Source organism: Dipodomys merriami, unplaced genomic scaffold (genome assembly GCF_024711535.1).
Source record: "Dipodomys merriami isolate MVZ:Mamm:240054 unplaced genomic scaffold, mDipMer1.0.p SCAF_20, whole genome shotgun sequence".
NCBI classification, from domain to species: domain Eukaryota; kingdom Metazoa; phylum Chordata; class Mammalia; order Rodentia; family Heteromyidae; genus Dipodomys; species Dipodomys merriami.
Window position 1 is genome coordinate 28,492,953 of NW_027203382.1, and position 144,179 is coordinate 28,637,131.

A 144,179-nucleotide genomic window follows, 5' to 3' on the forward strand; every position below is an offset into this window, starting at 1 on the left:
GGCACTGTCCTTGACCTTATTTGCTCAAACATGCTACCCTTTGAGGCACAGCTCTATTTCCAGCTTTTCCGTGGCTAATTGGAGATAAGAGTCTCAAGAACTTTCTTGCCAGGGCTAGCCTCAAGCTGTGATCCTCAGATCTTAGCCTAAGTAGCTTGGATTACAAGCAGTGACCCACAGGCACTTCCCTGCCTCTTGTAGCATAATTTCTTTTTTTGGGGGGGAGGGTCTGGTCGTGGGGCCCAAACTCTGGGCCTGGCCGCTGTCCCTCAGCTCTTCAGCTCAAGGCTAGCGCTCTACCACTTGAGCCACAGCGTCACTTCTGGCTTTTTTTTTCTTTTTTCTTTTGTGCTGCTGAGGAATCGAACCCAGGGCCTCATGCATGCAAGGCAAGCACTCTACCACTGAGCCACCTTCCCAGCCCCCATAAATTCTTTTTAATGGTAAATTATAATATAATAAGATATAGACAGTGCTATATAGATCTGTCATTTTTCGAAATTGTAAAAATCTGGGAACTTTTTGTGAATGGTAGACAAAAAAAAAATAAAAGAGCCGAGTGCCAGTGGCTCAGGCCTGCAATCCTACCTACTCAGGAGGCTGATATCTGAGGATCCCGGTTCAAAGCCAGCCTGGGCATGAAAGTCCATGAGATTCTTAACCACCAGAAAACCGGAAGTGGCACTGTAGCTCAAGTGGTAGAGCGCTAGCCTTGAGCTGAAGAGCTGAGGGATAACTGACTGATAAAAGAAAAAAAAAGAATAAAAAAGAATAAACGATATATCTGGCAAAAGGAGGTCCTGAAGATCACCTAGGCTCTGGGTGAAACTCACCCTTCTTACCCAATCTGAAAAAATGTCTAATTATTAGAGGATTTATATTTGAACAGCTGAAAAAGCATAAAAGCTATAGATTAAAAACCTTCAATCCAGTCTGTAATGTTTTCCCTTTTTCTATTTCTCTCTATGTAACCCTGTTATATACTATATACTTGCTAAAACTTTTCAAAAGAACATTTACCAATAAATTTTTAACTTCCAGATTTGGGGGAGGGGGAGTCAGTACTAGGGTTTGAACTTGTGCCTTGAGTTTGTAAAGCAAGTGCTTTACCATTCAAGTCATACCTTATCCCCTTTTTGTGTCAGATACTTTTCTTTGGTGGGATGTGGAGGGATACTGTCCCTGAGCTTTTTTGCTCAAGACTAGTGTTCTACCACTTTGAATCACAGTTCCACTTCTGGTTTTCTGGTGGTTAATTGGAAATAAAGACTCTCAGGGACTTTTCTGCCCAGGGTTGATTTGAACCTTGATCCTCAGATCTCAGCCTCCCTGACTAGCTAGAATTACAGGCCACCAATACCCAGGTATGTCAGTTATTTTTAAATTAAATTAAAAAATTTGTTAATGTGGTACTGAAGAATCAAACCCAGGGCCTCATGTATGCTAGGCAAGCACTCTACCACTGAGCCACCTTCCAGCCCTTTTTTTTTTTTTTTTTGGTTGGTCATGGGGCTTGAACTCTGGGCCTGAGCACTGTCCCTCAGCTCTTCAGCTCAAGGCTAGAGCTCTGCCACTTGAGCTACAGCACCACTTCCGGTTTTCTGGTGGATTATCAGAGAAAAGAGTTTCACGGACTTTTCTGCCCAGACTGACTTTGAACCATGATCCTCAGATTTCAGCCTCCTGAGTAGCTAGGATTTGATAGGCTTGAGCCACCAGAGCCCGGCCCAGCCCCTATTTTTTTTTTCTTTTTTTGCTGGTTGTGGGGACTGAACTCTGGGCCTGGGCGCTGTCCCTCAGCTCTTCAGCTCAAGGCTAGCGCCCTACCACTTGAGCCACAGCGCCACTTGCGAATTTTTCTGCATATGTGGTACTGAGGAATCGAACCCAGGGCCTCATGCATGCAAGGCAAGCACTCTACCACTTAGCCACCTTCCCAGCCCATCCAGCCCCTATTTTTTAAGATAGGGTTTTGCTTTATTCCTCAACTGACCCTGATCTATATTCAACACAGAACTATTTTATGTTAACAGTTCCAATCACTTTCATTCAGGTTTTAAAAAGAATGCTTTTTATTTGCCTAATCTCAATTTTGTATCATCTGACAATCAAGATTTCTTTCAAAATTTACTTGAGCTAAATAATGTTTAATTTTTGACCAATTTATTTGAACTATTTCCAAATTATTATTAATTCAAATTACTTTTAGGTGAATTTCTGTTTATTTTGTTTTGTTTTGTTTTTTTGGGTCCAGTTGTGGGGCCTGAACTCTGGGCCTGGGCGCTGTCCCTCAGCTCTTCAGCTCAAGGCTAGCACTCTACCACTTGAGCCACAGCGCCACTTCCGGCTTTTTTCTTTTTGCTTATGTGGTGCTGAGGAATCGAACCCAGGGCCTCATGCATGCAAGGCAAGCACTCTACCACTGAGCCACCTTCCCAGCCCCTTTTAGGTGAATTTCTTACTAATTGCTGAGTCAGTAGCACTTTACAACTATCATTATTTGCTGTCTAGAGATTTTACAAGTATTTCTTTTACAAAATTTCTGTGTGTGTGTGTGTGTGTGTGTGTCTGTGTGTGTGTGTGTGTACATACAGTCCAGTGCTGGGACTTGAATTCAGGCCTCTTGTTTTCATTTGGCTTCTTTGCTCAAGGCTATTGTTTTACCTTTTGAGCCACACCACTTTTTGCTGGTTAAATGGAGGTAGGTCACATGAACTTTTCTGCCTAGGCTAGCTTTGAACCACAATCCTCAGATTTCAGCCTTCTCAGTAGCTAGGAGTACAGGGGTGACCCACCAGAACCTGGCTAACACTCTTTTTGTCCTGATTTACCCATGTACTCATTCTACAAAACAATTTTTCAAATAGAAAATAAATGTTTTGTATAAATAGTTACAGGTTATTTTCCCTGTAGACACATTAAACTTACATTTAGGAAGTGTTATTTATTTTTCTTAGAAATCTATTCCTCTTTGGAAGCTTTTTTCACATGTGCTAGATATCCAGGAGCTATCAAGCTAACATTGGAAAATATTAATACTGTATTGTTTGGTTATTTAAAATATTTATTTAATGTGTTCCACGGATTAAAATGGTCTTTTAGTTTCAAATTTTAAGTTAAACTAGATGTTTCTGTAAAATGATTGCTGTTACAAATATAATTATTAACAGGTTTATTAACAAACAAGCTGTCTTTGTAAAAGTTTAACAAGACTTTCTAAGATGTCCTGTAATCTAGAAAGTATTAGAAGGCAACATTTTCAAAACGAGTACACTTTTAAGAAAGATAGTGGAATAGCAGGCATTTTTACAGGTACTACGTGAGGAATATTTTCACATCGTCTTAGGAAAGGACGAGCATGTTGCTCTGCAAAGTTTAAATATTCATATCCAGTAAACTTATAGCTATAAGAAAAATGGGGGAGCTGATACGAATTCAAGAGCATTCTTTGACCGAGGTATAAAATGTCTACCTCGCTCCCATTTTGTATTATTTTATTGGACGTTAGAATATCCTTTTCCCACGATGGCTGGTTAAGGAGAGAGGGCAAAGAAACTGGTTTATATGAGATACGGAATCGATCGTGTAAGACGTAATTTTCTGTCTTTTGATTTTGAACCAGATACACCATACTTGTACTAAGCAGCCAGCTGTCCCCGACATCCATCTCCGCTGCCATTTCTGCTTTCTTTTTTTCCCAGAGAAGTTGCAATTGTGTGCTCGTGTGATCAGCGGCGTGTTCGGTACCAAACAGGCTCCCGGGGTCGGCTGTCACCCGGGGTCACGGCTGAGGCGGTCCTTACGTGATCACACTCGCTGTCCCTTTTGCTCCGGTGAGGGGCCCACCGCGCCGGGAAGAGTCCGCTGCGGCCGGGCCGGGGCTGGTGCGTCGGCCGCAGGAGGCGCGAGCCTCCGTGAGTCCAGCTCAGGGCCGAGGCCCGTGGCTGCAAGCCGGCTGGGAAACCGCTGTCGCGCGCCGCCTCTCCCTCGACGCAAACCCGCAGGCCAGGGCCAACCCAGGCCGCGGTTTTCCCCAGCCGGAGCCCCAATCCCGCCGCCGTCGCCAAGGCGACCGCCGCCGAATGTTCCCGCGGCGGGCTCCGCCCCCTGGCCAATCGGACCGAGGCTCGCCCGAGCCCAGATTCTCTTTGTTCCGCAGCCATTTCAGGCCCCGGACTGGAGGCAGCGACGCTTCGGCGGAAGGCCCGAGCGCCGGAGGCCTCTGGGATGGTGTGGGACCGGGTAGGTGGCGTGAGGGTGCGCAGCCGGGGCCTGCAGGGGCGGGAGCGGAGGCTGGGGAGTTCCAAAGCCGCCGGAGGAGCAGCGCCGGCCCGGCCCGGCCTCCCCGGGCCCGCCCGGCCGTTTGGAGCCCGGCGGCGGCGGCGGCGCGGTTCGAAGCCCAACAGCTGCCGCCCCGGGCGCCCTGCGGGGCCCGGTAGGGACCGCCTCGGTCCTTCGGGAGCGCTGGCTCGGAGCCCGGAGCCCGTTAGGGGCGACGGGAAGGAAAGGCCTCTGCTAGGGAGGGCTGGCCTGTCCCCCACGTCCGCAGGGGAAGCCGCGGCGGACGGCCGCTCGGGACGCCGGCTTGCGGCCGCTGGGTCGGGGCTGGCTGCCGGCGGCGCGCCGGGCTTTGTCCCGCCGTGGCTTCGCCTCTCCCCGCCGGCCTCTCCCCGCGGGTCTGCGGGGCACACGCCGTGTGGACGTGACCGTGTGTGTACACGCACGCACACGGGGGTGCGCGTGTCGTGGGTTATGCTGGTCCTTTCCTCGGCTCCGAGCGCCGCCCGGCACCGGGCACCGCCGCCGCCGCCGCCGCCGCGAAGCCGCCTCGCTCAGGGAAGGGCTTTTCTTCCTGGCAGAACGATCTCGGGTTGTTTACTGACGTAAACAACAACAACAACACAATCGACCGGAGTTGGCTGGAACTGCTTACCGTTTAAATCTGTTATCGGAATCGCTAATCAGGTTGGGCCTTCCAGTTGGAAGTTGGAGGTTGTCCTCGAATTGATGTTAACAGTATGGAGCATTAGCTCCGTAGCCCGGTTTTCTAACAGGGCTGACGAATACATCCCCCCCCCCTCCGCCCCCTTAAAGAAGGGATCCATTTTAAACGCTAGGTGTGGAGTATGATAGGTAACTGGAAAGAATCAGGTTGTGAGACAGCTGTCCGTGCTTTGTGTGTGTGTGTGTGTGTAAGATAACACAAGTCCCTGCTAATTTTTAATATATTTTTTTCATATTAGATTAAAAACTTTTCTTTTAGAGCTGTAAGGAAATGTAGTGAAGTAGAGGATTCAGTCTTTGGAGAAAGCATTCTGTTTTCCTTGGATTCCCCCCCCTCCCCCTTCTATCTTGCCCAGTTATTACCAGAGAATGGCTGGCCCAAGTTAAAAACTTTCTCTTTTGCAAAAGAGAAATGGTGTCGATTTCTCATCCTCTCTCTCTCTCTCTCTCTCTCTCTCTCTCTCTCTCTCTCTCTCTCTCTCTCTCTCTTTTTCCTAATTGACATACGCTTTTCATGTGCTGCATCACGTTGTATAAATAAATGTATACATTGTTGGGCAGTAGGGTTTTTACTTCTGTGCTTTAACCAGCCTGTTGAAGTGTTAGTGCTCCATTTTCTTTTCCCTAAAAGGGGGCCTCCACCTTGGATTAGACTTAAATAGTTGCATCATCGTAGTCAGGATTTTTTTTTTTTATTGTACTTCTTCCTCTACTGCCAAAAGCCATTTGCTATTGTAGGTGAAATTATGATATTCTGACTGTAATATTTTTCCAATGTCAACACTTACTCATTGTTTTTATGGCTGTGGTTTTTCTTATATGTGCAGTGTTAAAGCCATTGTATGAACGGGTTTTCTAAGTTACATTAAAATGCAAAATCTTATATTTAGAAGAATTTCTTGGATTTGTTAACCATGTTGGATTCTCCATTTTTTTTCCTTTTTAAGAAATCTGGTTATAAAAGAAGCCAAACCAAGCTACATATAGGCAAGAGTTATTTTTACTGATTGTGGTGTAAAAATTGTGAATATTTCTTCCTGTGATTGATATTTGAATACCTATTACTTCCCAGAGGATCCTGTTACCCCCAAAACAGTTTGAAAAAGCTGAATCAAAGTGGTCAACTGATGAGGTTTTTAAAAGCAACAAAGAGCAATGCTAAAAGAGAGTGAAATTTTCCATGTTGAGGATCTTTCTTGGTTCAGCTATTGAATTAGTAGATACCGGCTGAATGGCAAATGAGGAAGACCCGTGGGTTATAGAGAGGATGAATGTTACCTTGCAGACCTATATTGATAAGAGTGGCAACTGTTACTGTGTTAAGTATAGGTGGGGATTAAGAAGGAAAAGTTCTAAAAGCCAGGTTTGATTGGGTTGTCTCCAGACTTCCATGCTAGATAGGGTTCTCTGAATCTCTGTCAGTTTGTGTAATAAATAAGGATATTAGCATTTAAGAGTCACACCTGTAATACTAATTACTCAGGAAGCTGAGGAAGAGCAAGGTTTGAAGCCAGCCTGGGTAAGAAAGCCTGTGAAACTCTTACCTCCAATTTACCACCAAAAAATTGGAAGTGGACCTGTGGCTCAAGTAACAGCACTAGCCTTGAGCAACAAAGCTCAGGGACAGTGCCTAGGACCAGAGTTCTAGCCCTAGGATATATACACACTTAGACACATCACACATACACAAACACACACGTTAATGGCCACATGAAATATTGGTATAGGAAATAGAGATGGAAGTTTGCCTTGCAGTATTCTCTTATTCCTAAAAGGCAATCAATGACAGAGCAAATATTTAAACTGGTAACTGAGAAGACCACAAGGTTTGGATTGATCATTTTTCATATTTAACTTCATAAAATAAAGCAAAACTTTTCAGTATAGCAATTAGGAGTTCTAAACAAAGACTACTGAGATTCAAATTTTAGCACCATCTGTGATTATCTGCATGACCTTGGGCAAGTTGCTTAATCTGAGAGTACCTTGATTTTTTTTAATCTCATATTTAAGGATTAAATGAGATAATTCAATAATCTCTCAGAACTCTGGCCTGTATAGTGAATACTCCGTAAATAATAAATTAAATTCTCTTCAATGTTATCAAGGTTCACCATTTTAGAAAACTATAGGAAGCCATCAGTAAAATAGTAAAAATCTATGTGACAACTATGCAGTAACTACTAAAACCCTTTAGTACAGAAGTGACACTGTGGCTCAGGTGGTAGAGTGCTAGCCTTGAGCAGAAACTCAAGGACAGTTCTCAGCCCCCGAGTTCAAGCCCCAGGACTGGCAAAAACAAAAATCAAAACTTTAGTGGGTTCATCCAATATTTTTTCTGAATGTATTTGATTTTTACCCTGTTGAGACTTATGGGAATAACCCTGTGTTCTGCTTTTGTTTAAATCTTGCTACCGTAATCTTTTATTCTGCTATTGAATTATTTTGTCAGCGTCATTTAATGACTGTATGATGCTTGCGTGAATTTTTCAAGAGTTTCTAATTTTTTAATAGATCTACAGTCTCAAAATCTTTGTACATAAAACAATTTCTATCTTAGATTATTTCCTTAAGATAGAGTTCCCTTGGGTGAAAATACTGCGTAAAGTATATGATCATACAAAGCTCACCGTCCAAGTTGTCAAGTTGCCTCAGGGAAAGTTTTTCTTAGTGTTTGGTTTTGTTTGTTTAGTTTTTATGAGACAGAATCCCAGGCTGGTTTCAGACCTGGATTCTCCTATCTCAGTTTTTCTAGTTCTGTGATTACAGGTCTGCTCTGCCACACTGGGCTTGCTTCAGGAAATTTAACAATAGTATTAAAATAAATTGGAGCAACATAATATTTATTATCCCTGGTGATTGAGATAAAAAGGAAGAAAAAAACAAACACGTTCTTGTAATGTGACAGGCATTATTTGGAGACATTAAGATACATTACTTTGTGATATACATTTAATATACATAAATACACTTAATATGTATAAGTAATACATAAACAACACAGAATGTATGTAGATAAATAATACACATTCTATATATGCTTTTATAAGCATTCTTATGTATTAACTTAGCCCAGTATTATACATGGAAGTTAATCCAGTCAGAAACCACATTATTAAGATGATTAACTGAGCTGGGAATAATAAATTGGTAAATTGCAAAATTAAACCATGTAGAGCTTAACTTTCCACATATATTTAGAAAAGGAAAAAGAAATCTTTATATGAGATGTGATTGGTAAAGAATATATAAAGCAGGATTTTAAAGTGAATGTAGGGCTGGGAAGGTGGCTCAGTGGTAGAGCGCTTGCCTTGCATGCATGAGGCCCTGGGTTTGATTCCTCAGCACCACATAAGCAAAAAGAAAAAAGTTGGCAGTGGCGCTGTGGCTCAAGTGGTAGAGCGCTAGCCTTGAGCTGAAGAGCTGAGGGACAGCGCCCAGGCCCAGAGTTCAGGCCCCACGACCGGACCCCCCCCCCAAAAAAAAAAGTGAATGTAGCAAGTTTACATTTTTAGTAATGATCTCAACACAAATGGAAAGAAAAAAAGTCACAAATCTGATTAAATTTGGTGACTAAGAGAAATTTAAAGGCTCACTAAATAATTAAAAAATATACTTGGTAAAACCCCTGGTATAATGTAAATGAAAGTCTCACATAAGGGTCTTACGTTTTTTGCCTGGGACATGTCTGAGACCCCACATAGTTGGGATGACAGGTGTATGCCACTGCATCTGTAATGTTAGTTGAGATGACGTCTCACTAACTTTTTGTCTGTGCTGGCCTTGAACCACAATCATATCTCTTCTTCCCAAGGAGCTAGAATTATATAGGTGTACCATGGCACCCAGTTCTTGTAAATGAAAGTCATTTAAGAAAAGAAATGATAGGGGTATTGTATGAGATTATAATCATCTATAAACATAGAAGGTAACTTTTATATTGAAGATGAAACAAAAAATGTATACAAGTTTGAGTTGCATCTTTGAGTTGATTCTGAAGATGCTGCAGTTACTGCAGTCCCTTCATTCTAGCTGCATAAATGACTATCGTTGATGAGAGTGTTTATCCCAGAAAGGATAAAGTTTCATTGCTCAGGTCTTAAGCAAGAAATTAGGGAAGAGAAACTGTTGAATATACTAAATGATTAGGAATAGGCGGTATCCATTAAATTTTAAAGAAATGAACCTGAAGTTCATTTTTAGAACCATCATTTATGTTTCCATTAAACTTTATATATTTTAAAATAAACCAAAATATAGTAGGTTATTTTGGCTAGAGCATAAGAGAATAGGGAAATAATTAGAAAAATGACAAACTATTAGAGACTTGGTGTACCTTTTATTAGTGCTAGGATTCTCTTTTGTATGTAGTAGTTGAATGCGTGTAGTTACAGGTTTTATGATATACACATAAGGTCTGGTAATAGACTGCTTACAGAGAGTGGAGGAATAGTTGGGGTATCTGCTAAAAGAGAAGCCCTATTTCAGTGTATCAACAAAAGTAAGAACCTGCTATACAAGTTCAGGGACCTGAAATGTATAGAGTAGATTTTTCTATAGAGGAACAGAAAATTAATATGCTTTACTTGTGGCCATACCAACTCTGCCATTGTAGTACAAAGCAGAAAATGAGACCAAATTTGCCTGAAGGGCCTTTACTAGACAATCTTTAAAATACAGTGCAGAGGGATTTGGGGGAAATACAGTTCCCTGGGCCTTGGGTTATTGGTATGAACCATTGAAAATTTGAACCGGGCATCAATGGCTCATACCTGTAATCCTAGCTACTCGAGGCTAGATTGAGGATCAGGATTTTAAGCCAGCCTGGGCAGGAAAGACCAAGAAGACTCTTATCTCCAAGAAGACTCTTATCTCCAATCTCAGAAAAAGCCAGAAGTAGAGCTGTGGCTCAAGTGGTGGAGGGCTAGCCTTGAGCAAAAGAAGGGACAATGCCTAGGCCCAGAGTTCAAGCCCCAGAACTGGAAAAGAAAATTTGAATTGAGGAATGACAGTTGTATGAACCATTAAAAACTAAATAGAGGGGCTGGGAAGGTGGCTCAGTGGTAGAGCACTTGCCTTGCATGCATGAGGCCCTGGGTTCGATTCCTCAGCACCACATAAGCAAAAAGAAAAAAAAGCTGTAAGTGTCGCTGTGGCTCAAGTGGTAGAGCACTAGCCTTGAGCTGAAGAGCTGAGGGACAGTGCCCAGGCCCAGAGTTCAGGCCCCACAACCAGACCCCCCCCCCAAAAAAAAGAGAGAACTAAATAGGCTTTAAAGGCATTGTAAATAAGAGGAAAACAATTCACTTTTTTTAAATGGGCAAGTTGAGGGAAGAAATAACAGCTAGTTGTTAAACATGAAGTAATGTTTTACCTTACCAGTAGGAAAACGTAAAGCATTTTACTTTGTCCCTGTGCAGCCATAGTAGCAAAAACAAAAATAGTTTAAAGCAAAACAACTTTTTCTTTATTTGTTTTGCAATTCTGGGGTTTGAGCTCCAGGCCTTTTGCTTGCTGGACCAGGTGTGCCATGAGCCACAGCCCCAGGCCTACTAAAATCATTCTTGATGGAGCCGTGGAGAAACACTAATGGGTATGAGGAGTTGTGTATGGAAGGAGTATGTGAGTATGGGAAGTGCTTGGATCTCATCAGTAACCACAGATTCTCCACTTTTTTGAGCCATTTTGTCTTTTGTACTCCATTTATAGAAGAGCCCCCTCTTTTCCTTGTTCTCTGCTCTCAACTCTTCATAATCTTCTATTTTGCCCTGAAGTCTACTGTCCATCATTTGCAAAATCCAATCTCAACTTTTAAACATTCCCTTCACTTTATTTTTTTGAAAAAAAATTTTTATTATAAAAGTGATGTACAGAAGGGTTACAGTTACATAAGTCAGGTAAAGGGTACATTACTTTTTGGATAATATCATCCCTTCTCTCTCTTTAGCTTTTTGAGACAGTCTCATTTTGTAGCCCAACTGACTTTGAACTCAAGGATGTCCTTGTCTCTTGCCTTGTTAATGCTGGGCTTACAGGTGTATGCTACCATGCCCAAGTTTTCCTTTAGTTTCTTATTTCAATGGAAGTAGGGCTCTTTGATTGTTTATCTGAGCCTGGATTGTTTGGTTGTTTTCCCACCTCTAAAAAAGTGGTAAGGAAAGATACATGCAAGTTACAGCTTTCACATATCCCTCCCCTCTCCTTCTCCCTCAAAATCTTTAACTTTGTGTTATGTGACAAAGACTCATTATGCTCTCTTTTCTCTATATTTCTCTTTTTTAATATTTATATTATAAAGTCATAACTCGCGTGTTGAATTCTAATTCCTCCTTTGATCCCCTTTCTTGCTCAGCTTGTTTGGCAAAACTCTAGACAAACCAACTCTTCAGCTGGTGAACTTTGCTGACATTGGGAGGATAGCAATTCAAGGCCAGCCTGAGCAGAAATTTTGAAAGGCTTCTTAATAATAGCTGGTGTGGGGTGCCTGTCACCCCAGCTATGCAGAAGGCTGTGATTGAGAGGATGTCCTCTCTAGATCACTTACAATGTCTAATGTAAGTACTATGTATAAGGTTGTTAACACTGTATTATTTAGGAAAAGTCTGTATTTTATATAATCTCAGGTTTTATTTCTCTTACTTTTCCCCTCAGTCCTGGGCTTTGATCATAAAGCCTGGGCACTGTCCTTGAGGGTTTTTTTTTGCTCAAAGCTAGTATTCCTACCACTTGAGCCTCAGCTCAATGCTGCTATTCAATGGTTAATTGGAGATGAGTTTCCATGGACTTTGCTGCTCAGGCTGGCTTCCAACCTGGATCCTCAGATCTCAGTCTCCTGAGTAGCACCAGCCATTGGTGCCAGGCTTTATGTTTTTAATTTGTAACTGGTTGAATCCATGGATACAGAATCTATCCATACAGAGGTCAACTATTTCTCCTAAGAAGAATAAAAGCTTGTACTACTTATACACGTTTCTCCAAATTTTTTATTTTCATTTGCAGCAGTATCTCCTTTGCCTTTCATTTCTCTGACCTGTTAAGTTAAAGTGCTCCAAGTCATAGTCTCTGACTCTGCCACCAACCAGTTGGAAATCTCGTTCAATACCATGGCTCTAAATGCATCAGTGAGTCCCAGAGTTAGGTCATTAGCTTCTCTACTGAATTCCAATGTGATATGTATAATTGCCTATTCCCTTCCCCATTTCTGTAAATAACAATGCCATATTCTGTAGTTGGGCCAAAGTCATGGTGTTATTCTTGACTTTCTCTTCACTCTTCAAATTCATTCTTTTAGGACTTTTAGAACTCAAAACAGATCCAAGATCTTACCATACCTCCCTCCAGCTTATACTACTCTGGCACGTGCTCCTACAATGGTAACCTGTTGGATTACCAGAGTATGTTACTACCTGGTCTGCCTGTTCTACCCAACCTGTTCCAAGTAGTGTTTTCTCAGCACAGCAATCAAAGACAGACTTTGTAACTTTTTCATTGAAGATCCAATAGCCTAAAGTATATGTTCTCCCCAAATTGAAATCCTAACACTCGAGTGATAATATTGGACATGGGAACTTTGAGGATGATTAGGTCATAGAGGTGAAGTAGCCTTTATAAAACATCCCTTGTAAAAGATTCTTTGTCCCTTAAAGACACAGTAAGCAGGCCCTGTCCAAGTTACACATTTGCCTTGATGTCCTCAGCCTCTAGTATGATGAATAATTTCTGTTGTGTCTAAGATACCTAATTTATGATGCTTCATTAGATCATAAGCCTGAATAGACTAAAACATTTCCTCTTTCACTCAGAGAAAAGCTAGTCTTTACAATAGCCTATGAAAGCTCTCTGTGATCTGCTCAACCTACTTCCTTTCCTCTTTAGCTCCCAGACTCCATTTCCTGCCAGCACTTTCTCTCCTTATTCACAGCAGTTCTTGCTGTATCTGCACTATCTGCAGTGTACTTCTCTCAAATACCTGCTTGATTTTGGCCACCCCTCCAAGTCTGCTCAGATCTTCCTTTCTGTAAACACATTTGTTCTGTTCTATTCTGGCCATCTCACTCCTCTTGCCTGAATTTGTTCTTGTTTTACACAGCATCTACCACCTTCTCACATACTTCCAGGTCTGGTTCCATAAGCATTTGGCCTGTCTTATGCAACCTGTGAACAAAGAACAGTTTTTACATTTTTAAACAGTTGCAATACAATCTGCAAGATATATATAGACTAAAAATCCTAAGGTTTTCTTTTATTTTCCCTCCCTTCCTTCCTTCTTCCTTCCTTCCTTCCTTCCTCCTTCTCTCCCTCCCTCCCTCCCTCCTTCTCTCCCTCCCTCCCTCCCTCCTTCCCTCTATATATTTCTGATATTTAAAAGCACAGAAAAGAGCTCCAATATGAGTATATATCATATGGATATCTCAGTGAAAGGGACTAAGATTAGGAGAGGTAATTGAAGGAAATTTGATTTTTATCTGTAGTATTTACTTTTCTTCGCAGTACTAGGACTTGAACTCAGGCTGACACTCTACCACTTGAGCCCATGGGTTTTTTGCTGGTTATTTTCTTTTTCTTTTTCTTTTCTTTTCTTTTATTTTGTGAACATACTGTACAGAGGGGTTACAATTACATGGGCAGGATTTCTTTTTTTTCTTTTTTTTTTTCAGGTAAGGGGTAGGTTTATTCATCGTTCTGGCTGGTACCAGGCCATCTTGGCCCTCCACGTGGTTGGGAAAGGCCTGGGAAAGAGAAAGAGCTGGGAAAGAGCCTTTGCTGTTTTTGTTTTTGTTTTTTTTTGGGGGGGGGGTCCAGTCGTGGGGCCTGAACTCTGGGCCTGGGCACTGTCCCTCAGCTCTTCAGCTCAAGGATAACACTCTACCACTTGAGCCACAGCGCCACTTCCGGCTTTTTTCTTTTTGCTTATGTGGTGCTGAGGAATCAAACCCAGGGCCTCAGGCATGCAAGGCAAGCACTCTACCACTGAGCCACCTTCCCAGCCCCTGCTGGTTATTTTCAAAATAGGGTCTCATGAACTTTTCTGGCGGACTAGCCTCAAACCAGTCTTCTGCTCTCATCCTCCTAAGTACTTAGAAACTATCAGAGGCCAGCTTAATTTTCTTTTTTAACAGTGAAAACCATAGTTTTTTATTTAAAGATTTTCTTTAATGGAGCAAAAGGGAAAAACAAGTAGGTTTTTTTGTTGTTGGTCATGATGCTTGAACTCCAGGCCTGGGCACTGCTCCTCAGCTCTTAAGCTCAAGGCAAGCACTCTACCACTTGAGCCACCACACCACTTCCAGTTATCTGGTGGTTAATTGGAGATAAGAGTCTTATGGACTTTCCTGCCTAGGCTGGCTTTGAACTGTGATCCTCAGATCTCAGCCTCCTAAGTAGCTAGGATTACAGAAGTGAGCTACCAGTGCCCAGCTAACAAGTAGGTTTTTAAAAAAAATGAATAAATCAAGGAGAGGAAATAGTAATGGGTTAGAGAAGAAGGGAAGAGAATACTGTCTTTCTAAACTCTTACAGTTGTCCAAGAATCTGGACAAGGACAAGAAGTGAATACTACGGATATGGGGAGAAAGAACACAGAAAGGAAATGATGAACACTGGGACAGAGACTACTGGGAGGAAATGAGTTTGGAAAGAGGCCCAGGCGTAGATTAGTTATAGGTATTCCTTTTCTCAAGCCATTTTACCCTCATAGCAACCCCATGAGATGAGAAATGGCACTATTCATCCCTTTTTATAGATCATGGGTTATTCTTTCCATAGCTGCTAGTATAATAGAGCAAGAGCTCAGAGTCAGACAGAAGGACTCCAACGCTTGCCTTCTTCAGCACTATTCTATGGTCCTCCCACATATTACATGAGAAAATATGGAATTACTTGTTTGATGTAGACAAAGAAGTCAAATAAATAGATCAGAGGTAATATCCTTATGTTAAGGATAATTTTAAAATTGTAGGGCTATAGTATAAAGGCTTTACAGTAGGTTTGTTTAATGTTTTATCCTGATAAGCCTTAAAATAGAAGGAAGAACAAACCTTATATGTAAAGATATTCAAACTTTATATGTAAAGCTATCAGACTTAGGCATAAATTATATTGGTACTGATTATTCACAAAAGTAGAATAGTTAAATTCTTTTGTGGCAGGCTTGAATTAAAAGTATATGGGCAAGGCCAAAAGTTGGCTTGTTGTAGAATATGTTTCAGCTCCTAAAGGGATGCTCATCAAACTTTTTTTTTTTTTTTTTTTGTCATTTGTGGGGCTTGAAATCTGGGCCTCCGTGCTGTCCCTCAGCTCTTCAGGTCAAGGTGAGAACTCTACCAGTTGAGCCACAGCACCACTTCTAGTTTTCTGGTGGTCAATTGGAGATATGAGTCTGCCAGAGCTGGCTTTGAACCATGATCCTCAGACCTCAGCCTCCTGATTAGCTAGGATTACAGGCATCATCAAACCTTTAATAGAAAACATTAAGAGAATTTAGGAAAAGTGCATTAAAACTGCAGGTGCTCCAGAACAAGAATTAGAATGCTCAATTGGATTTAGGACTGAATAATGTTTACACTTTTTGATCACACAGATTTGAAGGGATAATGAGAAAAGATTTGGGTAGAAACTCAAGTCCCAGAACTACACTTGAATAATTGACTTGAATACAAGTTTTCCTAAAGGATAGGAGGGATTTGAAGAATTTAAATAGCAAGTATAAAGGAAAAGAAATAAGGCTGACTTTGTATACAGAGTATGATCTTATTTACAGTCAGCTGACTTAATTCTAAAAGCTGAAAGGAGCATGGTTTTTTACTGCTCTCTAGGTGAGGAGGAAATAAACCAAATGATTTTTAATGATTTGCCCATCTGGTTATTCTGTGTGCAGAGAACTGAGAGGAGAATGCCCATTCCTTTTCTTCTAGTGTTATTTTAACTGTTCATGACACAAAAGATTTAAAGACCCCACAAGAGACATTTTGTCTTAAAGTCTCATGAAGTTACACTAGGCTTTTAGTGTCAAGCAGGCTGTGGCTGTAAGTTCATGTATCTGCTTTGTGCCACTAAACGCCAGCCTCTTGTTAGCCTCACTCCTTGCCCAAAAATAAATAAAACAGTACAACAGTGGTAAATTGTGATGGTACACATCTGTCTAAAATCCAGGCTACTCAGATCTGGACAAAAGTTGAGGTGACCTTTCCTCTAAAACAAACTAGGTATGCTGGGTGCTAGTGGCTCACACCTCTTTAATCCTAGCTACTCAAGGCTGTGATCTCAGGATCACAATTCAAAGCCAGTCAAGACAGAAAGTCCTTGAGACTGGGCACTGTCCTTCAGCTCAAGGCTAGCACTCCACCACTTGAGCCACAGCACCACTTCCGACTTTTTTCCTTTTGCTTATGTGGTGCTGAGGAATCGAACCCAAGGCCTCAGGCATGCAAGGCAAGCGTTCTACCACTGAGCCAACTTCCCAGCCCCCAAGAAGAATCTTAAGAAGACTTTCTTGCCTGGGCTGGCTTTGAACAGGATGCTCAGATCTCAGCCTCCTGAGTAGCTAGGATTACAGGCTTGAACTACCAGCACCCAGCCGAGGCTTAAACTGAATACCTGGGCACCATCTCTGAACTTTTTTTGTGCAAGCCTAGCACTGTGGTACTTGAGCCACAATTCCATTTCTAGCTTTTCAATGGTTAGCTGGAGATAAGAGTCTCATGGACTTTCCTGCTTGGAACTGAGATCCCACAGATTCAGTCTCCTAGGTAGCTAGGATTACAGTTATGAGTCAGGGGCATTCAGTTTAATCTTTTTTTGGGGGGGGGGCCCAGTCATGGGGCCTGAACTCTGGGCCTGGGCACTGTCCTTAGCTCTTCAGCTTAAGGCTAGTGCTCTACCTCTTGAGCCACAGTGCCACTTCCTGCTTTTTTCTTTTTGCTTATGTGGTGCTGAGGAATCAAACCCAGGGCCTCAGGTATGCAAGGCAAGTGCTCTACCACTGAGCCACCTTCCCAGCCCCTCAGTTTAATCTTAATCTTTTCAGTGGCATAATCTGGGGAAAAGTTACTCCTAATAAAAGGATTTTCTAGATAACTAAAGCTTGAACATGTAAGAACCATAATGTGTGTGTCTGTGTCTGTCTGTGTATGTGTGTGCCATTACTCAGGCTTGACCAAGGCCTCCAGTCTAGGGCTCTTGCATTGTTCCACACCTCCCAGCTGGCTTTTTGCTGACTATTTGGAGATAAGAGTCCCAGGTTGGCTCTGAACCACCTTAGCCTCCTGAGCCTCCTGGATTACAGGCCACCAGCACCTGGCCTAAGTACTATGACATTTAAACTTTATGCACTTTTAAAACTAATTCACACTCTTCTGCCTCCTTAAAGCATTTTGTTGTTGGTGGTGGTGATGGTTGGTGGTGGTTTATGTATGTACTGGGGCTTGAACTCAGGTACAGAGAGCTCTCCCTTAGCTTTTTATGCTCAAGGCAAGCACTCTACCACTTGAGCCACTTCTGGTTTTCTGAGTGGTTTATTGGAAATAAAAGTCTCACGGACTTTCCTGCCCGGGCTGGCTTTGAACCTCAATCCTCAGATCTCAGCCTCTTGAGTAGCTAGGATTACAAGCATGACCCACCAGCGTCCGGCCCCCACCTATTTTTTAAGGGATATTTTAAACTTCTCATGACCCAATCTAGTTTTGAATCACAACATTGTACATTTTTTTCTTTTTACATCCTAAGTGTAAATTCAGTGTCATTACAGAAATTAAACATCTTTTTTGATGGTTGTAAAGTAGCCCAGTAGTTAAATGTTCTGCTGTTTATCCAACTACTTACTGATATTAGAAATCATCCAGATACAAAATCTTTGAACTTAAGCCCTTTTCTGTATTCAAACTTCTTAAGGTACAGTATCAGAAGTGTAGAAAGAGTGGAAAGTATAAAAATGTGTATGGCTACTATGGATTGCTGAGTTAATTTCCAACAGTTGTATTAGTTTCATCTTACAATCAGTAATTTGTTGAACTTGATTCATCCTATTCTCAGCAGCCTGTGTTATTATACTTGCAAAATTATCTTTGCTGCTTAAACTAAGAACATTACTTGATTATTAAATTTATTGGTCGCTGGTGAGGTTTAAGCATTTTCCCATGTTTCATGAATTTTTCTTGTGTATTTTCTTTCAAATGCTATCTTTGGATTTTACGTTTATTTTTCGGAAAAGTTATTTGTGTATTGAACATCTAATTTTGTATTGCTTTCATATGCTAGTGAGCTTTCTCTTATACTTGTCAAATGAAATGTGTATTTACCACATTTGTAATAAATGCTCTCTCCTAGAAATGCATGGGAGTTGTAGGTTTTTTGAGAAGTAGAGTGTTTTGCCTGAAAGACAGCATCTTGGTGAGGGTAAAAGTGCTACTGCTCTTATCTCTGGCATAATGGTGTTTTTTGTTTTGTTTTTGCCAGTCCTGGGACTTGAACTTAGGACCTAGGGATTCACTGTCCCTGAGCTTCTTTTGCTTAGGGGTAGCACTCTACCACTTGAGCCACAGAGCCCCTCTGGTGTTTTCTGTTTATGCAGTACTGAGGAATCAAACCCAGGGCTTCATGCATGCTAGGCAAGCACTCTACCACTGAGCCACCTTCCCAGCCCTGGCATAAAATTTTAATCAAATAAATATTGTGAGATAATTCCCCTCAAGGAATCAACTGCCATCCCTCAAAACCAAAATAGTGTAAGAATTTGGAAAAGTCAAGGTAGTGATAGAAAATAGATAAGAAGCTGGGAAGGTGGCTCAGTGGTAGAGTGCTTGCCTTGCATGCATAAGGCCCTGGGTTCGATTCCTCAGTACCATATAAACAGAAAAAGCCAGAAATGGCCCTGTGGTTCAAGTGGTAGAGCACTAACCTTGAGCTCAAGAGCTGAGGACAGTGCCCAGGCCCAGAGTTCAAGCCCCACGGCCGACCAAAAAAAAAAAAAAGGAAAATAGATGAGAAAAGAATTCTGTAGTTTCTAAAGGAGGTGTATACCAGTCCTAGCTGCTGATTTCACTTTGATTTTCCTTCTACTTCCCACTCACTTTACTCTCTACCTTTCTGGTATTATTATAACTAATACCTGTCAGATATATGTAAGCTTGTAAATGTACTTTGGTGTTCATGCTAATGAAATTGCTTCCTATGATGGTCATCAGTCTTCATTGTTCCAACCCATTGTTCCTATAGGACTGAGAACATTTTCAGTTAAAGCAAAAACATTTTGGAAAGTTTGTTATATTACATGCTTGTATAATATTTAATCATGTAGTATATATTTGAGTAGCTATTTAATATTTCTATTCTGATTAAGCTTTTGTTTATAAGGAAGAAAGACTCATTGGAGATATCTTAAAAGCAAGAGGGTAGTGGAGGTGCCAAGAAGGCAGCGCCACTCTGGTCGGGACCCTGTGATCTAGCTCAGTACTTCCTTTCATCCTTCCATGCCTATTCATTCTCCTTGCTTGGTGAGAATTTTTGTCCTGCATAATTTTGTCTTGCATATAAGATCGAATGATGGCCACCCATCTACACATCATGACTTTTTAGCTTTTGCTTTTAAAATTGGTAAATAGTGAAATATCTTAGTACTCCCAGTTCATGTTTCCCAGAAAGGAAATTCAACTGATTTAGCTCATCTGTTTTTGCACCAGGATTTTCATATGAAGAGTTAAGTAACCCTGGTTTAATAAATTGTGTTTAGGAAACTTTGCCATTAGGCCCTTCCCTTAGACATGGGCTATAGATGTCTAATCTATTTTAATTGTCTAATAGTCTAGTGCTCTTTTCATAATGGTTAGATACTGTAATTACCATTCTCCACCATTAAAACTTACATAGATGAATTTTGTTTTGTGCTGATAAGGGGAATAAATAGTGATTACATGATATTCAACTGACTATTAACTTGGTATCTCTACCTGTTTTTAACCCAATATTTTGTTTCAAGAGTATGTTCTTATAAACCAAACACTTGGTTAGTACCTACAGTAGATGAGCACTATCCTTTGTGTCCATTGTAGACTTTCTTTTATGTTTCCTTCTTTTTTATGTTAGCTGACTTTTTTTTTTACTGTGGCAATGTTGTTTGTAAAATCCATGTATATATATGAATATATATGTATATATAAATGAATATATATATATATATATATATATGAATGAGGTTTTTGTGGGATTATTTTTTTCTTTTGGTTGTTCTGGGGTTTGAGATCTGGGCTGCTTACTTGCCCGCTATTCAGGTATTCTACCACTTGGCCACACCCTAGTTCTTTTTTGTATGAGTTATTTTTAAGGTAGGGTCTTGCAGGGGAGGACCTCTGACCAGATCCTCCTACCTACAACCCCTTCTCCGTAGCAGAAATCACAAGTACGAGCCACCACACCTGGGTTATAGATTGAGATAGGAGGTTTATGAACATTTTAAATTGCTGGCCTCGAACTAAAATCTTCCTGATCTCTACTTCTTGAATAGCTGAGATTACAAGCTTGAGCCACAGAGCCCAGCCTTACTAAAGGGGGGAGGGGGTGTGTGTGTGATTAATTTTAGTTGATTTTCATTGTTGTTGGGGTTTTTTGTCACAGGAAAAGAAAAATACCCTTGAACACTAGAATATATGCCATTGTTTTTTTGTGTTATAGTTTTAGTGCTGCTATTTAATCATTATTTCCTGGATTTGTTTTCCATTTTTAGTCTGTCTATAAAGTTTCTTGTGAATTTTTTTTTTGTCTCTTGCATCCTATGAGGACTATCAATCAACTACTGAATTTTTCCTGAATTTTTGTAGGTTTATTAAATTCATACCTTAGTTAATATTCACAAAATGATTTCCATTATTTTTCTTTACTCCTCTTATTCTTCTGACTTTCTTTTTGCTTTAGAATATCACCTGTCAGACACTATAACAGAATACCTTATATCTTAGACTGGGTGAAATATTCCTTGCTTTGTAAATGGTGCCTTCTTGCTATATCCTCACATGGAAGAAGAGATAAACACTGTTTCTACTTTGGCAAAAAAGAAGTAGAAAGACTAAACAGCCTCCCGCAAGCCCTTTTGTAGTCATCACCTCCTAAAGTCTCTGCCTCTTCATACTGTTGCACTGGATAGTACACATGAATTCTGGAGAGTTAAAACATTAGACCACAGTGTCACCATATTTAAACAACAAGTTAATCAGCCCATTTTGTTGCATATTTGGTTGTACAGAAATAATGTAATCTTCATGTTACTGTTACCTGGTGTGTATGCACTATCAGTAATTGAGTATTAATAACAATTTTAATATAGAAATATAGTATAATGGGAATAAACAGTAAATACCTACTTTCTCAGCACTTTATATTCTTAATCTTCTCATTTGCCCCATTTGTGGCAACAGTATACAACACAAAAACTAATATTTGCCTTTCCTGTTTTTTTTCTTTGTTTTCTCATAACTGAAATCTGGTGGATCTGTGCCCCTATTATGTATGAGATTTCAGTGAACAAATTAAAAATTAGGTAAAAGGGAAACAGCCAACTTACCACTTGCCCCCCGCCCCTCATATATATATATATATATATATATATATATATATATATATATATATTCCTTCTTGTTTATATTGCTTGGATCTCATATATTTCTCATTCAGCTCCTCAATAAACAAAGGGCTGTTTTCACTTGAAATCATGAATGTTAAATCAACATACTATAGTCTTAAATATGAATGAGAAATTTCAGGGTGCTCTCATTCAGAACTTTAGGAGCAGTTTATCTCAAGGAAACAGTTTACTTGTGGACATCAAAATGATCATCCTGTCCCTTGTGCTAACTGGTCATTATTTTCTTTGTTTGCTTTTGTTTTTAACATCAGCTTAGCCAATTTTAGCTACTCAGGTGGCTGAGATCTGAGGATCTCGGTTTGAAGCTAGCTAGCTAGCATCGTCAGAAAAGTTGTGAGACTCTTATCTCCAGTTAATTTCCAAAAAAGCCAGAAGTAGGGTTGTGGCCCAAGTGGTAGTGTGTTAGCCTTGAACAAAAAATGTCAGAGTCAGTGCCCAGGTTCTGAGTTCAAACTCCAGGATTGTCACAAAAAAGCAATACCAAAAAATATCAGCTTGCTTCCTATCAACTGTCACAGTTACAGCTCACTTTACAAATGCATTGGATTTTAAAATATTGAATCATTCCTTTTATTTACTTACATTTTCAGGCTGAGTGTCATGGTTCACGCCTGTAGTCCTAGCTAGGCTGAGATCTGAGGATCACAGTTCAAAGACAGCCCAGGCAGGAAAGTTCGTGAGATTTTTTTTTTTTTTTTTTGGTTGGTTGTGGGGCCTGGACTCTTCAACTCTACCACTTGAGCCACAGTGCCACTTCTGACTTTGCTTATGTGGTGCCGAGGAATTGAACCCAGAGCCTCATGCATGCAAGGCAAGCACTCTACCACTGAGCCACCTTCCCAGCCCATGAGATTCTTATCTCCAAGTAACCACCAGAAAACCAGAAGTGGCGTGGTGGCTCAAGTGGTAGAACACTAGCCTTGAGCTGAAGAGCTGAGGGACAGCGCCCAGGCCCAGAGTTCAAGTCCCACGACTGACTTAAAAAAAAACAAACAAATTCACATAAAAATATTTCACTAGTTTTATCATTGTCCTTTTTTCTACCTCAGCTTTAAATTCACTAAGAACAGCTATAAATAGTAGCTTGCCTGATTTTGGGGGATAATTTATTTATTTGTTTATTTAATGCCAGTACTTTCTGAGCTCTGTAATAGTATTGTGAGCGTATTACAGATTTGTCTCCTTTAATACATGCCGACATATGAATTAGCAAGGAAATAATCAATGTTACTTGTCATAGAGTGTAAGACAAGCTACTCTTTTAATTGACTATACTTACATATTTAATGAAATATGAATGAATAAAGCAGTTTAGCGTACTGAAAACATTAGCCCCAAAATGGGAAGTCATTCACTGCAGTTCAGTTCTTAACATTTACTAAGTGGCTTTTGGCATGTTACTTCACTGAGACAGTTTCTTCAGTTTACGGGGTTATTTTGAAAATTAAATAAGATAAAATATGAAAGTACACCAGGCTCTGGTGGCTCACACCTATAATCCTAGCTGAGGCTGTAGAGGCTCAAGAGGCCGAGATCTGAGGATCACAGTTCAAAGCCATTCTGACTGAGCAGGAAAGTCCATAAGATTCATCTCTAATTAACCAATAAAATCCAGAATTGTGGCTCCATATGGTAGAGTACTACTCTTAAGCACAGTGCCCAGCTCCTGAGTTCAAGCTCCAGTAAGTACCAGCACCAAAAGAAAAAAGTACCTTGAAAATTAAGCACTCTATTTACGTAAAATTTTGTAGCAATCAGATCATACTTTAGTATTTGGAGAATCTGACTTTAAAAGAGCTGCTTTTCCTTTAATCTGTGCTACATACCTGAAAGCTATTTGAAGAAGGTCGACATAGTTGAACAACAGTTGTTCAGTGAACTATTTTAAAGAAATAACTCTCCAGTTGAATAAGGAAGGAAAGATCCCAAATAAAACTCTGGTGAATACTATGATGTCAAAGGAATAGAGAACCAAACTTACTGTGTATTTGGACTTTAAACATAGAAGGGTTTACTTTTAGCATTATGAACAGGTAAATACTGCCATTTGAACAAAAATGTGAGAGATTTTGTTCAATTAAAATTTTTTCATTTAAAAATATATTCACAAATTTAAATTGTACTTTGCCAATCAAAGACCATAATTTTGTAGTTGCTTTATTTATACTTTATTGGAAGTAAACACTTAGTTTCCCACAAATCTCAACTTTTCCTGCTCCCTTTTCTGTCATCCAACTTAAGGGTGACTCTTTATCTAGTCTATGTCACTGTTAAATTACTGAGTAGATAAACAGTGTTTAGTAGCTTCTGACAGGTCCTTACTAATAGTATAAATTATTAACTTTAAACTATGTGTTCTTAGGTTTTGGTTTTGTCAGAGACTTTTTTACTCATCAATTATGTATGTTTCCATTCAGTGCAGTCTGCATTCTGTTCCTCTTTGTCCTGTTTTCTGTCATTTCTACTACAGCTAGGACAAGCACAATAGCTCATTAGAGTAAGGAATAATGAAAATTTTCAGGAGCAGATAGATCGAGTTACTGGAAGTTCCCAGTGACTATAATGCACAGTGAAGGTTGAGGACTACTGTCTTAAGTTGCTTAAACATTTATGGAGTGTGAGATCAGCTGTGAAAGTTGTAAATTCAGTGTAGGACTCAACAGGGAGCTGGTTCTTTTGAGAGAGACAAGAGTATTATCAAAAGTTACATATGGGACTGAAGAAAAGTAAACCTTTCAAGAGAGCTATTGAATTCTTGTTGCTGCATGGAACAGAGTGAGGGAAAAGCATGTACAAAGAGTATTCCTTGCTTTTACCCATTGTGAAGTTGTGTGGAGGGTGAGTCAGGTATGGGAGGTACCAGTGAGTGAAGGCAGAGTGATTCAATGTACTTGGCTCCGAAGTACAATGCATCTGGGCTTCAGCTCTGTCCATTACTGTCTGTGTGACCTTGGACATTGCTTAAGTTCTCTTAAGCCTATCTTCTTCTGAAAAATAGAGATAATAATAGTACATACTCACAGAATTAAATGAGATCACTCATTTAAAGAACTTAGTGTAATAACTGACACATAGAAGCACCTCATTAGTGATAGTAGCATTGCTGCTGTTTCAGACTTTGGTATCACACAGATTTGGAATTGAATGCCCTCAAAGTCTGCAGACAAGCTGAGCAGGCTACTTAAGCTCTTCAGACCTCTGTTAATATAAAATGGAGTTAATATCTATCTCATAGTACTGTTGTTAATATTAAATGAGTTGAAGTACAAGAAGTATTTGGGGGGGGGGGGCCTGGGAAGGTGGCTCAGTGGTAGAGCGCTTGCCTTGCATGCATGAGGCCCTGGGTTCAATTCCTCAGCACCACATAAGCAGAAAGAAAAAAGCCGGGAGTGGCACTGTGGCTGAAGTGGTAGAGTGCTAGCCTTGAGCTGAAGAGCTGAGAGATAGCGCCCAGGCCCAGAGTTTAGGCCCCACAACCGGACCCCCCCACCAAAAAAAAGAAGTATTTGGTTGTAGACTGGATTGAATTTTGAGATCAAATTTTTCCATATCACCTACTGACTTTGATATCAGATAAGATCTTATTTTTTAAAATATTTGTTAATAAACTTTAGTGTTTGAGAAGCATGTCTAATAGTCTTCCAAGGTTTCCCTGAACTCTTAAGGATTTACTAAAATTTCCTTTAGAACCTACGTTCCATTTTTCTTTGTTCTGTTAATTAATCTTTCAGCTGCTAGATAGCAAATAAGTTTATGTGCCAGAAAATTAAAATTTTAACTTCTTAGTGTAATTCCTCCAAGAGGTAAATAGACACAAGAGGTATAAGACACATATGTCTTATACCATATAACATATTCTGTCTTTCCTGTTCTCTAATTGAGCTCATTTCCTACACTGGTGTGGGCTCTCAACAATTTAATTTTTCCCTCTTCTAGGTTGATCAAACCCCGGATTACTTTAAAATCCCTTCAAGAACTTTCTGGTTCTACTGACAGATAAACAGGCTTCTCCATATTTTGAATCTTGGACATGTAAAAGTTTTCCTTTTTGAAAATTTATTAGTTGTTTATAGATTTTTCCCTTTATACCTTAACTTTGGTTCAATTTTTCAACTGTTTTATTAAATAATTATTTTCCTTAAATAGTATATTCTTTAAACTATATTTCTAATATTTTCCTTGTTTGTTGGAGCATCTTTTTATAAAACATTGTTACATTGTATGAGACTTTTTTTGGTCCATCGTGGGGCCTGAACTCTGGGCCTGGGCGTTGTCCCTCACCTCTTCAGCTCAAGGCTAGTGGTCTGCCACTTGAGCCACAGTGCCACTTCTGGTTTTTCCTGCTTATATGGTGCTGAGGAATCGAACCCAGGGCCTCATGCATGCAAGGCAAGCACACTACCACTGAGCCACCTTCCCAGCCCCTGTATAAGAGACACTATGAAAAGTCTGCATATCTGACTGCCATTCAACAAATGATTCAACACATTTTTAAGCTCTATTTTTAAATTATGTGTTTGTCAAAAGAAAATAATACTTGGGTGCCTACGTAAAGCAAGAGAATATTGTGAATATTAGATTTTTATATTTTGAGATTACATATATACTGATGTTTTGGATTTACTATTATTTTACGGTAGTGAAGTAAGGTGTTTGTTTTTTCTCTCTCTACTAGATCATAAAAATATCAAATATGTGGCTGGGCGTTGGTAGCTTACGCCTATAATCCTAGCTACTCAGGAGGCTAAGATCTGAGGATCAAGGTTCAAAGCCAGCCTGGGCAGAAAAGTCTGAGAGACTCTTATCTCCAATAAACCACTCAGAAAACTGGAAGTGGTGTTGTGGTTCAAGTGGTAGAGCACTTGCCTTGAGCTGAAGAGCTGAGGGATAGTGCCCAGGCCCAGAGTTTAAGCCTCATGACTGACTGACAGAAAAAAAAAAATCAAATATGTGACTTCGGTTTTGGCAGAATGAGGGCTTGAACTCAGGGCTTCATGCTGACTTGACTTGCTCTACCACTCAAACTCCACCTCTAGCCCTACTTTTTGCTGTTTTCTTTTTGTTGTCTCTTTTCTGCCTTGAGAGAATTGTGATCCTTGGAATTGCAGCCTCCTGGGTAGCTAGCTAGGATTACAGGTTTGAGTCATCATTAGTATGTAAAAAAAAAAATTATGATTAGTTACCAGTTTAACAGAAATTGACTTTTCTCTTGAAAAAGCTTAGAGAATAAGTCAGGTGTTTTGTTGTTGTTATTTGTTTTGGTGCTTTGAAGTGCAGGCTGGCATTAAACTCAAGATTCTCTGTCTCAGCCTCTTCCTAAGCGCTGGGGTTTCTGGTAGGTACTACCATACCCAGTGAGAGTGGACTCTGGAGTTAGATTAGTTGAATCTGAATCATAGCCTTGTCATCTGCTAGCTGATGATACCATCGGTGTACCTCTATTCATAATGTGGTTAACAGTAATGGGTCGTTGAGTTTCAAGGTTATTCTGAGTGCTTGGGACCTGCTGAGTACTCAGAACTATATGCTATCAAAATTATTGACAAAGTGATAGAATGTTGAAGTTTATTATACGTATTTTTCAGTTTTTATATTTGGTGCCAGTATTGGAGCTTGAACTTGGGACCTAGGTGCTATCCCTTAGCTTTGTCACTGAAGGATGGTGCTCTACCACTTGAACCACAGCTCTACTTTTGGCTCTTTGGTGACTAATTGGAGATAAAAGTCTCATAGACTTTCCAGTCCTGTACAGACAAGTCTTTGGAACTGTGGTCCTCAGATCTCAGGCTCCTGAACAATTTAGGATTACAGGTGTGAGACACTTGTGCCCAGCTAAGTCTAAAATTAAGGACCAGAGTTTCTGGTAGTATTTTCTCTTTCTGTGAAATATGACTACCCCTTCCCTAACAAACTGAACTCCATCTTAGGAATACGTTGGGCAGTTGGGTTCTCCTGCCCTCATGGAGCCTGATGGGCTTTCAGAATCATTTTTATTATAAAAAATAAATGTAAAAGTTAATGTAGCACTGAAATTGTAGAGGTGAAGATGAACTCTTCCTTCTCAAATTCTACTTCCTAGCAGGATTAATTCTATTCCAAGTTTTTAATCTGATCATATATTTTTTATAGGTTTAAACCCCACTTCATAAGCTTTCCTCATGGAATGTCTTTAAAATCCAGACTTCCTTACATAAGTCTGTGAAGTCCTCCTTTTGCCTCTGCCTTCCTGTTGCATTTGCTTTTTGGTAATTTCTAGTAGGTCTCAGATGAAAACCCATTCAATTAAGTCCTTTCCTGATCTCCTAACTACATTAGAATAATGACTTCCTAATCCCTATATTTACCCTGCTATAGCCACCTCCACTGAGGTACTGCTCCTGTCCAGCAGAGACTTGATGACTGGAAAGTGCTCTTTTTATTTACCGAGTAAGATGTTCACCATGGAGAATTGTGCTCAGTCTCAGATTCATGAATGTCTTCTAGGTCACATAGGTGAACCCTGTGTTTATAGATTTCAGCATCAAGAGCCTTGATGTGTATATTTACATACACACACTTTTGGCAAGGTTATAGGATTTTCCAGGAATAAAAACTATTGTGTTACTGAAGAACAGTTGTTCTTTGTTTTGTTTGGAACCCATGAGTAGTTGACCATTTGGGGCAATCATGTACTGGTGGCAACATTTATTCATAGTGATTCAGTATATAGGTGGAAACACTTGATTATGGCCAAATATTTGTTTGCATTTAACTGAAATTAGAAGGAAAAATTAAAACTCTGACCCAGATGAAGAAAAACAATTACCCTTTTCCTAATAATAAATTTGTTTTTCTCTTATTCTTCCTTTATACTATAGACAATCCATCTCTTAGAGTAAACAAGAACTTAGTGGAGATAAAAACTGTTTTACTTACCTTTGAATCTCCAGTGCTTGCCAGGCACATTAATTACTTAATATTTATTCAGTTGAATTAGTAGCAAAAGAGTAGTATTTATTTAACAAATGTTTATTGAATCAGACTCTGCTAGTCAAAGAGGACAAAAAGACACTGTCCTTGCTTTCCAGGAACACATTATCTACTGCTAATACCTTTAATAATTATGATATTTTTAAGAAGGGAATTTGCTATGAACTATATGTTTGAAATGAAAAACACTTAAGTCTTGTGGGGAGACCCTGAACAAATCACAGAAGAGAAATTGTATTTAGTATCATAGTATCAAGGTAGATTGAATAAATATTTGGAAGCCAATCATGGTGGTACATGCCTATAATCTAGTTTCTTGGGTAATAGAGTTAGGAGGCCCTACTTCAAGACCTACTGGGACAAAAGTTAGTAAGATCTTGTCTCAGAAACAAGTCTTATGTGGTAGGGCATTTATGTAATTCCAGCTACTCAACAGGCAGAAGTAGATGGATCACTGTCCAAAGCTGAAAGCATTACATAGTGTTACATACACTACTTAATATAAGCTAAAAGAGAGGCTGGGAAGGTGGCTCAGTGGTAGAGCGCTTGCCTTGCATGCATAAGGCCCTGGGTTCGATTCCTCAGCACCACATAAGCAAAAAGAAAAAAGCCGGAAGTGGTGCTGTGGCTCAAGTGGTAGAGCTCTGGCCTTGAGCTAAAGAGCTGAGGGACAGCGCCCAGGCCCAGAGTTTAGGCCCCATGACCAGACCCCCCCAAAAATAAATAAAATAAAAATAAATATAAGCGGGCTGGGAAGGTGGCTTAGTGGTAGAGCGCTTGCCTTGCATGCATGAGGCCCTGAGTTCAATTCCTCAGCACCACATAAGCAGAAAAAAAAAAAAGCCAGAAATGGCCCTGTGGCTCACAAGTGGTAGAGCGCTAGCCTTGAGCTGAATAGCTGAGGGACAGCGCCCAGGCCCAGAGTTCAGGCCCCACCATCGGACCAAAAAATAAATAAATAAATAAATATAAGCTAAAAGAATTGGGGTCATGGTTCTATTGGAAGAGCCTTTGCTAAGCAGGTATCAACAAACTAAATGAGTATTTGGAAATTCAATGAATGAGGGTAGCTCTACAGAGTGAGAAAAAAGGTTGCAAATGGTCAAGTTTAAAGAAGGCATCCTAAACAGGAAATTCCTATCCAGAAATTCATAGGTGCAAGTTGCATTTTGAATCCTAGGAGCTAAAATTCTCCCCTGTAGGTGAAGAGCCTTCTTCCATAAAAAATGCCTAGCTTTTTATCTAACTCGTGGTAGAAAACCATTGTTTATTAGAGGTGCCTAGTTATTGTACCTAGAGGTACAAAGTCATTACAGTACCTTTTTTTTTTTTTTTTTTCAGTCATGGGACCTGAATCCAGGGCCTCATGCATGCAAGGCAAGCACTCTACCTCTGAGCCACCTTCTCAGCCCCATTACAGTACCATTGTACAGTTGGGAAACTGAGGCTATAGGAATTAATTTACTTACCCAGATTTTCATAGCTACTGAGTGGAAAACTTTTAAGATTCAAACTGAACTCAGTTGGGTCTTCATCTCCTGTCAGCTTTTTGAACTACATTTTACAGTCCTTCCAAGAGGTAAGGTAGATACTGTCACACTTTTCAAAGAATCTGACTTCTCTGCTTGTACATTATTCTCAACATTAGCAAATTCAAAATTTAAGTTAACAATTTGGGACCTGATATGGTTTATTCTTATGGGGTATTTTTTTTTAATCTTGGTACCAAATTCTGTTCTAGTTGTTGTCTGGGTTTAATAAAATGCTTTTTCTGCTAATATTTGTACGTCACGGACTAGTCAACATGGATTTATATTAAAGGAGAAAATTTTGAAGTACTACCTTTTTTGGATTAGAGTACTTAAATTTAAGTAGAGTACTTAAATTTGGTAAGAAAATCAGTATTAATCTTAATTCTGTTTAACAAATATTATTTAAGTAAATGATTCTACCACATATAATAATGGCATATGTGGTTACCTTGAAATACTTCACATATTATCTAATTAACCCAACAATGAGTGACTACTCTGGGGTAAAATTCTTCTTAACTTCAATGGCTATTAAATGTGGTAAGTTCTGGAGTGGATGGTGGTAATTGTTGCACAACAGTGAGAATATACTTAATGGCACTGAACTGTACACTAAAAATGATTAAGCTGGTAAATTTTACATGTCTGTTTTGCTGCAATTTAAAAGAAAAGATGATGTTCACAAGTTTAAAGTTCCCTGATAGCTCTTATCAAGCAATTATCAGTCAAATATTTTTGAGAGCTTTTTGTTACAGATAGCTTAAGAAAGGTGTTGGGGAACATCTACCCAAGCAACATGCTCCAATTAGAAATTCTGAATACTGGGGGCTGGGAAGGTGGCTCAGTGGTAGAGTGCTTGCCTTGCATGCATGAGGCCCTGGGTTCGATTCCTCAGCACCACATAAGCAAAAGGAAAAAAGCTGGAAGTGTAGAATGCTAGCCTTGAGCTGAAGAGCTGAGGGACAGCGCCCAAGCCCAGAGTTCAGGCCCAACGACCGGACCCAAAAAAAAAAAAAAAAAAAAGAAATTCTGAATACTGAGCTGGGAAGGTGGCTCAGTGGTAGAGCGCTTGCCTTGCATACATGAGGCCCTGGGTTCGATTCCTCATCCCCACATGAGCAGAAAAAAAAGCCGGAAGTGGCTCTGTGGCTAAGTGGTAGAGGCTTAGCCTTGAGCTGAAGAATTGAGGGACAGCACCCAGGCCCAGAGTTCAGGCCCCACAACCGACAAAAAAGAAAAAAAAGAAATTCTGAATGCTGAACAGTTTGAAAAGAAAAAGTATCCTATTTATTTGAATGCATGCAAAGAAGGAAGGTTGGTAAGGACCTGATAGTATGGTGAGACCATCCTTAGAAGGGATATGGTGATGAAGATGCTTTTTACACTGGACTATTGTTGGTCTTAGCTTTAGTTTCTTATGTAAAAGGACACCTGAAGGGTTAAGTGGGCACACCCTAGGAGATAATATATAATGGCAGGTCAACCCAGACAGAACTAAGACTTACTTTCAAATTTCCCCACCCTCAGTAGTTTTGGAAAAATGAATTGTCACTTGTGAGCTTCACAAAAATTAAAAGAACATGCAGTATTCATACTGGTTTTGTTGTTGTTGTTGTTGGTGGTGGTGGTGGTGGTGGTGGTCATGGAGCTTGAACTCTGGGCCTGGGCACTGTCCCTCAGCTATTCGGCTCAAGGCTAGCACTCTACCATTTGAACCACAGTGCCACTTCCAGTTTCCTGAGTGGTTTGTTGGAGACAAGAGTTACTGGACTTTCCTGCCCAGGCTAGCTTTGAACCACGATCCTCATATCTTAGCCACCTGAGTAACTAAGATTACAGGCGTAAACCACTGGCACCCGGCAGTATTCATATTGTTGACAAGTATGATGCATAACGTTGGAAAGTAATATGGTATTAACTATTAGGTTAGCCTAATAATTCCTCTGGCATCCTACTATGTTATAGGACACTGGCATGAGGGTCCTTGTGGGATTTTCTTTAGTGATGTTTGTAATGGCAAAGGACTAGTAACTGTGGAAGTCAAACCAGAAAAGGTTGGACAAATTATGTCCTATCCATTTGAAAAATAAATGTGTATCTGTTAAAAGGTAAGTTAAATCTCCATATATTGGCCTGGAATGATAGTCATGCTATATTATGTGTAAAAAAAGTTGTAGAGTGGACCATGTGTGGTGGTGCATACATATAATAACCAGCTGTCAGAAAGGCAGAGGTAGGAGGAATGAAGGCAGTAAAAGCCTGGCCCAGAACAAAAGTGGGTGGCCTTATCTGGAAAATAAGCCAAAGCTAAAAGGACTGGAGTTATGGCTTAAGTGGTAGTGTCGTTGGGGCTGGGAAGGTGGCTCAGTGGTAGAGCGCTTGCCTTGCATGCATGAGGCCCTGGGTTCAATTCCTCAGCACCACATAAGCAAAAAGAAAAAAGCCAGAAGTGGTGCTGTGGCTCAAGGGGTAGAGCGCCAGCCTTGCTGAAGAGCTGAGGGACAGCGCCCAGGCCCAGAGTTCAGGCCCCACGACCAGACCCCCCCACCAAAAAACGTGGTAGTGTCCTTGCCTACCAAGCGCAAGCGCAAGCACAAGGCCGAGTTCAAGCTTTAGTAGTGTACCCCCAAAGAAGAGAAAAACTATGTTATAAAACTATATACCGAGTATGACTGAGAATAAAGGTGAAGAAAAAGATTGATGTCAAATTTATAGCCGATTCACAGAAGTTAGCTTGGTGAAAAAACTTTCCTTGTATAACCATATTTATTATGGTAATGTACTTCATGCAATTTCTTGGTAAGTTCTTGAAGTTAGAAGGAAAGAGAAATCTCTCATAGAAATTCTACTAGGTTAATTGGAGGGGTTGATAGCTGAAAGAGGGCGGTAGTTACAGTGATCTCCATTTTGAGTTGAATTGGTCACACACTGTGTTCACTTTGTGCTTATGATTTGTACAAATTTGTGGCTCGTATATCAAGTGAAAGTTTATAATGGAACGCTATTCTTAAATTTTCTTTAACTGTGTAATATAGAAGCAAGAAATGGGCTGGGAATGTGGCTTAGTTAAAAACAGGTTGGGATTGTGGCTTGTAGAGTGCTTGTCTAGCATTCATGAAGCCCTGGGTTCAATTCCTCAGTACCATATACACAGAAATAGCCAGAGTGGTCCTGTGGCTCAACTGGTAGAATGTTAGCCTTGAGAAAAAGAAGCTCAGGGACAGTGCCCAGGTCCTGAGTTCAAGCCCCAAGACTGGCGAAAGGAAGGAAGGAAGGAACGAACGAGAGAGAGAAGGAAGGGAGAAGGAAGGAAGGAAGGAGTGAAGGAAAGAGAAAGGAAGGAAGGAAGGAAGGAAGGAAGGAAAGAACTAACAACCCCATCATTATATAGTTGAATGTATATAAACAGAATGAAGGCTGGAATAAAAACACAAATATTTCATAGATGTTATATTCAGAAAATATTTGTGGGTTTTTATTTATTGTTTAGGAAGTCAATTGAAGGTAGAGATCAAAGTCTGATTAGAGGATAGAAGCAGAAAATAAAGGTGGAGAAGAGGAAAAAGCATTTTAAAAGGAAAGAAAAACAAGCCTAACTAGAGAGGTGTAATAATGTGGGGAAAAAATTGTTAACACCTACTAGGAAAAGGGTTTTTACTAGAGCTGTCAAAACCATCATATAATAATGGAGTCCCATTTAAAATCCTCTCCTTTATCAAAGTATCTTTTGTAAGTTGATGCATAGGGTTTTTTGGTTTTGTTCAAGAATTTAGTTTCAATGGGACTTCCATTGACCTAATAATCATAATTGGCTTATACCAGGTGCAGCGTAAGAAACCTGTCTTCTCTGTCTTCACGGACTAATTCAAGTAATTTGCCCTTTCCTTATTTGTCAAGAAGGGGCAAATAATGTACTTTAGATTTCAGAGAGAAATCACATGAAAGGAATGCATGTGAGAATAATAGAATTCAACACTACCCAATTGTGAAAAATACTTGATTTTCCTTCAGCCCAAATCCTGTAGTTGTAGAATGTAATTCTTTCATGATAGAATGTATCTAATTTGAGTCCAAAAGTTGAAGCTTATGAAAGAATTCATTTTTTCACCCAGATTCAACGTAGGTTTCGTTTAACGTCTTAGGAAGTATGGGTGTTTTGGCTTACACGCCAGTGCTGCTTTACCTATCAAAGTGAAGTGTAAAGCATTTCCTAATTATTGCTGGGAAGTCGGGAACTGTGTTTTCTCCCATCCCAGCCATTCGTCGCTCCCCCTACCCCCTTGTTTGCTTAAAATAAGGAGGCGAGTCCGGTTTCTTCGGGTGATGTGGGGGACCTGACCCTTGAGCCGGGAGTGAGCCAGCCGCCTGGAGCGGTTGGGCGGGGAAGCGTGGTGGCGCTAGGACCCAGGGGGCTCCCGTGAGCGGATCTTGGGGCCAGATTGCAAATTCGCGGTGACTCAGTCTGGTCGGCTCCTGGCGCTCGGCGGCCGCGGAGGCAGCGGCGGCGGCGGCGGCGGCGGCGGCGGCAGCAGCAGCAGCAGCAGCAGCAGCAGAAGCAGACGTTGGCGGCCGAGCTGCTGCGCGCAGTTGTGCCCGGCCTCGGCGTCCGAGCCTCCTCTGGCCACCCAGGCGGGCAGGTCGGGCGGCGGGGCGAGCGGGAGCCCGGCGGGAGGCGGGGGCCGCGGGCCTGTGCGCGGGAGTAACCGGCTCCTCTTCCTGTGTCTGGCTTTATTTGCAGCAAACCAAGATGGAGTATGAGTGGAAACCTGACGAGCAAGGGCTTCAGCAAATCCTGCAGCTGCTGAAGGAGTCCCAGTCCCCCGACACCACCATTCAGAGGACCGTGCAACAAGTATCCTTCCCGAGGCGAGGCCCGCCCGCCGCCCGCCCCGCGCGCTCCCGCACCCGCTCCCCTCCCCCCCGGCCGGCCTGCCCGCCCGCCCGCGCGCGGAGGCCCCGCCGCCCCTCCGGGCCCGGCCGACCTCGCGCACGCGGGCCTCGGCCCGGCCCGGCCCGCCGCCGCCGCCTGGGGCTCGCAGCCTCCGCTGTCGGCTTCCGGGCCGGCCGCCGCCCGGGATCCCGACATGTGCGCGCGGGCGCGGTGCGGCCGCCACGTCCCCGCCCGCCCGACCTGCCGAGGGGGTGGGGAGCTGAGCAGCGCGCGCGGCGGGAGCGGCCGGGCCCACACAATGCGCCCCGGGGCGGCGGCGGGCCTTGTGCGGCCCTGCGAGAGCCGGGCGAGACGGGAGCTTGAGGCCTGCCGGCTGGCCCGGGCCGCACCACCCCGACGCGGTGGAGGTGGCGCGGGGCTCCCGCCAGGCTCCGCCCTGGCGGGGAGAACGAAGGGGTCTCACCCGGAACCGCGCGGGAGAACACCTGTTGCAAGCTCTGGCATGCAAGGGAGAGGTTTTCTTTTTAAAGCCTTGGCCCAAGGCTGACCGCACGGTTGCCTAAGTGGTTACGGAGCGTGTTGTGTAGCGGTTTTTCTGCTAGTTGTAGTCGGAAAGGTAAGAGTCCAACATCTGTATTGCTTTCCTTAACTGGCCTGGCCGGTGCCCGAGTCCCAGGCTCCAGCAGCAGACAAGGAACCTTTTTAACGTTGTTCTTTTAAGCCAAAGAAGTTCACTCTCCCCAAACGAGTCTGCTGTTACTGCAGCAGACTTAGCACGTTAATACGGAATTCGGTCAGTAAGCTCTTTTAGCAGTGTTTGGCAAGTTAAATTTCAGACCCTATAAAGGTGAAGTTATTTACTGTACTGCATCACTCCTGCCTAAACCCTTCAATAGGTGACTAAAAATACTCCGCTTCTTGGTTAATCAATACTGCCCGTTTAAAAACGGAGGGGTAATGATTTCAACCTGCTTGGGTTATTTAAAAAGACATTTTGTTTGAATACTGTTGGTACTGAGGAAAAAAGACAGTAGTGGGTGGGGATTGTGTTGTCGCTTTTATCTGAAACTGACGTGGTTTAGTCTTGTTATAGCTCTGACTGATAGAAGCTGGGAATTAATTACAGATATTGTGTGATACAATTATTTTAATTTAAGTCAGCCAAGAATGGCATTGTAATTTCTTCTGTAGAGCTATATCCTTGTTTCTTAGGTTTAGCGAATAGTTTATTAAGTACATTTTTGGTACCGTGCTTGGAGTAGTTCAGTAGTCAAACATACGGTATGAGCATGCATAGTATGTCCTCTGAGTAAGAACAAATGACACTGATGTTTCTGAGAGAAGCTAAAAATTTTAAAGCTAAAAAAAGCTATTTTTAGAGTACTAATGTTGACCTTGTTCTTTTGTGTTTCCCTGGAATAGAGTATATTTAATTGTTGTTTTGTATACTCTTCAACACTTCTGGAAAGACAGTAGGAAAGTAGAAGTAGGTATTGTTGAAGTTGTAAGAAAGTAAGCCTTGGGAAATCAGAAAATATTTATAAACTTACTAGCATATCAGCACTCCATTAATCTTGATCAGTCATTAAAACATTAGTAATCCTTGTCTGGCACTTACTTGGTGGGAGAAAATCACACCATGGAGTTTTAATAGGAAGTATACTGGATTATAATTTTATAAGTATGCTAGTTAATAGTATACCAAATACAATATATTTTGCTAGAATTTACATTTTGACTCTACACATACATGCATGTAATAAATAACTCATATTCTGTATCTAGCATTTCTATCATGAATTTAGTCATATATTTAGGTCTGTTTAGCTAAAAGGCATCTTATTGTGTTAGTAGAACACAGTTACATGCATATTAAGGATTGAGAGTCAGGACTTGAAAAAGAGAGCATTATTACATCAGCGTTGCCTGCCATCCCCAGTGAAATACCTGTGTCAGTGGATGTGTTAGATCTTGGGTGGGAAGAAGATTGTAGAATGATTATGGTGCATGCCATCACCCTGGTAGGTCTGAATAGCATTTTATCTTATTTTTGTGTGTTGTAAAGTACGGATGAGTCGCATTTTAAAATCTTCAACTGTAAAATGCTTGTTTTTATTTCTTTGGGATGCTTTTTATTTTTATTATTTTATACTTAATTACTTTTTTGGTTAGGGTGCTTGAAGGTTGTCTTGATCTCTGTTTAAAATGTTTTTGTTGTTGTGCATGCTGAAACTGGACTTGCCTTTTGTTGTATTGAATGTAGTTGATGGAATAAAGTACTGAAGACACTTACCAAGCAAGCACTAGAGTGTTTTTGAATAGTGTATCAATTAATAAGCCAACCACAAGATTTTTTATTGAGCTTAAAAATGCTTGATTTTTTTCATTAGAGAACTTTCCTTAACTACTGTTTGTTTTAGAAACTGGAACAACTTAATCAATATCCAGATTTTAACAACTACCTGATTTTTGTTCTTACGAAATTAAAATCTGAAGGTAAGTATGGTTTGTGTTGATAATTGTCTTTAAAACTGTGAACATGGGCTGGGAATGTGGCTTAGTGGTAGAGTGCTTGCCTTGCATATGTGAAGCCTTGGGTTTGATTCTTCAGTACCACATAAACAGAAAAAGCCCAAAGTGGCGCTGTGGCTCAAGTGTAGAGTGCTAGCCTTCAGCAAAACAGGCTCAGGGATAGTGCCCAGGCCCTGAGTTCAAGCCCCAGTACTGGGGGGGAAAAAAACAAAAAAACTGAAATATACTGGAAGTTACTTCAAAAGATTTCATTTTGTAATAACCACTTGCTTAATGTATGTGGAATGCACAGTATCTCTATTACCTTAAGCCAGATGCTTAATAAATGTTGGTTTGGGTGTTAATATACAACGTTCTCATCTTCACAAATGAAAACTGTGTTGCAAAATTTGCTTTAATGTTTTGCCTCATTACTTGTACATGAATACAATGCTGATTTCTTTTAATACACAAATCACACTTAGAGAAAAGTTGTTAGTCTTTTGAACTGTGTAATTCTACATTTAATGACTAAGTTATTTAACAAAAATGAAATTCTGTTCATAAACTTTTGTAAGTTTTGAAAACTTTTAAACAGTATACGTGAAACTTTCTCTTAACATTTAAAATTTTAATTTTATGGTAGTTGGAGGCCTAATCTGACTTTCAAGTTATTTGTTTCTAATAAATGTAATATGTTCTACTAGACTTTATTTCACAAATATTTATTGAATATCACCTCTTTGACAGGCACTTTACAGGCTGTTGGGAACTAAATAAAAGAGAAAGCCTCCCCTTCAAGTAGCTTATTATCATAGTGAGAAGTGTTCCTTAAGTTTTATTTGAGCATTTAATATTCCCCTCCTGGAACATTGTCATAAACATAGAAGATATTTAATACTTATTGACGACTGGCCTCTGAATGAAATTCCTTATTCAGTTACTTTGAGAAGCCGTATTAAAAACACACTTGGGGTAGTAAACTAGCAAGGTTTATTTAGACTGACACTAAGTCATTTAACCTTTCTTGCTTCTTTCAGCTATAAAATGCCTATGTTAGACAACCAGACCAAGATTTCTGCTCCAACCTTTAGCAGGTTAATGATAGTAAAGTCTTACAAATCTTTTAAACATTTAGATTTTGATAATTCATACACACTATGGTGATTTTTATTGAATTGTTTTTAAACAATTTTCTAGTTAATTTTTAATTAACTTTAATTTGTGATTGAAGGACATGGTAGAAAATGTAGGTGTTAAAACTTGGAATTCTTTCAGCGTGTCTTTAAATCAACACTAAATATTTATGATACATTATTTCTCAATATAGTTTTTTTTTTCTTGCACAGTAAATTGTAATCAGTAATCCATACTAGGCACTGTGAGTATAGCTCATTGGTAGAGGGCTTACCAGGCATGAAAAAAGAAAACCCTGATCCTATCCTTTGCCAAAGTAACAACAAAAATTCCACACTATTTTTTTGGGTTTTTTTTTTGTTTTTTGGGGGGGGGTCCAGTCGTGGGGCCTGAACTTTGGGCCTGGGCGCTGTCCCTCAGCTCTTTAGCTCAAGGCTAGCACTCTACCACTTGAGCCACAGCGCCACTTCCGGCTTTTTTCTTTTTGCTTATGTGATGCTGAGGAATCGAACCCAGGGCCTCAGGCATGCAAGGCAAGCGCTCTACCACTGAGCCACCTTCCCAGCCCTCCACACTATTTTTTAAAGAACTAAAACATTTAGTAAAAGAAATGTTCTAATCTGTAATTAAAAGATTTCCTTGAAAATTCCAATTATATTTAATCTATCTACTCATGTTTTTACCCTAGATTCCAAGTATTAAATTGTTACAGTAGTGAACTCCTCACTTACTAAAGCAGTCTGACATATAAGGATACTTCAGAAGCACATTTTCTCAAAGGACATAGTAGGAGTTTTGTATTTGTAGAGTTTTATATATGTGTTATTTTTTTCTTCTCTTGCTGACTCCCTACTTTTCCACACTAGGAACATTGGGATACTGTTTACATGTCTAGTTTCTCATTTAAGAATTAATAATATTGCTGGGCACCATTGGCTCACACCTGTAATCCTAGCTACTCAGGAAGTGAGATGTGAGGATCAAGGTTCAAAGCCTATCCTGGCAGGAAAGTCTGTGAGACTCTTACCTTCAATTAACTAGCCCCAGAAAAGCCAGAAGTAGAGCTGTGGTTGCCCCACAACAAAGCATTATTAACATGTCAGCCATGGCCAGGTTGAAAAGCCCTGAAATACATTATCATGTTAATTTTTTAATAATCATTTGACCTTTTTTTTATTATAGCACAAAATAAATTGTAGTTGCAATCAGCTATTGAATATATTCATTTCTAAAGTTACTATTGTTGGCACATTTTGAAGCTACTTTGAAACTCAGTACTGGTGTTACTTTATTGCAGATGAACCCACCAGATCATTGAGTGGTCTCATCTTGAAGAATAATGTGAAAGCACATTTTCAGAATTTCCCAAACGGGGTAACAGACTTTATTAAAAGTGAATGCTTAAATAATATTGGTGATTCGTCTCCTCTGATCAGAGCCACTGTTGGTAAGTTAGCTTACTTACTTTGCTTATTCTATTTATAATGAATTATAGAAATGATTTTATAGCATATTTTATTGTTTTATGTTTAGTGATAGGTAGGACACTTAGGTGTTTATAAAAGTGTTAACAGTTAAGGTAAAAGCTTTTACCCAATATAACTGAGTTACTGATAGTTGGCTAATAAAAATTGATTGAAGTTGGATATCAAGCAATAGTATTTAGGACTACTGTTTTCTTTGATTATGCAGCTGAAGTTTCTTATTGTTGGTCTGCCTGTGTAATGCTTGGAGTGTAATTTCTAGTGTCACTTTTTTTTGTTGGTCATGGGGCTTGAACTCTGGGCCTGGGTGCTGTCCTTGAGTTCTTCAGCTCAAGGCTAGTGCTCTACTACCTGAGCCACAGTGCCACTTCTGGTTTCCTGGTGATTTATTAGATAAGAATCTCAGGACTTTCCTGCTGAGGCTGGCTTTGAACCATAATCCTCAGATCTCAGCCTTCTGAGTAACTAGGATTACAGGCCTGAGCCACTTGTGCCAGGTTCTACAGTCACTTTTACATATAAGGCAAACTTTGTTTTATAGAAATGATGTTCTTTAATAGGGATTCTCTCCTTGATTGATATTAGCCTTGCCTTACACTTAACTCAGTAGCAGGATATTTAGACTTTTTCAACATATTTAACTTGCTTCCAGGACAATAATAACTTAATAATTGATTAAAATCCTTCATTATAATGTTAGATATATATCAGTGAGTGGCAGCAGAGATAGGCAGCTCTGCTCCAGGGAATCCTACTACTGAACAACTTTCATCATGCACTAGGCTTCAAGGACCCATAGTTTACAAGGAACTTTCTGTTCATTAACCTGCTGTGTAAATGCAAGTCCCTGAAGGATTCCTTAGTTTTGTATTTGTTTTTGTTTTGGGTTTTTGTTAGTCATGGGGCTTGAACTCTGGGCCTGGGTGTTGTCCCTCAGCTCTTCAGCTCAAGACAAGCACTCTACCACTTGAGCCACTGCACTACTTCTGATGGTTAATTGGAGTTAAGAGTCTCAGGGTCTTTCCTGCCCAGGCTGGCTTTGAACTGTGATCCTCAGGTCTCAGTCTCCTGAGTAGCTAGGATTACAGGTATGAGCCACCAGCTCTCCTCGCATTTGTTTTTTAGGTTTGAAAAGTAATACTCATCTCTGTACATTAGAAGTTCTGTGATTTCTCTATAGACATACTCAAGTGTGACAACACTGACTTCAAATTTGATGGATAGAAGGTATTTTCTTTTGGGGGATGAGAGGGACTCCCTGAGTTATTCTGTTGTACCTTTTTTTGTTTTTTGTTGTTTGTTTTTGTTTTCCATTGGTCATAGGGCTTGAACTCTGGGCCTAGGCACTGTCCCTAAGCTCTTTTTGCCCAAGGCTAGCACTCTACCACTTTGAGCCACAGCTCAAACTTCTGATTTTCTAGTGGTTAATTGGAGATAAGAGTCACAGGGACTCTTGTGCTTGAACTGGCTTTAAATGGAGATCCTTAGATCTCAGCCTCCTAAGTAGCTAAGATTACAGATGTGAGCCATCAGCTCCTGGCTTATACCTTTCTTTTTTAAAGTACCATTTGGTCTAAGCTATAGTTCTTTTTGTCGTAAATTTAAAAGATTAGAAGTGATAGTATTGAAGAGCAGAGTGTGATGGTGCTTACCTACAATCTCAGCTCATTTGGGAGGAGCAAGAACTTGGAAGCACCACGTAGTGATATCCTGTCTTTTAAAAGTAGTGGTGGTACTAACTGGGCACTGGTGGCTCACCCCTATATAATCCTAGTTACTCAGGATGCTGAGCTCTGAGGATCAAGGTTCGAAGCCTGCCTAAACAGGAAGTCTATGAACTGCTTCACAATTAACTACCTCCTCAAAAAACAGAAGTGGATCTGTGGCTCAAGTGGTAGATCACTAATCTTAAGCAAAATGTCTCAGGACAGCACCCAGACCCTGAGTTCAAGCCTTAGGACCACCACCAAAAAAAAGAGTTAGTAATAATAGTATTGGGAGAAAAGAATTGGTGTAATCTTCCAGTGACTTCTGGAGTTCTTTCTCCTTCTATTAATGTTTTCAAATATTTGGAAGCCTTTTCTTTTTATGTCTTGATACTTGTTTGTGGAAGTTAAAAGGTCGTTCATTGATTTTAGTTCTAGATACTATTTTCCCAAGTATCCTAATCTAGTCTCAGAAGTTTTCAGTATAGAAACGAATTAAGAATTTTTGCTTCAGTTAAGCTTCACACATTAATTCAGTATATTGCCAAATAGCACTTAGAATTTAATTAAAAAAAAACAAACAATTGGAAATGTGAAAGTATAGAAATACAGTAGAAATACAGATGAAACAATTGACAGTGTATTAATGACTACTGCTGAGCTTCCATATACAGATTGAGTGGTCCTCAGCTCAAATGTTTGGAGTCTATAAAGTGTTTCAGATTTCAGAATTGTGTGTATTATTTCAGAATAATTGTTTAGGGTGATTTGGGGATATTTATATAGAACTTAACAATTGAGCCTCTCTTACCAAAAATTTAAACTACCAAAAAATTTGAATCTTTTTGAACATTATAAAATTTTTTATTTTTATTTTGGACTTTCAGATTCAAGATCTTCCTCTTTTCCCTCATCTCCTCTTCTTTCTTCGGTATTGACTGAACTCAAAGCTTCATGCTTGCTATGCTCGTTCTCTACTATGTGAGCCATGACTCCATCCAGTCCCACTTTTTGTGGTGTGTGTGTGTGTGTGTGCTGGTTCTCTACTGTGTGAGCCATGACTCCATCCAGTCCCACTTTTTGTGTGTGTGTGTGTGTGTGTGTGTGTGTGTGTGTGTGTGTGTGTGTGTGTGTGTGTGTGTGTGTGTGTGTGTGTGTGTGTGTGTGTGTGTGCGTGCGTGTGCGTGTGCGTGCGTGTGTGTGTGTGTTGTGGGGCTTAAACTATGGGCCTGGGTGCTGTCCCTCAGCTCTTCAGCTTAAGGCTAGTGGTCTACCACTTGAGCCACAGCGCCACTTCTGGCTTATTCTGTTTATGTGGTGCTAAGGAATCAGACCCAGGGTCTCATACATACAAGGCAAGCACTCTAACACTGAGCTACCTTCCCAGACCCTTGCTGGTTATTTTGGAAATGGAGGCTAGTAAACTTTTTGACAGTGTTATCCTTGAATCACTGTCCCCCAAATCTCAACCTTCTGAGTAGCTGAGATTATAGGTATGAACTACTGGCACCCAGCAAGATGTTTAAAATTTAAAGTTCCTTAAACGTTTATAATATTTTAATATTACTTAGTTAAAGCTATCAGTTTGAAATAAGTTACACAGATTGGACAGTTAAATTGTTACATGTTGCTAATTAAAAATAAAAGTATTGGCTGAGCAGTCGTGACTCATATCTGTAATCCTAGCTATTCAGGAGGCTAAGATCTGAGGATTGCAGTTCAAAAACCAGCTCAGGCAGGAAAGTCTGAAACTCTTATCTCCATTTAACCACCAGAAAACTGGAAATGAAGCTGTGGCTCAAAGTGCTAGAACACTAGCCTTGAGCAGAAAAAGTTTAGGAACAGCACCCAAGCCCTGAGTTCAGCCCCACCACTGGCTAAAAAATAATAGTAATTTTTTTTAAAGTATTGGATCCTCAGAACCCAAAATAAATCAAAAGCTAAAAATTTCATTTTTATCTTAATCTCCCTCTTCTGTAAAGTAGATGAGATTACGGGACCAGATAAATTTAGAATTTGTCAACCCATCAGCATTCTTTTATGCTTTATCTTGGGTTACTAGGCTTTAAGTCTGTTAGACAGGTTCTTGATCACTAAGCCATGCCTCCAGCCTTCATTGAAGGTATATCCAGGGCTTTCTCTTTATTTTTAACTTTAGGAAAGAATAATTGGCAAGAAAAAGATCATGCTGCTTTCAAATCTTCTTGTGAACCATCTTATTGCAAGGGTTATATCTTAAAAACACTCAGTAAGCCTGGTGCATGGTGGCTCACACCTATAATCCTAGCTACTTAGGAGACTGAGATTTCTCATATGGAGGCCTTCTTGGGCAGAAAAGTCTTAAAAGACTAGCTCCAAAATAACCAACAGAAAATGGACTGTAGGCCAGAGCAAGGGTGAGAACCTGATTTCAAGCCCCTGTTATTGAGCAGGGGAGGAACAGCTTTAAATACATTAGTAATTTTTTTCTTAGAAAGTATTTGCTTGGTTCGCTAAAGGTTTTCTTAAACTCTTTCTCTTGAGAGCAGTGTTCTTAAAAACTTAACAATGGAAATTTAAACAAAGTTTATCCACACAGTTTTAATTTTCTATTCTATAGTAATTACATACATCTCACTGAAGTTTCAAGAGGACCATGTTCTTTTCATTTTTGCAGAATAGTAACATACAGCTTAGGAAACATTTTGTAATTTGTAATGTCAGGGTTTATTCTCCAGAATTACCAACATATTATATTATAAATGATATGTTTAATAGAGAAAATGTTAATACAAAATGTGTTGACATTTGGGTGCTTGTCTAATCTGCTGTCACGGCAGGGCTACACAACTCAGTTGAAATAATCCAGTCAGTCAAAAACACATGATCATGGGGCTGGGAATGTGGCTTAATGGTAGAGTGCTTGCCTAGCATACATGAAGCCCTGGGTTTGATTTCTCAATACCACTTAAACAAAAAGCTACACATGGTCCTGTGGCTCAAGTGGTAGATTGTTAGGTTTGACCAAAAGAAGCTCAGGGACAGTGCCTAGGCTCTGAAGTCAAGCTCCAGGACTGGCAAAAACAAACCAACAAAAAAATACCCACATATGATCAATCAGCATGTACCTTCCAAGACTGCCTTTCTAGCAAGTGATGGGAATTCTTTAAAGGAGTGTATAACCTGTCCCCATGAGAGGTAGTGTTGCAAAGCATATGAACATGTAGGATCATTCTCATCTATGTCATTTTTCTGTATCACAATCCTTGGCTATGATTCATAATTAAGTAGGGAAAATGTTCTGACCTTCTTGATATATCTTTTATCCAAACCCAACAGATTTATAAACTCATCAACTAGTGATAAGAGCTAATAGCATTTTGGTATTTTTTCCCTGTTCTTTTGTGGATAAGTTGTATAAAATATGAGTTCTCATGAATTAGTGATTATAAAAATGTTAATTTTAATTAAGATATCTTTAGTTTTGAAGAAAAAAAAATGGTTATCTGTTTTACTAAGCTAGGTGCTGGTGGCTCATGCCTGTAACTCTCAGCTACTCAGAAGAGTGAGATCTTGGGGTAGAAGTTCCAAGCCAGATTAGGCAAAAAAAGTCCATAAAACACTATCTTCAGCCGGGCGCTGGTGGCTCACGCCTGTAATCCTAGCTACTCAGGAAGCTGAGATCTGAGGATCACGGTTCAAAGCCAGCCCGGGCAGGAGAGACCTTGAGACTCCTATCTCCAATAAACCACCAGAAAACTGGAAGTGGCGCTGTAGCTCAAGTGGTAGAGCGCTCGCCTTGAGCTGAAGAGCTGAGGGACAGCGCCCAGGCCCAGAGTTCAAGCCCCACGGCCGACAAAAAAAAACAACACTATCTTCAGTTAACCAACAAAAAGTCAGAAGTAGAGATTGTGGGTGAAATGGTAGAGGGCTATCCTTGAATGAAAAAGCTGAGTGTGAGTGCCTAATATCAAGCTCCAGTAGCAGCACATCACACACACACACCAGTCAGTTGTACTGAAACTTAGTAATTTTTTGTGATGAAAACTTACAGTAAGATTAGGAACAGATCTGATTTGCTGTGGAGCTTTTCCACAGATAGGCTGTAGCAGTGATTTGGGGGTCAGTGAATGCTATGACATGTAGTTTTTAGAAAAGTTAAGCTCATGTGGTACATTCTGAATGGCTGGCTTTTCTAAAAATGTATGTTGTCTTTCAAGGTATTTTGATTACAACCATAGCCTCCAAGGGAGAATTGCAGAATTGGCCTGATCTCTTACCAAAACTCTGTAGCCTGTTGGATTCTGAAGATTATAATACCTGTGAGGTAAGAATACTTTTTTTGTTATTGTTACCATACTGTGTAGTCATACCTTTTTGAAAAACATTTCATCCAAAATGTACAACTTCAAAATTTAGAACCTAAAGTTACTCCTTTATGTTTGTGATCTTTTATCTTTACTGCTTTTTTATAAAGCATATAACATGCTGTGAAAAAATCTAGCTAATCAGGAGACCTGAGGGTTGAGATTTTTGAAGCCCCCTTAGACAGAAAAGTGTCTGAGATTCTATTGTTTGTTTGACATGGCTCAAGAATCGAGGTGTGCCATCTGTGAGCACACAAGCCAAAACAAGAACACAAGTCCTAAGTTCAATCCTCAGAAGGGGGGGGGGGGCGATATATAACATAAAATAATTTTGAGCTAGGCGTCAGTGGCTCATGACTGTAATCTAGCTACTTTGAAGGCTGAGTTCTGAGGATCTCAGTTCAAAGCCAGCACAGGCAGGAAAGTCTGTGAGACTCTAATCTCCAATAAGCCACCAGAAAACTGGAAGTGGCACTGTGACTCAAGTGGTAAAGCACTTGTCTTGAGCTGCAGAATGCAGGAACATTGCCCAAGCCCAGAGTTCAAGCCCCACAACTGACCAAAAAAAAATTTTTCTTTTTGTATGTCCTACAGGGAATTACCTTCAGTTTTCTGTTTTAAAATTGTTCCTGGACTCTGCTAATATTAATTTGTATGCTTAAGTTTTACTGTCTTGATCTTGTTACCTTCAAAATGTTACTTTAGGACTAGGAAGGTGGCTCAGTGGTAGAGTGCTTGCCTTGTATGCATGAGGCCCTGGGTTCAATTCCTCAGCACCACATAAGCAGGAAAAAAAAAAAAAACGGAAGTGGCATGTGGCTCAAGTGGTAGAGCGCTAGCCTTGAGCTGAAGAGTTGAGGGACAACGCCCAGGCACAGAGTTCTGGCCCCACGACCGGACCCAAAATGTTACTTTATTTCATTCAATTTCATGAATGTTAATAGAAGGAATCAAAATTAACACATTACTAGCACAGAGGAAGTAGTTGTGGGATATTAACTAAATGTGTGTTCTATTTTAATTATCATCTATTTTCATCACTTCTACACAAGTTGGATGTATATACTTACATTTAATATGTGAATAAGGTTATCCTTTGTTCATTTATTTGTTAACATAAATGTTTAAATTTAATGTTTGTCAATGACCTTATAGGTTTTACTCAAAAATTATTTTTATATGTTACTTATATATAATAAGCAGCCATTGTCAAGCTTAAATTTGTTGATGTGATTTTTTTTAATAGACAAATTTATCAAACTTTTTTTTAGTTTTTCTAAACTGTTTTCATGCTTGTTATTGAGTAACTTTTTTTAGTAACATTTAAAGTGTGCCTACTTGTCAAGTTTTTTTTTTCCCCCTTTTACCACTGATAAAATCAATAGAAACTGTTCTATTTGGAGAAGTGAAGAGAGTATAGATTTTACTTGTTAATGTTAATGACTAAGTTTCTCTTTGAATAGCAAAAGTCTTCTAAAAAAAACAAAACCAAAAACTTCTCACATATAATAAGACTAATAATTCCTTGGAACCCTTGTAATAATTTTTTTGAATTACATTGATAAAATTAGAGAAAGACTAATATTTAGTCATTTTGTTAACAGCTGAATACTTTGAAAGATACTTTGATGTTATGGAAAACAAAAGATGGACATTTAAACAAGTACTATAAAAGAATAAAAAGTTTAAACTGCTTTAATATAGAAACTATATGAACAGTATTCTCATTTCAACTGCTTATGTATAGGCTTAGCAGGTATTGATATGGAATGATTGCTGAATGTTTGTTGAAGTTTTTGTTGAGTTATATTTTCTTTTTTTTGGGGGGGGGGGGTCCGGTCATGGGGCCTGAACTCTGGGCCTGGGCGCTGTCCCTCAGCTCTTCAACTCAAGGCTAGCACTCTACCACTTGAGACACAGCACCACTTCCGGCTTTTTTCTTTTTTCTTATGTGGTGCTGAGGAATCAAACCCAGGGCCTCAGGCATGCAAGACAAGCACTCTACCACTGAGCTACCTTCCCAGTCCCGAGTTACATTTTCTCTAGCCAGGGTTTATTTGAATATAATTGATTAAAGGAAGGTGAAAAAGAACAGAGGAAAAATTTCCTGTTCCCTATGCAGAAAATGAGTATGAGACAAATTCCCTACCAGCTTTTATACTTTTTAAGCTGAATACATATAGTGTCAGAGTTCCAAAGTTGTGCCCAAAGTTGTGCTGGTAAGAAAACTTACTTGCATTTTTGGTTTATTACCTGGTTTTAACTTTTGTGTCTGGCCCTTTTTGATATTTCTTGAACACAAGATTTCTATGCCCTGGACCTGGTAGCTCATGCCTGTAATCCTAGCTACTCAGGAGGCTGAGTTCTTAGGATCGAGGTTCAAAGCAAGCCTGGGCAGGAATGTTCGTGAGATTCTTATCTCCAGTTAACCACCAGAAAACCAGAAGTGGTGTTGTGGCTCAAGTGGTAGAGCACTCGCCTTGAGCTGAAAAGCTCAGGGACAGCTCCCAGACCCAGAGTTCAGGCCCCAGAACTGACAAAACCAATATTTTTATATCTCCTCATATATTCATCCTGCCTGATGTTCTCCCTGAAATGACTTCGGTCCTGTTCACTTTGAAAGGAGTGGCAAAGGGTCAGTAATCCATCTTCTGTAGCTACTTCATATTGCCTGAATGGCCTTGGCCCTACTGGAAAAGAGGCACCAAAAAGTCATTTCCCTATCTAATTTAGGCGATGACATGGGAAATTCAGATGGCAGGATTCACAATAGTATAAGAAGCAAATTTACATCTAATTTGATTTTAAACTGGCTTTTGGAGCATTTTGGTGGGGGAAAGGCCTGTCCTGGGGCTTGAACCTCAAGGTCTTGGTGCTATCCCAGAGCTTTTCTTGCTCAAGGCGAAATGCTCTATCACTTGAGCCACAGCTCTTCTTTCTACTTTTTTTTTTTTTGGTCCGGTCGTGGGGCCTGAACTCTGGGCCTGGGCGCTGTCCCTCAGCTCTTCAGCTCAAGGCTAGCGCTCTACCACTGGAGCCACAGTGCCACTTCCGGCTTTTTTCTTACGTGGTGCTGAGAAATTGAACCCAGGGCCTCAGGCATGCAAGGCAAGCGCTCTACTACTGAGCCACCTTCCTAGCCCTTCTTTCTACTTTTTGGTGGTTAATAAGAGGTAAGAATTTCATGGACTTCCCTGTCTAGACTGGCTTTGAATCATTATACTCCTATTTCAACCTCCTGAGTAGGTAGGATTACAGGCTTGAGCCACTGGAGCCTGGCTAGAGCTAAAACTTTTTTTTTTTGTCGGTCGTGGGGCCTGAACTCTGGGACTGGGCGCTGTCCTCAGCTCTTCAGCTGTAGACTAGCACTCTACCACTTGAGTCTCAGCCCCACTTCCGGCTTTTTGTGCTTATGTGGTGCTGAGGAATTGAACTGAGAGCCTCATGCATGCAAGGCAAGCACTCTACCACTGAGCCACCTTCCCAGCCCTGAGCTAAAACTTTTTTTAAGCTTTCGTGTTCAGATATTGCAATTTCAACAGGACCAAACTTTATAAAAAATAAGCACCAAGGTGATGATGGTACTTGCAGTTTCCGTATAGTATGCAACAACTCTGGCTTATGCCTTTTGGGATAAAAATGACTATAAGGAAGTAGTTGTCCAACTTGGTTACCTGCCCTTTTAACAGATTTTTATCACTAGCTACTTGATAAATTGTGTGTATGTGTATGTGTGTGTGTGTGCATATGCGCATGTGTGTGTGTGTGCATATGTGCGTGTGTGTGTGCGTACTTACACACATACTTGGTTTTTTTTGGTTTTTTGCTTGTTTGGGGGGTTTTTTGGTTCTGGTCCTTGGGCATGAACTCAGAACCTGAGCTTTTTTGCTCAAGGCTAATGCTTTATCACTTGAGCTACAGCTCCACTTTGGGCTTTTTTGGTAGTTAATTTGGAGGTCAGAGTGTTTTGAATGGTGAATCTCAAATCTCAGCCCCCTGAATAGCTAGGATTTCAGGCATGAGCCACCAGCACCAGCATTATAATTGTTTCTTAATGCTATTAATGATACTTCAAAAGGCGTTACAATGGTTAAGTACATTTCTATGAAAATGTACTTTTACATTCAGTTTAGCATTTAGGAGGAGTAAGATCAATGCTGACTTAAAACAAGAATATTATAGAAGTCAAGCTTTTAGGTTAGATACTATTTATATTTTACCAACTTAATGCTAAAATTAAGTATAGTAACAGTTTAGAAATCCATGGTATAATTTGTTTCATTTGAATTACTTAGTTTATGGAGTTTAAAAGGCATTTTAATAAGCTGAAATTTGTCACATAAATAGTATTTCTCTGTTTCCTTGTACATGCCTTTGGGGTTTTGTTTTTGTCGGTTGTAGTGCTTGAACTCTGGGTCTGAGTGCTGTCCCTCAGCTCTTCAGCTGAAGTTGAGCGCTCTACCCCTTGAGCCTCTGCATCACATCTGGTTTTCTGGTGGCTTATCAGAGATAAGAGTTTCACGGCTTTTCCTGCCTGGGCTGGCTTTGAACTGTGATCCTCTGATCTCGTCCTCCTGAGTAGCTAGGATTACAGGCGTGAGCCACCAGCGCCCAGCCTGTGGTTTGTCTTTTGAGACAACTTCTTGCTATATAGACCAGTAGCCACTTACAGTTTTTCCTGATTAGTCTCCCTAGTGCTGGGATTTCAGGCATGCGCCACCACCAAACCAGGCTCTATGCCTTTGATTTTAGTGATCCTAATAATTCAAATGTGTTCTTTACAGGGAGCATTTGGTGCACTTCAGAAGATATGTGAAGATTCTGCCGAAATTTTAGATAGTGATGTGCTGGATCGTCCTCTCAACATTATGATTCCCAAATTTTTACAATTCTTCAAGCATAGTAGCCCCAAAATAAGGTATTTATATATTAATTTTAAGTTTAAACTCTGATACAAGCCTTGTCACTGTACTTTCTTGCAGTGATTACTCAATGTTTGTGGGTAGCCTAAGTTCCATAAAGGTGAACTTAGATAATTGAAACTTATTGTTTTAATTACAATCCCATGAAGTATTTACTTCCTGATGAAATTTTTATTGCATATAATATAGTTTCATACATTCTACCTGTTAAATACTTTCATACTAGCTAATATTCATGTTCATACTGTGTAAGTTCTTTGAAAGTCAAGGTTAACAGGAATATTTTTAAATTATCAGTCTTGTCAAGTTCAAATAATTTCATTTGTGTCTATAATAAAAATAAAAAATATCTACATGTATTTGTCGGTTGGAAACTAACAATGTTGTCTGATGTAATACTGTGAATTTTAACTTTTAAACAAAAGATATCATCTTATTTTCTAAACCCCTATTTTCAGGTCCTGTGCTCCTCTATTCTTTATACTGTGATAAGTAAATTGAATTTTAGTGAAATATCTTCCCATTAAGTTACTACTTCGGTTTAAGAGTTTTGCATTTACTTATGAGGAAAGGTCTTTTTAGCACAATGGTAACAGGACATTTTTTTTTTTTTTTTTTTTTTTTTTTTGTCCAGTTATGGGGCCTGAACTCTGGGCCTGAGCATTGTCCCTCAGCTCTTCAGCTCAAGGCTAGTGCTCTACCACTTGAGCCACAGCGCCACTTCCGGCTTTTTTCTTTTTGCTTATGTGGTGCTGAGGAATCGAACCCAGGGCCTCAGGCATGCAAGGCAAGCGCTCTACCACTGAGCCAACTTCCCAGCCCATCAGGACATTTTTTTATGACCTGAAATTACATGATGTCCTAGTACTTGGCTAATCCTAAAGTTTACATGGTCTGCTTTCTTAACCTCTGTATTCCTAATTCCAGAATAATACCTAACATACAGTGAATGAAATTGAGTAATTATATTATTAACTTAGCAATGGATTAAGTAATTTTACTAAATTTTGTCTAGGATACTTACTGTACTTGTACTTTTGTTTTTGTGTTTGATTTTATTTTGGTCCCATTGTGTAATTTTTTTCTAGTTTGTTGGGTTGTTGAAGGCATTGTTGTTTCTGTTGCTTATCAGTTTGGATTTTTTGTTGTCTCCAGTTGTCATTACCATGTCCTTTTTGCATAGAATAATCGAATACCATATTAACAAATTGTTGCTAGAGAGAGTCCAAGGGCATGAGTTTAGTGCATACTATGTATTTTAGTTGGGCTTCAAAGTGTCTGGCCAGCCAGGTATGAATTTGGTGTGTGCTTATAATCCCAGCTGCTATGAAGGTGGAGATGAGATTAGACCGTGTGAAGGTGGAGATGAGACCCTGTTTCCAGGGATGTGGGGAGGATATTTTGAATGTTCTACACATTTTGTGATCTCAGTACTTAGGAGGCATCCTAGCTAGCTTGACTCAAGCAAGAGTGTGGGTCCTATATGAAAAGAAACTAAAAGCAAAATGATTGAGGATATAGCTCCAGTGGTAGAACCTTTGCATACCAACCATGAGGCCTGGTACCACCAAAAACAAAGCCATTCCATGATTATAATTTTAGTAACCATTCAGAGAATGATTAAGAATCTTATCTACTTTTAGATTTCTTTAATTTTAGCTTTTGATTTTAGCTACTTTTCATCTTAAAGTGGTACTAAATTTTGTAGTGTTCAGTGGAAACTGATAGATGTGTATTTCAGGTAGTATAGTACACATACATTTTTTAAGTGTTATTCTTTCTAGCAGAGTTAATTTATATCTCTATGGAATCTCCCCAATTAATATTTTAACTATGGTGATCGAAGTGGTGATTTACATACTTTACTTCAGTCCTACAAATCTTACCTTTTTGTGAGCAATGCTCAGCAGCTTAATACCAGAAAAATCTATAGAAATGTATACTTGGGACATTGATATACTATTACTGGATATTAAATACTGAGCATTTGATACTTAAAATTTTGTAAATGATTATTCATTCAGAGTTCAGCAATACAAAAATGTGTCTGCTTAGTGAATGATCATTATACCTACTTAAGATTTTTTTTTCCTTTTTTTGTATTCGGTATTTTTGTCAGTGTATGTATGGGTGAATAACTGTATGCTGTGGATTGCTTTTTTTTTGTCAGTAATGAGTTTGAGCTCAGTGTTATGCGTACTAGGCAGGCACTTTACCACTTGAGTCATGCCTCCATCCCTCATTGCTTCAGTTTATTTTTGAGATAGGATCTAGTGTTTATCAGGATTGGCTTGTGGACCATGGTCTCCTATTTACACCTCCTCTGTAGCTAAGAGGACAGACATATACAACCACATTTAGCTTAAGATAAGGTCTTGATCTTTTTTACCCAGACTTCCTTTCAGTCTCTGCTTCCCGAGGAGCTCTAGGATTTACAAGTGTGAGTATTTGGGCTTGGCACTATTCTCAGGACGAAGCTCTTATTACTTGAGCCATAATTCCACTTCTGGTTTTTTGTTGGTTAATTGGAAATAAAAGTTGTAGATTTTCCTGCCCCAGGCTGGCTTTTGAACCATTATCCTCAGACTTCAGTCTCCTGTGTATCTAGGATTACCACTCTGCAACTGGCTGAGATATTTTTATATAGGAATATAATGTACTTCACATCACCATTTTTATATAGGAATATAATATACTTCACATTACCGTCTTCTCCCTCATCACCATCTCTTTCACCCTTTTTTCCCTCTTAGATGTTCCAACACATAATAACAACAACAACAACAAAATGCACCATTTAATTAGACCTTAATGTTAATGTTGCTTGAACTCAGGAGGCCTGGGCACTGTCCCAGAGCTTTTTCACTCAAGGCTAGTTCTCTACCACTTGGAGCCACAGTTCTACTTAAAGTTTTCTGGTAGTTTATTGGAAATAAGAGTCTAATGGCCTTTCTTTCCTGCTTGGCCTGGCTTCGAGCATCTTTCCTCTGATCTCAGCCTCCTGAGTAGCAAGGATTACAAAGCCATCAGCACTGGCTAATTTTGCTTTTTAAAAATCTACGTTCGAGATATGAGGGAAAACTAGCAGTATAATTGGTGCTTAGGATTGCCCTAGCTGTCTTTCATATGAAGTTTATGGTTGATTTTTCTATTTCTGTGAAGAATCACTTTGGAGTTTTGATGGGAATTGCAGTGTGTGTACAGATCCCTTTAGTTGTTTATCTGTGAGCTTAAGAGGTCTTTCCATCTTCTAGTGTCTCTTTCAATTTCTCTTTTCAGTGGTTTACAGTTTTCATAGTAAAACTCTTTTCTCCAAGTTATTCCTACTTTTTTTTGAGGGTATTGTGAATGGAATTGTTTTTTCTGTATGTAGAAAGCTGTTGGGGGCGGGAGTTGTATCCTATTACTTTGCTAAAGTGTTTATTAGATATAGGAGGCTTCTTTCGGCTTTTTTAAGCATAGGATCATAGCTGCTAGGAGGGATAATTTGACTTCTCTTTATATAGCCTTTTATCTCTTTCTCTGGTTTTTTTAATCTCTTTTTCTTTGCATTAAACATCTTTAAACAGATCTGTAAAGAGCATAAGCTAGAAGTGAATGTGTGGCTCAAGTGGTAGAATGAGGGAAAAAACCAAGAGAGTGAGGCAGAGTTCAAGCTTCAAATATGGGGACAAAGCTGGGCACCGGTGGCTCACGCCTATAATCCTAGCTGCTCAGGAGGCTGAGATCTGAGGATCCCGATTCAAAGCCAGCCCAGACAGAAAGTCCATGAGACTTATCTCCAATAAACCACCAGAAAACCAGAAGTGACACTGTAGATAAAGTGTTAGAACGCTTGCCTTGAGCTGAAGAGCTAAGGGACACCACCCAGGCCCAGAGTTCAACAAAAAAAAAAAAAAAAAGGGAGGGAGACACAAAAAGAAAATTTGTTGTAGTCTTTTGTCCTTGTATTTTTTAAGTTGGCTTATTTGGGTTTTGTTTTTGTTTTTGTTTTTGGTCAGCCGTGGGGCTTGAACTCTGGGCCTGGGCGCTGTCCCTCAGCTCAAGGCAAGAGCACTCTACCACTTGAGCTACGGCACCACTTCCGGTTTTCTGGTGGTTTATTGGAGATAGGAGTCTCACGGTCTCTCCTGCTTGGGCTGGCTTTGAACCGCGATCCTCAGATCTCAGCCTCCTGAGTAGCTAGGATTACAGGCGTGAGCCACCAGCACCCGGCGGCTTATTTGTTTTTTACTGACTTTACAGTGCTTAGGCACTGTCCCTGACCTTTTTTGCTCAAGTCTAGCACTCTATCACTTGAACTACATCTCTACTTCTGACTTTTTGCTGGTTAATTGAAGAGAAGAGTCATACAGATTTTCTTGTCCAGCTGGCTTTGAACTGCATTTCTCAGATCTTAGCCTCTTGAGTAGCTACGATTATAGGTGTGAACCACTGGTGCCTGACTTATAGCTCTCTTTTTTAAGCAGGATCACCTTGTATTTCCCAGACTGATCTGAAACTTTGACCTTTGAGGCTTTAGATGAATTGCTATTCTGTAAAACTAATATTGAAATTAATTTTACAATGAGGAAAAATCTGGGCAGATTAAACAATGAGAACTCAATCTGTATGAGGATAATCTACTTTATATTTTGCAATACTGGGGTTTGAACTTATAGCCTGGCCCTTGGTAAGTAAGTGCCTTACCATTGAACACAGCTCTAGTCCTTTTCATTGTGTTGGTTATTTTTTTTGTTGAAGGGGGGTAAGTCGGTCGTGGGGCTTGAACTCTGGGCCTGAGTGCTGTCCCTCAGCTCTTCAGCTTAAGACTAGCGCTCTACCACTTGAGCCACAGTTCTGCTTCCAGCTTTTTCTGCTTATGTAGTGCTGGAAATCGAACCCAGGGCCTCATGCATGCAAGGCAAGCGCTCTACCACTGAGCCACCTTCCCAGCTTGTGTGTTGGTTATTTTCAAGTTAGTGTCTCACTTCCTGCCCAGGAATATGCTTAGGTCATATCAACCTATTTTAGGCTTGCTGTCATAACTACAGGCTTAAGACAGCTCATCCAACTCCCATTGAGAAGTCTAGAAAATACAAACCTTTGTCCATGTTGGCCTCAGTAATCCTTCCAGGTAGCTATGATTACAGACTTAAGGCACCATTGTCCAGCTTCAAATTTTTAATTATATCCTACTATGTTACAGTTTGGAAGACAGTTTTGAATACAGTAAGGTCAATTCATAATTTTGTCCCAAAAAGGAATGAAGGTAGTAATAAAGCCTACAACTAGCCTATTACTAATCATCATTAACCATTTAAAGAAGTTTCTTTTCTTCTTGTTGTTGGGATCGTTGTTGTTGTTGTTGTTTTGTTCTTTATTTTCTCTACTTACAGTACTAAGGATTAAATTTTGGACATCTGTCATGCTAAGAAAGTACTATATGATTCTAGCCCTTTCCCCTTTCATTTATTTTTTACAGACAGGATCTTACTACTTTGTGTAACTTTTGTTGTTGGTGGTCGTGGGGTTGAACTCTGGGGCGTGAGCACTGTCCCTCAGCTCTTTAGCTTAAGGCTGAAAAATCTACTTCAGCCCCAGCGCCACTTTCGTTTTTCTGAGTGGTTTATAGGAGATAAGAGTCTCATGGACTTTCCTGTCTGGGCTAGCTTTAAACTGTGATCCTCAGATCTCAGCCTTCTCAGTAGCTAGGCTTCAAAGTAGGTTGGCTTCAAAGAAGTATTTTTTTAAATCTTACATGCAGTATTTCTGGCCTAAACTAAATGATATTTAGAGGTTGCAACCTTTCTTTTCTATATGAATTCTAGAATTATCAGGTTTCATGAAAACTTCATTAAAATGTATTAGTTTGAACATTTTGTTAAAAGTTCCTGTGTGGTTAGTATTCTTTGGTAGCACTATAAATAGTACCATTTAAAGTTAAATGATGTATAAGTCCATCTGTTTCTAAGTTTCTAAAATTTATTTGGAAAATGATGGTAGTTAGGCATCTTCAGATGCCTGTGTGGCCCATGTGCACACAAATATTAAAATGTTTTTGTTCTAGATTTAAAAGCCTCTAAATCTTTCTTTCCTATTGGCTTACTGTCCTAAGTATATATATTACCTTGCTTAGTTTAATCCTTACAAATGGATGGATTTTGTTATTCTTATTTTATAGAGTAGGCAGACTTTGAATTATAAACAGCTTACTTTGTGCTTCACGCTTTTTCTTCTTTTTTTCGTGTTTTTTTTTTTTTTTCTTTTTGTCAGTTATGGGGCCTTGAACTCTGGGCCGGGGCACTAGCACTGTCCCTCGACTCTTCAGTTCAAGGCTAGCTCACTACCACTTGAGACAGTGCCACTTCTGACTTTTTCTGCTTATGTAGTACTGAGGAATCAAACCCAGGGCCTCATGCATGCAAGGCAAACACGCTATTACTGAGCCACCTTCCCAGTCCCTGTGCTTCATTCACACTTAATGTGAGGTCAGCTCCCCATAATGTGCTTAGTTCCACTTAATTTTTTTTTTTTTTTTTTGTCGGTTGTGGGGCTTGAACTCTGGGCCTGAGCACTGTCCTTCAGCTCTTCAGCTCAAGGTGAGCGCTCTACCACTTGAGCTACAGCGCCACTTCCGGTTTTCTGGTGGTTTATTGGAGATAGGAGTCTCATGGTCTTTCCTGCCTGGGCTGGCTTTGAACCGCGATCCTCAGATCTCAGCCTCCTGAGTAGCTAGGATTACAGGCGTGAGCCACCAGCGCCCGGCAGTTCCACTTAATTTTATCATAGATTTGGTCACTGACAAATTGAATTTTAGGTATGCCAAAACACAAACTGTTCTCCATTTTCAGTTTTTTTTTTTTTAATTTTTTTTTTTTAATTTTTTTTTTATTGTAGAGATACTATACAGAGGGTTACAGTTACATGAGTGAGGTAATGAGTACACTTCCACTTCCTCTTGAACATTGTTACCCCCTCCATTGTTTTCCCCCTACCATCCCCTCCCTCCCTCCCTTCCCCAAGGTCCATTTTCAGTTTTAAAAGAATGCATATCTATTAAAATGTGTATTGCATTAAGTCAGTTGTGTCTTTGCTTAACTTTCTACTTTTTAGAGCTGTCCACATTGACAGTTCACATTCTTTCATATACTTTTTTTTTTTAATTGTGAAAATACCATACAGAGGAGTTACAATTACATGGGTAAGATAACTTTCATATACTTTTAACTTTCTCTTTTTTTTTTCTTTCTTTTTGTCAGTCATGGGGCTTGAACTCTGGGCCTGAACGCTGTCCCTCAGCTCTTTTTTTTTTTTTTTTTTTTTTTTTTTGCCGGTTGTGGGGCCTGAACTCCGGACCTTGGCACTGTCCCTCAGCTCTTCAGCTCAAGGCAAGCACTCTACCACTTGAGTCACAGGGCCACTTCCGGCTTTTTTCTTTTTGCTTATGTGGTGCTGAGGAATCGAACCCAGGGCCTCATGCATGCAAGGCAAGTGCTGTACCACTGAGCCACCTACCCAGCCCAACAATTTGTATTTTTCATTCAGTTATCATTCTCTTTCTTTCCCTATTGATTAGCAGAGATTTGACACATTTTTTTAGTGGATATATGTAGATGTGTATGTATCATGATATTTTTATGAAGTCATAGATATTTGCACTACTTTTCTGTAGACAAGTAGCTACAATGAGCATATATTAAGTTTCAAACTTTGTTTCTAGGTCTCATGCTGTTGCATGTGTCAATCAGTTTATCATCAGTAGGACTCAAGCTCTGATGTTGCACATTGATTCGTTTATTGAGGTAAGCTTTACCTTCTGTATTTTTTAGCTTAAATAACACTTAACTATATATGGTTTTATTGTAAAATAACTTCTATCAATGTTCAGTTATTTTGATAGTATCAAAATTGGATATGGTACAGATTTAGTTTTGTCAGCTAAAAGTAAAAGCACTTTTTCTTTAATTTTTTTATTTAAGTCATGATACAAACATGGATTACAAGATATTCATGTTTGGCTGCTTAATAACTTGATTAAGGTATTTTTTCCCCTCACTATTCAAATTCTGTATAAAAATTGAATCCTCCAGCTCATATATTGTTTTGAGACATGAAAAGTTGGTGAAGTTGGATAAAGTTAACTCAGCAAAGAATCTGAAGTTCACATGGTACTGCTGGCTCAAGTTTCTAGCTACTTAGATGGCTGATTCCTAGAGGCTTTCTCTTTGAAGCCAAGCTGGACAGAAAAGTCTACAAGACTAGCTTCAATCAATCAGTAGGAAGCTGTATTAGAGGGATGACTTAAATGGTAGAACATCAGCCTTAGCAACCCAAGCAAATGTGAGCCCAGAGTTCAAACTTCAGTACTGGAGGGAGAAAAAAAGATGAGCTGAAAAGAAGTTTCAACCAAATTTCAGTTGACAAAATACAATTGTAAAAGTGCCTAAGGAGTCTTCATAGCACTTTTAATTGTTAATAGGCTGCATGGTTTTGTTATGTTGGGGGCACACAGCCTTTCAAAAACAATTTAAACAGACTTTTTAGGTGGTCCCCTTTTCTCTTGGGAGCTCATAACCCTTGAGAAGCCCCCCTCCCACCTAATCTATCTCTTAGCCTTCCAGCCCTCAAAATGTAGCTATTATCTATTACTTTAGGCCAATTTAGTCTTTTTTGTTGTTTTATAGTCTTAGATTTTAAAAAAAATCCTCCCTTGAAGAATACTTATATAACTTTATTTTTTTTAATTTAATTTAATTTTATTTGTGAACATACTGTACAGAGAAGTTACAATTACATGGGCAGGATAATGCGTACATTTCTTACCAAGCATTGCAGCCTCCTCCTTTGTTTACCCTTCACATCCCTTCCCAGCCTCCCCCCTCCCTCCCTACTTATATAACTTTAAATAGTGTAATTTTTTCTAATATATTTGAATTTTTGAACTGAAAAAATTATTTCTGTGCAATAGAATCTCTTTGCACTGGCTGGTGATGAAGAACCAGAGGTGCGGAAAAATGTGTGCCGGGCACTTGTGATGTTGCTTGAAGTTCGAATGGATCGTCTCCTTCCTCACATGCACAATATTGTTGAGGTAATACAGCTTAAAGGTTTTCGTCCTTTTTTTGTCTCCCTAGAAAAATATGGAACACAAAGTGTGTTTATAGAACACATTTAGAGGAATATAAAAATAGTTGTGGTTGTCTTAAAATTATAAATTATCTTATTGTGATTGTTCTTTCATGAGGTTTAAGATTTGGAGAACTGGGCACTGATGCCTCATGCCTGTAATTCTAACTACTCAGGAGACTGAGATTTAGAGGGTCACTGTTCTGTGCTAGCTCACACAGAATAAAGTCTGTGAGACACTGTCTCAAACTAGCAAAAAGAGCAGGGCTAGAGGCATGGTTTCAGTGGTAGAGTTATCTGAATAAGCATGCTGAGCAAGTGTAAGGCTGACTTTCTTAGTTATGCTGATCAATGTAGTCATATTTTGAAAAAAGGATTCAAAGATACTTTAGAACAATTATTGTTTACCGACAATATCCAACTTTACCTTGTTTTTTTGTTTTTTGTTTTTTTTTTTCATATTACTGAGTATAGTCAATAGTATTAAGTGGCTTTGTAAGTGCTTTGAATAGTACACACCTGTGTGAAGTTCTGTATTGTGTGGCCTGGGAGGAGTTTTAAAGAATGGTGGTTAAAATGTATTAGAAGGAGGATAACAACTTTTGTTCTTAGAACAAAGATATGTTTCACCATGCAGTGGAGATAGTTGTGGTTTCCCTGATAGCCTGCCTATTCTCTTTGAAAAGTCAGATGGGATTGGTTGAAGTTTTACTGAAACAGTTTGGAATTAAACAAACTTTTTAATAATTTTTACCTTTTCCAGATCAGCTGGGGAGCCTTATTTATTTATTTATTTGTTCTTTGTTTATTCAGCAATCCCCAGCAGTGTTAGGAATAGGACATGATCTGGTACAGTATGTAGTAGTATAGTTGTAATCTCCAAAAATGTTACTACTTATTCCAAATTTAAAGGATTAATTTGTACAGTTAAATGTGTATGTGTTTTGAAAGTCTGTATTTCAAAGTCATATTAGAAGATATATCATGAGTTTTGTTACAGAAAAGGATTCTTTTAAGAAATAATGGAGTTCCTAATTTCTGAGGTCCATTGTTCAATTATTAACATTTACCCAAAAACATAAGTAATTTATGGAATGAGCATCTTATTGGTTACATTTTAGAATTAACCTAGGAAGCTTTAAACAACAACAAAATCCAAAAGCCTTGGTAGAAAGCCATGCTAAAATACATGTAGGACTCAGTTCATAGTAATGTACATATCGCTTCAACTGATTAATATTAAGGTTTCTGTTTATAGTACATGCTACAAAGAACCCAAGACCAAGATGAAAATGTGGCTTTAGAAGCCTGTGAATTTTGGCTCACTTTGGCTGAGCAGCCAATCTGCAAAGATGTACTTATAAGACATCTTCCCAAGTAAGTGTTCCTACTTATAAATGCTTCCTTGTTCTTAAATATCTTAACAGTGCTTTCTCTTTTATATGCACATAAGATTTTTTTTTTGGGGGGGGTCCGGTCCTGGGGCCTGAACTCTGGGCCTGGGCGCTGTCCCTCAGCTCTTCAGCTCAAGGCGAGCGCTCTACCACTTGAGCCACAGCGCCACTTCCGGCTTTTTGTTTATGTGGTGCTGAGGAATCGAACCCAGGGCCTCAGACATGCAAGGCAAGTGCCCTACCACTGAGCCACCTTCCCAGCCCCAAGATTATTTTTTCTTACATCAGAGAATGAGATTTTTAAAGAAGGTAAGCTTAATTTTTTTTTTTTTTTTTTTGTCGGTCATGGGGCTTAAATTCTGAGCCTGGGCACTGTCCCTCAGCTCTTCAGTTCAAGGCTAGTGCTCTGCCACTTGAGCCGCAACACTACCAGTTTTCTGGTGTTTAATTGGAGATAAGAATCTCCTGCTGGGGCTGACTTTGAACTGCAATCCTCATATCTCAGCTCTTGAGTAGCTAGGATTACAGGTGTGAGCCACCAGCACCCAACGGCTTCTTTGTTTTTATAGATTAATAACTCAGAGTGTTTGTATGGATTATCCAAACACCTAGCAAATATTTAAGCACTCAGTTCACATTTGTTGTATTAAAAACTCTTGTTCCTAAAAACTACATGAGCCTCCAGGAGAAAGTTGCTTAATAATTAAACCTGTTCAAAAATAATCTGCCTAGTGAATTGGTCCAGCACATGGTAGATTGCCATCATGTGTTCATAGAAAACACACTCATCTATTTCATTTCCTTCGTTTTTTTTTTCTAGGTTAGATAGTCTAACTCTAAAATATGTCTCCATCTGTGTGTGTGCATGCACGCATGTGCACACTCACTCTTATTGAAATAGTATCTTGTTTTTTTGCCCAGCCCCACACTTGGACTGCGATCCACTTATTTGAAATTTGTTATCTTAGCTGGGATGACAGGTGTACACCACTACAGCTAGCTTCTTGTTTGGAATTAGGAGTCTGGGCTTTTTTTTGCCCAAGCTGGCCTGGAAAGATCCTCCCCAATTGCAATTTCTCACATAGTTGAATGACCGTTGCATGCCATTATGCCTGCTATTTGTTTTGAAGGGGGTCTCTTTAAAGGCATAGGCTGTTTCAAATCATGATTCTCCCAATCTCAGCTTCCCAAACAGCTAGCCTGAGAGATGTGAGCTAGTGGTTCCTAGCTTAATCTTACGTTCTTACTTGCCTGGCTTTACATGTCCCTCCTTCTCACAAACTTTAGTGAGCCCATCCACCATCCTAAGTGAGAAGGACCTTTGATCTCTTTTTATTCTTTCAATCTCACATTCTTCCTCTTTTTTCTTTCTTTAACAAGATAGCCATAACCCCAAATGGCCCATATTGGCTAAATTTCCAGATACCCTGCATCTGTCTTTGCTACTCTAGATTATTGAATTTATTCTTGCTTCTTAGAACAGGTGGTTGAATGCTGTTAGGAAAAGTTACACTACTTGGGGGATTAATAGCTACAGAAATGTATGTATGTTGTTTACTCTCTGTCAATCTTTGTTCCAGATCTGCTTTTACATTCCATTTACCAGCTCAACTTTGTCAAACATTATCACACTTGGACATAGTTTTCATTCATTTTGAGCACTTCTGCTTTCTAAAGAGGGGTTAATCTGGCCTAAACTTAGTAGATTTTCTTGTGAGGTTCTTCCCTACCTAAGCAGTTTTGCTACTTTAGGTCTGATAACACAATGATTTTTTGTCTTGTTTTTTTCTCCAAAGAAGGGTCTTCAGTCCATCAGATAGATTTTTCATGTTTTTCCTCTTACTCCTTTGCCATAGCTTTAACTTGCTGTATTTTTTCTCTCTCAAAAAAGTGAAGGACATACTGGTGGCATATGCCTATAATCCTAGCTACTGAAGAGGCTGAGATCTGAGGATTGCGATTCAAAGCCAGCCTGGGCAGAAAAGGCTGTGAGACTCTTATCTTGGATTAACTACCAGAAAACCTGAAGTGGCTCTATGGCTAAAAGTAGTAGTGTGCTAGCCTTAAGCAACAATGCCCAGACCCTGAGTTCAAGCCCCCCAACAGACAAAAAAAGTAAAAAATAAAGAATAGGTGAGGCTTACTATCTCAGGTCTTTAACCCACATCTTTGTTGAATATTCAGTATCTCATAATCTGACATCTCACCATTTCCTTGAAATTAAACTTTGTGTTAGTCAGCAAAGTAGACCTGGGTCTCCTATACAATATATGTAACTTACAAAAAATGGTTCTCTGCACTGTAAATCCCACATAGTTGTATTACCATTAGTCTTTCCAGAAGAATTTTGAATATGAAAATTTGGCTGGCCTATATTTCCTAAACCTGTCCAGCAAATTTTAAGTCTTGCTGCTTTTTTGCCCTGTTAGTATTCCTTTAATGAGGGCAGGCTTTACTAAATATGGTTAAAGACAGTATTTCCCATGCTTATCTCAATAGTGCTATAGTATATAAGGTTTTAAGACTTCTTAATTATTCTGTTGAGATCTTTAAATTTTTATTTTGTTAATTTCTTTATAGGTTGATTCCTGTGTTAGTAAATGGCATGAAGTACTCAGATATAGATATTATCTTGCTTAAGGTAAGAAAACTTTTCTAATGGATAAAGCAGTGTTACTTATTTGGATTAATCTTTAATTATTTTATTTATTTATTTTTGTTGTTTTGAATGCCGGTCCTAAGTCTTGAACTCATGGCCTGACTGCTGTCCCTGTGCTCTTCAACTCAAGGCTAGCACTCTCCCACTTGAGCCACAGACCACTTCTGGTTTTCTAGTAGTTTATTGGAGCTAAGAGTCTCAGGGACTTCCCTGCCTGGGCTGGCTTTGGAGGACTTTGAAGAGCAATCCTCAGGTCTCAGTCTCCTGAGTAGCTAGGATTGATTACAGGCGTGAGCCACCAGTGCCTGTCTGTCCCTGAGTTCTATAGCTCAAGGTTAGTGCTCCACAACTTTAGCCACAGTTCCACTTCTGGAATTTCTGCCTACTTTGGCCTCAAACTGTAATCCACAGATCTCTAACCTCCTGAATAGATAGGATTATTGACGTGACTTAGTAAATCTTTAAATTGAACAACTTTTTGGGGGGAGGGAGGCAGTCCTTGAACTCAGGGACTGAGCACTGTCCCTGAGCTGCTTTTTGCTCAAGGCTGTACTCTACCACTTGAGCCATAGTACCACTTCTAGCTTTTTCTGTGTATGTGGTACTGAGGAATCAAACCCAGGGCTTTATGCATGTAGAGTAAGCACTCTACCTGTAATGATGCATTCCCAGCCCCCAAATTTGTTTCTAATAGGTCCTACTTAAAAGAGCTTTCTATTTTACATAATCTATAAAATGCATAATGAACTAGGTTGGTAATAAATTCTACCTTAATTGATTCTAGACAGGGATAATAATGCTCTCCTTATTTTCCTGTGACTTAAACTACTTTTTTAATAGGCTGATCTGAATATGGTTCATGTACTCTTAGATCATCCCAGCTAATAGTACAGTTGAAAAGGGTATATAGTAGATGTATAGCAGATTCTCTTTTTCATAAGGAACTGTTTTCAGCACAGGACATCCTCAGAAAGAATCCTGTACGTAACCACATCACGTAATGTTCTGATTCTTTTACTCATCAGTTTTTTGTTTTTTTTTTTTTTTTGTTTGTTTGTTTTTGTCGGTCGTGGGACTTGAACTCTGGGCCTGGGCGCTGTCCCTCAGCTCTTCAGCTCAAGGCGAGCGCTCTACCACTTGAGCTACAGCGCCACTTCCGGTTTTCTGGTGGTTTTATTGGAGATAGGAGTCTCACGGTCTATCCTGCCCGGGCTGGCTTTGAACCGCGATCCTCAGATCTCAGCCTCCTGAGTAGCTAGGATTACAGGCGTGAGCCACCAGCGCCCGGCTTACTCATCAGTTTTTAATGGCTGTCATTAAATATTTTTTTCTGATAAAATACAGGCTTTTTTTTTTTTTGGTCATGGGGCTTGAACCCTGGGCCTGGGCGCTGTCCCTCAGCTATTCAGCTAAGGCAAGTGCTCTACCACCTGAGCCACAGCACCACTTCCAGCTTTTTCTGCTTATGTGGTGCTGAGGAATCAAACCTAGGGCCTCATGCATGCAAGGCAAGCACTCTACCACTGAGCCACCTACCCAGCCCCAATACAGATTTTTTATTTAAGTAGGTGTACAAAAATGTTTTAGTTGAACATGTCAGTTTATGAGCACAGTGCATCTTGATCAGTGTCACCTCTTTCATTGTTTTCCCCATCTGATTGCTATTTTTTTTTTAATCATAGGGTGATGTTGAAGAGGATGAAACAATTCCTGATAGTGAACAAGATATAAGGCCACGTTTTCATCGATCAAGAACTGTGGCTCAACAGCATGATGAAGATGGAATTGAAGAAGAAGATGATGAAGATGATGAAATTGATGATGATGATACAATTTCTGACTGGAATCTAAGTATGTCGAAAAACACAGTTGTCTACTTTGATCATTTTATTGGTTAAGTGTAGTAGCATGTACCTGTAATCCTAGCATTAGGAAGTAGAAACAGGAAGGTAGTGAATTTTGGGTCAGTCTGATATATATACTAAGATCCTTTCTTATAGAATAAATTGTTTTATTTTTGGTGTTTTATTAAGACACAATTCTTGGCCAGTTATGTACTTGTAATCCCAGCACTTGGTAGGATTATGAAGACTAGAGACATAGCTCAATAGTAGAGTACTTACTAGCAAGCAGAAGGCCTTGAATACAGTCTCTAGTATCACAAGAACAGGAGTAAGAAACTACGGACAGTTTGCAAGTGATACAAGACTGACCTACAGGGATGGGAAGGGGAAACAAAGGCAACAATGCTTGATAAGAAATGTACTCATTACCTTGCTTATGTAACTATAACCCCTCTATACGGTATTTTCACAATTAAAAAAAAAATTGATTCTGAAAAAAAAGACTGGCCTACCATGTGTAAGGGCCATAGGTTCACTCTCCAGTACTGAAAAACAAAAATGATAACAATTCACATACCTATACTGTTCACTCATTGAAGTATGTAATTCAGTCAGGCTTTGATATATTCACAGAGCTAGCCAACCTTCACTATTGTCAGTTGTAGGACATTTTTATCAACCAAAAAAGGGAAATGATGTCTGTTGATGCAACTCCCTGATTGATATACCAGGGACTAGACTAGGAACTTTGAATACATGTCACATTTATAGTCTTAAGTAAGTAAGGAAACTTGCAAAAAGAGAAACCTGCTGAAGATTAACATAGATACTACTAATTGCACACCCATTATTGGAACTCAAGTCTCATTGAACAAGATAATGTAAGATCTTCATTACTATTACATATTCCTTTATATCCCACATTCAGTTTTAAGGAGCAGGAATGATGATTATATCCCATTCATCTGTATATCCTTCAAAAAATATGTTCTTTGAGCTAGGAAGGTGGCTCAGTGGTAGTGTGCTTGTCTAGCATGCATGAAGCCTGGGTTCGATTCCTCAGTGCCATATACACAGAAAAAGTGGGAAGTGGTGCTGTGGCTCAAGTGGTAGAGCGCTAGCCGTGAGCACGGAGCAGCTCAAGGACAGTGCCAGGCGCAGAGTTCAAGCTCCAGGACCAGCAAAAAAAAAATTTTTTTTCTTTGTATATACGAAAAACTTCACATATGTATTTAGAGGTGAGGCCTAGTTTCCAAAAGTGAAATCAGAAAATATGTAATTTACTGTTGATTTTTTTTTTGTATGTTATATCCTTCATTCTATATCAGTACAAACAGATTTTCTTTTGTTGCATAAAAATACTAAGTGGAGAAACTTGTGGACACTATTTTTTTTTTTTTTTAATTTTTCCATTGACTAAATTGTAGTTAGCCATTGTGCATGCCTAGTTCACACTAGAAAAATTTTGGCAGTTTAAATTCTTTATTTTCATTTTTGCTGTTGTCTGACTTGTTACATTAATGAAGTCTGGATTGATTCATAGTCCCATGGTTTATTTATTGTCTGTGAAGGATATTTTCTTCTGGACGATACTAAGGCTTGAACTCAAGGCCTTATGTTTGTATCACCATGCCTGCCCTATTGGTTGAGGTAGGGTCTCTATATCCTAGGCTGCTCTAATTTTTTTGGGAGGGTCCAGTTGTGGGGCCTGAACTCTGGGCCTGGGTGCTGTCCCTCAAGGCTAGTACTCTACCAATGTTCAGTCATGATCCTCTGCGAGTGTAGTACCATCCTGTCACACTGGGCACTCAGTAGGGTCTCTGCCTTTGGGAGAGTAGGCACCCAAAAGGACAGTAGCCAACTTGTCTCCCATCTTTTTTTTGGTCTGGTCATGGGGCCTGAATTCTGGGCCTGGGCGCTGTCCCTCAGCTCTTCAGCTCAAGGCTAGCGCTCTACCACTTGAGCCACAGCGCCACTTCGGCTTTTTTCTTTTTGCTTATGTGTTGCTGAGGAATCGAACCCAGGGCTTCATGCATGCAGTGCAAGTGCTCTACCACTGAGCCACCTGCCCAGCCCCTCAATTTGCTAATTTTTGTTATGTTTATCAATAGAATTTTTCATACAACTACCTCTTACTGGATTCTTTCTCTAAAACTATTAAAATATGGCTAGAATATTATACTTACGATACTCTTAAATAATTAATATTGTTAAATATTTCCTTAGGAAAATGTTCTGCCGCTGCCCTAGATGTTCTTGCAAATGTGTATCGTGATGAGCTACTGCCACATATTTTGCCACTTTTGAAAGAATTACTTTTCCACCATGAGTGGGTTGTGAAAGAATCAGGCATCCTGGTTTTAGGAGCAATTGCTGAAGGTAAGTCCAGTTCGAATACTAAAGTTGTTGATGGGGGCTAATAAGAATAGGTTACTCCAAAGAACTATTGCTTAACAAGCAAAGTCTTCACTCTGAATTCAAATACTATATTGATTTCCCTCTTATAATGCAAGTATGGGATAAACAAGACTGTCATCTTAATTAACCTTAAAAAGAATGAATAAATCCAAATGCTACCTTAGGAAAATTTCTACCATGAACCAATTTTATTATTTATTTTGTCAGTCATGGGGCTTGAACTCAGCTTGAACTGCTGTCCCTGAGTTTTTTCACTCAAGGCTAGTACCACTTGTGCCACAGTGCTACTTCCTGTTTTCTGGTGGTTAATTGGAGATGAGAGTCTCACGGCCTTTGCTGCCAAGGTTGGCTTCAAACCCCAATCCTCATATCTCAGCCTCCTGGGTAGCTAGATTACAGGCATAAACCACCAGCACCCAGCTACTATGAACCATTTTAACTCATATTAAGCTGCTTGTCCCAGCCAGATGTATTTGTTAGACAGAAGAGATCAGAATAGATAACTGATATGTGAACCATCCCTGACAGAAAATAGTTTTATTCCCTTGGTTAGTTCAGGAAACACAATGCAAGAGTGTCACTATGCTCTTTATAAAGGGTTATTATTCATCCTGCATTTTATTGGCATTTTTGAACATTTTGTAGTGAAGGTAAAGGTGTCCTGACCTTACTATAGAAGGAAAACAGTTAAGTCTAATTTCAATTACTCTTCAATTTTGGTACCAGTTATTTTCATGTATTTATAGATATGGGGATATACTGAATATTTTTCATAGATGTATATGTCGTTTTTGTATTCAGTGAAACCGTTGTGTTTTAGCTATATTTAGCACCTTTGGAAGATGTCTGTCATTTTACTTTTTACAGGTTGCATGCAAGGCATGATTCCATATCTACCTGAGCTCATTCCTCACCTTATTCAGTGCCTCTCTGATAAAAAGGCTCTTGTACGTTCAATAACATGCTGGACTCTTAGCCGCTATGCACATTGGGTAGTCAGCCAGCCACCGGATACTTATCTGAAGCCATTAATGACAGAATTGCTAAAACGTATCCTGGATAGCAACAAGAGAGTACAAGAAGCTGCCTGCAGGTGGGACAAATTGATAACACTGTTCAATATGAGAATTGGTAATTCAGTGAAAGACTAATCTCCATTCTGGTACAATGTTGATAATAAGCCATTATTGAAATATTCTTTAACAAAATTTGCCACCTATGAAAGGATGATTAATATTCTATGCTTTTGTTGATGAAGTTTTTTCAGGAGTGAACTGTAATTTACACATTAGCATATTCTGTACATTTTCATTGATTGGAAAGTTGTTTATAGCTTTTGGTAACTTACAATGTTACTCCTAACTACACATCAGCCTTTACATTCTTCCTCTGCTCATTCTTTTTCTGCTCAGTGAACATAACAATAGAATTAGCTTTTATCTCAGACAAAAGAGAATGACAATGTTTGAACAAATACACATCCTTAGTCTGTAGTTCCACTACAAGCTCCACAGAAAGTACTACAGACCTATGTTTTGTCATTTTCTACTAAGCATTTTGGTGCTTAGAGAATTTGTACCAGAAGCCATTCTTTAGGGTAGTTTTGAGGCTATTCCTTTTTGTATCAGACTTATAGTTGCTTTCATTACTGCAAGTAGTTGTTCCTTGGAGCAAGTTGTTTGTTTTTTGGTTGTTTTGTTTTTTTTGTTGCTCATGGAGCCTGAACTCTGGGCCTGGGCGCTGTCCCTCGGCTCTTCAGCTCAAGGCTAGCACTCTACCACTTGAGCCAAAGCGCCACGTCCGCCTTTTTTTTTTGCTTATGTGGTACTGAGAAATCAAAGCATGCAAGGCAAGCACTCTACCACTGAGCTACCTTTCCAACTGGAGCAAGTTTTTATATTCTGAAAAGGCCTACTACTTTCTATAACCCTTTTTCAAACTGGCTTTACCTTTTACCATTGGCTTGAAATCGAGGCTTCTGCTCTTGCTCAGCAACTATGGATTGATTGACTTTTTTACTGGGAATAATTAACCTTTGAAAAGAGGGAAAATAAATTTCAGTTGGACCTTACAGGATCTGAAGCAGTAATAGCAAGAAGAGTTACAATTTTTTAATAAGGTGAGAGAAAGTTGAGCAAGAAAATTATGGTGATTGATAACACTAAATATTTGTTTAATATTGGGAGGATATATATTGCTTTGTTTTCTGTAGTTTATTCAGTAGTTCAAAATTTCTATTTCCTGCTAATTGTTAGGCATATAATAAATTTGAGGGTGTCATCTTGAAATGTAATGACTAGTAAGAAATACTAAAGAACTGTGTATACCATTGTAATTTATGGTAAGGGTATGAAGAAAATGAACAGAGGGTTCAGAATGTTAATGGATAGGATTTTAATTTGGCTTAAGCCTGTCAGTTTCAGAACATGCCAAATTGGGTAGAAGGAAATATATAAACATATTCTGGAAATTAAGAACTAGAAGAGTCACAAAACTTTTATTATTTGTCTGAATAGTCATACATAGCACTTTTATAGTAACAAATGGATTGTGCGCTGACGCCTGATATAACATCTAAGGAGTGCGTGAATCTGATGTGTTCCCAATTATCTTGGACAGTAAACATCAGAATGTTTTTGTTGTTTTGAAAGCCTTTTATGCATGTTGAAGGTAAGATGTAAAATGGAATATAGCTGGTCTAATTCTGTTTCATAATTTACAACAGTCAAAACTCCCTAAGAATGGGTACATGCTGTTTTCTCAGCACTCTGACCTTATAGGTAATAAACCACCAAGTAAACTTGCTCCATGAGTAAAGAAGATGACCCAGTAGCATTGTAGTTTTAGGTTTTACCACGTATAACAGCTTGATAGAAAGAAAAGAGTGATAAGAAATGGGAAAAATAAGCATCTGGAGTAATGAGACAAGGAGATGGGCATGATATAAAATATAAGTGACGTTCTATAAACAATAGACTTATTTTGGGTCTCTGTTAACTCTCTTGTACAACAATAAAATATTGCTCTCTTTAAAAAATTTTAGTGCCTTTGCTACACTAGAAGAGGAAGCTTGTACAGAACTTGTTCCTTACCTTGCTTATATACTTGATACCCTGGTCTTCGCATTTAGTAAATACCAGCATAAAAACCTGCTCATCCTCTATGATGCCATAGGAACATTAGCAGATTCAGTGGGACATCATTTAAATAAACCAGTAAGTATCTGTAAACGACTACTATGAAAAAGATGTATATAGCATAACCTAGAAACCATAGATAAAGCATGTTTGTTGAAATAAAAAAGACTTCAAAGTGGTAGAGTGCTTGCCTTGCATACATACATGAGGCCCTAGGTTTGATTCCTCAGCATCACATAAGCAAAAAGAAAAAAAACGGAAGAGGCGCTGTGGCTCAAGTGGTAGAGTGCTAGCCTTGAGCTAAAGAGCTGAGGGATAGCACCCAGGCCCAGAATTCAGGCCCCACAACCGGACCCCCCCCCAAAAAAAAACAAAAAGACTTCAAGAAATATGAACAATTTTTATTACTTTAAAATCTTAGCTGGGCGCTGGTGGCTCATGCCTGTAATCCTAGCTCCTCAGGAGGCTGAGACCACAGTTCAAAGGCAGTACAGGCAGGAAAGTCAGCAAAGTACGTGAGACTCTTATCTCCAACAAACCACCAGAAAACCATAAGCTCAAGTGGTAGAGCACTTGCCTTCTGCTGAAAAGCTTAGGGACATCACATAGACCCAGAGTTCAAGCCCCATGGCTACAAAAACGAAAAATACAGATCTTAGCCAGGCACTTGTGGCTCATGCTTGTAATCCTAGCTACTCAGGAGCTGAAATTTGAAGATCGTGGTTCAAAGCCACCTCAGATGGAAAAGTCCCTGAGATTCTTAGATAAACTACTCAGAAAAAGCCAGAAGTGGCACTGAGGCTCAGGGATAGTACCCAGGACCTGACACACACACACACACACACACACACACACACACACACACACACGAAAATGAACTATACAACTTGTGGGTAGGGCTCGGAGGGAAAAACTAGGAGAGAGCAAGGGAAGGGGTAACATTGTCCAAAAAGAAATACACTCTTTACATAACTGTATCCCCTCTGTACGTCACCTTTGTAATAACAGTAAAAAAGAATTTTTTTTAAAAAAAGCAAACTGACTAATGAAGAGACATCTCTTTTTTTTGGGGGGGGGAAAGGGGGTCCGCTCGTGGGGTCAGAATTCTGGGCCTGGGTGCTGTCCCTCAGCTCTTCAGCTCAAGGCTAGCGCTTTACCACTTGAGCCACAGAGCCACTTCCGGCTTTTTTCTTTTTGCTTATGTGGTGCTGAAGAATCGAATCCAGGGCCTCAGGCATGCAAGGCAAGCGCTCTACCACTGAGCCACCTTCCTAACCCGTCATCTCTCGTTTTTGAGAACTCATTCAGTAGAACTGTTGGTGGGGTGCTAGAGCTGTTGCATACAGTGTTATAAAGTCTGAGACTCTTAAAGCCAAGTCTTTTTGTATTTCTGTTTGCGTGTCTTTTCATATTACTACCTGAACCTGTAGAATGATTTGACATTAAATGTATATGCACTCACATAAGAGTAGCAAGTATATTCCCAAATGGTAAAATAAGTGCATGGGCCAGGCACCAGCAACTCATGCCTGTAACCCTAGCTAGGAAGCTGTGATCTGAGAATTGAAATTCAAAACCAACTATAGACAGTAAAGTTCATGAGATTCTTAATAAACACCAAAAATCCAGAAATAGAGCTATGACCCAAGCAGTAGAATGGTACCTTTGAGAAAAAAGCTGGGGAACAGTACCCAAACCCTGAGTTCAAGGCCCAGGACTAACACACTCACCAAGTATATGCCTAGTCTAGAAATTATAACAGCATCTGAAGTGAATTCACCAACACTTCCCAAAGTGACTTGAGGAAACCATATAACAAGATTTTATACTCTGGATTTCTTAATTCTAAGTGCATTTGAATCTACCATTTCAAAAACATTAGCTTTTGGATACACCCTAGACATTTTGCTTTCTCTTCAGAATGCATGATTTATGGGGAAATACACTAAACAATTATACTAAATATATAAGTGACATTAGAATTTTAATGTAATTCACAATTTTATGCTGAAAAAATGGCTTAAATATAACTATGAAAAGTCCTAAATTGTATTTATCCTTAAAATTTTGTGTCAGTTTATAGGTTTGTTTGAAGGATAGGCTGTGTTTTTAAAGTATATACTGCTTGTTTACACTGCTACACTTGGTTTTGTGGATTATTCTGTTAAAATACCATGTACTTTACATGGTATTTTTACAGCCATTTTACATGTAACAAATAAAAAGAAAATCTGTCACTGGAGAATAAAACTTACAGAGGGGGGGCTGGGAAGGTGGCTCAGTGGTAGAGCGCTTGCCTTGCATGCATGAAGCCCTGGGTTCAATTCCTCAGCACCACATAAGCAGGGGAAAAAAAGTGGGAAGTGGTGCTGTGGCTCAAGTGGTAGAGCGCTAGCCTTGAGCTGAAGAGCTGAGGGACAGCGCCCAGGCCCAGAGTTCAGGCCCACGACCAGACCCCCCCCCCAAAAAAAAAAATTTAAAAACTTACAGATATTCTTTTATTGTGATTTAACAAGTAGTACATTTTGATGTAGTGACATAGTTTCAAAAAATATCAAATGACTTTAAAACAAAGGTCATGTAGATTGTTGTATTTATTTATTTCTGTATTAGGACTTGAACTCAGGAATTGGCACTTTTCCTAACTTTTTCACTCAAGTCTTGCACTCCACCACTTGAGCCACATTTCAGCATCCAGCTTTTTGCTGGTTAATTAGCAGTAAGAGTCTCAAGTGTGTGTATGCAGGCTGCTTTCAAACCTCAGACCTTAGATCTCAGCTTCTTGAGTAACTAGGATTACAGGTGTGAGCCACTGCTACCTGGCTAGGTCATATAAACTAAAGGTAGACAGAGCAATTTTTACTTACTTTTGATGGTACTAAGGACTTTGCACTTGTTAGATGGGCACTTTACCACTTGAGCCAGGCTTCCACCTCAGGACAGGGAAATTTTAGAAGGGACTGAAAAGCAAAGAATGGGTCTTTCTATGCTTTCTTTAAAAGACTTTTCTACAACTGTTGTAAATGGGTTTTAGTTTTCTTAGATTTAAAATGAACTTCTTTATACTTGAATTTTGTTTCTCACCATTGTAAATAGGAATATATTCAGATGCTAATGCCTCCACTCATCCAGAAATGGAACATGTTAAAGGATGAAGATAAAGATCTTTTCCCTTTACTTGAGGTATTGTAATCTACTGATACTTACTTAAGCTGGTGCATATTTTGTCAAAAACATGTCTTCTATTCCAAAATGGGTGTATATAATAATAATTAAGTCTATATTCAGAAACCTTTCTTTTTAAATATTGAATAAGTACTTATGGCTTATTTTCAGACACATCTATTCTAAGAAAAACTGTTAAGTAGAAAAGGTATACTATGTATGTAGTTTCTTAAAAAGTACATAAAGGATTGTATTATGTGATTTTACTGTCCTCTGCTTATAATGTCTAGTTGCTATTTTAAGCAAAAAATGTTATTTATATGAAATGTAACAAACAAAGCTATCTGAATTGACAGTGATAGGCCAGTCACTTCATCTTTATTTCCCTATTTATTTCAAGGATCACCAATTTATGCTATGGATTGTCCCTAGCCAGAGAAGTGAAACTGAGTTCAAGGGAATAAGAATTGTGGCTCATTTCATTTACTTTATATATGCTGTCCCTTGGTATCTGCCAGGGATTAGTTCTGCCCCTCCCCTATGGGGATACTAAAAGTTCCTTATATATAATAGCATAGTATTTGCATGTCTGTATATCCTAGATTACTACATAATACAATGTAAGTGCCATGTAAATAGTTGCTATACTGTATTGTTTAGAAAAATCTGAATATATTCAGTTTAATTTAAATTTGAGGGGCAAAAAAAAAAAACAACATGAAAAATATCCTTGAGGATAAAATTCACCGTTGAAACTTACATTTTTTTCCCCAATAGATTGTTACTGATTGACAAAATAGTGACACCCAGAGGAGAGGTTTGGAAAGATAAAACCTGCAACTTTAGTAGTAGAAATCAAGCTCATAAAAGAATGACGGCAATCTTTTAGCATAGTTTTGACTATTTTTCATTATCTCAAATATACTCAGAAAATTTAGCATGTGCAATTTATTCTTTCTAGTGCCTATCTTCAGTTGCCACAGCCCTACAGTCTGGCTTTCTTCCCTACTGTGAACCCGTGTATCAGCGTTGTGTAAACCTAGTACAGAAGACTCTTGCTCAAGCCATGGTATTTTTCTGAACATCTTTACTTTCCTAACATTGTTCTAAAGATGGGCATAATATGAATAAATTTTTTAATAATTAAAAGCAAAACATAATTTTTTTTTCAGCTGAACAATGCTCAACCAGATCAATATGAAGCTCCAGATAAAGATTTTATGATCGTGGCTCTTGATTTACTCAGTGGCCTGGCTGAAGGCCTGGGAGGCAACATTGAGCAACTAGTAGCTCGAAGTAACATTCTAACACTAATGTATCAGTGCATGCAGGTAAGCCATGTAAGATTAAAATTAACTGAAACCTTATTCTTTGTATCATATTGGAGTTAATTTCTTCTTTTTCTTGTAGGATAAAATGCCAGAAGTTCGACAGAGTTCCTTTGCCCTATTAGGTGACCTGACTAAAGCTTGCTTTCAGCATGTTAAGCCTTGTATAGGTATGAGTATTTTTCAATATGGTTATTAAAAGTTATTTTTGTATCTCATTTCTAGCTAAATTTTATAGAGTTCTAACATTGATAGAGGTACACTTACGAGTGTACATTTTACTGCTGGTTAAAGTTGCTGTGATTGAAACAAGCAGGATGTTTGGGGTCCTGAGCTCCTGAACTTACTATCTCTTTAGTAGCCCTTCAGGCCCTGCTGTGTGACTGGAGGGAAGTTTCTAGTATAGCACATGCTCACTACGGGGAACCTTGGTACTGTATGCCAGCTCCTTTTTAGTAGAAGTACCCAGAAATAGTAATGGCCAAATTTTCTTTACTATACCAGCATTCACTTTCAAATATGTTGGGAAGCCTCAAGTACCACTTTTTAAGAAAACTATTTGATTCTGCTTTAGAATTATCTTGGCTTTTTATGAAGACAATAAAGAAATTCCTTAGATATTATAACCTGAATTTCCAGGAGTTAAATGTTCTGAGGGGTATTAGGATATACAAGAACAATGTAATATGTCAACATGTTGTTGTAATTGTTTTTATTTTATTTAAACATTAATTACACACTGACATAAATGATTTTTCATTTGATAGAATTATGCTTTTGAATAGGAACTGAATTTCTAGATTATTGTTTTCCTTTTGTGCTTGTCCTACGGCTTGAACTCAGGTCCTGGTCTCTGTCCTTCTACAAACTTTGAGCCACAACTCCATCTCTAGCTTTTTTGGTAGTTGGAGATAAGAGTCTCAATAATTTTCTTGCCCAGGCTGGCTTCAAACCATACTTCTCAGGTCTCAGCTGCCTGAATAGCTAGAATTACAAGCATGAGCCACCACTACCCAGCTGAATTTCTGCATTATAAATAGTAACATTAACAATGATACATAAGAGCCGTTAAGTTTTAGGCCTAACTGTTCTGGATTCTTAAGTTATGGCAACCCAGTCATAAAAACATTTACAACCTATCATTTTTAAGCTTAAATAAACTTACACAAAAATATTTTTAATATTTATACAAAATTACTATATTAAACATACAGAAATAGGAAAAAGTATGACAAACCTTCCATAACCCAATTTCAGCTTATTAATATATGTTAATCATATCATCCAGACAAAAAAACCTTCTTTGTATTTCTGAACATATCTCCAAATGTCTTACTAATAAGTGTTTTTTGCTACTAACAGGATTCTTTGTCTTTAAAGGTTTCCCATATTCTGGATTTTTACTGATTACATGTGTGGTGTAATTTAACAGATTCCTTAATCCTTTATATTTACTATACATTGGCAGTTAAGCCTAAAATGAGTATTAGCAACATTCCACTTTTGTTCTTTTCTAAAGAATTACAATTTTTTGTATACTTTTTTTTCCCTGGTACTGGCTTTTTAACTCTTGGCCCTTAAACTTAATAGGGAAGCTCTCTACCACATGAGCTACCTCCTTTTTGCTGGGAGTTCAGATAGGTTATTGTTCTTTTGCCTAGCTGCACCGGCAATCCTACCTAAACCCTCCATATAGCTAGAATTATAAATCTGAACACCACACCAGGCTTGTCTTTTAAAATAGGGTCTCACTAACTTTTTTACCCATGCTGGGCCTGAATCTCCATTAGTTCTCTCTCTTTTTTTTTTTTTTTTTTGGGTCCGGTCGTAGGGCCTGAACTCTGGGCCTGGGCGCTGTTCCTCAACTCTTCAGCTCAAGGCTAGCGCTCTACCACTTGAGCCACAGCGCCACTTCCAGCTTTTTTTCTTTTTGCTTATGTGATGTTGGGGAATCGAACCCAGGGCCTCATGCATGCAAGGCAAGCACTCTACCACTGAGCCACCTTCCCAGCCCCCATTTTTCTCATCTCTGCTTCCTTTAGAGTTGGAATTGTAGACACTGGTAGTTTAGTGTACTTCGTTAAAAGGATACACAGCGTTTATTAGTCTTTATTTGTTTATTTTAAAATTACCAGTGATGATTATTGTCTGGATTAGTAGGTCGTAAGTGGGGAGGCAGTTTTGCTCTCTGAGAAATATTTGCCAATATCTGGAGACAATTTGTTTGACATAGGGAAGGAGCTACTAATATTCAACAAGTAGTGGGGAAAGTATGTTGCCAAATGTCCTATAATATTTGAGCTAGAGGGCTGGGAAGGTGGCTCAGTGGTAGAGCGCTTGCCTTGCATGCCTGAGGCCCTGGGTTCAATTCCTCAGCACCACATAAGCAAAAAGAAAAAAGCCGGAAGTGGCGCTGTGGCTCAAGTGGTAGAGTGCTAGCCTTGAGCTGAAGAGCTGAGGGACAGCGCCCAGGCCCAGAGTTCAGGCCCCATGACCAGACCAAAAAAAAAAAATATTTGAGCTAGAAACCCTAGAATGTAAAAAAAAGAAAGAAAAGAAAAGAAACCCTAGAATGTATCCTTTTACCCACAGCAAATAATGTCACCCAAACTAATATTGCAGAGATTGACAGAAGCCCAGGCTAAATAGACATTTTTTGATCTGCTTCTTACACTTTAACAGAATACCACAGACCAGGAAAATTAAAAAAAAAAAAAAAAAAACAAAGTTATTTGGCTTATGGTTTGCAGTCTAGCAAGTTAAGATCAGAGGCCACATCTTCTTCCTGGTCTTCTTCCTGCATCCTAACATGGCAAAAAGGGTACACACAGGGCCCTGGTCATCTTCATCTTTTCATCAGAAATTTACTGTAGAGATATTGATGATGACAAAGTCATAAAACTCACGAGTTTTGGAGGTGACCTTCAGACCATAGCAATCTACTAATTACTAAAGGTTAAATGTATAGTATTCAGTTCATTTAAGAGAAAACTTAAAGTAATTTTGCATATCAATGTTGTTGCCCTGAGATACAAATCTTATGAGATACAGAACGACTTTTCTTTCTGGTTATATGCCAGATTTTTTAAAAAGAAAAGTTGATTTCCTATCCTCATCCAGAGGTGTGTTTCAGAGGTTAATGCATACTGCTAGTAATAGCTGTCAAGTTGGCTTCTGAGTTCTTTTTGCTATGATAATTTAGCCTGGGTTTGTGCACATTTAGGAAACATTTTCTCTTGAGACCACATTTCTTTTTTCTTTTTTTCTTGCCGACCCTGGAGATTGAACTATGGGCCCAGATGCTGCCCCTGAGCACCTCAAGGCTAGTACTTTTCCATTTGAGCCACAGTGCCACTTCCAGCCCAGACTTTCCTGCCCAGGCTGGCTTTGAACCACAATCCTAGATCTCATCCTCCTGAGTAGCTAGGATTATAGGCTTGAGCCTCCAGCTCCTGGCTGGGACTGAATTTCTTTTCATGGAAAGTTAAATTTAGAGACTACAGTGAGTGCTAGAATGAACATTACTTCAAAAACTATGGCCAATAGTTTTTAAAAATGTTTTTCTATGTAAAGAGCTAGTTTTGAGGATAATTCAGTTTCTTTAAATTGAGTTTGAACTTTCCTTACTCTGATGAGAAGTTATTCTATCTAAAGATACCTAATGTATATTAAAATTTGTTTCTTGATCTACTCTGCTTGATGTAAAAATTTGGTGAGATATTGCCTTGATCAAGAGCATTGATATTCAAAGACAACCTGGGCAAAAGTTAGCAACACCCCATCTCAACCAGTAAGCTGCAAGTGTTTTGGTACACATTGTTATTTCCAACAGCATGGGAAATATAAATAGGATAATCACCAGACACTAGTAGCTCACGCCTGTAATCCTAGCTACTCAGGAGGCTAAGATCTGAGGGTCATGGTTCAAAGCCAGCCCGTGAGACTCTTATCTCCAATAAACCACTAGAAAATCGGAAGTGGGGCTGTGGCGCAAGCGGTAGAGCACTTGCTTTGAGCTGAAGAACACAGGGACAGCACCCAAGCCCCACAACCAACCAAAAAAAAAATAGAACAAGTACAGGACAGTTTAAGCAAAAACACCAGCTCTGTTCAAAAACTTCTATGATGTTAGGGGAATGAACCCCTTGAGTATTCAAATGTTTTTTTTTGTTTTTTTTCCTTTCATGCAATTGTTTCTATCATATTTATAAGATGATTTCTTTGTTACTTTGTATGTCCCTCCCCCACAGTATAACCCATACTTTCACTGTATTTGATGTTGATATAATTTGTGGAGGGGAATGGAAAAAAAAAATCGTTTAACTAGGGATACAGGTGGACCCATTGCAACAAGGAGATGTACAAATTGTTATGTTGAAAAACGAACTTAACAACTTTGGTGGGGGGGTGGGAGGAGGATCGGTAGGGGGAGGGGAAGAGTATGGGAAGGGATGGGAAAGGGAAACAACAACGAGGAGGCAACAATGCTTGATAAGAAATGTACTCGTTATCTGGCCCATGTAATTGTAACTCCTGTACAGTATTCTCACAATAAAAAAAAAAAACTTCTAAGAAAAGCAAAAAGGGATAGGCACATAGATCAAGTGGTAAAGGCCCTAAGGTCAAACCACTGTTTTTAAATTATTATTATAAAGATGTTGTACAGTGATGTTAAAATTACATAACAGTGCTACATAAGTCATAAGTGATGAGTATATTTCTTTTTGAACAATGTCACCTCTTCTCTGCTCTTGCCTAGTTTTTTCCTATCATCCCCACCCACAATTTGTGTAGTTCATTTTAACAGTGTCTAATGAATACCACTGCTGCATTTGTTCACTCTGTCGCTCTATTTCTACGCTCCCCCTTCCCCTCCCAAAGATAGCTAAACAAATAAGATGAAAACAAAAACAGCAACAAAGAAACTCTTGTTTACATTTCCTGAAGTTTATTTCCATAAATAATTATCTTATATGCTCAGGTGTACATAGGCATTGTGCCTATCTGTGTTTCTCTACTAAGAATATCCTCCTTGGGCTGGGAAGGTGGCTCAGTGGTAGAGTGCTTGCCTTGCATGCATGAGGCCCTAGGTTCAATTCCTCAGCACCACATAAGCAAAAAGAAAAAAGCCGGAAGTGGTGCTGTGGCTCAAGTGGTAGAGTGCTAGCCTTGAGCTGAAGAGCTGAGGGACAGCGCTCAGGCCCAGAGTTCAGGCCCCACGACTGGACCCCAAAAAAAAAAAAAAAAAGAATATCCTCCTTTGGTTTCACTGTGTGAATGCCTAAAATCCTATATAATTTATCATGTCCCAGTATATTTAAGATCTAGCTTGTGCAAATGAGAGAAAATAAGAACCATTTGTGCCTCTGAGCTTGGCTTACCTCTAGATTTGTTCTAGGTCCATCCATTTCCCTGCAGATGACATTATTCTTTCTAATGGCTGTGTAAAATTCCATTGTGTATAAGTACTACTTTTTTTTGGGGGGGGGAGGTCAGTCCTGCGGTTTGAACTCAGGGCTTGAACTCAGCCTGAGCCCTGCCCCTGAGCTGCTTTTGTCCAAGGCTAGCACTCTACCACTTGAGCCACAGCTCTACTTCCAGCTTTTTCTGTGTATGTGGTACTGAGGAATTGAACCTGGGGCTTCATGCATGCTAGGCAAGCATTCTACCATTAGGTCACATTCCCAGCCCCTGGTTCTGAAGTTTTAATTTAGGGCTACACTGCTAGGCAGATACTTTCCCTAGCCCTCATCAGTTTTATAATGGTATTGCAGTGATTGTTATTTAATCAAGTTTATTATTTCTTGCCTATATTTCTTCCTAATAGATTTCCTTTAAAGTTCAGTAGAATGATAGTTAAAATGTCATACATTGTTTTAATTTTTTTTCTTAGCTGATTTCATGCCAATATTGGGAACCAACCTAAATCCAGAGTTCATTTCAGTTTGCAACAATGCCACATGGGCAATTGGAGAAATCTCCATTCAAATGGGTAAGATTTTTTTTTCCCCCTGAAGAGCACAAATACTTAAATGGCTTGAAAAAGTCCTTTTTTTTTTTATTTAAAATCAGTTTTTGTATGTATACATGACTTATGTATGACACAGTTAATAAGAGAAACAAAACGCTTTATTAAGGTTTTAACATTCAATTTTTCTCTTTTATTTCTTTTTGTGGGATGATCTAGGTATAGAGATGCAGCCTTATATTCCTATGGTGTTGCACCAGCTTGTAGAAATCATTAACAGACCCAACACACCAAAGACGTTGTTAGAGAACACAGGTACCATATGACTGAACTGTTATGGTGAAAAGAAAATTAGTTGCCTTATAACTTTTCAATTAAGATGCGTAGAGAAACCAAAGCTAGCTTTAACAAACCCAACTGCTTACTATTTATTTTGGATTTTTACTAATGAATTATTTTAGCTACATTTCACGAGTAGTTTATAGAAATATGAGAAAAACACTTTGTCCCCATTCCCATGTTTCAATACTTCCTAAAAATGATTCTAGCTAAGACAAACATTGAACTATATGAGAGAGTAACTGGGAAGTGAGAAGCATTAAGTTTTTAATCTATAAAAATGTGGCCAAAATACATTGTAATTCAGTGACTGATTGGCTAACAATGACCTGTGTATTATGAAATTTCCTGCAATTGGGAACTTATCTAGGAGGCTTGTTTCTCTTTTGCATTTATAGACAGCATGTTGATATTAAAGAGTACCTTCCATACTATAGAAAACATTTAGGGGTGATTGAGTCCTTTTCTTTCCACCCTCCCCTGATGTTGCTAATGATGAAAGATTTATGTTTTCATTCAGCCACATCCCTTTATGTTCTAAGATAATTTTGAGTCATTTATTCATAGTCAGTAAGAGTCTTGCCAACTACTGGACAAAGATTATTAAGGTTTTCGAAATAAGAAACTTAGTTTTCCTCAGAGACATTTTAATTTGGTATTTTTAAATTATAGTGAGTTTATCCTAATATGATTTAAAATTGATCATGTTTACTGGTATGGAAGGAAGTCTTTTAATTATGAAACGGTTTTCTGACTGATTGGCTGTATGGGTACTGTATGGGTACACAAAGTAAATTAGGTTTTCCTCCTGAAAAATATGAAAGTCTATATGAAATGGTTTTGAAATCTCACCAGATTTTAATCTTTGTATATTGCAGTACCTATACATGACATTCAGATTAGAGACACTTGTCATTATAAAATTTTTGAACCTAAAGAAACCTTCCTATTTATCTTTAAATGTGAATGCATAACTTCAAATAAATGTTGAGTGTATTGTATATGAAAGTTTTTTGTGGGATATCTGCTAGTGAAATTGTTAATGTTGCTTTTTAAAATTGGCTTTATTTATAATATTATACTCCTAGTATGAGTATGTCCTAGGTAAATAATAAAATAGTTGATAATGCCCTACCAGTTGGTATATTGAATCAGAAAAATGCTTGGGATTTACTAGATTACTTTTATAACATGGGTATATAAAATTCTGTTTTCTTTATTCCTTACCCAAAAGAATGGGCTTGTTTGTTGTTTTATTAAAGCCATATGGGTGTTAGCACCTTAATTGCCATTATTACAGTGCTTCATAAAGCCAATTCTGTAGTATGCTGTTATTCTTCTTTTTCTAATTAGTATATCCTGCACTGAACTTTTTCAATGGACCATCATCTGCTTTATCGCATGTTTCATTGGATTGTTCATACTTGCCTGTTTAATGAGAATGTTGCATAGTTTGTGTCTTTTGAACATAGGTTTTCTTTCTCTTGCTTCATATGAATCTGCTGAATTTTTTAGTATTATCTGTGTAGTTTGCTTCAAGTAATCCTTAAACATTTTTCTTTACCCCCACCCCCACCCTTTTTTTATGAAAGGTTAACTTGTAAGTTTTTGAGAGAACACCATTAAAGCACCTCATGGTTTGTTTTCTGTTTGTTCCCTCCCTTTTCCTCCTTCCCTTGTGTATAAATGTATTTATATGTATGTACCTTTGAATTGCAGAATGCAGTTCTGAGTTGGAATTGTTTTAGCTCTTCATAAATTTAAGGATTTCCTGAAATTTTATGGTGAATATATGCTTGTCCACTTCAGAATTTTTAAAAACCAAATTAGTATGCAATTGAGATGTGTTTTCATCTATTTTGTGTTATACCTTTTATAGTAAAGACAAAATTACCTTTTCCTATGGTCCACATGTCACATGTAATAGAGTGGACTAAATTTCCTTTATTTTATTTCACATGGTTTGAAGTGGTTTAAAATTAGTGGACAATTACATAAGTTATCAGGTTTATCAGGATGGGATCTGATGTAGCATAGCAATTTTCAGTCTAGTCAGTGGGTACCATAAATACTTAAAAATCCTAACAGTTGATATTGAAATCAAACAACAAGTGTCCACTAGTTTGAAAATTTTACTTAAAATGTAAACAGCAAACTTTAGACCAGCTTCCTTAGAAAATTTTCAAGGAACAAAATAATTACAAAAAGAAAAACATGTAGGGAAGTAATTCTGAACTGATAGAGATAGATGAGTATTTAAACAAACAATTCACAAATCATATTTACTGATAATTCTTGGGAAAAATTAAATTAATAATAAATTTGTATTAAATTCTGAGCTTTTGGCTGCTTTGAATGAAGATTCTCTAAATCCATTCCTTTTATCATCTTTTTAAACATTTAAATGTTTTTTAAACATTTAACATTTGAATGAGCAAGAAAAGCAATTCATGGTTTTTGGTGTTCTCTCAATCTTTAGAGTTTTTTTTATTCCTTTTGTTTTTCTTTTTCCAAGAGTATGCCATATATGTTGCTGCCCCTTATTTTAGGGGGTGGTAATAAACAGCACTGGTGAAATCTTATGTTTATTATCATACACAAATTCTGTTGGTTTCTGTTTCTGAGTTATTTGTTGTTTTTTCTTTATTTTTTCTCCTTCCCCCTCATTTGCTCATGTCTTGGTTGGCGTTTGGTGGTGTATAACCGTGATTGCGTTACCTTAGCAATAACAATTGGTCGTCTTGGTTACGTTTGTCCTCAAGAGGTGGCCCCCATGCTACAGCAGTTTATAAGACCCTGGTGTGTATTATTCAATCTTTTTTTTTAATTCATTTTTCTTCACTCTTTCTTTCTCTATCTCACTTTTAGATATATTTTCAGTTGGTTACAAAAATCACAATCCTTAATCATTGCCAACCATGTGACTAATCTTGTCCTATCAGGTTTGTGAGGTTTTTCAGTAGCATCGTCATGTATATTTATTTTATGTTGTGGCTAACGACTAATTGATGCATGGGATAAGATTGTCACATGCTTGCTGTGTTAAAAAGCTTGATTATACATAAAGCATTTAAATATCCACCAGAAAAATTAAGATGCATGCAAATACTATAAATTTAGGTTTTTGCATTACGTTTCTGTTTTAGAATTAATTTGGAAACATGGATTGCATTAAATATATGTTTAAACTTATGTATAAAATCTTATTTGCTTGTTAATGTCAGAGTTAAACATCTACACCATAAGTTGTATAGTAATAGTTTATATTGTGGCAGTATATCCTATGTTCTGCTTCTTTCAATTGATAATCTTAATTCAAACCATTTTTAGTGTTTAATGGAATACAAGTTGTAATGCAATTTTTAAAACTAATTTGTTAATTTACTCTTCTTGGCTCAAGCTCATTAATAGTTTAAATGAGAGAGTCAAGTCAGTTGTCTATTTTTATAGATGCAGTTTTTAAAGAAAATATGGCTTGTTAGTGTTTCCACTATGTTGAGATGAGATGGGCCCAACATACAGGAAGTATAAGAAGTGGAAAGTTAAGCTTCCTAAAAACTCTTTAATATAATCATTATACTATGGTGCCTATTCCATTAAATACTGTCTGTTAGTATTGTAATTCACTCTTATTTTTACTTAAATGCTAAACTCAGTTTTATAATTTAATAGGTGTACCTCTTTAAGAAACATAAGAGACAATGAAGAAAAGGATTCAGCATTCCGAGGGATTTGTACCATGATCAGTGTGAATCCCAGTGGTGTAATCCAAGTAAGATCTTCACTAAATTTTGTTTTAACTTAGAATATGTAGAATAATAAAATTATAGAAGAAGAAATATTTTGTGGCCAGAAATACTGAAAAAACTTATTTAATTTACGTTATTTTATTTTATCTACTTGGTTACATATTGTGCTAGTCCTTGGGCATGAACTTAGGGCCTGAGCACTGTTCCTGAGCTTTTTTATTTTTTGCTCATTCTACCACTTAAGCCACAGTTCCATTTCCAGCTTTTTGATGGTTACTTGGAGATAAGACTCTTAGGGACTCTGCTAACCAGGCTGGTTCTGAACCATGATTCTCATATCTCAGCCCCCTAAGTAGCTAGGATTACAGATGTGAGCCACCAATGCGGCTTAAAATATTTATTTAATATCTAGAAATGACAATGCCTGTATCCTAAATCTTTTTGTCATTACATTCAATAACAATAGCACATTGGAAGAGTAAGATTAGATTCTTGTTTGAATTAAGCCAGGCCTTTTTTTCAGCTGTATTAACACCTTAAATACATGGCTGCTATCCATGTTTCTGAATTGGAGGTTAGAGAACCAATCATTACTTTGTGCTACATCTAATAGAAATCAAACCTACAGCAAAACACAATGCTAAGTTAACCATTGAAATTGCTTTACTTTTGAAAGAGGATTGTCTATTCATTTTTTTGTTGTTTCCTAAGTTCATATCATCTTAGACATTTTAGTTATTTAGCCACAGAAATTCATGAGTCCAGTCAAATCTGAATCAGTTGACAAAACAGGACCAGTTGAACTACAATATGTGTACAAAACACAGACTGATTGTAAATTCTTTTTTGGTTGGTTAGTGATTTACCTATCTTTTTTTTTTTTTTTTTTTTTTTTGCCATGCTAGAGTTTGATCTTGTACTTGTTAGGCTAGTGTGATTCTGCTGAGCCATGCCTCAATGCCTGCTTTTCACTGGTGCATACTTCATCAGGTGCATCCTGCCTATTTTATAGGCTTCCCATGTCACTGGGTTCACAGGTGTATACCACCACATCCAGCTTCCCTTCATCGAGCCTCCCTTACATGAGGCTAAATCTCAATAGTTTTCTGCCTGACTAGCCTGGAACTGTGATCCTTGAAATATCAAACTCCTGCATAGCTTAGGATAACAGACTGGAATCATCGTGTCACAATATAGGTTGAGAAAGGTGTCTTGTGAACTTTTCTGCCTAGGCCTCTGACATCTTTTCTGCCTCCCAAGTAGTCCTCTCAGTCTCCCAAGTAGCAAAGATTACAGACTTGAGCCTTTGCCCTTTGGCTTCATTTTAACTTAGAACCAAAAATTTTAGGCAATGTCAGATTTGGAAAGTCTTATTAATATGGCCAGTTTTGTGGCCATATAGGCCTGTAATCCTAGCTACTTGGAAGTTGGAGATTGTGAAGCAGAGATCAGGCTTCACAATTCAAAGCAAGTCCAGGACTCCATCTCAACCAGTGGCTGGATTCCATGGCACATGCTTGTCATCCCATTGACAAAGGAAAGCACAAATAGGTAGGTTGAAGTTCAAGCCAGCCCACACATAAACTCTTACCTTGAAGGTAACCAACACAGATGGGACAGGCTAAGTGGCTTAAGTGGTAGTGTCTGCTTAAGCAAGCAGAATTTCCTTAGTTCAACCTCTAGTACCACCAGAATAAAAAAGAACCCTAATCTTTTGTGGTTTGAATAAACCACAGTTTAAGCAAATGGCATTTTGTTTACTTAAATATTTATATAATGTTCAATATGTTGAATGCTTAATGTTGAATTGTTACTATTTGAGAGTAGAGGTTTTCATTCATGTTGATTGTTTAGGTTAGGTGTTTGTAACTACCTAGGTTTTCTTACAGCTTTTGCTTTAGTTTTTGATGGTCCTAGACTTTGAACTCAGGGCCTAATGCTTACTTACTAGGCAAGTGCTAGAACATGTGTGTCATGCCCTTATCCCTTTTTGCTTTTTCTAGCTTAATCTTTCAAATAGGGTCTTGCTTTGATTTACCAAAGCTGGCTTCAGACTATGATCCTTCTCATTTCCATCTTCTAAGTAGATGGGATTATTTGCATAACCCATCACACTGGCCTTATCCTAATGATTTTTAATGTTTTCTCTTTTTTAGATAAGAGGTTTACATAGGTCATTCACTGAGTTTCTTAAATATGATGCCAATCTAAGATGTGTATGTTTGTTACAGGATTTTATATTTTTTTGTGATGCTGTTGCATCCTGGATTAACCCAAAAGATGACCTCAGAGACATGTTCTGTAAGGTAATTAATAAGTCTCTATAATGTACCAGTATAAAGGACCATTAAAATCCTAGTTGAAGAGCTGGGAAGGTGGATCAGTGGTAGAGCACTTGCCTTGCATGCCTGAGGCCCTGGGTTCAATTCCTCAGCACCACATAAGCAAAAAGAAAAAAGCCAGAAGTGGCGCTGTGGCTCAAGTGGTAGAACACTAGCCTTGAGCTGAAGAGTTCAGGGACAGTGTCCAGGCCCAGAGTTCAGGTGGCACAACCAACCCAAAAAAATGGGGGGAGGGGCTCAGTGGCTCAGTGGTAGAGTGCTTGTCTTGCATGCATGAGGCCCTGGGTTCAATTCCTCAGCACCATATAAGCAGAAAAAGCGGGAAGTGGCACTGTGGCTCAAGTGATAGAGCTCTAGTCTTGAGCTGAAGAGCTGAGGGAAAATGCCCAGGCCCAGAGTTTAGGCCCTACGACCGACCAAAAAAAAAAAAAACATGGTTGGTCTTATACCCCTAAGATCCTGCAATTATTCTATCAGTACATTATACTCTTTTCAGTCAGTACTACTGAGTCACATTGTCTCCTTATTCCACCTAAGGAAATGGCATTTGTTTCTAAGATGGTTGACTAAGAGTGGGAATGTAAGAAACTGCTGCACAGTAAATCCAATTGCCCTCCAAAAGGATAGACCCTATATAGTACTTGTTTTTTAAGTGCCTCCTTTTGGTTAATTCCAGTCAGCATTCACTGTAATAGGAAAACAATACAGTTACAGTAAAATCACGTAATACTGAAATAGTGAGCTGTTGTATAACTCCAGGAATTGCTTAGAAAGTATATCATTTACTAGGATATTTGCAGAGTTTTAAATTTCTCAAAAAGTGTTTTGGTTCCAGAAGCTGTTCAGATCTGAGTTTTTCTTTTTTGTTATTCATAAACTAATGGCATTTCATTATTTACAGATCCTTCATGGATTTAAAAATCAAGTTGGAGATGAAAATTGGAGGCGTTTCTCTGACCAGTTTCCTCTTCCTTTAAAAGAGCGTCTTGCGGCTTTTTATGGTGTTTAATCTAATACACTTAAGCTGCAGTCCCAAAATTAGGGGTAAGTTATAAGAAGTTTAGAAATTTTTTTAAATTTTATTTTGTTGTAAAGGGGTTATAGTTACATGAGTAAGGCAATGAGTACATTTCTTTTCGAGCATTGTTACCCCTTTCCTTGTTGTTCTCCCACTCTCCCTTCTTTCCCCAACCTACCTCACTCCTCCCCCACCTCCAAAGTTGTAAAGTTCATTTCCAATATTCTGTCTTATGAGTATCACTGTTGCAGTGGGTTATCCTGTGTCCTTGTTTCAGCGTTTCATTATTCCCCTTCCCTCCCCAAATTAGACAAATATATATACAAGATGCAGCGTACCAAATTCAAGTACAGTGACAACAGGGGCTATACCATAAGGGAAAAACATACAAAGGAAACAAAAAAAAATCACATAGTACATTAAAAACAACAACAACAAAGAAAGACCTCTTGTGTCCATATCTTGGGGTTCATTTCACTTATCTTATATGGTCCTATATACATAGCTTTGGAGCTTTTCTGCTCATCTGATAAAATTAGTTTAGAAATTTTTAAGATGAAGAAATTAGTTTAGGGCTGAAATCTAACATAATATATCATCTCATGTTATATTGGATAGAAGTTGGAGTTGAAGGCTAGAGCAATTTAAAGAATCATCAAGCAAGTTGAAATGTATGCATGTGTCTCTCCCTCCCCAGTCTTTTTTGGGTCCAGTCGTGGGGCCTGAACTCTGGGCCTGGGTGCTGTCCCTCAGCTCTTTAGCTCAAGGCTAGCGCTCTACCACTTGCCACAGCACCACTTCCGGCTTTTTTCTTTTTTGCTTATGTGGTGCTGAGGAATTGAAACCACGGCCTCATGCATGCAAGGCAAGGCAATACCACTGAGCCATCTTCCCAGCCCTCCCTCCCCAGTCTTAAAGAGAAATCCATGCTGATATGCTGGTTAGACTTTTACATTGCTTCATCTAGTCTGCCCCCAAGGTAACATCAGAATTCACAGTGGTGGGGTAAGATTTGTTCAGTTGAATTTTGAAACATGAATTTATAGTTTCTGATACATAGTGAGATCTTTGGATATTATGAGCTTCAGAGAAATCCATGTGGAATTGAAAATGAGTTCTGGCTTGTATGATAACCTGTGTCTGAGCACCTATAGTATGTACTGTTTTAAAATGATCTATGGAAGATTAATTTTAAATTTGGAGTGGTAGAGGCCTAAGTCAGCACTTTGATTCTTGTTTCTTGAGGAGGTACTTGTGAGGACCACAGTTCTGATCTCTTAGCTTTAGTTCTCATTGAATTGTGCTGGAGGTTAAATACTACATGATGTGCAATACCAGCACTTAGTATATTGCTTGGCACACTGAATCAGCTCAGTAAATGTTAGGATCACAGATAGATCAGTATAGTGAAACAATGTTTTGACATTTGTTAGGTTTTGAACTTGAATTGAGACAAAATTTGGCTGAATGCCCAAAATACCTAATTGATTTGCACTTTACATTGCTTTCTTGCTGATTGTTTAATCAGAGCTAGATTTAAACCTGAAGAAATTTGAGTGTCTTATGTTCATCTAACCAGGAAAGTAGTGAAAATGACTTTCAGCCTCTGGAATGTTGACAGTCTTTGAGTAGTCTCCAGTCTGCAGAGCATTTTTTGGCTCAGCATTTTGTAAAAGTATTAATACTGAGTTTTCTAATTATATCTAAAAATGAATCAGTATCTTTTATTCTTGCCTTTCTCTGCTCCTTCCATTCTTTACACACATGAGAGAAGGGGGGTCATTTATATTTCTTCACAAATGGACTAACTGTTCTGAATTCACATAATTGTTTACAAATGTCCAAAGTTTGGCCTGAGTGGGTAATAGTTTTTTAGTAAATGGACCACTATTAATTATTAAATTCTAATGATCTTACCTAATTTCTTACTGTCCTTTGTTTTTTGGGGTTTTTTTTGTTTGTTTGTTTTGTCAGTCATGGGTCTTGAACTCTGGGCCTGGGCACTGCCACTGATCTCTTTAGCTCAAGGCAAGTACTCTACCACTTGAACCACAGTGCCATTTCCAGTTTTCTGGTGGTTAATTGGAGGTAAGAGTCTCACAGACTTTCCTGCCTGGACTGGCTTTGAACTGTGATCAAATCTCAACCTCCTTAGAAGCTAGGATTACAGGTGTAAACTACTGGTGCCTGCCTTACTGTCCTTTTTTTTAACCACTAAGTTGTTTCAAGATTGAAAGGAGTCCTTATCAAGAAAATCAAATGATCTGACAGTACAGAAGATACCCAAATGAAAGCGTTCAAAGAATAACCAAGTAGGAATAAGAAAACAAGAGTTAAATTTTACTTTTGGACATTTACTGAATGTTCTGAACTTCATATGATAGCCAGTATTTTTATTGCCTACACTAAAAAGCATCAGACAAGCTGGACACCAGTGGCTTATGCTTGTAATCCTAACTACTCAGGAAGCTGAGATCTGAGGATTGCAGTTTGAAGCCAACCAGGGCAGGAAAGTCCATGAGACTCCTATCTTCAATTAACTACCAGAAAACTGGAAATGGTGCTGTGGCTCAAGTGGTAGAGTACTAGCTGAAGAGCCCAGAGTTCAAGCCTCGTGACCAGCTCCCTGTCCCCCTCCCCCCCAAAAAAAAACATTAGACAACTAAAAGAATCTGATAACTTTTGATGTTTAATTAATTTAAATTATATCCTTAATATTCAGTATGCGCTAGGAAAATGATTGTCCTAAAGATACTACTGTTTAATTTTTGGGGGGTGGGGGAGGGGTACAGTCGTGGGGCCTGAACTCTGGGCCTGGACGCTGTCCCTCAGCTCTTCAGCCCAAGGCTAGCGCTCTACCACTTGAGCCACAGCACCACTTCCGGCTTTTTTCTTTTTGCTTATATGGTGCTGAGGAATTGAACCCAGGGCCTCATGCATGCAAGGCAAGCACTCTATCACTGAACCACCTTCTCAGCCCCTGTTATAATTTTAAAGAAAGGTGACTTGTTATGTAAGTCATATCAGTTGCCATGGAGGTCCATCTGGCAATAAAGGATAAAGAATCAGACTGATAGCATTACCTAAGACATATTTCATCTGCATAAAAGGCTATCTAGGTCTGTAATATGTCTCCAACTTAACCTCACTTTCAAATTTGATGCAGGGAACAATTGAGAAGGTAGGAGAAGAGTGTAAATTGATTGAGTGATTGAGATTCACATGGGCAATTTGCAATTTGTTCAATTTCTTAATTTCCTTTATAGGTAAAGTTAGCATTACTATTTGACTAATTTTATGTTCTAGTGACTGGGAAAGAAACAAATGTTAAAGATAAAACTGTGTTTATTATTTTTCTTACAGGTCCTTCTGTGTTGGAGATATGAGGGAGCCTCTGCACCCAGGGAAAATGTTACCCTTTACAGGGGGGAAGGGTAAACCAGTAGGGAATACAGTACAATCCCAACCCTACTGGGAGGGGCGGGAGGGAGGTGTTGCCGTCACTGTATTAAGTCGATGTTGGGAAATGTTTTAACATCTGGAGCCTTTGTGGGTGGAAATCTGTCTCCAATTACAACTCTGCACTGGATGAGAAGAAGCAAAAAAAAAAAAAAAAAAATCAGTCTACTCACAAAACAGTACATTCTGGAATATTATGGGGAATTGTACCAAAACAAGAACCATATAAATGATGCATAGGGACAAGAAAGAGGGAAAATTCCATAGCGCACAATAAAGAAAACTTAAGAATGGGGGTTACAAACAGTGAAGAAGGTTTTTTTCTTTTTTTACTTAAAAAGTCTTTTATATAAACTTTCCCAAATATGGGGCCTTGTTTTGCATGCTGATGAAGAACTACACAAAAAAGCTAGTACAGTTAAAATCAGCTTGCCTTCCCATAGTAGAAGCAGGTTCTTGGAAGTTAACAATTTAAGGTACCCCCCCAAAAAACGTTGGAAATAAAACAAAACAAATTTAAACAATGAAGCACCCTGTGAAATGCCAAACGAGTCACTCCTTTTACCTTTGTGGGCTGGGCAGGGAGGGAGGAATAAATGGGATTGGGCATATCATAACTAAAGATGATATCTTAATTTTACATTAAAACATTAGTGGATATAATTTCATGGTTGTACTTCATTAGATTTAATTTCTAGGCCAACGTGTTATTTTAAAGTGCAGTTAAGATTCAGGCATGCATTCTGGCTCATAGTGATTGAAAGTAATTTAAATTAGTGGGAAAGTAGCATGCCTGCATCACATAGAGTGAGATTGGTATTCATTTACCTATGTTGCGCCAGTTTGTGTTGCAGTTTACCAATTCAATATAGCCCTGCATTTAAAATTCCTTTTTAAGATTTGTGGATTTTATTTTTATTAAGAATATAGATATATAAAGTACTGTAGTTTACAACTAGGCCTTGAAGTATCTCTTTAGGATCTGTTAGGAATAAGATTGATATTGTATTGTGTGTAACCTGCACAATGTGGAAAGCTGATATACCTGTGCAAAATCTTTGCCTCTGTGCTGTCAGTGTGATGTGCTTTCTGCATGGTTATATACTACTAGTGATTTTATCAAAACTTCTAAAGTTTAAATTACATGGTAAAAGATCTGTAAAAGGCTGCATAAATGTTAGTTGGCACATAAAGACAATTGTAGAAGTTGAAAAATGATTGCTATATTTCAATGTTTATTCCCACTCAACATAATGCCTTCTAAGCTTTTCCCCTTTTTTGTTCAAAGCATGATCTTAAAGATATGTTTAAGTTAATGGATGTAATGCAGGGTTCCTACACTGTATTGGCGCATGTTGGTGGCCCTCTGTGCCCTAGATATACGCACACAGGGTACAAGTCAAAAGCTACAGAGTGAAAGTGGGTTTGGATCCTTTTCATTTCATTTGTTTAGCTTTTCTGTTATTTTTCTCTACTTGTATTCCTGTGAATAAATCCTTGTTAAGTTAACCCTTTACTTTTCCTTCCATGTGTATTTTCTTATACTGTGAATGTGAAAACCTAACTGGTACACTTGATCTTATGTCCATATGAAAGTGCAAGTCTTTATTAATTTGGATTGCCTGAGCAGTGTATCCCATGATGCTGAAGGAAAATGGAGAGATTTTTCTTTTTAACTCTGCTGGTCAGAGATGAAGCCACACCTTTCCATTTTTCAATGCTGCATATTTAATCTGCAACAAAAATGTTAAGCCATAACAGCCTTTTTATATTTTAGTTTGTCACCTTTGCATTGCAGAATAAATACTGAATAACCATTTTTATAAGCAGTTGCTCCTCTTTGCATGGTTCTATTCTCAAAGTGTTGAATGACACAGCCATTGCACTGAAGTTTGAGCTGTGTGTGACTTTATAAATACCATTTCAAAAAATTTCAAATGCATGGTAGCATGCAAAAAGGTTTTTGTTGTGTATGTGTGTGTGTGTTAACATGTTTTTTTTACCTTCTTTCCTCTACTCTGGCTTTGCAAATTTCAGTCTGTAGAACCTAAAATTAAATAATTTTATAATGCTCAATTTTTTAATTATAAATTAAATTCAAAGCTATGTGGCATTTTGCTTTCTAGTATGTTGCTTCTCTGGGAGCTCAAAATTTACTTACTATTTAAGTCTTTAAAACCTGAGTAGATGCTATTTTATTCTTAAATTATAGTGATACCCTCTAGTGCTTTACATACTTTTTAGAATTTAATATGGGTATATTTTAATATTCAAGAATAAGTAGTAAATATTAGAAGGCCAGATACTTCTTTAAAGATAGTAAAAACAAGTACATAAAACCTTTTCAATAAATTTATCTGAATCTGATTGACAATTGTGTATTAACTAAAAGCAATATTGTCACCTGTCTGATTAAAAATTAAATTGTGGTTAAGCAGATGTATAATGTAAGAATGTACTCATTTTTGTAATCACTTAACCTGTTTCTAAATTTAATGAAATTTTAATGTAGAAAGTTAAGTAGATAGGACTGGCCACCTGAAATTAGGTTGAAAGGAGGGGGTGTATTTCTCCATTAAGGCTATTGTTTCTTCCTAATTTATATACAGTATACAATAACGTAGTATAGTACAGGAATTTGCAGAAGCCATTTAAGTTATCTTTTGAGGTAAGCTCTGATTTAGCATTTATTCTGAAAAACCTAATACATCATGGGATATATATATATATATATAAAGCAACTTCTTGTGGTGTAGTCTTAATAGTTTTGAATGTTGACTGAATGTCTATGAGGTTGTGTTTGTCTTTGTTACATTCCAGTGTTTCCACCTCTTGGCATGCTTAGAGCACGGCTTACTTCATCTGCTCCTTCCACACTAAAATGCTGTTAGTGTGCTCAACTAAGATAGCCAGCCGCTGCTAAGTGATGTAGATTTTCTACTTGAATATTTTTATGTTGTAGGAACCTCAGGAGGTCAGTGTTTACTGTTTTATATATGCCTTCTTTTCCCTGTTTGAGCTTCTCTCTTTGAAGGATTCTAACAGAATAAAAGCTGCTGATCAACCTAAGTTGGAAACAGAAAGTCTTTTATCACTTAAATGCATACTTGGCAGTTCCATGTTACAGTCCATTAGCGAGTAAACTTAGTGCCACAGATATATTCATTTATTCAGGAAATTTGCTTTTTGTATTGTCTAATCTCTTTAATGACTTCATACTGTGTTTTAAAAAATCACTTTTATATATTTTGGTTGGTTATTTCTAAAATAATCAACATGTAAATATCTTTGAAAGCCAGTTCTGATGCTTTACATTTTTGCTACTTGATTTTGTTATGCAGATTAGATTTCAGAAAGATAAATTTAAAACACTTAACCAAGCCATTACATCTTACAGACAAAACAAGTAGCATACATTTTATAACTAACATTGATAAACACTGTGATTTTTTTTGGTTAAGACTTTTTCATTGATCTGAATTGCTTAAATTGCATATATTGTAAAATAGAATCAGATGTATATTTTAAAATAGTTTCAACTGACTTTCTTCTCTAAATGCTTTGTCTACTCAGTTATGAAATATTCAGATACAAGTTTTATCTCAGGTGAATATCCTTGTATCATTTTTGCTTTGGTGACATATGCTTGTAAAAGGTCATCATCATACTGTCTTAGTTTTTTGTTGTTGTGGTTGGGTTTTTTTAGTGTACTTCATTGAGAATCATCCCATTTTTCCAATTGTAGTAGACTAGAGTGGTATAAAACCTTCCCAAACCCTTTCTGCATGAAGGTTGCCTGAAAGTTCCTCCTCCAAACCTACAAAAATAGGAAAGTAGAAATTTTTCTCTCCTGTATAAAATTTCTCTGCATAGCTGAATTGCCAGACTTAATTTAATTAAACTGAAGTCTAAATTTAAGAACTTTGCCATGAGAAAAAAGTGAGGTTTTTTTTTTTTGCTTTATAATCTATATTATTCATATTGAATGTATAACAGCAAAGCAAAACATTCTTTCCAAGAGAAGAGTGTATTGTGTATAACTGCAGTTCTAGTCCTTTCTTTGGTAGTACTTCAAAACACAGCTGTGCTTACGATAATACTTTTGCAAATATTACCAGGGGTGGGGGAAAAATGTTACCGCTAATATTGTTAAGTAAAGGCATTGAAGTCTAAAAAAACTGGCCATGAAATAGTTAAGGGATTGATTGGGATGATCCAGATGAAAAATGAGATAAGCTGTGTTAACAATATCATCTAGTATTAATACCATGCAGTAGCATTGTATACCTACCAAGCCTGGTGCATTTTGTACTGTACTAAGTATGGCAGTGCTTCTATTGTCTCTAATTCACATGAATGTTAGCTTCATTTACCTCTGTATACTTTTGGGGTGACTTGTGACTCACTTTTTCAGTCAATATAGATCTTTTCCCCCATTGGCATTACACGTATGTAGGTAGTTCTCTTTACCTAATTATTATACATACTATTTTAAGGTATACATTTAAACTACAGCAACTTTATTGTGATTTGTATCCCTGAATATATGCATGATTTTGAGAAAAGTTTAAAATGGTGGTATTTTTTCCATCTCTTGTACGTTTTAAAAACCAAGCCAGATCCATTTGCCAAGCAGAATGTCACTACATTTATTTAAAAAAAAACAAAAACTGGTTTTCTTTTTAAAAAATATATTTTTTGTTTCTTTAATTAGCATCCCTTATTCTGTGGCTTGGCATTATGCAAAATTGCTTATTTTACTGATCTTAATTATATAGCTAAAAAAGCCTGATATACCATGGTAGCCTGTAAGGCAGTTTTGGTCCCTCCTAATGTCAATCTTATAAGAATTCCACTGTCCTCTTGTTCCTTCGTTGTTTTGTTTTATGGATATATATAACCAGTTTGAGCTTCATTGATTTTATGATGATAATAATTAGACAATACTATATAATTAATTTACTCAATACATTGTCATCTTCAGAAGAGATGTTTTTATGTGATAAATCACTTCATATTTAAAAGTTTTACACTTAATATTCATGTTAACATTGGGTGCAATAATTTAGTAGTAGTAGCTTTAGTTATAAATAACTGGATATTTCTGCTGACAACTTAGGTTGTATGAGTTATGCTTAAAAGCTTTAAATCTGATGTTTCCTGTACCTGCCACCCTTTGTTAGAATGTGTCCTTCAAACATATCCTCCTGCAATTTCTCAAACTGTACTACATTGATATTTCTTGAAGTCTAACTCTGTGCTAACAGATCTTCATTTTAAATAGAATACGGTTTTAATTTTTGATAAGCTGCTGAATTTTAAAGAGAGTTTTTTGGGGCCACCAAATATTTTGGATCATGCAGAGAATATATATTGTACTGTAGTAATTTTGTATTTACATTTGTATGATGTGACATAATAGATGTGAATGTTAATCACTGCTTGACTATGTTAATAAAGTTGTTTAACTATAGATGTTGCACTCTGATTTTTAATGGAAGGATGAACTTTCTTTGTCACCCTCCCTCATCTTGGGTCCTGATAGTCTTATGGGGTTTTTTGCTTTTTGGCAAAAGTTTGTTCAGTTGTTATTTTCCTCAACATACACATTAATGTGCATTTGTCTTTAAGTTAGATATTTTATTTAGTAAAATAATTAAAAACACCTTTTCCCCTACATTTTAAATAAGGTAAAAGCTGTGAATGTAAGACGTGTATGAAGATAGATTTATATGAGTGTATGAATGTATATCCCATTAAGGATTTCTGTAATTAAGACTTATTCTTCAAAAACTAAGGGTTGTAATTTTGAAGTTAACATAAAAATATTCCTCTTCAGGTTGTAATCTTAATAGCTTCTTGTTACTAATTAAAAGTAAATGCATTAGGACATTTCAGAGAATAATTTGTATATAACTGTCAAGTGGTCTTTTATTTGAGTTTTGGAACAGAGTAGGGAGGGCCTAACATTAGTTAAGTACAGTCAAAATTGCAAAAAGTGAGAATTGGGTTTCTTTTTTTTTGTTACCTCTGTGTAAAAATGTTAGATACCATGATTCCCTTGACAAGAAAATCATGTACTAAAACACAATTTCGGGAAAGAATTTAATACTCAAAATGAAAAAAGTTAAAACTGGGCTTACCCATTTGCTCAAGATTTTCATTTGTTGCAGTCATCTTTAAAAACAGCCAGACATCAGTGGCTTAGACCTGTAATCCTAGCTACTCAGGAGGCTGAGATTAGAGGATCACACTTTGAAGTCAATCCTGGGCAAACAGACCTGAGAGTTAGACAGCAGTTAGACAGCAGAAAGCTGGAAGTGAGATGTTATATATTGTAGAGGGCCAGACGGTCAAAAAAGCTAAGTGAGCATTGAACTGATGCAGTTTTATTTGGTGGTGAAATGATAGTCTTGACTCCTAATGGTTTATATTTAATATGATTAGGAATGTTTGGGAGAACTGGCAAGTGGAACCACACAGCTCTTGAGTTTGGATTTTCTAGGTACTATGCTATTGGAAATGGAAATTAAATAATTAGAATAATAAGTGAATGATTCTAAATGAGTATTAATACAATTACCCAGTGATACAACATGATTCTGTATGAATACATAATTTCTGCACTGTTTTTAGTAGTTAGATTTTATGTAGAACTGTCAGCTGGACACAGCTACACAGTAATGTATGAGCACTTTACAAAACTGCTGGCCACACACCAGTGGCTCACATCTATAATCCTAGCTGCTAGGAAGTTGAGATCTGAGGATCTTGGCTTTGACCCGACCTTGGCAGGAAAGTCCCTGTGATGAGACTTTTTTTTTGGTTAGTCATGGGGTCTGAACCTGGCCTGGGCACTGTTCCTCAGCTCAAGGCTCAAGGCTCGTACTTGACCACATGAGCCACAGCACCACTTCCAGCTTTTTTTCTGTTCATGTGTTGCTGAGAAATTGAACCCAGGGCCTCATGCATGCAAGGCATGCACTCTACCATTGAAGCTACCTTCCCAGCCCCAATGTGAAATTCTTATGTCCAATTAACTACTCAAAAAATGAAGTGGCACTGTGGCTCAAAGTAGTAGAGCACTAGCCTTGAGCAAAAGAGTTCAGGGAATGGTAGCCAGACCTTAAATTCAAGCCCCACAATCAACAAAACAAAAACTGTTCTGACTTGAACATTGAAAAGTTATTTAGAGGCCATGTGCTGGTGGCTCATGCCTATAGCTATCAGGAGGCTGAGATATGAGGATTATGAAGCCAGCCTGGGCAGGAAAGTGTGAGATTCTTATCCCCAATTAACCAGCAAAAGAGCCAGAAGCACTAGTCTCAACTGTAAAGCCTCAAGGAGGGGCTGGGAACGTGGCTCAGTGGTAGAGCACTTTGCATGCATGAGGCCCTGGGTTCGATTCCTCAGCACCACATAAGCAAAAATAAAGCCGGAAGTGGCGCTGTGGCTCAAGTGGTAAAGTGCTAGCCTTGAGCTGAAGAGCTGAGGCACAGTGCCCAGACCCAGAGTTCAGGCCCCATGACCGGACCCAAAAAAAATAGAAAAAAACCTCAAGGAGGGCTGGGAATATGGTTTAGTGATAGAGTGCTTGCCTAGCATGCAAGAAGCCCTAGATTTGAATCCTCACTACTACATAAACAGAAAAGGCCAGAAGTGGCGCTGTGATTCAAGTGGTAGGGTGCTCACCTCTAGCAAAAGAAGATCAGGGACAGTGCCTGGACCCTGAGTTCAAACCCCAAGACTAGCAAAAAATAAAAGGAACAGCACTCAGGCTTTGAGTTCAAGCCCTCAGACTGACACAGACAAACAAGAAAAGTTACCTTTTTTTCACTCAGGAATAAAGTGCTTTAAAACTTTTATACATTTATTGTGCTTTAGTGAAATTGTCAAGTCAAAAGAGGTGTTTATTATTGCAATCATATATACCCAGCAGTAGCTTCAAAGGGTGCTGTCATGTGTTGTGCCTTTTAGTTTAATAGTGTGTTTAATTTTAGGAGATTTTATGTTAAAAGATTACATGTTTTCATAGTACATATTTAACATGGGTCTTTTTTTTTTTTTTTTTTTTTTTTTTTTTTGTCGGTTGTGGGGCTTGAACTCTGGGCCTGGGCGCTGTCCCTCAGCTCTTCAGCTCAAGGAGAGCGCTCTACCACTTGAGCTACAACGCCACTTCCGGTTTTCTGGTGGTTTATTGGAGATAGGAGTCTCACGGTCTCTCCTGCCCGGGCTGGCTTTGAACCGCGATCCTCAGATCTCAGCCTCCTGAGTAGCTAGGATTACAGGCGTGAGCCACCAGCGCCCAGCTTTAACATGGGTCTTATATTGCAGGCATTGCTCCCTGTTCTCATGTGAGATACCTGCATAGTCTAGCAAGTGCCCTTAGGTATTACATGTCAGAGGGATGTGGCTTGTATGCTTATAACAATGGACCAGGAGAGTGGTAGGTGAGATCTGAGAAGTAGCTGAAAGTTACATAGTGTTCATCAGCTTTATACTTGGATGGAATTGAAGTGTTAGTGGAGGTTCTACTTATATACTAGCATCTGAAGAGTTGAAGCAGCTTCAATAAGGGTGGTGGTAGAGAAGGTGAAAAGTGTTTTGGATGTTTAAAGAAGTAACCTAAGGATGCAAAAGTAGTGGATGTGGTTTGTGGGTCAAGAATTACCAGTGGTCTAGTGAGGCTGGGAAGGTGGCTCAGTGGTAGAGTGCTTGCTTTGCATGCATGAGGCCCTGGGTACGATTCCTCAGCACCACATAAGCAGAAAAAGCTGGAAGTGGCACTGTGGCTCACGTGGTAGAGCACAAGCCTTGAGCTGAAATGCTGAGGGACAGGACTTGGGCCCAGAGTTCAAGCCCCATGACCAACAAAAAAAGAGCTTGGTGCCAGTTGTTCACGCCTATAATTCTAGCTACTTGGGAGGCTGAGATCTGATTATCCTAGTTAGAAACCAGACCAGACAGACTAGTCCCCCTGAGACTCCAGTTAACCACTCAAACACGAAGTGGTACTGTGACTCAAAGTGGTAGAGCACTAGCTAGTGTTGAGCAAAATAGCTCAGGGACTATGCCCAAACACAGAGCTAGAGAGAAAAAAGAATGATCTAATGAGTAGACAAAAAGGTGAAATTGCCTTAACTAGAATAGTAAAGCTCTGGTATTTGGTATGAGTCAGCCATGAGAAATGGATTTGGCCGTTGGTGTTTTAGGGAATAATATGGCTGCAGATGGAGAAGTGGTATAAATAGTTGAAACCATGAAGCTGGGAAATACTGAAGACTGGAGAAGTGAGAGATGGCTGGGACAAAACCTGAAGCATTCCACAAGGTGGAATTCAGGTAGAAGGTCTGAGATTTGGGGCTGGGAAGGTGGCTCAGTAGTAGAGCGCTTGCCTTGCATGCCTGAGGCCCTGGGTTTGATTCCTCAGCACCACATAAGCAAAAAGAAAAAAGCCGGAAGTGGTGCTATTGCTCAAGTGGTAGAGCACTAGCCTTGAGCTGAAGAGCTGAGGGACAGCGCCCAGGCCCAGAGTTCAGGTCCCATGACCGGATCCCCCACACACACACACACACAAAAAGGACTGAGATTTATCAGTGGAGGTCATTGGTTTTAAGTATCTATCAAAATGATGCTTCACCCACCTCCCTCCAACAGGGTCTAGAGACCTTGGGCTTTCATATTCTCAGTGTCACCATGGTTGACACTGAACTGCCACAGTGTCCTGGATGGATTATATCTCTAAATGGCCTCCAGCTTCTAGTGTCCACACTAGGAAAAAGTAGCAATATGTTTACAGGAAACTAGAAAGTGTTTACTACTGCTGCATGAATAGGCAGCTTTAAAAGAACTAAATCCAGAAACATCTTAATGTTCATGAAGTTAGCATGCCTAAAGTTAATTAAAAAGATGGATTACTTGACAAGTGTTGTAAAAACAATAGCTATTTGCAAAGCAAATTGGATCCATACTGTATACACCAGAAAGAATTCAAAGTACAATGTTAAACTTAAGTTTTAGCATGTGGGGTAGACATTTCTAAGTATGAGACAAACACCAAAAATTTTTAAGTTGATCTTTATTTAGGGCTGGTGGAGTGGCTCAAAAGGTAAAAGTTCCTGCCTGGCGAGCTTGAGACCGTGAGTTCAAACTCCAATTCTAGGAGGAAAGATGATTTTTTAAACTTTTTGTATGGAAATCTAAAAACAGGAAACTTGAATTTGGCAGCTCCTCTCACAGAACATGCTCTATTTCCTCAGGTTGTAAAGCATTGTGAGTCAGTAAGAGATCCCAATAGAAAGACTAAGGATACTGAGCAATTCCTCTTATAAAGACAAAGGTCAAGAGTCTTGTAACCCACTCCTTCAGGGACTACAAACACAGTGGGAGCGAATTAATGCAATGGGAAGGTTGACCTAGAAATTATCAAAACTGTATATGTAGGCATTGGTGCTTAAGAGGTAGGTTCAGCAAATTTTGTTATTGGAACATGATGGTGTATTTAATACAAACCTGTACAATGTGGACAGTTGTAGCACAAATGGTATTTAAACAGAAAAAAAAAAGTAAGTGAAGGTGATGAGAAATTTTCAGCTGTTGATCTGAAAAGTTGTTGATTGACATGTAGCAAATAATTATATTCTTTGAAGCAATAAGTCGTCTCTTAAATATTTAACATATATGACAACCAATAAGTGGAAAGGTGCTATCTTCACATTCACTAAATTGGAAATTAAGTCTTCATGAATGTTTGTGAATTATGGCAGCAGAGAAATTTATAATCTGATTTAATGCAATTGCTTTGGACACCAGTTTTCCATTGCCCAATAAAGTTGAAACCTTATCCAGGCGCTGGAGGCTACTTACAGCTACTCTGGAGGCTGAGATCTGAGGATCACTCTTAGCTCCAATTAAACACCATCAAACCAAAAGTGGAGCTATAAAAGTAGTAGAGCACTAGCTTTAATCAAAAGAGGTCAGGGACAGTGCTCAGGCCCTGAGTTCAAGATCCATGACCAACAAAAAATTAAAAGCTGAAGCTTGCATATACTAAGAACAATTCTGCCTGCAGCTGTTTATGTACCTTAAAATATCTCTGCATGTATGCCAGGAAATATGATGCTTAGGCAGTCTCTAGAAGCCATTCATGAAAATTTTAGGAAAAAACAGTGCATAGTCATATATTCATTTCATATACCTTCATAGCACAAGACTGATAACCATGTATTTGCATACCAACTTTTGTTTTGGGTTTTTTTTTGTTGTTGTTGGTTGTGGGGCTTGAACTCTGAGCCTGGGCGCTGTCTTTAAGCTCTACCCCTTCAAACCACCACTTCCGGTTTTCTGGTGGTTAATTGGAGATGGAGATAGTCTCATGAACTTTCCTGCCTGGGCTGGCTTTGAACCTCGAACCTCAGATTTCAGCCTCCTGAGAAGCTAGGATTATAGTCGTGAGCCACTGGTGCCCGGCCTGCCAACCCTTTATAAAATAAAATTTGATTTAAAAAAAAAAACAACCCTTCGGGGTTGGAGGTATGGCTCAGGTCATAGAGCACCAGCCAATGAGTCAAAGCAAGTTTCACATACTAGTTTCATGTCCCAGTCTCAGGCCAAAAAAAAAAAAAAAAAAAAAAAAAGTTTGTCCCACCAGATACCAGTGGCTCATGCCTGTAATCCTAGCTACTCAGGATGTCAATCTGATGATCAAAGTTCTAAGCCAGCCTGAGCAGGAAAGTCCATGAGACTCATCTCCAGTTAACTCCACTCAGTCTTGGAATATTGGAAATACTTGAAAATAGCAAAGAGCATAAGGTTTTTTTTACTAAAATCAGGTAATCTATATACAAAGCCAATAAGTTCTTCTGTATTCACCTATATATATTTATTGAAAAATCTTCCTCAAGCATTTTTACTTTTTCACGTGGAAGGTACATTCTCCCAAGTAGAAAAAATATACCTAATTTTCTGTCTTCTCAAACTTTTTTTTGTTGTTGGTTGTGGGGCCTGAACTCTGGGCCTGGGCACTGACCCTCAGCTCTTCAGCTCAAGGCTAGTGCTCTACCACTTGAGCCACAGTGCCACTTCCAGCTTTTTCTGCTTATGTGGTGCTGAGGAATCAAACCCAGGGCCTCATACATTCAAGGTAAGCACTCTACCACTGAGCCACCTTTTCAACCCCTATTTTCTCAAACTTAAGACTAAACAAGCACTTGCATAAAAGCTCTCTCTGCAAGAAAAGGATTGAGAGTTACTAAGCCTTTTGTTCCAGTATTTGCTAGGATTTTACAAGTATCAACATGTCAGTTTATGAGTATAATGCATCTTAACAGAAGCCAGCCTTTCTTTATACCTATTATTTTTCCATTGTAAGTAAGTGGTTTGTCTTTAGATGAGCTTAATTTTCTTAGGACTTCTAGCTTGAGCTGTGTAACAAATGGTATTTAAGTCAAAATGTTTCCACTAGAGGGTGCCATCCACCAAGATTAACCCTAGGATGTTGTTAATTTTGTAGGAAGATAAGCAATATACCTATAAATGAGCAGCTTTCCAGCCCTTCAGGTCAATGTGGCATTATTCAATTCTATTAAAAATGAAACTTGTTTCCTTAGAGCAGTTTTTAATACCATTCTCTTGATATGCAGAGAGCTTTCAAGATGTTTTCTTAATCCAAATATAGGGTTTATCATGTAGGCAAGACAGTGCAAACTGTAATGCCTGTAGATGTCATCTAAGATTTTAATAAAATTGATTTCTTGGCTCATTAGAAAGACCTGAGATGTGCATTCCTAATAAGCTCCCAAGTGATTCAGGTGCTTGTTCTGGCACTCGACTTTGAATTATCAAGGACCTAAGAGTTCTAGGGAACCTAAAGTTCCCTAATGACAACAGTGACTCTAAATAGCTAATACATCAATGCCAAGAGAGAGTAGAGGCTTTGTTCATGTATTTGCAATGCCCTGAAAAATTCCTGGGAGATAATAGGTGCTCAATAAATATTTGTTGAATGAATGAAAGAGGGCAGTTTCAGAGTGCCAATGTACACTAGCTCACTTAATCTTGACAGCCCCTGAGCTCAGCTCTATTGTTCCTTTTTCAGAGAAAGCACATAAGTCATGAGTTGTGGGACCATGATTTGAATCAGAATGGCTGAATTCCTTCTACAAAAGTTGGGAGCCCATGCTTTAGGGAAAACACTGTCGACGGGTGAAGACTCGGATATAGACAATTATTGTACAAAGTCCCTGGGTTCCTGATAACTTGTACCTGTCAGACTTGGGTTGGGGGGGAGGGCACCTTGGTGTGTCCCATTATTCCCTGGGATTTGACACTGGCCTTGGAGAGCATTCACTTGCGTCTGTCAGATGTGCCTCATAGATTGGAGATAGGAAGGAACACATTTAAGATTCACCCAGCGTTTATGAAAGGTACCCCATTATCTACTTTAGTCCTTATAATCTACCAAAAGAATGAAAGGTCATGATCCCAAATTAGAGAAGAATGATGGATAAAGACAATCATCTCAATCCTTGGCCACTGCCCACAGATGGAGCTATTTATCTTCCAACAGATCTTTTGCTGGTCAGGCATCAATTCTCTGGCTTCCTATTGGGAATTGCCATCATTTTGAAATTTTATTTTACTTCGTTACTTTTTCTGTTCAAGCTACCATTTGGTTGCATTTGCAAATCTAGCAAAAAGAAGATATTTGAATTTTTTTTTGTATTTTTACTTTTTATTTTTTGTCAGTCATAGGCCTAACTCTGGGCCTGGGCACTGTCCCTCAGATCTTCAGCTCAAGGCTAGCACTCTACCACTTGAGCCACAGCGCCACTTCTGGCTTTTTCTGCTTATGTGGTGCTGAGGAATTGAACCCAGGGCCTCATGCATGCAAGGCAAGCACTCTACCACTGAGCCACTTTCCCAGCCCTATTTGAATTTTTTTCTTTCTACCAGAAGTTACATGATTAATTAGTGGTAAGGTGAGCTATAATTCAAAAGTTACTTTCTGTCTGACTAATCCATTTCCTAGCTACAACAAATGATATACTCTGTGTGTGTGTAAGCATGTGCATGTATGTGTGTGCACACACCTATGTCAGTGTAAGGCTTGAACTCAGTGCTTCAAACTCTCATTTAGCTTTTTCTGCTCAAGGCTGACATTCTACCACTTGAGCCACATGTCTACTTCCAGTATTTTGCTGATTAATTGGGAGATGAGTCTCATGGACTTGCCTGCCTGGACTGACTCTGAACTTGTGATCCTCAGCTCTCAGCCTCCTAAATAGCTAGGATTTTAGGTGTGACCCACTAGCACCTGGCTAGTGTCAGTCTTTTGCATGTCTAAGGCTGATGCTTCTTTTTATTCATGGTTCTTGATTTCCTTCTTTGAGATTTTTAACATTCCTATGACTAGTGTAATTTTTTTTTTTTGTCGTGGGGCTTGTACTCTGGGCCTGGGCGCTGTCCCTCAGCTCTTCAGCTCAAGGCTAGCGCTCTACTACTTGAGCTACAGCGCCACTTCCGGTTTTCTGGTGATTTATTGGAGATAGGAGTCACTCGGTCTCTCCTGCCCGGGCTGGCTTTGAACCGCGATCCTCAGATCTCAGCCTCCTGAGTAGCTAGGATTACAGGCGTGAGCCACCAGCACCCGGCTCTTAGTGTAATTTCTTGAAGTAATAGGTTCAATGTATTGCTCATTACAGGGGCCTTGTGTTCATTTCTGCTATTTATTTGATGTACATACAAGTAACTTAGGCCACTTCAAAACAGTCCTCACTTAAAGTTTGTGGATTGTTTATTATTGGTTTGGTTGTGGGTTTTTTTTTTTTTTTTTTTTTTTTTTTTGGTCCAGTCATGGGGCCTGAACTCTGGGCCTGGGCGCTGTCCCTCAGCTCTTCAGCTCAAGGCTAGCGCTCTACCATTTGAGCCACAGCGCCACTTCTGGCTTTTTTCTTTTTTGTTTATGTGGTGCTGAGGAATCGAACCCAGGGCCTCAGGCATGCAAGGTAAGTGCTCTAGCACTGAACCACCTTCCCAGCCCATGGTTTTTGGGTTGTTGTTTTTTTTTTTGGGGTCCGGTCGTGGGGCCTGAACTCTAGGCCTGGGCACTGTCCCTCATCTCTTCACCTCAAGGCTAGCACTCTACCACTTGAGCCACAGCGCCACTTCCAGCTTTTTTCTCATGTGGTGCTGAGGAATCGAACCCAGGGCCTCGAGCATGCAAGGCAAGTGCTCTACCACTGAGCCACCATCCCAGTCCCGGTTTGGGGGTTTTTAAAGATTGAATTAGTCTACAAATTCATGTGAACACAGTTATGAGTTTTTAGCAGAGACCCCACCACCTCCCATCTATTGAGAAGATCAAAATTACCTACTTTCCTTACTGTTCCCCCTCTGAGCAGATTACACAGTTTCTGCCTTTGCCTGCATAATGCTGTCTTAGGCACCTAATTTATAATAAAGATTTTTTTTTCAGTTGTGGGTCTTGAACTCTGGGCCTGGATGCTGTCACTGAGCTCTTTAGCTCAAGGCAACAGCTCTACCTCTTGAGCCACAGCACCATTTCCAGTTTTCTGGTGGTTAATTGGAGATAAGAGTCTCATGGACGTTTCTGCTTGGGCTGGCTTTGAACTGTGATCCTCAGATCTCAGCCTCTTGAATAGTTAGGATTACAGGCATCAGCCACCGACACCCAGCTAAAGATGATGTTTTATATAAATAAAAGGATGAAATATTTTAAAACAGTTGAGTAATAAAGCCAGGGGAAAACAATCAGATCCACATGTTAATACCTCATTCTATAAAATATTACAAATAGAGAAACTTTTCAAGATTTAAAAAATGAAATCATGGAAAATTGTAATTTTTTTTTTTTGGTTGGTCATGGGGCTTGAACTCTGGGCCTGGGCACTGTCCCTTAGCTCTTCAGCTCAAGATTAGCCCTCTACCACTTGAGCCACAGTGCCACTTCTGGTTTTCTCATGGTTAATTGGAGATGAGAGTCTCACAGACTTTCCTGCCCAGGCTGGCTTTGAACCACAATTCTCAGATCTCAGCCTCCTAAGTAGCTAGGATTACAGATGTGAGCCACCAGCATGCCTGACTTATAATATATATTCATCTCGTGAAGTAGTTCAACAGTTTGATGACATCTGAGCCCTCAGGAAAAGGCCCCTGTGATATTGTGTGTTGAGTGTTACTGAGACAAGCAAATAGTATTTAGTAACATCTTGTCATTTTGCTGATGAAGCTGATGTTTGGGTAAGGCTTTTAAAAATGAAGCCAGGCACATATAACACACGTGTAATCCTAGCTACTCAGGAGGCTGACATCTGAGAATTCAGGTTTGAAGCCAGCCAGGGCAGGAAAGTCCATGGGATTCCAATTAACCAGCAAGAAGCTGGAAGTGGAGCTGTGGCTCAAGTGATAGAACACCAGTCTTGAGCAAAAAAGCTCAAAGACAATGCCCAGGCCCTGAGTTCAAACCCCAACACCCACACAAACAAGCAAAAAATAAAAATAAAAAGGTCACAGGAAAACCACTGGTCATGGGAGGGAAGTTGAAACCTAAGAGGAAGTAACATCTGATGAAAACAAGTTAAGGCATGAAATAGGACTTCCTCTTTCCCTGCCTTTCTACAAATTCCACGGAAATCACAAAGAATAAAAAGTGGATTCAAAACAGGAGAATCAATTGACAGAAAAATTTAGCAGAACAAAAGAAATTAAAACCATTATGGGTATTGAGCACTCAGTTAACTAAAGCAAATAACAGAGCTACCCACTTGAGAACCTATAACTCTTAGAGTTGCTTCTGGAAGAACTCACTGCATTATATATATAGCTGAAGATGAAGGTCAAGGAGAGATTGCCAAAGTGCTCAACACCACCGCGCCAGAGGATGCAGTGCTTCTAGGAAGGAAGCCAGGCTCCTGGGAGCCTGCTGAGCCCCTCTCTTCCCATCACACCCCACTCAGTTCTGTCACTTTGCCAGCTTGACAGTGGCCAGAGCAGAATTTACATGGCATGGAAATTAGGAAATGCTACAAATTAGGACTTGCTGCCTCCCCAGCGCCCCCATTCGCTGTTAAACACTTAACAGCGAATCACAGCTCCTGAGTAAGCTAAGGTTAGAGAAAAAAGATGAATGTCCTGGAGGACAAAGAAAACTGTGCCACCAAAAGAAGTTATCCAAAGGGTCCTATTCCTACACAAGCACAGGAGAAAACCTCAGGAATCTGAGTCCTAACTTCTGCACTACCAGGTATCCAGCTCTCTTCTGGAGCGAGAAAAGGAATATACCTACAAATAGGGAGAGAAATCTATAGCAACATTTTGGGGTAACAGAGTTTGAAGAATTCAAAGAACAGGCTGGGAAGGTGGCTCATTGGTAAAGTGTTTGCCTTGCATGCCTGAGGCCCTGGGTTCGATTCCTCAACACCACATAAGCAGAAAAAAAAAGCCGGAAGTGGTGCTGTGGCTCAAGTGGTAGAGCGCTAGCCTTGAGCTGAAGAGCTGAGGGACAGCGCCCAGGCCCAGAGTTCAGGCCCCACAAAAAGAATTCAAAGAACATACCCAGCCTACTCTACAAAAAGTCAGTGTACAGATAATTTTTTTTTTTCTGTCAGTCATGAGGCTTGAACTTGCTGTCCCTGAGTTTTTTTCTAGTGTTCTACCTCTTGCACCACAGTGCCACATCCTGTTTTCTGGTGTTTTATTGGAGATGAATCTCACAGACTTTCCTGCCCAGGCTGGCTTTGAACCTCAATCCTCAGATCTCAGCCTCCTGAGTAGCTAGGATTATAGACATGAGCCACCAGCGCCCAGCCTGTAAAACATCTTCAGATTTCATGAAATTGCAAAATATAATTGCTGGGATAACTATGAAGCAATGAATTGGGAAGTTGAGGTGATACATTCTTCCAAAATGGTATTGAAAGGAAGAGGAGAAATAGAGGGGAGGGCAGTGAAGGGGAGGAGTCAAGAAAACAAAACAAAAGAAATACAGTAATGTTAGAAAGGCTGAGGATATAGATCAATGGTAAATTGTTTGCCTGGTATGCACAAGGTCCTGAATTCATTTCTCTGTATGTGTGGGGGGTAGGGAGAGGAAGAGGGAGAGAGAGGAATAATTTGAAAAGGATGAAATTATTGAAGAAACAAAAATTCCCAGAACTAACGAGGGACTTAGATGAAAAGAGTCTATTAAATGCCAGGCAAGGCCGGGTGTTAGTGGCCCACACCTGTAATCCTAGCTACTCAGGAGGCTGAGATCTCAGGATTGTGGTTCAAAGCCAGCCTGGGCAAGAAAGTTGGTGAGGCACTTATCTCCAACAATCTACCAGAAAACCACTGTGGCTCAAGTGGTAGAGTGCTAGCCTTGAGCAGAAGAGCTGAGGGATAGCACCCAGGCCCAGAGTTCAAGCCCCATGACCAACAAAAAATAAAAACAAAAAAAAAAATGCCAGGCAAAAATTTATGCCTAGGCCCTGAGTTCAAGCCCCAGGACTGGCAAATTATATATATATCAAAAAAACAAAGAAAAAAAGAATGAACAGTGTTAGTTCAACCCCTAATGTGGGCAGAGAGAAAGAGGGGGGGGGGAGATTAAAAGAAAGGGAGAAGAAGCAGTTATAGCAGCTCTGTATTGGATGAACCTGAATAGAAAGAAGGACTGTGAGGGGGAGTGAAGGTCAAATAGGGAGGCTTAGAGTCCAGGACTATAGGCTGCTAAAAGACAGCTGAAACCGTGCATAGTAGATCACACTTGTAATCCTAACTGCTCAGGAGGCTGAGATCTAAAGATCATGGTTGAAAGCCAGCCCAGGCTTGAAAATCCATGAGACTCTTATCTCTAATTAACCAGGGGAAAAAAAGCCAGAAATGGAGCTGGGCTCAAGTGGAAGAGTGCTAGCCTTGAGCAAAAATCTAAGGGACAGTAGTACCCAGGCTCTGAGTTCAATCCTCAGGACTGGCACGCATGCACACACAAGCATCCCCCCTTCCCCCCCCCCCCCCCCCGCCCACAAAAGCCAGTTGAGTGACTGCAAAGTACAGCACAGAGCTAAAGGTGAAAACCCAGTAATTCTTTTTTTTTTTTTTTTTTTTTTGTAAAAACGGAATGAAGTTCTATTAGTAAAAACCTTTCTGGACACAATTTGGTACTGACAAAAAGCTGAGAAAGTAGATTTGACCAAGAAATATCACAGATTAATCATATTTTTCAGGAAGTAGTCTGCAGTAGAGGAAAGAGAGGAGGAAGACGGGGTTGTGACATCCCTTTGGTGCTGATCTCAAGTAGTTGGCAGAGATGATCGCACACATAACACATTATTTTGTGAGGAGGGTCTCTGCTGCCTGGGAGTACAGCCTGGCTTCCCTCAGCAACCAGATATGAATGAACTTTATTTCAGGTTAACCTTAAAAAAAAAATCTTAGGAAGGGGCTGGGAAGGTGGCTCAGTGGTAGAGCGTTTGCCTTCCATGCATGAGGCCCTGGGTTCGATTCCTCAGCACCACATAAGCAAAAAGAAAAAAGCCGGAAGTGGCGCTGTGGCTCAAGTGGTAGAGCGCTAGCCTTGAGCTGAAGAGCTGAGGGACAGCGCCCAGGCCCAGAGTTCAGGACCCACAACCAGACCCCCCCCCCAAAAAAAAGCCTAGGAAACATAAAACAAAGGAAACTGTATCTTGGTGGGGAGAAGTGGGGAGGACCAAAATTCTTCAAAGCAAATGTCAGATGAAGCATTGTCACTATGCCACATACAAAAATAGAACCCAAACAAATTATCATGAGTTAATTTTTTTTGGGGGGGTCCGGTCATGGGACCTGAACTCTGGGCCTGGATGCTGGATGCTGTCCCTCAGCTCTTCAGCTCAAGGCTAGCGCTCTACCACTTGAGCCACAGCACCACTCCCGGATTTTTTCTTTTTGCTTATGTGGTGCTGAGGACTCAAACCCAGGGCCTCAGGCATGCAAGGCAAGCACTCTACCACTGAGCCACCTTCCCAGCCCCATGAATTAATTTTGTCATTAGCAGTAATTGCACCTTGGATAAACTTCATTGAATATGATGTTACCAATGCACAAAGCTTTTAAAATTGATCTCCATAAAACTCAACCTTTCTATAAAACAAGAACCCAAAGCAGAAATAGAAGAGTACAGGAAAGATTACAAACACAAACTGAGTGTACTCAAGGCTGAAGCAGGAGAATTTTGAGTCTGAGGTTAGCCTGGCTACATGATGAGACCTTGTTTCAATTTTTTAAAGTAAAACATGAAGATGGATTCTCTCTCTATCCCCTCTTCCCCCTCTCCCTCTCCCTCTCCCTCTCTGTCTTGCTTAGTTCTAAGGCTTGAAATAAGGGCCTGGGCACTGTCCCTGAGCTTCTTTTTTCAAGGCTAGCACTCTACAATTTGAGCCACAACACCACTTCCAGTTTTATCTGTTGATGTGGTACTGAGGAATTGAACCCAGGGCTTCATGCATGCTAAGCAAGCACTCTACCACTAAGCCACATTGCCAGGCCCCACCCTTTTCTCTCTTCTCTCTTTTTTTTGGGGGAGGGGGGTCCAGTCGTGGGGCCTGAACTCAGGGCCTGGGTGCTGTCCCTCAGCTCTTCAGCTCAAGGCTAGCACTCTACCACTTGAGCCACAGTACCACTTCTGGCTTTTTTCTTATGTGGTACTGAGGAATTGAACCCAGGGCCTCGAGCATGCAAGGCAAGTGCTCTACCACTGAGCTACCTTCCCAGCCCCATCTCTCTCCTTTCTTTTTTTTTTTTTTGGGGGGGGGGTCCAGTCATGGGGCCTGAACTCTTGGCCTGGGTGCTGTCCCTCAGCTCTTCAGCTCAAGGCTAGTGCTCTACCACTTGAGCCACAGCACCACTTCCGGCTTTTTTCTTATGTGGTACTGAGGAATTGAACCCAGGGCCTTGAGCATGCAAGGCAAGTGCTCTACCACTGAGCCACCTTCCCAGCCCCTCTCTCCTTTCTTGAAATCAGGGCCTTGGACTTGCAAGGCAGACATTCTAACACTTGAGCCATACTTTCAGCTTCAAGGTAGATTTTTTTTTTTCCCATGTGGATGAAACATGACATATCAGGTCCTGGAGGCGGGGAGGGGAGTGATAACTTGATACTGCAGATGTGAAGGGGTTGTGGAAAGTAGCACAGAGGGAAATACATACTGCTGAAAACACAGTGAAATATACTAAAAAAAAGGAAAATATACGGTTGGGTGATGGTGGCTCAGGCCTCTAATCCTAGCTACTCAGGAGGCTGAGATCCAAAGGTCATGGTTCAAAGCTAAATTGGGTAGAAAAGTACCTAAGAATCTATCTTCAATTAACTAACAAAATGCTGGGTTGGAGACAGGGCTCAAGTAAAGTACCAGCTGTGAGTGAAAAAGCAGAACAAGAACATAAGGCCCTGAGTTTAAGTCCTGGTATTGGCACGTGTGCACACACATTCATATACATACACAAAATAGAACTGGAAAAAGTAAAGGTCAGAAATGGAAAATCTGTATATACATGATTGTTGGCCTTCAGAATAAATACAGGACACATGATTCTTAAAGATATTTAAGCAAGCATTTAAGATAATATTTAAGAACAATATTCTAGAAATAAAGAACATTACAATCAATTGAAGAGACACAATCTATCATTGGCAAAAATCTTCCTGATACCAAAATCCCTTCTCTCCTCTGCTAAAGAACTGAACCTATGACTAGAGTCCTAGAATTAAGAACTTTTGTCTTACTGCCTCAAATACCTGTTACAGACTGTTAAGAAATAAGTTGGGGGGGCTGGGAAGGTGGCTTAGTGGTAGAGTGCTTGCCTTGCATGCATGAGGCCCTGGGTTCAATTCCTCAACACCACATAAGCAAAAAGAAAAAAGCCGGAAGTGGCGCTGTGGCTCAAGTGGTAGAGTGCTAGCCTTGAGCTGAAATGATGAGAGACAGCACCCAGGCCCAGAGTTAAAGCCCCATGACTGGACCTCCCCTCCTAAAAAAAAAGAAATGTTTGACCTGTTTTCTCAATACCATTTTTTTTTTGGGGGGGGGGATATCTACGACTATAATTTATTCAACCTCATTCAGGATCACAGAAAAAAGTACATGTGAAATACCTATATGTGTATTTATATATTTATATTTATTTATTTATATATGTGTGTGTATGTATACATGGGGTTTGAACTCAGGACCTTGAGTTTGCTTGGTTTGCTTGATTAGTGGTGCTCTACCACTTGAATCATGCCTTCAGCCATGATTTTTATGGTTATTTTGGAGATGGAGCCTTCAAACTTTCTGGACAGTTTGGCTTGAATCTCAGTCTTCTGCATTTCAGTCTCCTGAGCAGCTAGGTTTACTGATGAGTCACTAGCACTCAGCTACATTTGCTTTAAAACAAACAAACAACAACAAAAAAAACCACAAGGATTTATTTTAGTATTATAGAGTTACAGTAGAGAGAAATAGAAAAGAGGGTGAATTTTTTCCTGCTCCCTATTGCAGAAAATGGGCGTAAAAGACTTACCATGTGCCTTTTTTTTGGGGGGGGGGAGGGGTCCGGTCATGGGGCCTCAACTCTGGGCCTGGGCGCTGTCCCTCAGCTCTTCAGCTCAGGGCTAGCACTCTACCACTTGAGCCACAGCGCCACTTCCGGATTTTTTCTTTTTGCTTATGTGGTGCTGAGGAATCGAACCCAGGGCCTCATGCATGCAAGGCAAGCACTCTACCACTGAGCCACATTCCCAGCCCCTTTATTTATTTTTTAATTAAAAAAATTTAAATCAGTTATGGGGCTTGAACTCAGGGCCTTGGCACTGTCCCTGAGCTTTACTGCTCAAGGCTAAACTTTGAGCCACAGCGCCACTTCCAGTTTTCTGGTGGTTAATTGGAGATAAGAGTCTCACAGACTTTCCTGCGGGAGCTGGCTTCAAACTGTGATCCTCATAGCTCAGCCTTCTATGTAGCTAGGATTACAGGTGTGAACCACTGGCACACATCTCCAGTATTTTGCTATTTTTAAACAAAACATTATGTTCTCCTTGCACTGCTTTATGTTTTGAATATAGAACTTATTACTTTCCTATGTATCTATTCACTTACCAGACACTACAGCATGTATGTAATTGTTTATTTTTCCTAGCTGTAAGATTCCCTAGAGCAGGTTCCCTAATTTTCGTTATACAATCCACATCTAAAACTGCCAGTACACATGCATATCTGTGGGAGGGTGCAGGGAGGGCACAGAATCAGAGGAAAAAGGGTGAAAAGGTGCAGCAGTGGAATGCACTGGACATGGATGAGAGTGAACTTTGTAACTTGTGGGTGGAGATGGGAGAGAGGGAATGGAAGAGAATGAGGGAACACTGCCACTATGCGAAAGGAAATGTACTTAATACTTGACATCTGTAAAGGTAACCCTGCTGTACATCACCTCCAAAACAACAATAAAGTAAATTAGAAAAAAAGAAAAAAACAAAAGAAATGTTTAGTGATGAACTCATCCAGTGCATAAAAGAAACAAGCATGTGGGTACTAATAGCTCCAAGGGACAGAAGAGGAACTTGAGGCATGAAGAGATGAGAATGAAAATTTAAGGAAATTTGCAGAGAATGAAGTATCTTGTGTCAAAAATAAGTCAGTTGAAACATCAGCTTATTTTACTTTTCCTTCCCTCAGAAGAAACAGATGAAAATGATTTCATCCTGGAGGGAACTGCAGGAGGTGGAGGGCAGGAGGCATTGTTTATTTATTTTTTATTTTATTTTATTTTTTTTACTTTAGAGATGTTTGGTATGTATCAGCAACATGCTACATGTTTTTAAAAATGGCATTTTGAAATCCTAGAATATTTTCCAAATGAAAAAGGTGGCCTTAGAGGTGTATCTGACAGCATTAGGTGTTCAGATGCCTGTAAACACATACTTGAAGGAGAAGTACAAAGACAGAGCGAGCACACATCCTTTCTAACACCATGACTGTGGCACTATTACACTACCCTGTGGAGATTAATCTGGTGATTGATCCTAAAGATCAGAGAACTAATACTAAATGAGCCAGTAGCACTGGGAGTCAGCATATAAATACCACAGACAGTGCTGTCCTGATAGTTCATTTGATTTCTGAGTGTCAAGAAGAAGATCTCAACTGAAAAATAGATGGCTTTGAGCTGGGAGCTGGTAGCTCACATCTGTAATCCTGCCTACTATGGAGGCTGAGATCTGAGGATCACAGTTCAAAGCAAGCCCAGGCAGGAAAGTCTGTAAAACGCGTATCTCCAATAAACCACCAGAAAACCGGAATTGGTGCAGTGGCTCAAGTGGTAGAGTACTAGCCTTGAACTGAAGAGCTGAAGGACAGTGCCCAGACCAGAGTTCAAGCCCCACAACTGACAAAGGAAAAAAAAAATAGATGGCTTTAAAACATAGTGTGCAAAGCTGTACAGCATTGTATCTAGAAGAAACGAAAGACAATGCTAGAAAATCTAGATTGGAACACAAGAACATATAAGAAAATAACATACAATTTTCCACACAACTGGGTCACAGATCACCAAATAAACAAATCATTGCATGATCTGGAAGCTACGCCAGAGACTGTCTACTGGGTGAATTTACGTTATCATCGAAGGACTATGCTGATTTTGAATCTTTAGTAGAAGTTATTTTCATGCATGAAACCCTGGGTTCAATTCCTCAGTACCACATACACAGAAAAAAACAGAAGTGGTGCTGTGGCTCAGGTGGTAGCCTTGAGACAAAGAAGCTCAGGGCCAGTGCCTAGGCCCTAAGTTCAAACCCTAGGACTGGCAAAAAAATTTAAAAATTTAAAAAAGACATAGTGAATTTGTTATTCAAATCTTATTTAATATAGGTTAAGAAAATTTTCAACAGCAAGTTACATTGTATGTAAATACTTGCCAGAACAGTATTCTATTGAAAATTATGAGGAGGTAAATAATGAAAACAGACTGCAAAAGAAAATAAATACTAAGGGAATGTGGCTTAGTGGTGGAGTGCTTACCTACATGCATGAAGCCCTTGGTTCTATTCCTCAGTACCACATACACAGAAATGGCGAGAAGTGGCGCTGTAGCTCAAGTGGTAGAGTGTTAGCCTTGGGCAAAACAAGCTCAGGGACGGTGTCTAGGCCCTGAGTTCAAGCCCCAGGACTGGTAAAAAAAAAAAACAAAACAAAAAACACACACACGAAAAATACTAAGTAACATAGCTGGAAGTCGTACAGATATTCATAGATATTCTTATTTAGTTTTAATGGCAGTACAGTGATTTGAACTCAGGCCCTTAACCTTTCTAGGCAAACACTTTTCTACTTTAGGTACACTACAGTCCTTTTTATACTTTTGTCCAGGCTGTCCTATCTATAACTCCCACATAGCTGGAATTATAGAAATGAACCACCACTTCTGGCTTGTTTGTCGAGATAGGATTCTCTAACTTTTTGCCTTGTCCGACTTAGAACTGCAGTCCTCCTGATCTCCACCTTCCAAGTAGTTGAGATTATGGTATGAAACAGCAATTTTATTTTTGTAGGCTATAGTGCTTGAACTTTGTGTTTGGGTGCTATCCCTCAGCTCTTCAGCTCAAGGCTGCTTTACCACTTGAGCCACAGCACCACTTCTGGTTTTCTGGTGGCTTATTGGAGATGAGTTTCACAGCCATGGGGCTGGGAAGGTGGCTCAGTGGTAGAGCGCTTGCCTTGCATGCCTGAGGCCCTGGGTTTGATTCCTCAGCACCACATAAGCAAAAAGAAAAAAGCCAGAAGTGGCGCTGTGGCTCAAGTGGTAGAGCACTAGCCTTGAGCTGAAGAGCTGAGGGACAGTGCCCAGGCCCAGAGTTCAGGCCCCACAACCGGACCCAAAAAAAAAAAAAAGTTTCACAGCCTTTCCTGCCCGGGCTGGCTTTGAACCATGATCCTCAGATCTCAGCCTCCTGAGTAGCTAGGATTACATGAGTGAGCCACTGGAGGCCGAAGAGCCAGTATGTTTTTAAGAGCAAAGAAAAAAGGATAAATCGGGGCTGGGAAGGTGGCTCAGTGGTAGAGTGCTTACCTTGCATGCATGAGGCCCTTGGTTCAATTCCTCAGCACCACATAAACAGAAAAAACCCAGAAGTGGCACTGTGGCTCAAGTGGTAGAGTGCTAGCCTTGAGCTGAAGAGCTGAGGGACAGTGCCCAGACCCAGAGTTCAGGCCCCAGGACCAACAAGAAAGAAAGGAAAGAAGGATAAATCTTAACCAGCACAAACACATATACTATACACAAAAGATACAACTTTTTGTGACAAAAATTTATGTATCAGTTCATATGGAGAACAAAAAGCAATGCTTTCGTAACTTTCTATTTTTGGAGGACATATTTGAAGACAGCTTAGAATACAGGAAAGAAGTGGTTCAAGCTGCCTGTGGGAGGTGGGAAAAAAATAACATACATTTTCTGGACCTAAATGATTTGGTTTTTAGTTCCCTTTTGCCTACAAAATAAAACTGTAGGACTGGGAAGGTGGCTCAGTGGTAGAGTTCTTGACTTGTATGCATGAGGCCCTGGGTTCGATTCTGCAGTACCACATAAGCAGAAAAAATGGCACTGTGGCTCAAGTGGTAGAGCACTAGCCTTGAGCTGAAATCCTGAGGGACAGCGCCCTGGCCCAGAGTTCAGACCCCATGACCGGAAAAAAAAAAAAAAGAAAGAAAGAAAAGAAAACTATTTTCCTATTTTTTTTTCCAGTGCTACGAATGGAGCCTAGACTTCTTTTTTTTCAGGCAGAAAAAGAATTTACTGTGGGGAGATCCTACTGTGGACCCTGCAAGAGATGAGGCATGTGAGCCAGGCGCTGGTGGCTCACGCCTGTAATCCTAGCTACTCAGGAGGCTGAGATCTGAGGATCTCGGTTCAAAGCCAGCCCAGGCAGGAGAGGCCGTGAGACTCCTATCTCCAATAAATCACCAGAAAACCGGAAGTGGCGCTGTAGCTCAAGTGGTAGAGCGCTCACCTTGAGCTGAAGAGCTGAGGGACAGCACCCAGGCCCAGAGTTCAAGCCCCACGACCGACAAAAAAAAAAAAAAAAAAAAAAAGAGATGAGGCATGTGGAGACAGAAGGAAGAAGAGAAAAAGGGAGGGACTGGTGTTGAGCTGGATGTGGAAATGATGCCTGGGGAACCCCTCACAGTTTGAGGGAGGTATGACCAGGTGGCTCAGGAAATGACCTCAATGGATGAGGAAGTGACCTCAGAGCCCGTGATTCTTTGCTCACAGTCAGGTGATTGACAGTCAGGTGATTACTGGTTTCAGGTAGATGAAGAGGGGAGGGGCTTTTCTCTGGGCTGACTTAACATTCCAGGCTTTTGATTGTTATAAATGGGTGATGATTCTCTTTGGCTACTTCCTGCTAGCAAGGAGTGTCACTATTAGGTGTAAAAGGTGGAGTTGTTGTCCAATCTGGGAGAAGGCAGCAAGGAGCAACTCTTCCTTGGTGGTTAGCACTTGTATGCGATCTTAGATTCCATCTGAAAGAAATCTTACAAGGTAGAGGCTAAGCAATTTGAAAAAAAAAAAAAAAAAGGACATACAAATAGCAGAAGGAAAGGTTCAGAGCAGAAAATTCAAAATTTGATGACTAGGCTAGTTCCTATCCCTGTTCTAGGCAGTCCTGGAGTTGGCTGAAAATATCCCTAGCTCATTCTGACATCTGTGTTAGGTTTTTAAAAAGAGGTAGCCAAGTAAGAACAGCATCACGCACGTGGTATTCAGGTAAGGGGTAGGTTTATTCAGTAGACCTGCTGGGACCAGGCAAGGTTGGCACTCCACGTGGCTGGGAAAGGCCTGGGAAAGAGAGAGAGTTGGGAAAGAGAGAGAAAAGAGCTAGAAAAGAGCAGAGAGAGAGCATCTGGGAAAGGTGGGAAAGAGAGAGCTAGGAAAGAGAAGAGAAGGAAAGAGCTAGAAAAGAACAGAGAGGGCGTCTGGGCTTGGGCTAGGCCTTATCTAGGGTATGGGTGGAGAAAGGTGTGGCCACATCAAATTCAGATGTGACCTCAGCGGATGCAGATGTGACCTCTTCCAGGTGTCCCAGTTGCCTAGGTAATGCAGGTACTGGATGGAGACTTTGTTGAGAGGAGGGTGGAGTCTTCTCGCCACCCAAGAGTGGACCTTACATTCCAGCCTTTTAATAATCATGAAATAGGGCGTGGATTCTCTCTGGCTACTTCTGCTGACAAGGGGCGTCGACAATAGAGGTAAAAAGCTGGAATTTGGTCCCCTCCCAGAAAAGGCAGTGAGCAGCATCTGTCCCAGGTGGCATGAGTCCTTAGATGAAGTCTGGAGAAGTCTCATGAGCATTGAGGGGCTGGAAAAAAATACTAGAGAGCAAATAAATGGCAAGAGGAAGGACTTGGGGCTGAAAAATGTTGGTAGAAATGTCCCTCGTTACTTCTGACATCTGGCTACTAGGTAGAGAAGTCAGGTGACAAAGGCAAGAATATAAATTCCTGTCCAGTTAATAGGTAGACAGGTATGGACACTAGATGGGCAGGCTTCTTACTTCCACTGACCTCCTGGCTCTGGTTAATTTTGAAAGGGCAGGCACAAAGTAGCTGATGTGATATTATCTCTTACTCCTCTCCATGGTCCCTTGTTCCCCAGACTGGCCGAGTCTAGATGCTCGTTGCTGGGATGGCTTGTCCCAGTTGATATTCAAGGAGGATTGAACTCAAGGCCTGGGCACTGTCCCTGAGAACTTTTGCTCAAGGATAGTGCTCTACCACATTGAGTTACAGTACCACTTCCAGTGTTTGGCTGGTTAGAGATAAGAGTTTTGAGCCATGCTTCTAGCCTGGCTCTTTGCAGGTTAGTTGGGAGATGGAGTCTTAGAGATTTTTCAGCCCGGGTTGGCTTTGAAATGAAATCTTTGCCACAAAAGCCCTTTATTATTTCCAATTAAAGCAACAAGGAGATCAAATAGAATAAGTAGAACTTACCTGGTCCTTATCAAGAAATGCCAACAAATATTCTGAAATGACAAAACTCATTAGATGTGATGAGAATTTTAGCACAGATATGCCCAGTGTTTTAGAACCATGTAGTCAGTAGAATACATAACACAAAACAAAAAAGGCAAAACTCAAAACCTAAATATTTTGACATCAATGTTTAGACATCTTTGCTAACAAAGCACATCAGATGGTTGGTCCTCAGTTACCAGGGCCTGTGAAGAGTAACTTGTTAGCAAGGCACCTTAGAATAGATGGATGGAGTTGTAAGCTTGGTGGAAGGTTAAGGGTCAGATGAGGCCAAACCCTTAACCCACCATGTGGCCAAGATGGCGAATTCAAGATGGCAAATTTCTGAAAAAATGCAAAGAAACCCTGAACAAATAGATCAAGCCTACATTGAGCCTTTGAGAGGGAACCTAGAGGGGGGTGGTCCCTGGGACCCAGCCTGCGTTGCACTCTTCAAGGCACAAGCCAAAAAATTGTAGAGGGCTGGGAAGGTGGCTCAGTGGTAAAGCGCTTGCCTTGCATGCCAGAGGCCCTGGGTTCAATTCCTCAGCACCACATAAGAAAAAAACCGGAAGTGGCGCTGTGGCTCAAGTGGTAGAGCGCTAGCCTTGAGCTGAAGAGCTGAGGGACAGTGCCCAGGCCCAGAGTTCAAGATCCACGTCCAAAAAAAAAAAAAAAATTGTAGAAAAAAGGGTAGAAAGTTGGACATGAATGGCAGAGAGAGAGCAAAGAGAGCCTGAAAATAAACAGACTTCTGACCATTTACCATAGCAGTAGCAAAAACTGTCTACATCTGAGAATGGCATAAAATTAGGCTCTCTGGCTTTCCAGGGAGCACAGGAGGCATTTCAGGAGGCTCAGGCGTGATTCGCAGCACCCCATTAAATGTGAGGAGAGTCAGTCTGGTGAGTGAAGGAGAGCTGGCCAGGCAGAAGCGGCATCCTGACTTCCCCCAGAGCCCTCTAGAGAGAAATGGCCAAGCCCCCAACACCAAGTGTCCTGGGCTTCAGAGGTGACCGGCCTATCAGCTAAAGGCCGTAGGAGCTCTCTGGCATGGCGCCACGTCTGGACAGACTGAGCAACAGAGAGCGGTAGAGAGTAGTTTCACTCACCAGAGTAGAGAAGTGGTGTGGACGTGGATGTGAAGGCAGCAATGGTATCGATGTGCTGTGTCCGCAGCAGACAGATGGATTCGCAAAAGGCGAACTGTGGGTATTCCTCAGAGCAAAAAGGGAAAAACAAACAAAAAAGAAAAAAGAGGGAAAAAAGAGAGGAATCCCAGCTATCCTGACTTTAAGCCCTTTATCCGAGTCACGGTACCATTTATGTTAGGCTTTTAAAAAGAGGTAGCCGAGTAAGAACAGCAGTACGCACGTGGTATTCAGGTAAGGGGTAGGTTTATTCAGTAGACCTGCTGGGACCAGGCAAGGTTGGCACTCCATGTGGCTGGGAAAAAGAGAGAACTGGGAAAGAGAGAAAAGAGCTAGAAAAGAGCAGAGAGAGAGAGCGTCTGGGAAAGGTGGGAAAGAGAGAGCTAGGAAAGAGAAGAGAGCTGGGAAAGAGAAGGAAAGAACTAGAAAAGAGCAGAGAGAGAGCGTCTGGGAAAGGTGAGAAAGAGAGAGAGCTAGGAAGAGGAGAGAGCTAGGAAAAAAAAAGAGAGCTGGGAAAGAGAAGAGAAGGAAAGAGCTAGAAAAGAGCAGAGAGGGCATCTGGGCCTGGGCTAGGCCTAATCTAGGGTATGGGCCGAGAAAGGTGTGGCTACATCAAATTCAGATGTGACCTCAGCGGATGCAGATGTGACCTCTTCCAGGTGTCCCAGTTGCCTAGGTAACGCAGGTACTGGGTGGAGACTTTGTTGTGAGGAGGGTGCAGTCTTCTCGCCACCCAAGAGTGGACCTCACAATCTGGTGACCAGGTAGGGAAAGCATGGTAGACTGCCAAGTAGTCAGAAGCTGGGGCTGGATTGGAGTGGTTAGAGGCTTGGTAGATTTCTGGATAGCTTATATATTAATGTTAATCTACTGATCTGATTAATTTTGCAAGGGTAAATGTAGAGTGGCTATATTTAGGATGTGACACCATCTCCTCTAACTCCTCTCCATGGTTCCTTATGTTAGGTTTTTTTAAAAGAGGTAGCCGAGTAAGAACAGCACCAGCACGCACGTGGTATTCAGGTAAGGGGTAGGTTTATTCAGTAGACCTGCTGGGACCAGGCAAGGTTGGCACTCCACGTGGCTGGGAAAGGCCTGGGAATGAGAGAGAGCTGGGAAGAGAGGAAAGAGAGAGAAAAGAGCCAGAAAAGAGCAGAGAGAGGGGTAAGAACAGTAGCACTCACGTGGTATTCAGGTAAGGGGTAGACCTGCTGGGACCAGGCAAGGTTGGCACTCCACGTGGCTGGGAAAGAGAGAGAGCAAGAAAAGAACAGAGAGTGAGCTAGAATAGAACAGAGAGAGCAAGAGCAAGAGCAAGAAAGAGCGCGTCTGGGCCTGGGCTAGGCCTTATGTAGGGTATGGGCAGGGAAAGGTGTGGCCACATCAAATTCAGATGTGATCTCAGCGGATGCAGATGTGACCTCTTCCAGGTGTCCCAGTTGCCTAGGTAACGCAGGTACTGGGTGGAGACTTTGCTGCGAGGAGGGTGGAGTCTGCTAGCCATCCAGGAGCGGACCTTACACCTTGTACTTTGGACTGGCTGGGTCCCAGGGGTCTAGGTGCTCATTGCTGGGATAGCTCCTCCCAGTTGGCATTCACAGGGTTTGAATTTTTTTTTTTTTTGTTAGTCGTGGGGCTTGAACTCTGGGCCTGGAAGCTGTCCCTCAGCTCTTCAGCTCAAGGCGAGCGCTCTACCACTTGAGCTACAGCGCCACTTCCGGTTTTCTGGTGGTTTATTGGAGATAGGAGTCTCACGGTCTCTCCTGCCCGGGCTGGCTTTGAACCGAGATCCTCAGATCTCAGCCTCCTGAGTAGCTAGGTTTACAGGCGTGAGCCACCAGCGCCCGGCTCACAGGGTTTGAATTTAAGGCCTGGGTACTGTCCCTGAGCACTTCTGCTTGAGTTCAGTGCTCTACACTTTGAGTCACAGTGCCGCTTCCAGCGTTTGACCGGTTAATTAGAAATAAGAGTCTCTTGAGCCATGCTTCCAGCCTGGCTCTTTGCTAGTTATTTGGGAGAGGGAGTCTTGAACTGCAATTGTTAGTATTATCCCCACCTTTGGTCCTTAGCTCCACCCATACCTGAGCTCCTCCCTTCTCTGGAGTTCCAGCCATACAGCTGGCCACTCCATCTCTCCGCCTAGACTCACCTGAGCATACCTAACTCACTTCCTGCCCCCAGACCCTATTCCTACCTGGATAGGGATGGATGCCATGTGCTCCCTTGCCTGGGAAGAATGGCCCCTCTAATAAACCTTATAATAATCTTGCCTCCTGTGCTTGCCTGCCTCTGAGTGGTCCCCTGGGATGGACGTGAAGGTTTCCATTCAGCAATCCTCGGATTAAACAAGTCTTTGCCACAAAAACCCTTTTAATTTCCAATTAAAGCAACAAAGAGACCAACAGAAATGAGCAGAGCTTACCTGTAACTTGTTAAGAATTGACCAATACCCTAAGATATGTACTCAAATGTTTTTTTTTTCTTTCATGCGATTGTTTCTAACACATTTATAAGATGATTTCTTTGTTGCTTTGTATGTCCCTCCCCCACGGTATAACCCCTGCTTTGACTGTATTTGATGTTGGTATAATTTATGGAAGGAAAGGGATAAAAACAAATCGTTTAAATAGGGATACAGGTGGACCCATTGCAACAATGAGATGTACTAATCGTCATGTCGAAAAGGAACTTTACAACTTTGGGGGGTGGGAAAGCAGGGAGGATTGGGTGGGGGGGCAGGGAGAGGATGGGAAGGGATGGGAAGGGGAAACAAAGGAGGAGGCTACAAGGCTTGATAAGAAATGTACTCATTATCTTGCCCATGTAATTGTAACCCCTCTGTACAGTATTTTCACAATTAAAAAAAAAGAATAAATAATGATATCAAAAAAAAAAAAAGAATTGACCAACAAATATTTGCCAGAGTTACTTCTCTGTGGGTCTGGCTAGACACTGCAAGGGGGAAAATCTGTAACAATACTCCATAGATATGATGAGAGTTTTTAAACTGCTTAATTGAATTTAGCACTTGACTATTGAAGATTGAAATAAACCATTGTCAGCTCTGAATCCAAAGGTTGGAACCTAGACCTTTGAACATGTTGAATACCTGCTCTACCACTGAGTTACATCCCCTGTCTGAAGAGACTGAACTGCAATACAATGACCAGATGTCCTGTTTAGGGTGGGTCAGCCCTTGATTTTGATTAGAATCTGAGCTTTTGAACCATTTTCTTTTCTTGCTTTTTCAGGACTGACAGGAGAGAACTTTTTAAACAGAGGCTACATATAATTTTCCTTAGAAATTTTTTATGGTTCTTTATTAGATTATTTGTAGAGTACCTGGTATTAGGAGAAGTTGACCCAGGAATAGATTTCTCTTTACAGAAAGAGTGTAGATTTGGTTAAATACCAGATCCTTCAGTTTAAAATCAATTTAAAAAATAAAAATATGAATAAGCCAAAACTAAATCCCTGAGTAGGAGTTTCACTTTAACCATTCTCTTCCTTCATTTATTTGTTTATTTATTTATTTATTTATGTGGGTTGTGGGTCTTGAACTCTGGGCCTGGACACTGTCCTTCAGCTCTTCAGGTCAAGGCAAGCGCTCTACTGCTTGAGCCACAGGGCCACTTCCAGTTTTCTGGTAGTTAATTGAAGATAAGAGTCTCACGGACTTTCTTGTCCAGGCTAGCTTTGAACCTCAGATCTCAGCCTCCTGAGTAGCTAGAATTACAGGCGTGAGCCACCAGCGCCTGGCTCCTTTTTAAAAAATTTTAACAGTATTGGAGTTTGAACTCAGACATCCCAACATTGCTAGGATGACACAATTCCACTCAGCCATGCCTTCAGGTCTGTTTTTGAGGGTTATTTGTATGGTAGGGTCTTGCTTCATGTATAGGCAGTTTCCCAAGCTGCTTCCAGTGTGGGGGGGATTACAGGCATGAGCCTCCATATTCAGCATCCCTTCTGTGGAAACAGTCTCATAGACTTGTTCCACCTGGGCTGGCCTTGAACTGTGATCCTCCCAAGCTCATCTATGTCTTTTTCTTTTCTTTTTCTTTTGTGCTAGTACTGAGGCTTGAACTCAGGGCTTGGGCACTGTCCCTGACCTTTTTTGGTCAAGGATTGTGCTCCACCACTTGAGTCATATCTCTATTTTTGCCTTCTTGGTGGTTAGAGATGAAGGTTTCACAGACTTTCCTGCCAAGGCTTTGAACTTCAATCCTCAGATCTCAGCCTCCTGAGTAGGGAGGGTTACAGTTCTAAGCCACTGGTGCCCAGCTCTCTGGACTCTTTTAAACTATAGCAGTTTCCTATTCACTTTCTCTGTGACATGAGAAACTCCCGGAGCATATTTTCAAAACTGTAAAATTGAGATCATAGCAGAGGCTTCACAGAGATGTAGTGACAAGTCAACGAACTAATACGTGAAAGACGCTTTTAAAGTGCAGAACTAAATGAACTACTTTTCTCACTGATCAAGACTCTTATTAGACTTACTAGCTACAAATTCCATGTTTTCTCCTCTCTCCTCACCCGCTTGGTCACCCAAAGTGCTTGTCACCTGGTTTTGACCCATCTTACCACTTCTCCCCTTTCACCCAGTTCCCTTTCATACTGCGTATTTCACCGCCTTCACAGCAAGCTTCCTGAGGGAGCTGTCTATACTTCCTGTCTTTACTTCCTTTTTCCTTTTTAACCCACTTCAATCAGATTTGTATCTCCATCGCTTCAAAGACTGAATTTGTCAAGGTCACCTCCGTCTGGCTAATACCAAAGGTCATTTTTCAATGTCTATCATCTGTTGGCCACTGAAATAATGTTTTCTCCTCTGGCTTCAGTTACCTTTTTCCTGGTGCTGCTTCTACTTTACATTCATCTCCCTTGTGAACTCCTCCTCTTCCTCCACTTCCTGCTTCTTTCCTATATAGCCCACGAGGCTGACCTTGAACTCATGATCATTCTACCTGAGCCTCTGACCGCTAGGATTATAGGTGTGTACTAAGCTGGTTTGTTCACTTCTAACCTTTAAATGCAGGAATTCCCTTGGTGCAAGAGACTGAACCCAGAATACACAATAACAAGTGTGTAATCCCATCAAATGTTATTTACATATGTTGATGACCCTTCAATTTATGTCCTGAATCAAGCCTCTGTGGCGAACTCCAGAATCATAAACTGAAACACCTGATAGATATTTCTGTGTGGATTTTCAAAAAGCACCTCAAACTTAACTTAAAAATAGAGCCTAGGGGCAGAGAAGGTGGCTCAGTGGTAGAGTGCTTGCCTTGCATGCATGAGGCCCTGGGTTCGATTCCTCAGCACCACATAAGCAAAAAAAAAAAAAAAAAAAAAAAGCCAGAAGTGGCACTGTAGCTAGCCTTGAGCTGAAGAGCTGAGGGACAGTGCCCAGGCCCACAGGTGAAGGCCCCACAAGTGACCAAAAAAAAAAAAAAAAAAAATGGAGAGAGACTAAGCCAGGTGCTGGTGGCTCACTTCTGTAATCCTAGCTCCTCAAGAGGATCACGGTTCAAAGCCAGCCCAAGCAGGAAAGTCTGTGAGATTCTTTTTTTTGGGGGGAGTGGGGGCGTTCTGGTCGTGAGGCCTGAACACTGAGCCTGGGGGCTGTCCCTCAGCTCTTCAGCTCAAGGCTAGCGCTCTACCACTTGAGCCACAGCGCCACTTCCGGCTTTTTTCTTTTTGGATATGTGGTGCTGAGGAATCAAACCCAGGGCCTCAGGCATGCAAGGCAAGGGCTCTACCACTGAGCCACCTTCCCAGCCGGTCTGTGAGATTCTTATCTTCAATTAACTACCAAAAAACCAGAAGTGGAGTTGTGGCGCACCAAAAAACTTAGAAGTAGAGCTGTGGCTCAAAGTGGTAACTTGCTAGCCTTAAGCAAAAAAACAGGTCAGGGACTGCACCCAGGTCCTCAGTTCAACTTCTGGACTGACAAAAGCAAAAACAAAAACAAAACGAGGAATTATCTTATCTCAAACCTACACAATGCCATATCCTTTCTAGTTTCTCAGCCACAACTCAAAGATCATCCAGCTTTTTCTTCTGATGTGGTACTGAGGAATAGAACCCAGGGCCTCATGCATGCAAGGCAAGCACTTTACCACTGAGCCACCTTCCCAGCCCTCTCCTTACTTTTTTCATGCTGTTACCTTATCCTGCCAGGGCTATTTTATCTGTCTTGTGAGTGGCCTTCCAGTCCTTGCCTTATTACAACCCATCTTCACAGAGTAGTGTGAACTATTAAAAAGTTAAATCAGATTCCACCATTGTGTTCCTTCACAACCCTTTACTGGCTTCCTATCCCCTTGAGATTACTCCTGTCTTTGATGCACTCTGCCTCCTTTTCTGACCTTGTTTCAGTACTTCCCTTTGATTCCAGCTCCCACCGGCCTCCTTTGCATGTACTTGAACACCTGCAGCTCCTCGGGCCTTCTTGTAGATCTTCAGTGTGGACTTCCCTGCTGTTTCCTTTAGCTTATTCAATCTGCTCAAATGCCACTTCCTCAGAGAGGTCTTTCCGACAACTCTAGCTAGAGAAGATTTTCCCTCTTTCTACTACAATCTACCTCATGTATACTTCATAGCATGAATATCTTCCCACAATAAAGGCCAGGGGGAGCAGCAAAAATGACTTGTCTTGTTCACCATTGACTCCCTGGTGTCAAGAAGATGGCCTACCTCACTCAGCACAGGCGCTTGCTAAATAAACAGATAGACGAGAACACTGGAACAATGTGTTACTGCTGAGTCCTGCTGCTACAAGGGCGATCAGAAAGCGTTGGTCTGCTGGTATGTTTGTGTTTTGCTCCCATTACAAAATATCTGAGACTGTGTACTTTATAAAGAAAGAAGTTTACTTAGTTTGTCATTTGGGAGGTTCAAGAGCATGATGGCACAGATATCTGCTCAGCTGATGAGAGTCGGCAGCAGATGGTATCATGGTGGCCAGTCTCAGCCCATAAGGAAAAGGAATCCATGGGAGGTGTCATACTCCGTTATAACAATCCATCCTTTCAGGAATGAAACCTTCATTAATCCTCTGATGGGTGGTACCCCATGACTTAATTATTTCCAGTAGGCCATACTTCTTACAAGTTCCACTACCTCAACAATAGACATTGGGGAACAAGTATACGGCATACAGATCTCTGGGGAACTAGTCATAGCAATTGTAACTCAGATCCTTGCTCAAGCGTCAGGGCATCTTCAGAGGCGACCAGATAGATAGACGTCCTCCATGCTTAGTTCAGCCAAGGGTGCTTCTTGCTTGGTGCCTATAATACATTTTTTAGTTCTCTTTTTTTTCCAGTTCCCACAGCAGCCCATAGCTAGGGGCTAGCTGGCTCCAAGACTTCTAGAAGTTGTTCTAGACTGTAATAGTTTACGGATCTCCTCAGACCACTTTGCTAAAGGTTGACAGGCCTGGGCTGGGAAGGTGGCTCAGAGGGAAAGTGCTTGCCTTGCATGCATGAGGCCCTAGGTTTGAATCCTTAGCATCACATAAGCAGAAAAAGCCGGAAGTGGCACTATGGTTCAAGTGGTAGAGCGCTAGCCTTGAGCTGAAGAGCTGAGGGACAGCACTCAGGCCCAGAGTTCAGGCCCACAACTGACAAAAGAAAAAAAGAAGGTTGACGCTTCTGGTGAATCTAGGGCATTTTCCTGCTAACTTTCCTGTTGAAAGGAAGAAAGAAATTGAATTTCTATGAGTTAGCCTTCTGGAACAGTGATTCCTTAATTTATTCATTTAACAAATATTCATGGTTGGTTGACAACTATGTAAAAAGCACGCTTCCATGTCCATTATTATAACTGTCATTATCCATATCAAATTAATCAAGAGCCTCTATATGAAATTAGTTGTTTTTTTTTTTGGCCAGTCCTGGGGTTTGAACTCAGGCTTGGGCACTGTCCCTGAGCTTCTTTTGCTCAAGATTAGTACTCTAGCACTTGAGCCATAGCACCATTTCTGGCTTTTTCTGTGTATGTGGTACTGAGGAATTGAACTCAGGGCTTCATGAATGCAAGGCAAGCATTCTACCACTAAGCCACATTCCCAGCCCCTAGAACTTTCTTAAGAGCAAAGACAAGTATTGTAACAAGAGCTTGATAAATATCTATTGCTGAAATAAAAGAGAGGTAATAAAATATGTTAAAGATTACTCCCAAGTACTTAAAAATAATAAAAGGAAAATTTTTTAAAAAGATTAGTCCCAATTTACATATATAAGTATCTAGAATTTTTTTTTTTTTTTTTTGTCAGTCGTGGGGCCTGAAGTCTGGGCCTGGGAGCTGTCCCTCAGCTCTTCAGCTGTAGGCTAGCACTCTACCATGTGAGCCACAGCACCACTTTTGACTTTTTTTTGCCTATGTGGTGCTGAGGAATCGAACCAAGGGCCTCATGCATGCAAGGCAACCACTCTACCACTGAGCCACCTTCCCAGCCCCTAGAATTGCTTTTTTAAAAAAGTTACTGGGAGCCGGGCGCTGGTGGCTCACGCCTGTAATCCTAGCTACTCAGGAGGCTGAGATCTGAGGATCGCGGTTCAAAGCCAGCCCGGGCAGGAAAGACCGTGAGACTCCTATCTCCAATAAACCACCAGAAAACCGGAAGTGGCGCTGTAGCTCAAGTGGTAGAGCGCTCGCCTTGAGCTGAAGAGCTGAGGGACAGCCCCCAGACCCAGAGTTCAAGCCCCACGACTGACAAAAAAAAAAAAAAAAAAAGTTACTGGGTAAATATTTGTAAAAATATTTAGCAATTATAAATTAAACTATATGGATTTCTTCATTTTTTCCATATGTTCCTTTTTTTTGGGGGGGGGGTCAGTTGTGGGGCTTGATCCCTGAGCTTTTGTGCTCAAGGCTAGCATTCTTACCATTTTGAGCCACAGTGTCAATTCTGGTTTTCTGGTATCTCACAGACTTTGCTGCCTGGACTGACTTCAAACTATGATCCTCAGATCTCAGCTTCTTGAGAAGCAAGGATTATAGGCATGAGCCACTGGAGCCCAGCACCCTTTTCCTTACAGGTATTTACATGCATATTTTTACAAGTATTTAGTATTCATGCCAAATATTTTTATATATACATATATATTACACAGGTATTGCAACCCCCCCTCCATTTTTTTGGTGCTAGTACTGGGGCTTAAAACTCAGGGCCTGGGCATTATTCCTTAGCTTTTTCACACAACTTTGGTGCTCTAACCACTTGAGCCACACCTCTACTTTCAGCTTTTTGCTGGTTAATTGTAGATAAAAGTCTCATAGACTTTTCTGCCTGGACTGTTTTTTCTTTTTTAATTTTTTGGGGGGTCCAGTTGTGGGGCCTGAACTCTGGGCCTGGGCACTGTCCCTCAGCTCTTCAGCTCAAGGCTAGTGCTCTACCACTTGAGCCACAGCACCACTTCCGGCTTTTTTCTCTTTGCTTATGTGGTGCTGAGGAATCAAACCCAGGGCCTCATGCATACAAGGCAAGTGCTCTACCACTGAGCCACCTTCCCAGCCCCTGGCTGGACTGGTTTTAAACCACAATCCTCAGATCTCAGCCTCCTGAGTAGTTAGCATTACAGGTGTTAAGTCCAGCATACAGTTAGTATTACCTTAGTAATTTATCTTATTTTGGAAACCCCTGTTGGTTTCTCTGTGGCCACTAGCAATGTGAATCTCTTAACAATTTGTCAGGGGTTTTGTGCATCCTCCACAAACAAAGCCAGGGAGCCCCTTGGAGAGGCCCATGGAGGAAAGCATGGTGCCACTTCAGAAAGCAGGTGGTCCCCCGGGCACTTAGAAGAAAGGCGCCTAGGGAGCTGCTCTGAGCCAAGAAGGTTGTATACAGAGTCACGCTTGGCACATTCTGCAGGTAAATTAGCATGTTTCTACCTCTTGGTTTTCCTATTGCAGCTTACCTGGTTACCATCTGCTAAGCTTTTACTTTTTTTTTTCTCCGTTGAATGAAGTGTTTGTACTTAATATGCTACTTTTGCATGAGGAAAAGCAAGGTAATTCCTGACTTCTGCGAGCTGGCTTTTTCTCTCCTGCCTTTTAACAGAGTTTACCCTTTTTGCAGTTTGCCTGTCATCAGATAGCTGAGTACTGAATACTGAGGACTATTCCATTTGATAGAGAATGCTGCTCCTGAAATTAGTAGATGAAGTCTCCTGGAGCTTCTCCTCTGCTGCTCTGGGAACAAGTGGAAATTGCCAAATTGTATTGAAAACAAATGGGGAAATGTGTTTTACTTTATAACTTACCTTTCTGAAATGAAACTAGATGTCAATGCTGTAATGAGGAAAGCAACTTCTGGGTGTTGTAGAGACTGGACTCTTAAACTTGGAGACAAACCCTATTTTGTAAGGCAGAGAATCTAGATTTTATGTAGTCTTATGTACTACCACTCATCAAGTTATGTCCTGATAGTCCAGGAATACTTTGGGCTATAATGAATAATTTTGGACAAGAATTTAATGAGGCCCAAGAACATTTTTTGGAAGCCACCATATTAATGGCTGGTGTAATTAGAGAGAGATTCAAAGTAGATAGTGAATCTGGTCATGGGGACAGCCAAAAATGAAAGGACAATTTGTGTGTGTATGTGTGTGCCAGTACTGGAGGCTTGAAACTCAGGGCCTGGGTGCTCTCCCTTAGTTTTTTTTTTTGCTCCAGAATGACACTCTACCATTTGAATCACACCTCCAATTCTGACTTTTTGCTTATTAATTTGAGATTAGGGTCTCACTGACTTTCTTGCCTAAGCTGGCTTTGAACCATGATTTTTAGATCTCAGCATCCTGGGGCTGGGGAGGTGGCTCAGTGGTAGAGCGCTTGCCTTGCATGCATGAGGCCCTGGATTCGATTCCTCAGCACCACATAAGCAAAAAGAAAAAAGTCAGAAGTGGCGCTGTGGCTCAAGTGGTAGAGTGCTAGCCTTGAGCTGAAGAGCTGAGGGACAGTGCCTAGGCCCAGAGTTCAGGCCCCATGACTGGACCCCCCCCCCCAAAAAAAAGATCTCAGCATCCTAAGTAGTTAGCATTACAAGTGTGAGCCACCAGCACCATCAAAAGATATTTGAATATCTTTTCAAAATATTAAAAATTTAAGAAAATTAAATTAAGTAGGGCTTAAATAGATATTGGTATTCTCTGTGAGCCCTAGCATCTAGCACAAAATAAAGAACATTTTAAGGGAGTTATTGCATAGCCAAGGACAAATCCACTTTGACATTTGATAAGCCTAGTTGTTCATTCATTCATTCACTGAACATTTACTTCATGATTGTTAGGTGACAGGTAGGCAGTTTAGTTGTGCTCTCCTGTTATCTAGGCCAGTTTTTCCTAAGTTTACAGTGTATTTGTAGAAGAACAGGCTAAGGTTGTGTGGCACGATATAACAGCTTGCCTACCTAAGGTCGTTGCTCTGCCAGAGATCCTGTGCATCTCAGGAGAGAGAACACAAGGTGGCTGATACCACCCACATTTTTCCTATACCATCTTATCTGGAATTTAGTCACGCTAATCACTAAGAAGTTCCACAACTTAAATACCAGGCAATTACAACACAATGAACTTTATACCTAAAATGCACAAGGGATTTATCTTCCTGGCAGACTTACCCATGATATTTATGGGATCCAAGGTAAAGACAAAATGGAGGCTAGTGTAGCATGGACAACTATGGTGACCACCATGCTAAACAGAAGGAAAATCTAGGCTTGACATTACCAGGAATGATTTGTTATGCCAATGTATTGCATTCAAGCTGAGGTTTGAGAATTTAAAAGTCTGTCTGACCTAAGTAACCACTTCCAAATGAGAGGTATCGCGTGATTTTTACTTTAGAGGATGAAAATAATTTCTCATAAAGTGTTATACCATTACATTTGAAACCACAAGATGGAGGAGGTGTGATGTATGTAATAGTAAAAGCTACAGTAAAGCTATTTGTGAGAGCTTGACTTCCAAGAGCTGCTGAGTTGGGTCCTGGCTGATCTGGTGGCACTGAACTTGAGAGCTCTACAAGAATGCAATGATCATTTTGTAACCCTTGGAAAAGTAAAGCCTGGGGAGGGGATTTAGTGCTAAGACGTGTGAAAACACGTTTTGTTTTGTCAAATGCATAAGTTGCTAGGAGAAACAAGGAATTTTGCGTAGCAGGTCCAAAGAGAGGCTTGTTTTTCCTTGCCGGGGTCACGTTCCCTCCTCTCCCCTCCTCCCCCTCCCCCCGCCCCCCTCCCCAGGTCAGCGGCTGGGCCTCGGCGCCAGGTCGCGCAGCTCCAGCGACAACTGGGCGTTTCCTCCCTTCCGGCCTCGAGGGCGGGGAGTCTTGTTTTGCTCCGAATTCCCAGTCCAGGAAGGGCACCCCATGGCCCCAGGGTTCCCCAGGCCCCAGGGGGCGGGCCGGCCCGCCCAGGGTCCTCCGGCCCCGCTCGCCGGACTTCGGTCTGCGGGTAATCCTCCAAGGCCAGCGGCGGAGCCACGAGTGAGCAGAGCATCACCCTAGTTTTGGCTCGAATTCCGGCCAGTGCCTGTCACGCCGTTGGGGGACAGTAGCCGGTGACTCCACCAGGACCCGGTTCTCCACCATTCCCCGGAGGAGACTCAAACAGAGCCGCGCCCGGGGCTGCGGGTGGCACGGCGCTCGGTGCGCATGCGCACTCCGAGGTCGCGGCGTCGAAGCGTCCGTCTCGTGACGGCCGCTAGGTGGCGCATGCGCCCTGGAGGGTACGGGCCGGTCTCGGGGAAGAAGGCGGCGGCGGCGGCGGCGGCGGCGGCGAAAGGCGGGGGCGCGGTGGGGGCCGGTCCGTGTTTACACAGCGGCGGGCGGGTGCGGACGCGGAACCCGGCGGCGGTGGCGGCAGCACAATGGTCATGGCGCATTTCGTCGAGAATTTTTGGGTAAGCGTAAAGATGGAGGGAGTGGGGAGGGTTTGGGAGTCCGGCGCTTTGGGCGCCTGACCTCGGCCTGCGTGCGCTTCGGGCGGCGGCGGCCCCGGCCCCTCCGCGGCGAGCGTCCTCGGACCGCTGCCTGCCGGGTCCGCCGGGTCGAGGTCCGGGCGGGCGGCCCCCCGGGGATTTGTAGTCCCTCCTTGTCGCGGGGGCTGTCAGTGCGGTCCGGGGAGCCGCGGCGGGGCCGCCCTGGCCGGGACAAAGCGCCGGATGGGGCGGGAGACGCCAGCCGGCCTCAGCGGAGGCTCCGGGCGCGCTGGGCGCGGGGCGTGCGGCGGCGCTCGGACGCGGAGGACAGGCCCGCGGCTCGGCGCCTCCCGCGGCGGCGGCCCCGGGGAGCGCGCCCGGCCCAGCCCGGGGGTCGTCCGTTTCCCGCGCCCACCGCAGGCCGCGGCTCGGCACGGCCCGCCCTCCACCATCCCCGCTCGCGATCCGGCGCGGGGCCCGGCCCGGCCGGGCCGGATCGGATCGGATCGGATCGGATCGGCACTTCCTCTCCCTGGCCTCGCCGCGCGGCTGTGGTTCGGCGCCCGCGACCTCGCCTTTAGGCCTGTCCACAAAGCTGTGGAAGTTGACTTGAGTGCAACCCAACTCTTGGGGCTTGGGTGCACCCAGACTTCCCAGACCTGCTCCTTCCTCATTCTTCCACCACCCCACCTCTGAACTTAGTAGTAGTTTTTTCTTGGAGCCGGATTCTCAGTTTTCCTCTGGGGTGTTGTGCTGCAGGACTGTTGATTGTAATGCAGCCACGTTCAGGAAAGGAACACACGCAGGTATCCTGAATGAATCTCACTTTTATGTCCTGACAGTTTGCAGGTACTGCAGTTTCATTTGAGCACGATCTAGAACTGTTTTGTTGCAGAGGAGACGTCTTTTAAGATAATAAGGAGTGAATCTTCTTAATTCTAAGTGTTTCAAACATGAGACCATGCTCAGAAATCAGATCAGTTTGTCAGTCATGTTCCTTGTTTCCCGTGAACAACATATGTATTAACATGTTCTTTTACACAGCTTTATTAACATGAAATTCACATTCCACACAGTACACCATTTGCAGAGTATATCGCAAGAGTTCCTTAAAATGTTTATAGAGTTGTTCAAACATGACCACAATCAATTTCAGAACAATTTTATCAGGCCAGAAAGAATCCCGTGTTCATTTGTAGTCACTATTTTCTTCTAGTCCCAGCCCTAGGCAGCTGATTTACTTTTTGCTTCTTATAAATCTGTCTATTCTGGACCATTGTGATCGGCTTCTTTCCCGTAGCATAATATTTTCAAGGTTCATCCATGTTAGTACTTAATTCCTTTTGGTGGCCAAATTATATTTTTCTCACTTTTACTTAACCGTCTGTGATAGATTTTGTTTTGTTTTTATTTTGAGTACCGGGCTTGAACCTAGGGCCTAGAGTTCTCTGTCTCCTTTCTTGCCCACAGCTAGTGCACTACCACTTGAGCCAGTCCTCCAGTACTGAAATGGATATATCATTTTCACTTTTTGGTTATTATGAATAATGCTTCTATGAACAATTTTGTAAAAGTTTGTCTGAATATGTTTTCATTTCTTTTGGGAATGGAATTTGTTGGGCCTCATAGTAACACTGTGTAACATTTTAAGGAACTGCTGCTGACTGTTTTCCAAAGTGGTTGAAGCATTTTAGGATCACATCTCACATCTCAGGATACTCACTATCATTTGTTATATGACTTTTTGATTGCAATACAGTATCATAGTGTGCTGGATGTGAAATACATCTTCGTATGGTTACTATTGTGTCGTTCTTCATGTGCTTACTGTTAAGTTTTATGTTTTGTTTGGAGAATTGTTAATCTCCATTGACCATTTTTCAATTATGCTGTCTATTATTGAGTGGTATAAGTTCCTTTTTTTTTTGGGTCCGGTCGTGGGGCCTGATCTCAGCCTGGGCGCTGTCCCTCAGCTCTTCAGCTCAAGGCTAGCGCTCTACCACTTAAGCCACAGCGTCACTTCTGGCTTTTTCTGCGTATGTGGTGCTGAGGAATTGAACCAGGGCCTCATGCATGCTAGGCAAGTGCTCTACCACTGAGCCACCTTCCCAGCCTGTCCTTTTGTATTCTAGATAAACATTTTCTTTCCTTCTTTTTTTTTGGGGGGGGGGGTCCGGTCGTGGGGCCTGAACTCTGGGCCTGGGCACTGTCTCTCAGCTCTTCAGCTCAAGGCTAGCACTCTACCACTTGAGCCACAGCACCACTTCTGGCTTTTTTTTTTTTTTTTGCTTATGTGGTGCTGAGGAATCGAACCCAGGGCCTCATGCAAGCAAGGCAAGCACTCTACCACTGAGCCACCTTCCTAGCCCCCCTAAATAAACATTTTTACCAGGTACAATACTTGAAAAATATTTTCTGCCATTTTCTGACTCAGGTCTCCCATTCTGTGACTCAGGCCGCATGCTTGCCTGGCTGGTGCTTTACTACTTCAGCCACACCTTCAACCTTGCTTTATGCTGGTTATTTTGGAGATAGAGTTTAGTGAACATTTCTCCCTGGGCTATCCCGGCACCTCTATCTTCTCTGATAGTCTGATTAGTAGCTAGGATTATAGGTGTGAGCTGACTCCCAGCTTCTTCTTTCCCACTTTCTTTAGCCTGCATTAATTTGTGGGGGAGGGCTTTAGTGTAACATTTCCACACATTATGTTTATATTATATTCCCATCTCCCTCAGTAACCCTCTCACAAACCCCTTTCCCAGAACAATTTTAGCAGGTATTGTTTTGTTTTTACATATGCAAATAAACTATGTTGGTCATATTCATCCCCTTCCACCTTCCCACTGCTGTTGTCCATCCCCCACTTTGTTTTTTTTGGTGCCAGGCCTGGGGCTTGAACTCAGGGCCTAGGCGCTATCCCTTCTGAACTCTTTCAAATTCAAGGCTAGTCTTCTACCACTTGGAGCACAGCTTTTTAGGTGGATAATTGTATGTAAGAGTCTCAAGAACTGGGCTGGGAAGGTGGCTCAGTGGTAGGGTGCTTGCCTTGCATGCTTGAGGCTCTGGATTTGATTCCTCGGTACCACATAAGCAGAAAATGCTAGAAGTGGCATTGTGGCTCAAGTGGTAGGGGGCTAGCCTTGAACTGAAGAGCTGAGGGACAGTGCCCAGGCCCAGAGTTCAGGCCCCACGACTGACCAAAAAAAAAAAAAACAAAAAAAAAAACTCTCAGGAGTTTTCCTGCCTGGGCTGTTTTGAACCTGGAGTCTCACATCTCAACTTCGTAGGATTACAGGTATGAGCTCCTGGCTCCTGGCTTCATTTACTTTCTTGTGACATCATTTGAAGCACAGTGTTTAATTTTGATGTAGTCTGGAAGCCCAGTTTACCTTCTTTTCTATCACTTCTCTTTTGTTCTTGTACCTAAGCCTCTGCCTGACCCAGGATTTACTCCTGCATTTTTGTACTTAGAAAGGTTTTACACTTTTAGTTTATCTGCTTAGGTCTGTGATCCATTTGAAATTAATTTCTTTGTGTGGGAAATGGAAGGGGAGCAGCTTCATTATTTTGTGTAGATATGTCCAGTTGTTCTAGTATCATTTGTTGACAAAAAGCTTTTTTTTTTTCCTTCATTGATTGCGTGGCACCTTTATCAAACATTACTTCTCTATGGATAGGAGTTTATTTTTGGAATTTCAATTTTATTCTATTGTCTGTCCTTATGCCAGCCAGTATTAAGCCTTTTCGATGACTTTAGCTTCATATATTGTTTGGAATCAGGAGTTGTGAGTTCTCCAAGTTTTTTCTTCTTTTTCAAGATTATTTTGGCTATTCTGGGTCTCTTCTGTTTTCATATGAACTTTAGGATTGGCCTGTATATTTTGGACATTAGGTTTTTCACTGAAAATTTAGATCACTGTTATAAAAGCATTTAAAAGTTGATATTCTTGGTCTGGGAAGGTGGCTCAGTGTAGAGTGCTTGCCTCGCACGCATGAGGCCCTTGGTTTGATTCCTCAGCACCACATAAACAGAAAAAGCAGGAAGTAGTTCTGTGCCTCAAATTGTAGAGCTCTAGCCTTGAGCTGAAGAGCTGAGGGACAGCACCCATTCCCAGAGTTAGAGCCCTACGAACAACAACAACAAAAAACTAAAACAAGAGTTGATATTCTCACTGTTTTTAATTTGTTTTTTAGCCAGTCTCGGGGCTTGAACTCAGGGCCTAAGATATGTTTTTTTTTGCTTAAGGCTATCACTCTCCTTTTTGAACCAAAGTTCCACTTCTGGCTTTCTGGTGGTTAATTTTTATCAATTAAAAAGAAACTTTGAATTTTTATTAATTTAAAAGTAACTTGTCAAAGTGAAGTAATAGGAACCTTTGACGTTTTAGATTTCTAATCAATCTATTAGGTTTATTTCCCGGGTATATATAATTAAAAAAGCTTTTTTGTTGTGGCACTTAGTTGGATGAAAGTTGTAATTATTGAAATTCTCTAATGTTTCTTGGAAGTATGCATCCTTTATAGCTTTTTATTGACTAAAATTATATGTCAAATAGAAAACTTCTTAATACTATATACTTTGAAGAAAAAAATATATTCACAGTTTCCTCACAGCAGGTGTTTTATTGCTGATAAGCCAGTTACTGCAAACTACAGTGTCATTGATAATCATATTGAAAGTGTTTTCTCTTAACATTGGATAGCAGAGTAATTTTGATAGCAGAAATGCACACTGCTGACATTAATGTATGAAACCAGCTGTTGACACTTGAAACGAGTGTGTAACTTTCAGAACGGTATAGCTAGTCTTTACAGTAAGAGATTGTTTCTGTATGCTGTGCCTTTCTCAAAAAGAAGAGTTGAGGGGGCTGGGAAGGTAGCTCAAGTGGTAGAGCGCTGGCCTTGAGCTGAAGAGCTGAGGAACAGTGCCCAGGCCCAGAGTTCAAGCCCCACGACTGACCCCCCCCCCAAAAAAAAAAAAAAAAAAAGAAGAGTTGAGAATTAGCTTATATTCTGAAGTCTCAACATTACATTAGGATGAAATTAAGATGTAATTAAAATGCTTAATATTTTTAATATGATTGCTTAATTTAGCAATAAAAGCATCAAAGGAATAAATTTACAGAAATTACTTAAGGGGAAATGTAAGCACAATATATTTGAGTTCAGTACTTTATAATCCCAATCTATTTAAGATATGAAACATTTACCCAAAGACGTTGAATGTTCTTTCTTCTGTAGCATTGTAATGAACTATGTTTTTTGTTAGCTACTTTTTTCAGAGACTATCTACATTTAGCCAATAATGATAATAATAATAATATAGTTATCTTAGTCATTTGTATTCAGAAGTTTTTCCTCTGTAGTCTCACTAAACTGTAGAGAAGTCTAATTTCATTTGTTACTTCATTGGTATTGTCATACTTTATTTTAAATCAAGTTGGAACATTTGCATATGTATCCAAAATTTGACCTGTCTTTACATAGCTGGAAGGATTAAAACGCTTTAAAAAAAAATCTGGGATTAGCCAGGTGCCTGTGGCTCACACCTGTGAACCTAGCTAATCAGGAGGCTGAGCTCTGAAGATCACAGTTCAAAGCCAGCCCGGGCAGCAGTGTCGGTGAGACTCTTATCTCCAGTTAACCACCAGAAGACTGGAACTGGGGCTGTGACTCAAGAGCTTGCCTTGAGCTGAAATGCTCAGGGACCGCATCCAGGCCGAGAGTTAAAGATCCACGACCAACCAAAAAAAAAAAAAAAAAATCTGGGATTATTATTAATAGGATTTTGAAATGTAAAATATATTTTTGCTTGAATGTGTGATTTAAACTTAGTGTCTTGGTTGAGAGATTATCATCAACACTCTTCAGGGATATTTACCCATATGAAAATTTAAAATATAGGGGCTGGGAAGGTGGCTCAGTGGTAGAGCGCTTGCCTTGCATTCCTGAGGCCCTGGGTTCCATTCCTCAGCACCACATAAGCAAAATGAAAAAAGCTGGAAGTGGCGCTATGGCTCAAGTGGTAGAGCGCTTGCCTTGCATTCCTGAGACCCTGGGTTCGATTCCTCAGCACCACATAAGCAAAATGAAAAAAGCTGGAAGTGGCGCTATGGCTCAAGTGGTAGAGCGCTAGCCTTGAGCTGAAGAGCTGAGGGATAGCGCCCAGGCCCAGAGTTCAGGCCCCATGACCGGACCCCCCCCCAAAAAAAAAAAAGAAAATTTAAAATATATATCTTTAGAAAATTACTTCAGGTGACTACAGAAACCTAGACTATAGTCTCTGTCTCTGTCTCTGTCTCTCTCTGTCTCTCTCTGAAATGCTGGTGTTGGGGCTTGAACTTAGGGCCTGGGCTCTGTCCCTGACCTTCTTTTTTTCTTTTTTGTCTATTGTGGAGCTTGAACTCTGGGCCTAGGCGCTGTCCCTGAGCTAAATCTTTAGCTCAAGGCTAACGCTCTACCATTTGAGCCACAGAGCCACTTCTGGTTTTCTCAGTAGTTTATTGGAGATAAGTGTCTTAAGGACTTTTTGTGCCCAGGTTGGCTTTGAACTGTCATCTTCAGATCTCAGCCTGCTGAGTAGCTAGAGATTATAGGCCGGAGCCACTGACGTCTGTCTTGTCTGTCTTTTTGTAGCTTGAAATTTCCAAATATTATAGTTGGGGATATATTTTCAGAATATGATTTCATCTGTAGTTATACTAAAATAATATTTGCAAACATATATGTGTATGTTTATATGTTAACTTTATATGTTAGCTAACGAGTTTGCAAAACATCATAAATATTTCATATTCAAAAGATACAAAAGAGAACATGGTATAAAAACTTATTTTCTGTAGACATGAAGATGTCCTTGAAGGCAGTCACTGTTGTTTCTTATTAGCTTCACAAGGGTCATGTATACATAATATATACTAAGTAAAAAATAGTATATATAATATATACTATATGTATATCATCTTTCACTTATATATACATGTACATGTTTATATACACACATATTTATATGTGTGTGTATATGTATATACATTAAATGAAAAATAGTGTTATTGTATAACTATTAGATAAATAGACATATCCAAATAATTTTCATTCAACAGAACTATGAAATCCCACTTGGTTCAATTTGATTTGACAAGTAGGCATTCTAAACTTAATTTTGTTAGTTTTTGTTTGTGAAGATAGGTGTTCTCTTTTTTTTGGGGTCCGGTCGTGGGGCCTGAACTCTGTGCTGTCCCTCAGCTCTTCAGCTCAAGGCTAGCACTCTACCACTTGAGCCACAGCTCCACTTCCAGCTTTTTTTTCTTATGTGGTGCTGAGGAATCAAACCCAGGGCCTCGAGCACGCAAGGCAAGTGCTCTACCACTGAGCCACCTTCCCAGCCCAAGATAGGTGTTCTCTATGTAGCTTAGGCTGTTCTCAAACTATCTTCTTGCTTCAGTCACCCTAGTGCTGGGATTACAGACAGGAACCACCATGCTTGGTTTGAAATTATAGTGTTACATTGTACTAAATTTCATCCTGAGTCCTTTAGAATTTGAGGCAGGAGTGGTTTTATATTCTTAGCTAAATATTAGACTTCACAGTTTCATCCCTGTGACTCCTGCCTCTCTCAAAACATGCTCTAGCACACTTTTTTTTGTTTTGTTTTGTTTTGGTTGGTCATGGGACTTGTACTCTGGGCCTGGGTGCTGTTCCTCAGCACTTCAGCTCTACCACTCTACTATAGCACCACTTACGGTTTTCTGGTATCTACTTAGAGATAAGAGTCTCACGACTTTCCTGCTCAAGCTGGCTTTGAACTGTGATCCTCAAATCTCAGCCTCCTGAGTAGCTAGGATTATAGGCTTGAGCCACCAGCGCCTGGCTGTTCTAGCACACCTTTACCAACAAATACAAGTATTGGTTTCAGTTGCTACTATTGTGTTCCGTCTGTATTCTGTTGCATTTATTTATTCTGTTGCTTTTATTATGTCTACCTCTGTGAACCAGACTCACACTAAAAT

The 144,179-nt window shown here is 40.2% G+C and overlaps 2 protein-coding genes and 1 pseudogene across 4 annotated transcripts in view; all 3 read left to right on the forward strand.

The window, feature by feature from the left end:
• Positions 1–4,114: 4,114 nt before the first annotated feature.
• Positions 4,115–94,569, forward strand: Tnpo1 (transportin 1). 2 transcript variants are annotated; one of them, XM_070031328.1, is made up of 25 exons: positions 4,115–4,242; positions 34,874–34,987; positions 37,447–37,522; positions 39,972–40,121; positions 46,064–46,170; positions 50,995–51,128; positions 58,835–58,916; positions 60,083–60,205; positions 61,499–61,617; positions 64,215–64,275; positions 65,976–66,144; positions 68,364–68,516; positions 69,423–69,648; positions 71,599–71,770; positions 74,789–74,875; positions 75,819–75,926; positions 76,030–76,188; positions 76,268–76,355; positions 82,079–82,177; positions 82,373–82,468; positions 85,216–85,291; positions 86,165–86,264; positions 88,473–88,547; positions 89,485–89,627; positions 92,965–94,569. In XM_070031328.1, exons 1-24 carry the CDS (start codon positions 4,228–4,230, stop codon positions 89,590–89,592), a joined length of 2,697 nt encoding a protein of 898 aa, XP_069887429.1. In that variant the 5' UTR covers positions 4,115–4,227; the 3' UTR covers positions 89,593–89,627; positions 92,965–94,569. The 2 variants fall into 2 exon arrangements, with proteins under 2 accessions (XP_069887429.1, XP_069887430.1); XM_070031329.1 differs by lacking the exon at positions 4,115–4,242 and adding an exon at positions 34,726–34,772.
• Positions 94,570–116,369: 21,800 nt separating this feature from the next.
• Positions 116,370–117,225, forward strand: LOC138832808 (peptide chain release factor 1-like, mitochondrial; annotated as a pseudogene).
• An 18,792-nt stretch (positions 117,226–136,017) lies between these two features.
• Fcho2 (FCH and mu domain containing endocytic adaptor 2) overlaps positions 136,018–144,179 on the forward strand; it is a 134,697-nt gene continuing 126,535 nt past the window's right edge. The window contains exon 1 of one of the 2 annotated variants that reach the window (XM_070031331.1): positions 136,018–136,152. In XM_070031331.1, the coding sequence (XP_069887432.1) occupies positions 136,120–136,152 (33 nt within the window). In that variant the 5' untranslated portion in view covers positions 136,018–136,119. The remainder of the gene's footprint in view (positions 136,153–144,179) is intronic. The other variant, XM_070031330.1, reaches the window with a different exon arrangement.

Excerpts from the sequence above, each read along its gene's own strand:
- Tnpo1 (XM_070031328.1), top strand. Across the intron at positions 40,122-46,063 it reads TCTGATCAGAGCCACTGTTG|GTATTTTGATTACAACCATA; the intron begins GTAAGTTAGCTT and ends TTGTCTTTCAAG. Across the intron at positions 85,292-86,164 it reads CAGCAGTTTATAAGACCCTG|GTGTACCTCTTTAAGAAACA; the intron begins GTGTGTATTATT and ends ATAATTTAATAG.